At 43.9% G+C, this 144,179-nt stretch overlaps 2 protein-coding genes across 5 annotated transcripts in view; both read right to left on the reverse strand.

The window, feature by feature from the left end:
* Nucleotides 1-8,843: 8,843 nt before the first annotated feature.
* TMOD1 (tropomodulin 1) lies at nucleotides 8,844-84,132 on the reverse strand. 3 transcript variants are annotated; one of them, XM_083183667.1, is made up of 11 exons: nucleotides 83,949-84,132; nucleotides 68,865-69,023; nucleotides 66,060-66,216; nucleotides 56,344-56,463; nucleotides 47,669-47,758; nucleotides 47,323-47,453; nucleotides 38,787-38,894; nucleotides 35,982-36,125; nucleotides 20,977-21,121; nucleotides 15,255-15,319; nucleotides 8,844-12,130 (listed from the first exon to the last, which is right to left on the reverse strand). In XM_083183667.1, the coding sequence occupies exons 2-10, from the start codon at nucleotides 68,982-68,984 to the stop codon at nucleotides 15,255-15,257; spliced, it is 1,080 nt and encodes a 359-aa protein (XP_083039793.1). In that variant the 5' UTR covers nucleotides 68,985-69,023; nucleotides 83,949-84,132; the 3' UTR covers nucleotides 8,844-12,130. The 3 variants fall into 3 exon arrangements, with proteins under 3 accessions (XP_083039793.1, XP_083039786.1, XP_083039802.1); XM_083183660.1 differs by lacking the exon at nucleotides 15,255-15,319 and having other exon boundaries at nucleotides 83,949-84,131; XM_083183676.1 differs by lacking the exons at nucleotides 15,255-15,319; nucleotides 83,949-84,132 and adding an exon at nucleotides 83,562-83,939.
* Nucleotides 84,133-139,613: 55,481 nt separating this feature from the next.
* Nucleotides 139,614-144,179, reverse strand: part of TDRD7 (tudor domain containing 7) — a 74,542-nt gene continuing 69,976 nt past the window's right edge. For both annotated transcript variants that reach the window (XM_083183689.1, XM_083183698.1), the window contains exon 17: nucleotides 139,614-140,212. In XM_083183689.1, coding sequence (XP_083039815.1) covers nucleotides 139,992-140,212 — 221 coding nt within the window. In that variant the 3' untranslated portion in view covers nucleotides 139,614-139,991. The remainder of the gene's footprint in view (nucleotides 140,213-144,179) is intronic.

A 144,179-nucleotide genomic window follows, 5' to 3' on the forward strand; every position in this document is an offset into this window, starting at 1 on the left:
CCATACTGTAAGCAACCAACCAGCGTGCGCTCCGGTTGCCAGGTGACAGCTGGAGGCTCTGCCCCGGATGTCTGAGGGGCTGCTCTGTCGCGGCTCTGCCTAAGAAGCGCCCCGGACAAGTGGGGTCACGGGGTGAGCGGAGTGTGATAGTTGTCGGGGCTGGAGGAGCTGCTGCTGTGACCTGTGACTGCCTCCCTAAGGAAGGCCTCTGCAGCAACCCTTCTTACCTGGGAACTGGAAGCAGGGCTCAAACAGCCGGTACTAGCCGGAGCACAAGAGCAGGCAGTGGGAGAAGGTGTTCTGCTTGCACCGAACCACAAAGTACACACAGGAGCTCCGGCTCCCTTCACCCGGGCAGCATGGGGCTGCCTGCAAATGGGGAACATGTATTTGCTGTAGAGAGCATCGAGAAAAAGTGTATCCAAGGTAAGGGAGCGGACCGCCGGCGTGCTGCCCCCTCTGCTGAATAAAAATATTCAGACTCCATTTAAAATTACTTGCCTACCCCTGTTCTAGACATTTATGCCCCACTAGAAGGGGGAAGGGCATACTTACTCTCCAGGAACCTATGGGAGACTCAGTTTTTTAAGTACCCCAAGTTAAGAGTAAGTAGTTCTACCATTTCAACCAATTCCTTGTGAAGCATGCAAGATGGGCAGAATAATTCCAGGAATTAAGGCCCATGAGGACAAGGCCAATATGGGGTGATTCTATGCTAATCCCCTCCTTTCGTTATCAACCCTGTGCTATTTTTGCTGTTTTGACATGAGGGGGTGGAGCCTAATGAATCAACTTGTCCAGTCCTGACCTGCCTCACTGCACTTTTCTCAGAGAGATTAGCAAAGCAGGTAAGTATAGGGAGGGGGTAAGTGGGTAGGTAATTCTTTAAATAATTGTTATTGGTCGAGTGAAGATCCTGATGAAACTGTTTAAATAACATATGTATTAGCAGGGATGGGAACTTATGGACACTGGTGGGTAATGGGCCACAGTGGATATATTACCACTACAGGTGTGTGCGCGGTGGGGGGACTTGTTAAAGCTATTGGGGATCTTTTGCCACTGTGGGGTGGGAGGAACTATTATACTGGAGGCTTGCTAAGCGAAGGTGCGAAACACTTACTAGGAATATTTTTCTTATAGGATTTTTAAATACATAAAGGCCAAAAGTTGGATTCTGCTTTAATGTCTGTAAAATAGAATGCTTATTACTTTTATAGCAATAGGATTATGCTGAGACTGTTCCCAACACAGCATTTAGGAAATGTGCATCTGCAGTCAAACGCATTGCCTTATATGTTAATAGATACTACAAAATGATTTGGCATTTATGGAATGGGAACCAGTACATAGGCTGCTAAAAACAAAATATTTAAAGTTTCTGCCAACACAAATATGACACAACTATTGGGTGCATAAAGAATCATAGTTGTTTGTAGTTCTCAAACTTGGCTTCCAGTAAACATAATGTTACATAACACTGCCATATAGTAGAGACAGTATAGTTATGGGAACCATTCTACAGGATGTAAATGCACAATTAGCACCCTCCTCCTCCCCATCAGTGGCATAAAAACCTGGCTAGGTCTGCGGTGGCAGGGGCAGCCAGGCGCAGGGTCTTCATCGGCAGATACCATGCAGTCTACATAAAAACAGCCTACCATAAATGGCCGTTGCCTTAGATGAGACAGATGCTAGAGGTCATATTGGACCTCTAGCGTCTGTCAGAGGAGCGTAGCATGTTCAGCGCTAAATGGAAGTGTTTTTTCAAAAGGCCTTTTCACACCGCAGTGACCCGGAGTGACCTATCAACAACCCAAGGTCGGACCCGACGGCCACCGGCTATTCTCCCTCATGGGGGTCCACGACCCCCATAGAGGGAGAATAGAATAGGTGGCGAGCGTAGCGAGCCCGCAAGGGGCTTTATTGCGCTCGCCATGCTGTCTGACTCCGGCCAGTCGGGATCCTAACTATCGGAACCCTATACCACAGCCCGTGTGATATAGGATGATGGACCAAACACAGTGATACAATGTCTAATTTACAAAGTATAGCGTAGTTTTAAAATTCTATATACATTAAATTATGAGAATTATTTAAATTTGCCAATTTTTACTTAACATGTACATTGTAAAGACCTGTTTAAAGGTAATTTTCTGCTAATTTTTTATCACTTCTTTATAGAATACCACAAGGGGTCAACATCACCCTATATAATACATAAACAATGCAAACAAAAAGAGAAGGAAAAAAAATGTAAAAGACTAAGAAACATTGCTGCACATTATAGTTACCTACAATACTGCCCCCTAGCCTGCAGTAGGTGGATAGCAGGCATGGCTGGGCAGGAAGGTGGATCGGCTGGGGTTGTGGCTCCACAAAGACATCATCATGGCTCTACCCTTGCTATACAGTGCTGAAAACCATGCACAGTATTATTATTATAGTTTTACTTATAAAGCGCCATAAGTGGTACGCAGCGCCGTACATATAGAAAAGTACAGGGTACACATAACACAATTAAAGCACAATTCTTAGTACACAATACAGCTGAGATATAGGGAAGTGAATGAGAATAGATGAAGGTATAGATTGTAGGTGAGTAAGAGAGCTGTAATTGCAAAAGGAGTCCTGTGAGAACAGGAGGGAGGAGGGCCCTGCTCTAAGGAGCTTACAATCTAGAAGGAGGGGGAGACAGACAGGTGACATGAGGTGCAGGTAAGGAGACCTGAGGCAAGAAGTGAGCATGGCAGGGATGGTCAGGACATGAGGCAGCAGGGAGAGAGAATGGGCAAATACTGTATAGTAGAGGTATAACATACAGTGGGGAAACCGGAAGAAAATATAAAAGAGTAAAATACAGAGGCATAAATATAGTATAGCGGGTGGAAGTGACGCAATTCAGTGCGAATTGCCCCTTCAACTCTTTTGTGGGCAGCCGAGGGAGTATGCAGGAAGCCTCCTTGTCCACCTTACCAGGGGCCTGGCAGATCCACCTGATTTTCAGGAACCTCTCGGCCTTTCCGAGAGGATCTGCAAGTATGCTGCACATGCACTCATAGGGGTAAATTTACGAAGATGGATGTTCTATTGATGATGCCCTTAGCAACCAATCAGATTCTACTTATCTATTTAGCACCTGCTAGAAGATCATAGATAGAATCTGATTGGTTCCTATGCGCAACATCCCACCTTCAATAGGACTCCCACCTTACTAAATTTACCCTATAATACCCAGTTAGAGCAAAAATGTTTAAAAGGGTACTAAATCACTATTAATTACTGATAGTCAGATGTGCGGGCCTAAGGTCTGCTGCACTGTGGCAAAGAACCACCAGTAAGGAAATGTAAGGACTGCATGCTGTGGCTATAGAAGCGATGAGCCATTGTATGGTCCAGTCAGCATATAGATCTCCAGCCCTCATCTCTACTGCCAACTACACATACTGCCGTACAAGCACAGCTCACAGAGCCGTGCGCTAAGTGTGTGACAGCAGCTGCTAATGAAAAGGGGGGTCCAGACCAACAGGAGTGCCTTGTACTCCTGGTCTCTAGAAGTATGATGTTACCCCATCCCAACCCAGTAAACCCAACAGGCAATGTCACCATATTATATTAGCCCCTGGTATAGAGTGATCTAATAGGGCTAATATAGGGCTTCGTTGAGGAATTAGTGGACTTCAGTATTGCAAGTAAGGGGGTACGGGGTGGTACGGAGTACCTGTAAGAAATATGTTGCAGGTACGCAGTACCACTTACCCCCTGAGCCACTGTCAATTCTATTTTTATTTTAAGTCTAAATATAATGTATCCGCAGCCCACCCACCCAGCATTATGATTGGTGCTGTATGCAGTACCTGCTACTGCTGATTTAGCCTGTCACACTGACAGGCAGCAGCGGTGCTGACAGCATGAAGAGCAGGCTCCACAATTGTAAGCACAAGCTGTCCTGCTCTCCCCCAAGCAAGAGCCAACCCACCCCCAGTCATTCCCTGTTTTTCATTCCCTGTCTTCTGATTTCATGCTACTATTGTCATTTAGTCACTCCTCTAGCTTTGTGTGACCACGCCCCCTCATGACACATAACCACGCCCATTTTTGGTGGAGGCTGTCAGTACCACCAAGAAAAAAATTCTACTTGCACCACTGGTGGACTTTATAAGCCACCACTTCCTAGCAGGTTGGAGGTAAACTTTAAAACAACACTCTCAGTCAATGTAAAGCACCATGGGATATAGACTGACTGAGACTTAGTTCCTGAAGGCCTTAACGACACAATAGAACTTAACAATATCTGATATAGTTTGAGAGGTTATGTGAATTCAAGGTACACCTAGAGTGCAAGTGGTGGTTCACCAGAGGTCCATCTGGGTCCCACAGTACACAGACTCCTTCTGTGCCTAGGACTCCACGGCCTAATAAACAGCTATAGATGTTATGATTTAAACATGGCATAATGAGAGTGTGTGTATGTATCCATCTATACATATATACTTCCACTGCAGCCATGAACCTGATCAGAATGCCAACTCTTTAGGCCATCTAACCAAGAACTATACCAATAATATATTGGTTACCCTCTCGAGTTGTTCTCTCTCTCTCTCTTTCTTTTTCCCCCCATCTCCCCTTTCTTCTGCTGCCAAGGCCCTTCGCAACCCTACAGCAGTTGAACCTGAGAAAAATAGTTTATAACTCACATTCATTGTATAGGTTGTAAAATATATTTTTCCGTTTAAATTCTATACGGAATATATTTTGCTTATTTCATGTAAATCATATAATGCAGATATATAATGTGATACTTGCATTACATTTAAAGGACATTTTATTTAGACTAAGTCTCTCTTTTTTCTGCCTATCTTTTACTTTTCCTTCTTAATATATATGTATTTAGTAAGAATCCATAAGAATCAAGTAAAATCCCCCCCCCTTCCCCCTTTTTTATAGGAACTGACAAGTGAGCAGCTATATCTGGGCTGGGCAACACCGGCCCTCCAGACGTTAGTGAACTACACATCCCAGGATGCTTTGCATTAGTTTTGCTATGTGGCCATGCGGAAACTGATGCAAGGCATGCTGGGATGTGTAGTTCATCAACATCTGGAGGGCCAGTGTTGCCCAGCCCTGAGCTATATGGTACTTGTACTACTAACTAGTTTTTGTTGTATAAATAATTTAAACCCATGTCTTTACATGGCTTTAATTTAAACCCATGTCCCTACATGACTTTACAAAGGTCCCTCAATATCACACCAGTATGTGAATTAGAATATCATTTGACTTTGACCATCAAAGTGAATAAGGGAACATTTTTGCCCTCAAGTAAAATGGCATCCAAAGCCTCATTAAATCCAGTGTCAGTGATCAAATACATACCCACCTGCAAACCTCTATATATCTAACCCCTTTTAAGCAGGTTATAAATTCCAATATGCTATTGAAATGGATTAACACACATAAAACAAGGTGGCGGTAAAAGACTGCACAGATTTGTTAATGAGGTCTGATATGGGAAATGTCAATATGTGCCACAGACATTGCTATGGATAAAGTTAAGAAAATGAAGCAAGAAACGCTCTGTCATATAAACCATAACGAGGCTTGGAACGCAAGTGGGGTACTAAATATATATTTTTCTATTTTTTCTTTACATTTTTATTGTGTTTGGCCAGGCAAAATCCAAAATATGAGGGAACCACTAACCCTCCCAAGCTATATATGGAATAAACAGAACAGCTATACCCAACCTGTGTTGAATCCATCACACTGGAATTTGTCTGCAACTAATTGTGTTTTTATGGAATTGTGTTTTTTATCACTGGCCGGTGTTATATACTATATGTGTATTTAATTTTTAGTTTAATAAATATTTGTATTAATTCAGATATATATTGTTTCCAGCGCATTATATGTTTTTTCTTTGACATTTTACCTGCAACTTGCCGAGAAGTGGAGGCTTCCGCAATTAATCCCTTAGTCTTCTTAGTCTTGACACGCCCCTGCAATCACATATTGTGGGTGCTAATCACCTGCAATGGGTGGCACTGTGAAACTGTGAGAAAAGTTCTGGTGCTTTGTGCACAATCATATTCTTATTTTATGCTGTAAAGTGTATTTTGTGAGCTCAAAACATCAGGAAGACAACAAAGTGCTTGAATCAGATGTTGTTGTATTGTGCATCTAAGGTACTGGGGGATATTGTAGGTCGCACAAGACAGAGGTATGTTGGGTGGACCCCCTGAATTTGAATAACATTTGATTAATAGTGATGATGGTGGGGGTGTGCTACCTCGGACATGAAAAATTGACAGGAACAAGAAAAAGGAGGGAGAGATGTCCTATGTCGGTGCACCAATGCAGAGTAAAACGTAACTTTTATTAGTTTATTTTAAGAACTGCGAGATAAAAATCAATACATAAATTAGACAAGGGGGGGGGGTGTAACACTTTATTAAAAAAACTAAGGTGGCGGGCAGATGCTTGTTATATACTGTGATGTATGTACTGATTTCGTTGACAGTGTGCTCCTGATCTATTATCACTGTCCAGACCAGGTATAGGTAGTATATGTAGGCAATAAGCCCTAGTGGATAGGTGTTCTAAATGCCGCACAATACACTCATGTCAGTGAAAAATTGACACGTTTATCCTGAATACTTAAATGCTCAGATGTCGATTAACATGCAACTAACCATATCATAGTGCATGGGGTGAAATTCACTCCGCCTCCCTAGGGAGAATCACTATCTGAGTCATTAAATCAAAATATGATACAGGTCCAGTATTAGGGCACTGACCCAGATAAATACTAAACTCCTAACGGCTACAGTTTGCCTGGTATAGGAGTCAGTACGGTGGGATATAGTGCTTGCTGAATGCTGGAAAATTCACTGAGCCAGTCCAATGGAGTCGCCTCCAAGTGGACCGTAGTTGACTACAGTGAACGCCCTAAAAAGGGCTATTGCGGCATAGCACAGGTCAACAGATCAAAATGCATTAGTAAGAAAAATAATAAACAGTTACAAACATCTGCCCGCGCACCGCTAGCCGGCACGCGCTTCGCAGATTTTAGCTTCCTCAGGGCCAACCAGACTGAATGGGCTCAGGGTTTTTATACCTGTAGTAATGTATAATGCCTTGTAGGACGCGCCCCCGGAAGTCGGTCGAAAGTCAGGTATCCAATCGGGGAGCTCCCTGTCTAGCGAGCCCCCGGATGGTGTCCTCTAAGTTCAGGTATCGTGTACTGTTGTCATGGTTACCACTAGTGCGTACGTCTGGACGTAGGCGCGTTGATGACGCGCGCCTTGTCCCGTCCAATCATGTGTGGTCTATCAGTCATGACGCGTAGTTGCGTCCGGGGTTGGTATGGTTACCAAGCCATGGTGAGTAGCGCCTATCCAAATACCGGCGCGTTGATGACGTGTGCTCATTCGGATCCTATTGTTTACACTTAACTGGCGTCACGTTGCCATAGTAATCGTGGACAGTTTGTATGTCTAGTTCCCTGTTGCAGTGATCCCGCTATGAATTTCTCTAAGGGGTATCGTCCAGGGTCACTGAAGATTTACATATTCACTGGAAATATCGAGAGTATACTGGTGATATGATTTAACAGACGTGGGATGGACAGGTTGGGACAAATCTCACAAAAATGATAGTGAATAAATACCGTGATGATTGGTGGAAAGTAGGGAATGAGGTGAAGAATGAGTAACAAGGACATGTAGGTCGTGTATCGTGATTATAGATACATATAGAGCCCAACATGGGGCGCTCTTAATTAAAAGTGAAGAACCCTAATTACTAGTGCCGGTAGATAGTAAATTGATAGTGCAATGTAATGTACAAGAAGATGAGTTGTATCTTAGTAGTGTGTACACACAGAAATAACATAAAATAGGTGTCACAGCAAAAGGAAAAAAGAAAAGGTAAAACTCTGATGCAACTAGTGTAGTATATAGCCACAATGAGAATAATATAGTGGTGAAGGTTTCATATTGAAATTTAATTCACCCAGATTTAGAAGAAAAAATACCAGTGCAATGACTGTTAAGCCAGAAGAATTAATAACTGTGAAAAAGTGATGAGATGTATGTCACTCTTATATAGGGAGGTATTAGTGAGTGTCCTATGATTATTGGTGCACATGGAGATTAGTCTGTATCCCAAAATAGCAAATGTATCTTCATATATTATTGTATTTTGGCTGTTTAGTAGTTATTGGAATAGAAGTTTTAGTGACATATATAGCAGAGACAGAAATCATGATGGAGAAGTTACAGGAATGCAGAGTAACTGTTTTCCTCATTGAGGCCCTTCGGTGACATGGTATCCATCATAAATATGAGTCTGCACAGAAATGGTAATGTAGCAGTATGTGTCTAGTAGAGGAATGTGTTTGATTCGGTGCTGCACTCAAGGACACCGCATCTGATCCTCTACGATACCATTGACTACAATTGGTAGGAGCCACCACAAGGCATGAAAATCTCCATCGGAAAAGAGATCCTAGCCTTGGCACTCCACCCAATGAAGGCCATTGCTGACCTCTTCTGCCCACAAACAGCTATAGGCTTTTAAATCACATGACATTTGCAGTTGTAGTGCATCCGTACTTACTACAGATGTAGTAAATTGCTGGACACTCATAATAAACATTTTCAGAATGGTGTTTTTTTGGGAACTAAGCAAATAGCTTAGTGGGCGCCCAACTAACATAAGTATCTTTTTTTGTAATTCCTAAATTAGTAACCAAACTTTGTCTTGAGTTCTTGCAAATACCAGCCTTGTCCACAGATCACTTTATACAGAGTACTGCACAAACACACACACTTTTTTTCAGTAGTCTTTTATTTCCTTGTAAAAGGGTGACCCATTCATACATAGTTATGTACAGTACATTAAACACTGCAATTCAGCTTGCTGTATGCGAGGAGAAACAGCAGTAGTGTTAGAACACTTTCTATGCAAGTATAAAAGATCAGTAAATGAAAATCTGCACACTTGTATTAGGAATTGCTCAGTAAGAGAAGCAATTGCAGTGGATGAAATGTTACATAAAGGCCACAATGGGCGGTGTACAATCTGTGCCTATACTTCCCGACAGGTGGTAATACTGGCTTCAGCCTATTCAATGTTGCCATTTCGACTTTCTTTAAAAGTCTAATCTGTTTTATTGGAAACGTCTGTGGAATGTTAAACCCGCAGCCGTTTTCTGACAATTCACGTCTGTCTTCACCGTCCACAAAACATTCAAATTCCGACTGTCTGTATCGGAAGCCATTGAAAAGGGACGGGATTCTGACTGTTGCGACGTTATGACAGTTGGAATCCCAGGATTGAATATCCCCAAATGTGTCCGTACAAGATATATCATTAGCTTATGTTATGAACTTCCGTAACTGTTAAAGGCACGTTGTGTGAAACATATTATGCTTCACTGCAAGAGGGCAATTCACCATTCTTTTACATCATTGAAAAAGGTCAGCTATCTAAATGTAAATATAATATATTATATTGGACATACCTCACAGCTGTGATATTACCAACAGAGGTGTTTTTTGGAACCTCCACATAAGAGAAACAATGAGCAATATCAATGGGTATATGTATGAGCATGGCAGCAGGAAAGGAATCATGCATTATATAGTCTATCAGATGGCTGCTTATATTTTCAGCATGGCCCTTCTTAGAACCAATTACATTGCATCGTGTGGTAAGAGGAAACGTGTTTTCATAATGTTAGATATTCCGTCTGTATTTCCACACATGTAATCATTTGGGCCTAGTCCCTCTGGACCAATGTAGTTTGTACGCTTTCAATATATATATAGGCATCTTTAGTTCTGCAGGGGAAGTTCATGCTGCACATGTTAAAATGCACATTTTCATTAATCATAAATAATATAGATATTACTTTACAGTGAAAGGATATGTGGAGGTTGGTACAAAGCACCTATGTAGTTAAGGAGAGGAGAAAAAGTTTTGGGAGGGGGTCATTGAGCCTAATTCAGAGGTGAACGCTAATGCAGCTGTAAGTGTGATTTTCGATGTAATGCAGCTGCTATCAGCAAGTAAAACTGCTGGCCAAAAATGAAAAGAGACGTCCATCAGACTGACCACATATATGCATACGCAGGAAAGGGAAACATCGACTGCTTGAGTAGGTCTATGGCTGCACAGAATTCAACAGTAGCAACGCAGGCGCCATGTTTTTAGAAGCTAGGATTAATGTCAGATACTGTGCATGTCCGGAAAATTCAATGACACACCTGCGTTTTTACAGCCATGTTGCGGAGGCATCCTTATTGTGTTCGGGTACGCCGCAGCATTGGGACTCACACGCAGCCTGCTGATAATCGCTCAGTTCCGTGAAACTTTGCGCCCATCTCTGAATCAGGCCCAAAGCTGCCACAATAGGCACAATTTAATCATTTTTAAGAACTTATTACATTCTATCTTGGGCACATGACCAAGCTGTCAATTTTATTGAGAAAGTTCTCCAGTCAAATGTTCTCGGACATTGATTGGGTCTTAAAATTGCCACTGTGAAACAAACTACATGTAAGTAAATCTAACTTTAACATAGTTATATATGTTTTATAATATCATTTCAACATTAATATTATGGTCATTAAGTTGTCAGGCATCACAGTGCACTAAGGGGTGGATATAAAAAGGGCATACACAAACCTGGGATGTGTAAGATCTAGAAATTACCGTAAGTGCATTTGTAAAAAACAGATACATAGGGACCTGATTGTCAGCCAGGGAATTGCAGAGACAAGAGGAAAAAGTGTGACTGTCCTTTGTAAATATTACTTACTGATTGTAGGCTCTAGCAAACAGGGAGTGCATTCCAGTCTGATAATGAAGTATAACACTGCAACATGTTCTAAAAACTGCTTTAACATTTCATGTGATGTAGATGGATGCTAAATATATTTCAGGACTAGGATTAAATAAAATGATGTCATGCTATTAAATATGGTAAACTCTGAAGCTATTACAGGTTATTTATGGTTTTGCTGTGTTTTAGTGCTGAAATAACCTGTAACGTCATAAACAGATTGGAAACTATACTAAAGTTCACCATCTGCAACTCTCGATGACAGATGTACTATAGATTACACTTGAAGGAATAAATATAAGAAAATAGATTTAATTTGAAGCACAGTGAAATGATTTCTAAAAATAGGAAAGGAAAGAGGTAGAATGTGGGAGATGGAGTAGTATTGGGTGATATCACTGGCATATCCATAATGGATTTAGTGTGTGCACACCCTCCACTCTACATGTGCTCTACTAGTACTAGGTCATCTGGTGCAGCAGACAGAAATCATCTGGAAAATGGTACAGTGGCCATTTTTCTGGAGTACTGTCCAGGTACACAGTGTGGGAACCATGTTGCTGGAGACCTGGGCATGCACAGTAGACTCTGCCACAAAGCCAGTCTATTACAGCAGCTGTGCTGTCAGAGAGGAGGGGGCCTGCATGGCCCTCTCCTAGACCTACCCTGTGTGATATGCTGAATGTTTCAAAGGCACCTTGGTTGCAACGTAAGGGCAATATGGTCTATGTACTGGGAGATTGGGGACTTAGAGTTGGTAGTAAGCCTAAAATGCGTTCAATAAACTTTATATTCAATCATCAATGGGGCAATATGTGAAATGGCATATGAAAGTTATTTTTTCATACTATATAATTATGTAACTGCATTACCGTCTGTAATGCCTTACTAGTGTCCTTCTCTTGGACCTACGTATGATGCATTATATATAGTTATGGAACTAGTGTATTGATCCCAGTTACACAAGAAACTCCAAGAGCAAAATAATTGTCCCAATATCTGACAGGTTCATCTGGAAACAGAATTTGCCAAGCTTGATGTAAATTTCTGCTCACAAATGATAATATTGATACATTTGGATGCATAACGTCTGGCACAATAGAGAACGGAGGTATGTATCACAGTTGCAGGGCTCTCACTCTGGTTTAAGGATTCCACACTCTGGCACAAACTCTCATTTGAAAGGATCCTGCTGGGTGGTGCTCTCATCGCGGCTCTAAATCGTACTGCGACATCTCGGAAAAATTGGGCCATCCAAGTCGGCCAGTCTTCTCTTCCTCACTGGTAGAACAAACATATATGATTTCAATAAGCTGGTAACATATAATACATATCCTACATACAAACTAGAAATTGGAAAGTCTAGATTTCTGCACCTCCTTGGAAAGATTGAACTGTTGAAGTATCTACATCAGGCATGTCCAAACTATGACCCTCCAGCTGTTGAGAAAATACAAGTCCCATCATGCCTTGCCACAGTTTTGCTATTTGTGGATACTAAAAACTATGACAAGGCATGCTGGGATGTGTAGTTTCGGTACTTGTTTCCTATCTGGGCGCCCACGATTTTAATCGCGGGCATCGGGGGTAAAATCGGGGCCATCGCGGGCGATAAAAAATCGGGTGCGATGGGCCAGACGCGATGCCCGCGATTTTCCCATAGAGAACAATGTTAAATGCCTCAATTTACCCGCGATGACCACGATTTACCATAGGAAACAATGTTAAATGGATCAATTTACCCAAATCAGCATAGGAACAATAGTAAATGGGTCAAAAACACCCCTGAACATTGAAATGTCCCCCCAAAAGTAGTTGACGCCACCCCGCCATCAACGTGAACCTGAAGCGTGGCGAGCGCAGCGAGGCCGCGAGGGGCGGCGGTACGCGTCCTCCGACCTTTTCATGCCCTACTATCCACTAGGGCGTGGAGTGAGAATCGAATAGTGTGGCGAGCGTAGCGAGCCACCGAGCCCGAAGCGTGGCGAGCGCAGCAGATACCTTCACAGGTAAACGCGTCCCTTCGCGGGCTTCCCAGGTGTCCGCGTCGCCATGGACACCTGGGAAGCCCGCGAGGGGACGCGTATAACTGTGAAGGTATCCGCGTCCCCTCGCGGGGCTCGCCACGCTTCGGGCTCGGTGGCTCGCTGCGCTCGCCACACTATTCTATTCTCGCTCCACGCCCTAGTGGATAGTAGGGCATGAAAAGGTCGGAGGACGCGTACCGCCGCCCCTCGCGGGCTCGCTGCGCTCGCCACGCTTCGGGTTCACGTTGATGGCGGGGTGGCGTCAACTACTTTTGGGGGGACATTTTTATGTTCAGGGGTGTTTTTGCCCCATTTCCCATTGTTCCCTATGATAATTTGGGAAAATTGATCCATTTAACATTGTTACCTAAGGTAAATCGTGGTCATCGCGGGTCAATTGGGACATTTAACATTGGTCCCTATGTAAAATCGCGGTAATCGCGTCGGTCGCATCGCATGTCATTATAATGGCATGCGATGTACCCGCGATGGGCGCCCAGATAGGAAACAAGTACCGTAGTTTCACAACAGCTGGAGGGCCACAGTTTGGACATGCCTGATCTACATGATTCTAGGTGTCCATTAGCCTTTAGCCACTCCCTGGGAACACCTATACTATGCATGGGGTGTTCTCATCCCCTAGTTTTTGTCTGAAAGCTACTAATTCTTTCTACAGCTTCAAGAGGAAAAATGATCATCATCATTTATATTACTAATGTGAACCTATAAACACCCTTTATTGTAAATTAAATCTAGACTACCCAGTCTAAAGGTGGCCATACACTACTGCAATGTATCACAGCAGTGTATGGCCATCCAAAACCCCCTGAGCTGCCCGGGATCTTCCCGGGTGGCAGGATCGCATGCAATACACTGCATGTAGTCCTTTCACTTGCGATGTATTGCATGCAACCCCATTCCCTGCCACCGGGAGGGGGGCCGAGATGGCGGTCGGACGGGGGGATGTCAAACAGATCTGATTTGGAACAATTTCTCGGCCCAAATCGGACTAGTATATGGGCACCTTTAGCTTTTTTTGTTGCTTTCAAGGTTGTTTAATGTGTAAATTGCAGTACTATTTCTCCTATCACTCCTAGAAGAACCATCATGGTTAACCTAGATTGAATGTATGTTATCTATTATATGCCTGATTCAGCTATTGCAGCTGTTACATGGAAACAGTAGCGATAGCGCTTATACATTTATGCAGCAGGAGGCAGTTTATAGGTTACAGCAGCCTTCTGCTGCATTAGAGATCTAAGGTGCTTCCTAGGACAAATCATCAGATGCTCTGCAACATGCTGTAGCCGGCTGTGTGACCCACGGGGTTGCACAAGCCAGCCCATGCAGTTACAACAAAGAGGCCACAACATCTCAATCCTCTGATAGAGATCATGGGGGCAGATGTATTATCCGTTGTTGTGGGGGAGAAGGGTATCAGCGCACGTTATGTGCACTGATACCGCTTCTCCCCCATGTATGATAGAGCCGGGATGCGGTAAAGGACAGGGGCGCTATGCGCCCCTGTCCATATCGGCGCTGCTATCAAAATGTTAGCAGGCCGAATGTATGAATGGTCGGCATCGCTGACCGTTCCGCACGAAGCCTGCTTTGGCTTCGCCAGCATCAGGCTGGCGAAGCCCTATCTAAACAGCAGGGACAGCGCTGTCCCTGCTGTTAGGTCTGGGCTGCGCTGGGGATCTCACGTGAACAGCGAGATCCCGCGCATGCCCAGTGCGGCCGGCCGGGTGACAGGAGATAGCGCATCAGTATTAACTGATGCGCTATCTCCAGAAAGGGACATCGCCGGAGGGGGGAGTTAACGCTCCCCCGCTTCGGCAGACAAGATGTTAATACATCTTGTCGATGTCCCTTCCTGCTTCGCCTCGCTATTAAGGCGAAGCAGGAAGTATCATAGCGGCGCTTATCGCGACGCTATGATACATCTGCCCCACGGCCTCATCCATCTCCCCCAATGGTGGCATAAGGCCTCCATATGGCAAAATTGAGACAGTTGCTGGCCTTCAAGTAGTATCAGACTGTTAATCACTAACAGTCTGATGCCGATCTGCGTGCTATGTCGCAAACTTTCCGGCGCATGTGAAAAGTACCGAACATTGGTTCTTTGTGACATGCGCCATACTAATGTCAGGACCCGATTAGACACAATATATATGTGTATATATATATATAGACCAAAAAAATTCAAACAACTGGAAACAATAAGCAGCATCAATAGAAAGTAGGAATAAGAAAAAGAAGTGTGATGAGAGCAAGATTATAATAATTGCTGTGAAAAGCCAGAAGGTGGCAGCCTAGAGCACTGCCTGTGGCACAGAAGTGTTGCCAGGAGAAATGTATCGAGATTGTATCTATACTTATGCATCCTCCAGGTCCAGAGCTGATAGATTTGATGTCCCATGGCATAATTTATGTATACGAGCTGCAAACAAGAATCATATCAAATGGGTCTATGCTATGATCAAAAACAGCCACAGAAAGACAACAATATGATCAATCATATTTTTAACGGTACTTGTTTCCTAGCACAGCGCCCATCGCATGCCATCGTGTGCCTTATTTAGTGGTGTGCGATGCAATGCTTGTACAATATCGAATAGCATTGCATGCAAGCAAATGGGATGCAATGCGATTTTTAATTGTACAAGCACCCATGCCATAAGATGTGATGGGTGCTTACAATGAGATGTAACCCCCAGTATCCACGGCATCCTGAAGCGTGGCGGTACGCGTCCTCCGTCCTTTTCATACCCCCACTATCCACGTCGGCATGGAGGGGACGTGGAATACATGTAAAGTAATCCGTGTCCACTCGTGGGGCTCGCCGCGCTTGCCACGCTTCGGGCTCGTATTCCGCATCCGCTCGCTACACTATCTAAAATCAACTCCACGCTGACGTGGATAGTAAGGGTATGAAATGGTCGGAGGGCGCGTACCGCTGCGCTCGCCACGCTTCGGGATGGCGTGGATACTGGGGGTTACATCTCATTGTAAGCACCCATCACATCTCATGGCATGGGTGCTTGTACAATTAAAAATTGAATTGCATTGCATCGCATGCCGCAATATTCCAGGGGGATGCAATGCGATTTTTAGGAGCCCATATGATGGAAATGGTGGGTGCCGTTCTAGGAAACAAGTACCTTTTTAACTATTATATATGTGAGCAACAAATATTGGAACATTTTGTATTAACATTTTTTAAAGGTTTACTTTAGCAGCACAATTTCTCAATATTTGTACCAGGTTCTGGGCATACATTATACAGGTTGAGTCTCCCTTAAAAAATGATATACAGTATCCCCCCACCCAGAGGCAGAACTCTGGGAGGCAATGGAGTCATCTGCCGACGGGCTCCTGCTCCCAAGGGGGCACCTCTCCTCCCCCTGGAAGTTTAAATCAGTTATTTAAAAGCCAACGTTATTGCTTCTGTGGCTGAGTTCTGAAATATATATGTGTTCTCCATCTATCTGAACAGAAATATATATTATAATAAGGTTATATAGGGTTGTATGGGTGTGTGGGGGGGGGCACCTATATATATATATATATATATCTTGCCTCCGGGCAACTGGAACGAACTTACGCCACTGCCCCCACCCACCCCTCCCCCGCCTCTTGCTTACTTACCTCGTCCCCCGGTGTCCATGGCGGCCATTGGAATCCTCTTCAGCGCCATCCCCGGTCCCAAGGATGCACCCGCGCAATGCACCCGTGCAATGCACCCTTGAGACCGGAGATGACGCAATGATGCTGAAGAGGATTCTGAAGGCCGCCATGGATGCCAGGGGACCAGGTAATTATGAAAAAAATATGGTCATTGTCAACCTATCATCCAGATAGCAGTGAAACAATAGGCAAGTAGGTGTTATGACAATGTGTATTCATGTATATTTGCCTACACTCAAACTGTCCAAAATTACAGAGTAGGCTGGGAGTGGGACTGGGGTGATGTTATTTGCAATACCAAGCCCCTGCAACTCTCAACTTGATGTCACCTACATGGATATCTCAGAGGCAACATTGAAAATGTTGGTGAGACTGTATTCCTATAATGGAATTTGGCACAATTGCTTGTGGTAACCTTCAAAAGTTTCTGGACATTATCACATTTTTTTTGAGGCAAAGGGGGAAATTTACTAAAGGAAATTTGTAAAAAATAGGTGTATTTGTATCCAGAAATACACTTATTTTTGACAATTACTATCCCGAAAATACGGCAATTCGTAGTCGTATTGATGTGCTATCAATACGACTACGAATTGCCGTATTTTCTAGATAGTTGATGTAAAAAATAAGTGTATTTCTGGATACAAATACACCTATTTTCTACAAATTTCCTTTAGTAAATTTCCCCCTTACTATCCCGAAAATACGGCAATTCGTATTCTTATTGATAGCACATCAATACGAATTGCCGTATTTTCGGGAAAGTAAATGTCAAAAATAAGTGTATTTCTGGATACAAATACACCTATTTTTTTTTACAAATTTCCTTTAGTAAATTTCCACCAAAGTGTATTTGATCGTTATTATTGCACCTCAATAAGGGCCATTTCTAGGGCCAGATGAGCCCTGCGAATGTTTCTCGATATGCTATATTTTTTTAAATATCTCGTGGTAGGGCTGCATATTTTTACTGTTCATACTGGGAACCATAGAAACAGCTCTGACCTCAAAAAACGTTAACAAAATATATTTCTGTATGCTTATTACTAGGGAACTTGTTAGAGGTATTTTACAAATGCATTAAAGGTTTATAGAACATTACTATATTTGTAAGGTTTCCAGCAATAGCAGGTTCTTAAATCTAATTCTCTCTGCACAAGTAACATCTGCCCCACCTGCAGTGCACATGGTTTTATCCATCAAAGAAGGATTTTGTCAGAAAGAGTGAACTAGAATAACCCCCATTATGCCACATGGAATGAGTAAAAATTCACTTTTTGTCACATGGATTAACCCAAAATACACACTATACCAAACAGATTGAGCAATAATGCACAATATGCTTCATAAACACGGGCATTGCGCACCGGAGGCGCACATTAAAACATTTACACTATAATGCCCATTACATGTTAAGCCACACACCATAATGTCCATTACGTATTATGCCAAACACCGTAATGCCTATTAAAAATTATGCTACATAAGTGCTGCTTACCTACATGCTCATTGTCAGGGGTTCCATGCTCATTGCCAGGGGTTCTATGCTCATTGCCATGTGGGATTACATGCTCATTGCCAAAGGGGAATACATGCTCGCAGTAACTGGGGGACAGCCGCCGCCGGGCAGAAATGACAGCCATTGACAGCTATATCTTCAGAATCAACTGACCCATTTAAGTGTGGGCTTCGAATGATTTTGGTCCCATGAAACTGGGCCATTTGGTTCCAGAGAAATCTGTCCTCAAATAACATGAACAGCCATGAAATTACATTTCGGAAATGAAAAAAATTGGTTTACCTGCAATATCTCTAGAACCAATGAACCTATATGGACCAGGTATCAGATTGAAGGCCCAGCAATTAGGGTTTGACTGAGATCAACCTCGAGCTTCTGTGATGCCGGAGGGGAAACTGGCAGCTGATGGAACCGGGTGGGGGTTGGAATTAGCGACAGCAGTGTGGGCCCCTGCGCAAAGCAATGCACTGGGGCCCTTACCCATTCTCCCCTCCTAGGGGTGGGGGGTGCTATCAGCAGCAGCTTTAATGTCCCACGGGTGGCAAGGGTTGCTCTATCTTCCACTCAACATGTAGGAACACCTGGAGCAGTAACTTCTGCTAATTACTCCTTTACTGCACAGCATACTTGCCTACTTTCAAATTCACCTCTCCGGGAGAAGCACGGAGAGGCAAAACGTCAGGGGGGCGGGAGGAAGGCTGACATCACTTGACCCCGCCCCATGCCGGAAAACTCAGTGATTTGCGGGCCGTGGAGAGGGGGCGGGCTTAAATGACGCAATCTCGTCATTTTTGCCCCGCCCCCTCTCCACGGACCCTCTAATTCCGGTAATTAAACCAGCGGGCATGGGGGGGGACGGAGGCTATTATCACAATTCGGGACACTTGCCTATCTTCTCGGAGGGGGGGGGGGGGCGGGAGGTGGACCGGATTTCTGGGAGGCTCCCGGCCATTCCAGGAGGGTAGGCAAGACTGCTGCACAGGTGGTGGGAGGGAGAACACTTACGTGTGAAAGGGGGCACTGAGCTGAATGAAGGGTCCCTTGTAAATGACTTCCAGGGAGGTAGGGGGTGTTTTATACATAGGGGAGGGTTGCATAATGGAGTGGGCTTAATATTCATCATTTTCCGGTAGAAGGGTAGCTTGTTTGAATGCAGATATCGCCATTATCTGGAAATAGATTTCTTAGCCTTTAATAGTACAAAAACCTAGAGTCCCAACTTTCAGGAGGTGCTGGGAACTTGGGGATCAGAGATCAGGGGCCAAATGTAATAGGGTGAGAGTTTCAGAAAGTTTTGGGAGAGTTTTCCCATGTTTTTTAAAGCAGCAATCAATTACACTGCAAAACCAGGTTGATTTTGCCATGTAATTGATTGCTGCTTTAAAAAACATGGGAAAACTCTCCCAAAATCTCTCACTTTCGGAAACTCTCACCCTATTACATTTGGCCCCAGGAGCCAGAGCAATCCATTGACAAAAATATAAAACTGTACACCAGATGTTTGGAGCTGGAGCAGGGACCGGCTGATGGAAGGCTTCTGGGCATGATAGAGACAAGCCGCTAGAGTCGGCAGAAAGGGGAGAGTCCCAATTTTTGGAATATACTCTCAGAAAACGCTGTCAGAGAGAATCTGAGAAATATGCTGGGAAGTGCAATTAACAGGTCGGATGTGGACTGCTGCTTTGAAGTTGGATATCTCCAGTTCCCCAGGGCCGATTTTCAAAATTCTGGTATCCCTGGAAAAAGGGGATCATCAGCTATCAAAATAGGACCCTTATACACTTGGGGCCCCTGGGCAAGTGCCCATTCAGCCCATATGAAAAGACGGCCCTGGGACCCATGTTATCCTATGGAGAAAACGTTCCAACTTTGCCTGGCAGTATCTCTGGTTCCCGGGTGGCTAGAGACGCGGGGTTGGGCTCATTGGAAAGCCCTGGCCCTCAGCTACAAAATGGGCCTATTTGGAGAGTGGGCCTGGAGCTGTAGCTCCTTCAGGCCCATTGTTAATCCGGCCCTGAATCCATGGGACAGTTGGGCTGCTGAGTGCTCCATTAGAGAAGTACGCGTTAGGCGTACACAACCTACTGGACCCCTGTGGAATACAAACTTTTATCTTTACCTATATCCTCACTTGGACCAGCTCTCCAATCTGGACAAATAACTGGACTTACAACCAAGGGACACCACCACCTGCTATCTCTTGAAGCCCTCCATTCCGTGAGACGTGTACCATCTTTCCTCACGACGGGAGCACTTACCAACAGGCTACAAGTCAGGTTTATGGACACCCGCCAATCCAGCAATACCATCCATAAATAAGAGAATGATATCAGGAACAAGTGAGACTTTCAAATTCATTTATATCCACAGCCAGGTCCATCCATGTAGGGGTGAATATTGTCTTTTTATTGTTTTTTTATCTTATATATTGTGTTTTTATCTGTTTTCATATGATATGGTATATTAAAAGAATAATGTAATACCCAATTGGTCACTTTATATATTTTTCAAATTAGTTAGCGCTCCACCACCCACCTTTTTCTTTGTTCAGCTCTAGCTATATAGGGGCCTTACCACCCCCAGGTGTGAGCAGCTCTGCACTACATACTCATCTCTCTAAGCGCCCCACATATCCTCTGTCACCTAGGTGGTAGAGTATATATTCTTTCTTTTTCATTTAGGCAATATTGTCTGAGACCTAAATGGGAAATTCTACCTAAGAGTGTATCTATCAACTATAACATAAAACAGTATTCTCCTTATTTCTTAGAGTCTTAAAATGAAAAAACTAAATTACATAAGAATGATGTAAATATTATACCCCACGTCTAATTAGATCTACTGTTACACGATATACTGTAATGTGCTTTTACATATGACAATATACTCACCAAGATCATTATTGTTCATCATGGCGTTAGATGCGCGCAGTCTGGGTCCTTGCTGCGTGAAGTGATAGCCAAACTTCAATAGTGATGAATTTTTTTCTAACATATTTGCAATTTCCATTTCCACTTTATTGCCAAGAGGTTGACTCTGAAGGAAAGTAAAAAGAAAGGCTTAAAAATACACATGGGACTGATTTATATCATGTAAAATAAAACCAAGCATCAGAGCATTCACAACACCACATGGTAAATTATGTGGGTGGTGATGGGGATCCTCTCATAACAATTTAATTTCTAGTTCTGTCTTGGAGGGAGGAGTGCGGGAGACATTATATATACTAATGAAGTTACATTTTTAAAATCTGTGGTCTTTTTTAACCCCTTCCCGACATTTGACGTACATTTACGTCATGGCCGGGATGTACTTCCCGACACATGGCATAAATGTACGTCATGACTTTAAACTGTCACTGCGTCTCGAGACGCAGTGACAGAGGGACGATGTCTGCTGTCCCTGACAGCAGACATGTCCCTGCATGCCCAGGGGGGGCTGCGATGCCGCCCCCCTGTCGGCGATCGCTGTGATTGGCTGTTCAGTGTGAACAGCCATTTACAGCTTTCTCCTGTGTTACCAGCGAATCAGACGCTCGGTAACACAGGTGTCAATCACCGCCGGGCGTCAGGGGGCATGAGGGGGTCATCGGTGACGATGACACCTCACCCCACCCTCACCCCACCTGCCCCCAAGGCTGTGATTGGTCCGTGGGACCCACGGACCAATCACAGCCAAGGCGCGACATTTAAACTAACGGTGACTGCGCTGCAGACGCCATTCCGGTCTGGAATAGCGTGCAGAACGGTCACCGTGCCTGTCTGCCGTGATACCGACCTGATCCTTGCCTAATACTTACCTGATCCTTGCAAATACCTTACCTGATCACCTGATCACTGCTTGTAGCGTGCTGGACGCTTCCTGGATCTGACTTCTTGGGACTTCCTGCTGCTGCTGCAGTGTGATAGAGAGATAGAGAGATAGAGAGAGAGATAGAGAGAGATAGAGAGAGATAGAGAGATAGTGACAGAGAGAGCTATATTTTGTGTCTGCTACCCCCCCTTTTTGGGGGTGCAGGGGTTTAAATAACTGTCAGTGCTGCTGCTGCAGTGTCATACAGTGATAGATAGTGATAGATAGTGATAGATAGTGAGAGGTAGAGAGATAGAGAGATTTGTGTCTGCTACCCCCCCTTTTTGGGGGTGCAGGGGTTTAATTTTATATATATAACTGTCAGTGCTGCTGCTGCAGTGTCATAGAGTGATAGATAGTGATAGATAGTGAGAGATAGAGAGAGATAGTGACAGAGAGTGATAGAGAGTGTATATTTTGTGTCTGCTACCCCCCCTTTTTGGGGGTGCAGGTTTTTTTTTTATACATATAACTGTCAACTGTCAATAACTGCTGCTGCTGCAGTGTCCTAGAGTGATAGTGAGAGATAGTGAGAGATAGAGAGATAGAGAGAGATAGTGACAGAGAGTGATAGAGAGTGTATATTTTGTGTCTGCTACCCCCCCTTTTGTGCTGATCAGTATAACTGTGCTGATCAGCAACTTTTTGGGGGCGCAGGGTTTTTTTTTTTTATATATATACCTGTCAGTTGCTGCCAGTTGCACCAAAGGTTGTGCACCTGCTGCCCCTCACTGGTAATCAGTGTCGCATCACTGATCACCTTTTTTGTTTTTGTGTGGTCTTTTTTTAATTTTTTTTTTACACACACTGTGATTTTGTGGGTGTCCTGTGGCCACTGTGCGCTGATCAGTGACGTACATCACTGATCAGCTTTTTCGGCACAGGGTTGATCTATTTTTTTTTTTTGATCAAATTCCTGTTGCCTTTGAGCGCTGTTCAGTTTATTGACCAACATCTGTGCTCAATTTTTGGCGCAGGACCTTTTTTTTTTTTTTTTTTAACCCCTTCAATTTTTTTTTTTAACCCCTTCAATTTTTTTTTTTTAACCCCTTCAATTTTTTTATATTGGGATCAAATTCCTGTATAAAGTATTTTTTTTTTCTGCACTACATACACACTACACACTACATACCCCCCGGGTTGAAATAAAGTTTGTACCCCCCCCCTACACTATACACGTGTTGAAACATTTCACTACCAGTAACACAAAAATAAAAATGGCATCCCAAATGTCATCCCAAATGTCATCCCAAATGTCATCCCAGTCATCCAGAAGAATGTATTCAGCGGAGGAGGCATATGCCATGCTTGCCTCTGACTCTGACACAGCCAGTGAGGGAAGCGGGGAATTTGAAGGATTCGTCTTAAGCTCCTCTTCCTCCTCTGGTGATGAGGGACCCCCTCAAAGACGCCCCCGTAGAGCAGCTGAGACCCCCCCCCCCAATAATTGATCTCGTATGGACCCCACCACCAGACAATTTTGAGCCCCAGGTTCCTGAGTTTTTGGCCATGCCAGGAATCCAATTTGATTCCACAGGTCTCAGAGAAATTGACTTTTTCAAATTATTTTTCTCTGATGATTTTATAAATTTAATGGTGGACCAAACTAATTTATATGCCCAGCAGTTTATTGCTCAAAACCCCACGTCATCATTTGCTAGGTGGACCCCTGTAGATGCAGTAGAGATGATGACGTTTTGGGGTCTGGTGTTTCATATGGGCATAGTAAAAAAGCCAGAAATTAGGCAATATTGGAGTACAGATGTTCTGTACAGCACCCCATTTTACCGTATGGCCATGACCCGGACTCGTTTTGAGACAATTCTTAAATTTATACATTACACCGATAATGCACAGTGCCCACCCAGAGATGATCCCACCTTTGACCGGCTATTCAAAGTCAGGCCGGTCATTGATCATTTCAGTGCCAAATTTGCAGAGATGTACATCCCTGAAAAATTTATTTGCATTGACGAGTCCCTTATACATTTTAAAGGAAGGGTTAAATTCCGCCAGTACCTTCCCAGTAAGAGGGCAAGGTATGGCATAAAAATGTATAAGCTGTGTGAAAGCACCTCAGGGTACACTCACAGGTTTAGGGTATATGAAGGGAAGGATTCAAGAATTGAACCGCCAGAATGCCCCCCCTCCCTCGTAGGTGTTAGTGGAAAAATTGTCTGGGATTTAGTGCACCCCTTCCTGGATAAAGGTTATCACCTCTATGTGGATAACTTTTACACTAGCATCCCCCTGTTTAAGGCCCTTGGTTCAAGAGGTACAGCAGCTTGCGGTACTGTGCGCAAGAACCAAAGAGGCCTCCCAAAAACGCACATTGCCCAAGTAATGAGAAGGGGTGAAAGCAGGGGAATATGCACCGAAAATATGTTGTTGGTCAAATATAAGGACAAGAGGGATGTCCTTATACTGACAACAATTCATGGAGACAGTACCACCTCCATCCCTGTACGAGGTACCAGTACCCACATCTCAAAACCTAATTGTATCCTGGATTACAATAGGTACATGGGCGGAGTGGATCTTTCAGATCAGGTACTGAAGCCGTACAGTGCCCTGCGGAAAACAAAAATCTGGTACAAGAAGGTGGCCGTGTATATCATCCAGATGGCACTGTATAACTCTTACGTGCTATTCCGTTCTACCGGCCAGAGGGGGACATTTATGCACTTTCAAGAGGAAGTCATAAAGGGCCTAATATTTGGGAACCAGCAGGCAGAGGGCCCCAGTACTTCTAGTACTGGCCCCCGTATTGTACCAGGGCAGCATTTTCCTGATGAAATCCCCTCCACTGGAAAAAAGGGCAGGACACAAAAAAGGTGCAAAGTTTGCTATAAAAAGGGAATAAGAAAGCAAACTATTTTCCAGTGTGACACTTGCCCCGACAAACCCGGCCTATGTATAAAGGAGTGTTTTAAAATATACCACACATCTATGGATTATTAGGTTCATAATTTCACCGTGCTTCGGGGGTCTTGCTAATGCCACATAGCACCCACCATTCATTCCACCAGAATCTGAGCCGCAAAATCCAAAAATCACTCCTTCCCTTCTGAGTCCTGCCATGCACCCAACTGATATTTTTTGGTCACATGTGAGGCATTGCCGTACTCGGGAGAAATTGGGGCACAGATTTTGGGGTGCTTTGTCTCCTTCATTCCTTCTGAAAATGAAAAATTTTGAGCCAGAACTGCATTTTTGTGTAAAAAAATGTAATTTTTCATTTTCACTGCCCACTTGTATCAAAATTGGTGAAACCCCTGGGGGTTTGAAATGTACACTATACCCCTAGATGAATTCCCTGAGGGGTGTAGTTTGCAAAATGGGGTCACTTGTGGGGGGGTTCCACTGTATTGGTGCTTTGGGGGTCTTGCTAATGCGACATAGCACCCACCATCATTCCACCAGAATTTGTGCTGCAAAATCCAAATATCACTCCTTCCCTTCTGAGTCCTGCCACTTTTTGGTCACACATGAGGCATTGCCGTACTCGGGAGAAATTGGGGCACAGATTTTGGGGTGCTTTGTCTCCTTCATTCCTTCTGAAAATGAAAAATTTTGAGCCAGAACTGCATTTTTGTGTAAAAAAATTTAATTTTTCATTTTCACTGCCCACTTGTATCAAAATTGGTGAAACCCCTGGGGGTTTGAAATGTACACTATACCCCTAGATGAATTCCCTGAGGGGTGTACTTTGCAAAATGGGGTGACTTGTGGGGGGGTTCCACTGTATTGGTGCAACATAGCACCCACCATTCATTCCACCAAAATCTGAGCTGCAAAATCCAAAAATCACTCCTTCCCTTCTGAGTCCTGCCATGCACCCAACTGGTATTTTTTGGTCACATGTGAGGCATTGCCGTACTCGGGAGAAATTGGGGCACAGATTTTGGGGTGCTTTTTCTCCTTCATACCTTCTGAAAATGAAAAATTTTGAGCCAGAACTGCATTTTTGTGTAAAAAAATGTAATTTTTCATTTTCACTGCCCACTTGTATCAAAATTGGTGAAACCCCTGGGGGTTTGAAATGTACACTATACCCCTAGATGAATTCCCTGAGGGGTGTACTTTGCAAAATGGGGTGACTTGTGGGGGGGTTCCACTGTATTGGTGCTTGGGGGGTCTTGCTAATGCGACATAGCACCCACCAAAATTCCACCAGAATCTGAGCTGCAAAATCCAAAAATCACTCCTTCCCTTCTGAGTCCTGCCATGCACCCAAATGGTATTTTTTGGTCACATGTGAGGCATTGCCGTACTCGGGAGAAATTGGGGCACAGATTTTGGGGTGCTTTGTCTCCTTCATACCTTCTTAAAATGAAAAATTTTGAGCCAGAACTGCATTTTTGTGTAAAAAAATGTATTTTTTCATTTGCACAGCCCAGTTGTATCAAAATTGGTGAAACCCCTGGGGGTTTGAAATGTACACTATACCCCTAGATGAATTCCCTAAGGGGTGTAGTTTGCAAAATGGGGTCACTTGTGGGGGTTCCACTGTATTGGTGCTTGGGGGGTCTTGCTAATGCGACATAGCACCACCCAAAATTCCACCAGAATCTGAGCTGCAAAATCCAAAAATCACTCCTTCCCTTCTGAGTCCTGCCATGCACCCAACTGGTATTTTTTGGTCACATGTGAGGCATTGCCGTACTCGGGAGAAATTGGGGCACAGATTTTGGGGTGCTTTTTCTCCTTCATACCTTCTGAAAATGAAAAATTTTGAGCCAGAACTGCATTTTTGTGTAAAAAAATGTAATTTTTCATTTGCACAGCCCAGTTGTATCAAAATTGGTGAAACCCCTGGGGGTTTGAAATGTACACTATACCCCTAGATGAATTCCCTAAGGGGTGTAGTTTGCAAAATGGGGTGACTTGTGGGGGGGTTCCACTGTATTGGTGCTTGGGGGGTCTTGCTAATGCGACATAGCACCCACCAAAATTCCACCAGAATCTGAGCTGCAAAATCCAAAAATCACTCCTTCCCTTCTGAGTCCTGCCATGCACCCAAATGGTATTTTTTGGTCACATGTGAGGCATTGCCGTACTCGGGAGAAATTGGGGCACAGATTTTGGGGTGCTTTGTCTCCTTCATACCTTCTGAAAATGAAAAATTTTGAGCCAGAACTGCATTTTTGTGTAAAAAAATGTATTTTTTCATTTTCACTGCCCACTTGTATCAAAATTGGTGAAACCCCTGGGGGTTTGAAATGTACACTATACCCCTAGATGAATTCCCTGAGGGGTGTACTTTGCAAAATGGGGTGACTTGTGGGGGGGTTCCACTGTATTGGTGCTTGGGGGGTCTTGCTAATGCAACATAGCACCCACCAAAATTCCACCAGAATCTGAGCTGCAAAATCCAAAAATCACTCCTTCCCTTCTGAGTCCTGCCATGCACCCAAATGGTATTTTTTGGTCACATGTGAGGCATTGCCGTACTCGGGAGAAATTGGGGCACAGATTTTGGGGTGCTTTGTCTCCTTCATACCTTCTGAAAATGAAAAATTTTGAGCCAGAACTGCATTTTTGTGTAAAAAAATGTAATTTTTCATTTTCACTGCCCACTTGTATCAAAATTGGTGAAACCCCTGGGGGTTTGAAATGTACACTATACCCCTAGATGAATTCCCTGAGGGGTGTACTTTGCAAAATGGGGTGACTTGTGGGGGGGTTCCACTGTATTGGTGCAACATAGCACCCACCATTCATTCCACCAAAATCTGTGCTGCAAAATCCAAAAATCACTCCTTCCCTTCTGAGTCCTGCCATGCACCCAACTGGTATTTTTTGGTCACATGTGAGGCATTGCCGTACTCGGGAGAAATTGGGGCACAGATTTTGGGGTGCTTTTTCTCCTATACCCCTAGATGAATTCCCTGAGGGGTGTACTTTGCAAAATGGGGTGACTTGTGGGGGGGTTCCACTGTATTGGTGCTTGGGGGGTCTTGCTAATGCGACATAGCACCCACCAAAATTCCACCAGAATCTGAGCTGCAAAATCCAAAAATCACTCCTTCCCTTCTGAGTCCTGCCATGCACCCAACTGGTATTTTTTGGTCACATGTGAGGCATTGCCGTACTCGGGAGAAATTGGGGCACAGATTTTGTGGTGCTTTTTCTCCTTCATACCTTCTGAAAATGAAAAATTTTGAGCCAGAACTGCATTTTTGTGTAAAAAAATGTAATTTTTCATTTTCACTGCCCACTTGTATCAAAATTGGTGAAACCCCTGGGGGTTTGAAATGTACACTATACCCCTAGATGAATTCCCTGAGGGGTGTACTTTGCAAAATGGGGTGACTTGTGGGGGGGTTCCACTGTATTGGTGCTTGGGGGGTCTTGCTAATGCGACATAGCACCCACCAAAATTCCACCAGAATCTGAGCTGCAAAATCCAAAAATCACTCCTTCCCTTCTGAGTCCTGCCATGCACCCAAATGGTATTTTTTGGTCACATGTGAGGCATTGCCGTACTCGGGAGAAATTGGGGCACAGATTTTGGGGTGCTTTGTCTCCTTCATACCTTCTGAAAATGAAAAATTTTGAGCCAGAACTGCATTTTTGTGTAAAAAAATGTAATTTTTCATTTTCACTGCCCACTTGTATCAAAATTGGTGAAACCCCTGGGGGTTTGAAATGTACACTATACCCCTAGATGAATTCCCTGAGGGGTGTACTTTGCAAAATGGGGTGACTTGTGGGGGGGTTCCACTGTATTGGTGCAACATAGCACCCACCATTCATTCCACCAAAATCTGTGCTGCAAAATCCAAAAATCACTCCTTCCCTTCTGAGTCCTGCCATGCACCCAACTGGTATTTTTTGGTCACATGTGAGGCATTGCCGTACTCGGGAGAAATTGGGACACAGATTATGGGGTGCTTTTTCTCCTTCATACCTTCTGAAAATGAAAAATTTTGAGCCAGAACTGCATTTTTGTGTAAAAAAATGTATTTTTTCATTTTCACTGCCCACTTGTATCAAAATTGGTGAAACCCCTGGGGGTTTGAAATGTACACTATACCCCTAGATGAATTCCCTGAGGGGTGTACTTTGCAAAATGGGGTGACTTGTGGGGGGGTTCCACTGTATTGGTGCTTGGGGGGTCTTGCTAATGCGACATAGCACCCACCAAAATTCCACCAGAATCTGAGCTGCAAAATCCAAAAATCACTCCTTCCCTTCTGAGTCCTGCCATGCACCCAACTGGTATTTTTTGGTCACATGTGAGGCATTGACGTACTCGGGAGAAATTGGGGCACAGATTTTGGGGTGCTTTTTCTCCTTCATTCCTTGTGAAAATGAAAAATTTTGAGCCAGAACTGCATTTTTGTGTAAAAAATTTAATTTTTCATTTTCACTGCCCAGTTGTATCAAAATTGGTGAAACCCCTGGGGGTTTGAAATGTACACTATACCCCTAGATGAATTCCCTGAGGGGTGTAGTTTGCAAAATGGGGTCACTTGTGGGGGGGTTCCTAACTTTTAGCATCTTATGGTGCCTAGAAACCTACATGGTGCCTAAAAAATAATCTCATAAAAAGGAGGCTCCAAAATCAAGTAGGTGCTCCTTCTATTATGAAGCCTGTGGTTTGGTCAACGTGCACACTAGGGCCACATATAGGATATTTATGAAAACAAAAGAATTGGGGGAATCAATTTTTAGTCACATTTCTCTAGTAAAATGTACTGTGTTCCTTAGAAAAATGTATTAAAATTGCAAATCTGCAAAAAAAATGAAATTTTGAAATTTCACCTACACTTTGTTTTAATTCCTGTGAAACACCTAAAGGGTTAACAAACTTCCAAAATGCTGTTTTGAATACTGTGAGGGGTGCAGTTTTTGAAATGGTATCATTTATGGGGGTGTCTCACATACAAGTCCCTCAAAGTCACATCAGAACTGAACTGGTCCCTAAAAAAATCAGTGTTTGAAATTTTCTTGAAAATTTGAGAATTTGCTATTCATATTGTAAGCCTCCTAGTGTCCAAAAAAATGAAAAGGAAGTTGAAATAATGATGGAAACATAAAGTAGACATATGGTCTATGTTAGTTATTAACTATTTTGAGTGGTATGATTATTTGTCTCACAAGCAGAAAATTTAACATTTTGCAAATTGCTAAATTTTCAATTTTTTCACGATATTTTGGTATTTTTCACAAAAAAACACAGACTGTATCGACCCAAATTTACCACTAATTTGAAGTACAATGTGTCACGAAAAAACAATCTCAAAATCACTGGGATAAGTAAAAGCAAAAAAAAGTTATCCCCACTTAAGTGAGACATGTCAGATTTGAAAAAAAGGGCTCTGTCAGGAACGCAAAAACTGGCTCTGTCAGGAAGGGGTTAATATTGGACTGATGTTAAATGTCTCCTTCCAAACTTTTTACCATTGATTCTATTTAAAACTTGGCTATTAATTGTTGCAATAAAGATCCGCTATCTCACAGTTTTCATTTAAATCAGTGGTTCCCAACTTGGGGTACTCTGAAGACCAGTTGGGGGTACTTGAAAATAATATTGGATAATGGCGGAAGAAAACGTCTCCCGTTGCCATGGAGACAAACCAAGTTACGTCACTTCCTGTTCTGTCTGCAGCATCATCAGTGTCTCCTCGTGCTTTTGCCCAACCAGCAATCCACTGGGTGCTGCCCACGCTGCCCTCAGACTTCGCCAGGGCGAAGAATGATCGGCTGTCCCTCTCGCATTTGAAGCTCTGCTACTTTTGCCTCCCTGCTTGTTTATATACACCACCACCATGGCGTTGTCCGACTGGACCTGCGCGGCTTGTCTCCTGAGAAGAGGAGCAGCCTGACACAATGCTCTGTAAATCACTATCAATTCCCGAAGATTGATGGAAAGTAAAGACTCCAGACAAGATCAACAACAATCTGACTACCTGTTAGAGATGAAGGTGGGATCCCAACCATTGAGAAAGGAGATCCAATTGAAAGGTCAGAGAATGGAACCTGCCATACTGCATTGCCTCGAAGGCTGCAACCATCTTTCCCAGCAGGTGGATGGACAGATGAACCGAAACCCACCTCTGATGAAGACTAAGACCTGGATTGCCTTAGCCGTGTCTGCAGAGAGATATACTCGCTGACGGACTGTGTGCAAAATCATACCCAAAAACAGAATTGGAGCCAGTTGAGACTTGTTGATCCAACCCTGCTAAACTAGCACTTGGTGGGTCAATAGAAAATTGCAATGTAAGCCCTCCAAGGTAGGAGCCTTGATGAGAAGGTCATCGAGATAGGGTTTTATATTCACCCCTCGCATCCACAGATGAGCCATCATCCCCGCCATTACCTTGGTGAATACCCAAGGAGCTGTGGAGAGTCCGAAGGGTAACGCCTGGAACTGGTAATGCGATGACAGTACCGCAAACTGCAGATACTTCCGATGGGGCTGCCAGATTGGAATGTGAAGATAAGCATCCTTGATATCTAACAACATCAGGAACAGTCCTTTGCCCAGGCCTGTGATGACTGAATGCAAAGATTCCATCTTGAACTTGAAGATTCTCAGAAACTGATTCAGAGACTTTGGGTGAGATTTAATAGGATGAGAGATTCAGAAAGTGAGAGATTTGGGAAGAAATGTCCAGTTTTTTTAAAGCGGCAATCCTTTACACTGCAATACCAGTTTGATTTTGCAGTGTAAATGATTGCTGCTTTAAAAAATCTGGAGATTTCTTCCCAAATCTCTCACTTTCTGAATCTCTCATCCTATTTAAGGCCCATACACACGTGGCTACGGAGCTTTCTCCGCCGCCTCCCCCGATGCCCCTCGCCGCCCGACCCGCATCGCCGCTGTCAAGGGACTGCCACCAATGTATATCTATTTAAATGCAAACTGCCCACCGATGTATTTATTTAAATGGCATGCGAGGACTAGATGGGGGGCGCAACTCCTCCCCCCCCCCGCTCCCCCGGAGCGACTCGGTGGCCGATGCCACATCACCCGCCACCCCCGTGGAGTGACGCGGCAGTCCTCACCACATCACCCGCAGGCCTCTCCACCCCCCCAGTGGAGCCATGCAGCGACGACCCCATCACCTGCCAGCCCCTTCCCTCCCTTGGAGCGATGCCGCGGCTGCATAATTCCCCCATGGAGCAATGCGGCAGCCACATGACACCCCCCCCCCCCCAGTATTTTATATATATATATATATTTTTTTATATATACATATATATATATATGCCTACCCAAGAGGGCACCCGGGGCTGTTTATCAAGCTTACTGCGGGGAGAGTGCCGATACATCGGACTATATATATATATATATAATATATATATTTTATTTATATATATATTTTATATACATATATATAATATATATATATATATATATATATATAGCTGATGCATTTAAATTAATATATTGGTGGCAGTGGGCAGAAAATGTATACACATTGGTGGCCAGGGGGGCGGGGCCATCAGGGTGCACTATGTTGCCGGGGAGCAGTGCTGTCTGCTCCTGTGTTGGGCGGGGGGCGGGGCGAGTGGCCGGGGAGCAGGGACAGCAGCAGCAGCAGCCGGACGGATAGAAGATGACATTAGCGGCGCACTGCGGACCAGCTTGGTGAGTATGACAGGCGAGGGGGCGGGGGGAGGCACCGGGGCGGTCCGCCGGGCTGAAAGTGGTTAATCTTTCAGCCCGGCAGGCGTACACACATGGCGATGATGGATGAATAACCATCCATCATCGCCACATCTGCTGGTAAAACCAGCAGATGAACCACTTTACTAGCGATGATGCGGGAGCGCGCATCATCGCTAGTCGGCAATCTCTGGGGCATACACACTGGCCAATTTTCAGCCGAAAATCGCTCAAAATGGCTGTTATGACCGATTTTCAGCTGAAAATCGTCAAGTGTGTATGGCCCTTAAATCTCACCCATCAAGTTCAGAATGGGTCTGACCAAGCCGTCCAGCTTTGAAACCACAAAGAGGCTGTAGTAGAACCCCTGGTTCCATTTATGTAAAGGAACTGGAACCAGAACCTAATTCTTCATAGAACACTAGTCCCTATAGACTGGTAACTCTTAAGAACAGTACCCTGTTTGTACCTAGGCAGTCTACCTCAAATCTGTCTGTTGTGTTTTTATGTTGAACTTTTTTGTTAGTGTTATGTTTTTACATATATTTCATGGTTACTGTATTCGTACTTATAGTTTGCTACCTGTAATTTGTACTTGCATGATTTGTTATAATATTTAATTTATTTTTATGTAACTTGCTTTCCAGTTGTCTGGTGCTGTGGATTTTGTGGCACCTTGCAAATAAACTATAATCATAATGATGTTTAGACTCATTTAGTACTAGGCATCATTGAATGGAAATCTCCAACCTTTTCTCATTCTAACTGTGAGTTAAGCGGGTGTGGTATAACACCCCGACAGTCGGGATTCCGACAGTCATTAGCCCAATGTCGGAATCCCGACTGCGGGGACTCAGACAGCGAGGAGAGAGCAACAGAGCCCCTTGCTACGCTCGTCACCTAGTTTATTCTCCCTCTATGAGGGTCATGGACCCCCATGAGGGAGAATAGCCGCTGCCCGTGTGTCAGGCTTTTAGCAGTCAGGATTCCGCCGTCAGGGTAATGACTGTCGAAATCCCGACTGCCGGTGAGTCCTCCGGCACCCGTGTTAAGCTTAGTACACAGAGATATATAGCCCATCCCATTGACCAGATGATATATCTGTATTTCATCAGTGGGTGTTTACGCTCAATAGCAAGAGAAGCACAGCGCTGTTTGAGGAGGAATGATCACCATGGGATGTAGAATCCACCCATTGCATTGTTTAGGCTCAATATGTCTGTAAACTAAATTTTTCATAGATCTGTCATGTACAGACTTATGCAGATATATGGTTAATCTTTCAGCCCGGCAGGCGTACACACATGGCGATGATGGATGAATAACCATCCATCATCGCCACATCTGCTGGTAAAACCAGCAGATGAACCACTTTACTAGCGATGATGCGGGAGCGCGCATCATCGCTAGTCGGCAATCTCTGGGGCATACACACTGGCCAATTTTCAGCCGAAAATCGCTCAAAATGGCTGTTATGACCGATTTTCAGCTGAAAATCGTCAAGTGTGTATGGCCCTTAAATCTCACCCATCAAGTTCAGAATGGGTCTGACCAAGCCGTCCAGCTTTGAAACCACAAAGAGGCTGTAGTAGAACCCCTGGTTCCATTTATGTAAAGGAACTGGAACCAGAACCTAATTCTTCATAGAACACTAGTCCCTATAGACTGGTAACTCTTAAGAACAGTACCCTGTTTGTACCTAGGCAGTCTACCTCAAATCTGTCTGTTGTGTTTTTATGTTGAACTTTTTTGTTAGTGTTATGTTTTTACATATATTTCATGGTTACTGTATTCGTACTTATAGTTTGCTACCTGTAATTTGTACTTGCATGATTTGTTATAATATTTAATTTATTTTTATGTAACTTGCTTTCCAGTTGTCTGGTGCTGTGGATTTTGTGGCACCTTGCAAATAAACTATAATCATAATGATGTTTAGACTCATTTAGTACTAGGCATCATTGAATGGAAATCTCCAACCTTTTCTCATTCTAACTGTGAGTTAAGCGGGTGTGGTATAACACCCCGACAGTTGGGATTCCGACAGTCATTAGCCCAATGTCGGAATCCCGACTGCGGGGACTCAGACAGCGAGGAGAGAGCAACAGAGCCCCTTGCTACGCTCGTCACCTAGTTTATTCTCCCTCTATGAGGGTCATGGACCCCCATGAGGGAGAATAGCCGCTGCCCGTGTGTCAGGCTTTTAGCAGTCAGGATTCCGCCGTCAGGGTAATGACTGTCGAAATCCCGACTGCCGGTGAGTCCTCCGGCACCCGTGTTAAGCTTAGTACACAGAGATATATAGCCCATCCCATTGACCAGATGATATATCTGTATTTCATCAGTGGGTGTTTACGCTCAATAGCAAGAGAAGCACAGCGCTGTTTGAGGAGGAATGATCACCATGGGATGTAGAATCCACCCATTGCATTGTTTAGGCTCAATATGTCTGTAAACTAAATTTTTCATAGATCTGTCATGTACAGACTTATGCAGATATATCATAACTAGCTAAGCCTGCTCGAAGCAAAAGCTTCGAAAGCTAGTCTGCTACCTTGTGATTGCCTCTCTGTTTCTGTACAGATGTAGCAGCTCTCATTTGAGCTGTTCCTGGCAATAGAATCGCCATCCTCCGCCATTTATCAGTCGCGCTCATGAGACAGAGCCCGCTGCTGGCCTCTTTCGGCACCCTGCTGCTCCCCCCATCATCCCCTGTAGCTGCCCACTCCCGCCCACTAACCCTGCCTGTCTCCCTGAAGCGTAGAAGGGCAGGGAATCCACTCCCCAATGCCGTGTGACTGAGACACAATGGATCGCCTCTTTGCCAGCCTGCGCCAGCTCAGGGAATCTAGCGATTCCCTGAGCTGACTGGGAGGTGCTCCATCTGTATGTGTGATTACCTCTGTGTTTGTAGTTTCACTTGCTGCCAGCAGATGGCAGTGTTTCGGTTACATACGGATACTAATATATATCCCTTATGATGGAGTTACGCCGTAGGACCTAATAAAGGACTTTCTTTACTACTGAAGTCTGAAGGATTGCCGCCTTTCGCTCTATATCATTCAGGACCCATGTTGGCCTTGGCAAGGCACCCCAGCAAGTACGAGCTTTGAGTGCCGGACTCCTCCACCATTGTGTGTGTGTGTGTGTGTGTGTGTATGTGTATGTGTATATATATATATATATATATATATATATATATATATATATACACACACATATATATATATATATATATATATATACACATATACATACATTGAGCAGACAAAAGTAAGTATGTTCACTTAACCATTCTAAATTGGTAAGTGTGTATGCTTACCCAATTGGGTGGTCGGCAGACAAAATCGGCTTGGTGTGTACTCTGCCTAAATTATATAAATGGTGTCAGTACTGAAATGGGGAATGTCGTTATTATACCTGATTGTCTATCTTCATTTCAACCAGAGATGTATTTTTCTGGAGGGATTCAACAAGTGCCAAGATTCCAGCTCCACTGATGAAATTAGATTCCACATTTAAGCTCTTCAGTGTACCATTGACCTTCAGCATGTCTGCCAAAGCCTTAAACAGAAAGAAAGTCCTAGATACAGTAATCACAGTGGACTGCAGTTGTACAAAACTATCACAGTACTTCCATCTCATTCTTCATAATGAAAAGGCCATGGTAACCAAGTAATGCTATTCCCTATACTACCTTTTTAGTAGTTCACAATGGTTAAGCTTGTTTTATTTATATTAGCTTAAAAACAATTCATAAAGCCTTGTACACAGGTGGCTGGAGAACCTACATATCCTACACAGCTTTTAATGGATACACAATTCTACTGAAATATGAATTAGAATTTTCTGGCCAAAATGTAGAAACATGGTACAGAAATGTCCTAAACCATTCATCCAAGGTAAAGTATATTAAACTGTGGCTGCAAAGGTGGGACTTCAAATGTGTTTATGAATGACATTAGTATTGTACATTTTCCAGAGCAATACCAAATGATATTATAGCAAGGGGCAGGGGTTATATTATATTATATTATTTTATGAAGTAACCCCAAACTGGTTGTTATAGCATCTTTTATAGCAAAGATCCTGAGCCTGAGGGCCTAATTCAGACCTGATCGTAGGACAAATTTGTTCTCAAGATGGACAAAACCATGTGCACTGCAGGTGGGGCTGATGTAACAAGTGCAAAGAGAGTTAGATTTGGGTGTGTTTTTTTGCTTCTGTGCAGGGTAAATACTGGCTGCTTTATTTTTACACTGCAATTTAGATTTAAGTTCTAACACATCCCACCCAAATCTAACTCTCAGCACTTTACATTTGCCCCACTTGCAGTCCCCACGGTTTTGGCCATTATAAGAACAAATCTGACCTGCAATAAAGTCTGAATTAGGCTCTGTATTAAAAAATACCCCCTATTTGTTTCAAACAACATATGTCTTGGCTAAGCAATATCATGCACTTCTACGCAGCAGTGTATTAGCTGCAAAGTACCTAGAAAATACAACATTATAACATAACAATATTACATTAACAAACATCCCTTGTTTAACAGGATATGTGCCCATTTTGTGGGATTTATCCTAGGATACACTTCATCGGTGAAGTTCCTGAGGCTCTAACAAGACCACCAAGTCTTAAATGTGACAGTTATCTATTAAATTCTGTTCTTATCGTATCATATCCAGCAGCAACTCCTACCTTTTTGGAGGAGGGGAGCTGGTGCTGGCCATGCTGCCTGGTCCGGAGGAAGAGAGCCCCTGGCACATGCACAATGGAGCCAACCGACTCTTGCACACAAGTAGTGGCTTGACTAAGAGTGTGCAAACCCCTGGCTACAGCCCAATCAAGCCAACTATAGCTAACGATAAGACAGGCAGTGGCTTCCTGTAACGTACACAATATAGCCCCTTTCTCTCAGAACTTTACTTCCTGCTGAGCATAACATATAAGTCAAAGTGGGCATAAATGGGTCATGCCAAATGGCAGGTACAAAGGTCTTTAATGGGAGTGATCTAACAAGACCAAGGTGTAAAATACCGTATTTTTTGGACCATAAGACGCACCTAGTTTTTAGAGGAGGAAAACAGTAAAAAAAATTATTCTGAACCAAATAGTGCAGGGAATTGATCTGGGCAGCAGGGTCAGCCAGCACAGGGAAGGGATTCGGGCAGCAGGGTCAGCGCTGGCAGGCAGCCTCTCTTCCCCCCAGGGTGGGCTGGGCTGCACCCTCTCTCCTCCCCCCCCCCCCCCCCCTCTGCAGCCCAGCCCACCCTGGGGGGAAGAGAGGCTGCCTGCCAGCGCTGACCCTGCTGCCCGGATCCCTTCCCTGTGCTGGCTGACCCTGCTGCCCACTCTGCCATCTAGTATACAGGGCCAGTAGTTTTTGCACCTGCGGCTGCTAACAGACGGACAATGTCGGCAGCCTCATGAAAATGGTCCACCATACAGGTCAGGGAGGGCTACTTATTTCTACTCTCCCCCATCCACCACAGATCGATCTCTCTTATAGATCCGATCTGCAGCGGTGCGCTCTGGCTGAGTGACAGCTGAGCCGGCGCCTAGTATCAGTGCAGGGCAGCCTAGCCTGGCCCTGCTCCCCCCCAGGCATCCTCTCCCCTCCCAATGAGGCATCATATATCGTAATTTCCCCCCTCCTACCTGGGCAAGGCAAGAAGCGATCTGGCTGGGCAGCAGGATCAGGTCGGCAGCGGGTCCCTGCAGTGTATGCTATACTAGTTCCCCTTCGCTGCAGGGACCCCCGCCGCTGATATCACATACACTGCAGGGACCCGCTGTTGTCCTGACCCTGCTGCCCAGCCAGATCACTTCCTGCCTTGCCCAGTGCGTACCCCGGTCTTTCACTCTGTCCCCGGCTGCTGCAGTGCTTGATCCGGAACATATTGGATCTTCTGTGCCTGTTAAGTAAGGAGGAGGTGGGGGAGCGGGGGAGTCTGCTGCCGGCGCTCTGAAATGCTGGGATCTGCTGCCGGGCAGCAGAGAGCAGACCCGGCGTGCTCCATCTGCGTTAGGTTAACCAGCATATTTGCTCCATAAGACGCACACAGTTTTCTCCCCACTTATTTGGGGAGAAAAAGTGCGTCTTATGGTCCGAAAAATACGGTAAGTGTTGAAATATTAGCAAAATACAATACAACGTTTCTGTGTCCTTGTTTTTGCCACTGAGCACTTATTTAGCAATATCAACTTAATTTCATAACTTACAAATGCAACAGGGTCATTGCTTCTTGTTCCCACAATGCTGAACTTCTTCACGTGGGTATTCGTTTTCATTGCTTCAGCATAAGCTTTTAAAGTTATAATAGGAATGTTCTAGAAATGGAATTCAGAAGGAAACATAACATCATACATAAAATAAAAATATGTATAATTTATATTCTTTTCTGGGTATAAAGATGAAACCATTGAAAAGGAAAAATATACATTTTTGCACTTTAAAATTATATTGATATATATACACACACACATATATGTTTATATCTATATGCTTCTCCGGACCCACTACATCAGAGATGGGGAACCTTTGGCCCTCCAGCTGTTTTTGAACTACACATCCCAGCATGCCCTGCAACAGTTTTAGCATGGCCTAATATCAAACCTGTAGCAGGGCATGCTGGGATGTGTAGTTGGAGGGCCAAAGATTCCCCATGCCTGCACTACATGGTTAGCTGTGCCACCAGGATGGACGAAAGAGAACGAATCTGCCTTAACCCCTTGAGTGGTGGGTTTTGCTGGGGCAGGACAAACCTACCTGCCCCAGCAAAACCCACCACAGAAAGTAGGGCACCCTCACCTCTGCTCCGGGGATGTTCGCGGTGACTCGGGAGGACCCCGGCTCCTGAGCGCTCCCGAGTCCCCCAAGCCACCCCGAACATCACTGATCCTGCCGCCTGCTCCCTGCAACTAATGGCGGCAGGGGCAGCAGCAGGGAAGCGTACGATCGCCAGAGAGGTGAGCGACAGGAGGGGAGAGGAGGTGGGGGTGCCCGAACAGGTGATGCACCAGTGGTGCACAGCTGCAGGCACCACTGGCGCACACCTAGATTTTAGTGGTAATTTTCCGGGACAGCCCACTGCGGCAGCGCAGCCGAGCCCAGAAAATTTGCAGGCATACCTCTCAAGTGGTTAATTTTACCCCAATTAAAAAGCACATAGATCATATATTGGAAAAGCCGTGCCCTGAGTTTTAATTATATGAACGTTAGAAACTGTATAAAATCTTATAAGCTGCAAAAATGAACCTTTATACAGTATGTAAAATAAAGGTTGAAATTGTCCAAAATCATGTATACTTGCATTTAATACTTGCCACGGGTGCCTGAGGATTCACCGGCACTCGGGATTCCGACATGCATTACCCTGACGTCGGAATCCCGACTGATAAAAGCCTGACACACGGGCAGTGGCTATTCTCCCTCGTGGGGGTCCATGGCCCCCCACGAGGGAGAATAAAATAAGTGGCGAGCGTAGCAAGCCACTGTGCCCGCAGCATGGCAAGCCCACAAGGGGCTTCGTTGCGCTCCCCCCCGCTGTCTGAGTCCCCGCAGTCGGGATTCCGACGTCGGGCTAATGACTGTCGGAATCCCGACTATTGGGGTTGTTATACCACACCCCTTGCCACAGGATCCAACATATTACCTACAGAGCAAAGCCAAGTTTAAGCCCTGACAGATATCAGAATATGGAGATATCAGAATATAGTATCACATGTTGTATATTTGCTGCTCCCATTTATGATTTTAGATTTTTTTTAATAGGGTTTTTCAGTATTTTTTCAATAAAGAAAAATGGGTACTTAAATAATATCTGGGCTCCCGTTTTTCTTATGAGACAGCGTCCGCTCGCCACGCTTCGGGCACGGTGGCTCGCTGCGCTCACCACACTATATAAAATCAACTCCATGCGTAGTTGGATAGTAGGGGTATGAAAAAATGGGGTGCATTTAACATGGGAGCCCAAATAATACATAAGTACCGAAAAATGTGTTAATCATGTAGTGAAATACTCTGCTGTTTATTCAAATATTTATTTTGGGATATGTTATAGCCATCCATTAGCACTTTCTCTGTAAAAATGCATATACAAGTAAAGCCTCGATGAAAGGACACATTTGTTATATACTGCAATTTTGCCCAATTAAATTGAAACTCTTATTGATGGTATTGAAATCGATAAATACCATGGAAGCTCAGGGGCAATTTGCCAGTGTACCCCAGAAGCAACACCACATCTGATAAGATACAGACAATTTGGAGCGCTGTCTAGACTAAATAATTGGTTTTATTACACATTATTCTTATATACACAAAATTAATATTCCTTAAAAAAAAGGTAGCTTTATATTCAACATAACATTACAATAATAAAAAAAACACAGAACACTTAACACCTAAGCACCTACTATATGTATCACAAAAAGGTTTTAGCGCCCTCTTAATTGTGTTGCATCTAAGATCCTGTCCCAGTAAAGAAATAACGGTACTTGTTTCCTAGCACGGCGCCCACGATATTCAGTCGTATAGCATCTTATGCATTGTATAGCATCGCATACCATATGCGATGCGATTTTAAATTGTATAAGCACCCTAATGGGTTTTTTCAATGTTAAATGGCCCCCCCTATACGATTTTTTATTGTATAAGCACCCTAATGGGTGCTTACAATGTTAAATGCACCCCCACTATCAATGCCAACCCGAAGCGTAGCGAGCACAGCGAGCCCGCGAGGGGCGGCGGTACGCGTCCTCCGACCTTTTCATACCCCCACTATCCACTTTGGCATGGAGATGATTTTATATAGTGTGGCGAGCGCAGCGAGCCCGAAGCGTGGCGAGCGTAGCGAGGGGACGCGTATTACTTTACATGTATTCCGCGTGTGCTCGCCACACTATCTAAAATCAACTCCACGCCGACTTGGATGGTGGGGGTATGAAAAGGTTGGAGGACGCATACCGCCGCCCCTCGCGGGCTCGCTGCGCTCGCCACATTTCAGGTTGGCGTTTATGTTGGGGGTGGCGTGGGGGTGCTTTTAACATTGTAAGCGCCCATTACGGTGCTTATACAATTAATATTCTTATAGGGGGCCCATTTAACATTGAAAACACCCATTAGGGTGCTTATACAATTTTAAATCGTTTACAATGCGATTGTATACAATTTAAAATTGTATAACATCGGCTGCCATCGCGTAACATTGCATCGCATACCATTGTATGGCTTATGGTATTTGATGTGATGGGCACCGTGCTAGGAAACAAGTACCGAAATAACAGTACTGTATATTGCTAGCTTTTGTTATCATTATATTGGGCAGTGCTGCAAAATGGTCAATTAGCCACAAAGAACAAGTTCTAAGAGGGAGGGGGAAGAGCTTCATCCTACTGAGTTCACTTCAGTCCAGCTTTTAGAATAAGGAAAGCCAGCTAATGCCATCTGAAGATAATGTGAGCTTAACTTGTCATAGCTTGTTCCATAGTAACATACTGTCCTGCCATCCCCATAGACGGCAATAATAGAATTACAAGTTTTCTGTACATTTCAAAGCATACATTTTAAATGAGTATGGGTCATTGGACCATCCAAATTAAGGTCAACATACATTGGGTCAGCCACTGAAGGTCGACACATGAAAAGTGTCAACATGCCTACAGTCGACAGGGTCAGAAGGTCAACACAAGCATAGGTAGACATTGGGAAGGTCGATAGTCAAAAGGTAGGTTTTTCACAGTCGACATGGACACGTCTATTCTCCCTCCACACCCTAGTGGATGGTAGGGCATGAAATACCGCCTGTCGGCACATTTTTTTAAAACCCATGTCGACCTTTTGACTGTCGACCTTCTCAATATTGACCTAATGCTTTTGTCAACCTTTGACCCTGTCGACCCTTTTCATGTGTCAACCTAAGCCCTGTCGACCTTCAATGATTTACCCAATGTATGTCAACCTCACTAGTGTCGACCTAACGACGTATATCCTTTAAATACACAATTAATGTACAATGATTCATCAGCAGTTTCTATATTGTAGTTGTGATGTTTCAGACACACAAATACACACATTTTTGATGCTGTGTAAAACAAAGTCATTAATTTAATTATTGCTATTATTACTAGACCTTATTTGTCAAAGTGGCACTTTATTTTGTAGTACTGTATTATGCAGTAATGTAATTAATGGGGTACACAATCAATTGTTTTGCTGGGGGAAGCTATTCAATTATCTCCGGTAAGCTGGGACTCTTTCTTCGGTACTTATGTATTATCTGGGCTCCCATGTTAAATGCACCCCATTTTTTCATACCCCTACTATCCAAGTACGCATGGAGTTGATTTTATATAGTGTGGCGAGCGCAGCGAGCCACCGTGCCCGAAGCGTGGTGAGCACAGCGAGCCCCACGAGGGGACGCGGTCTCATAAGAAAAACGGGAGTCCAGATATTACATAAGTACCCTTTCTTCATTATAACAGTGCTCAGTGGCGTAAGTTCATCCCAGTTGCACAGAGGCAGGATAAATATTGGTAAAGTGTTAGGCAGGGTGCATGCTAAATACTTTCTGGCAAGTGTCACAGCAAATTCATTTAGCCCTTACTGGTGGCAGTGACATTGTTTGAGGTATGATTCCATTTATTTTTGTACAATGGGAAAGAAAGATACATTTCAGGCCGGATGGTGACAGTGATTAATACCTTGTGGTAACACAATAGCCATAAGTGCTTTGAGTATATTTTTGACATGTCGCATGGTATTTTCTTTTATTTATTTATTTATTTATAAAGCATCAGCATATTCAACTTGCAATCTATAAAGAAATAGGCATTGATACACAAGGATAGACACTACATATTGATCCAGTGAAGGGGCATACACACATTGATATATTTGCTAAACTTTTGTGCTGAGCATTTTAGAGTAGGCGATTTCCTGGTCTCTAGATCGCCCATACACATGCAGCAATCTGCGCTAAGAGACTTTGCTGAGCAATTTAGCTAAGCAAGTTTAAATAGTGGGTTGATATTACAGGTGGCTCCCAGGGAGAGGCGGGGGATTGGCTTACATGGAGAGGCAGGGGAGTGGTTATAAAGCTCTAGATCGCTCATTCTGTACACAAGCATCAATGTGAATTTACTTGCTAAGCAATCTGACTTGGTTTTGACTACATGTAGTCAAGATCAAGTCAGGCAATGGCGATGCGTGGGACCGAAATTAAGTACATTCAGTACTTAATTGATTGCTTAGAAAACAGCTTAAAATCGCCCTTACGGTTGCAGAGATTCTTGGTGGGCTGTATGATCCAGACACACAGGAATGTTGGCAAATAGTCAAGAGAATATGAAATTGAAGAAAAAGAAAATATGTGGTGATGTGACTCTCAGCATGGGGTCGTGACTTCATGTTGCTGACAGTTAAGGTGCCCATACACTGCTGCGACGTCTCAGGGCCTTCCCGGCCGCAAGGACGCATGCGATCCGTTGTGATGTACCACATGCATCCCTGCTTCCCGCCCGCCTCGCCACCTGGAGGGAGGTCCCATGTCAGGGAGAGGCAATTTGGTCCGATTTAACGGACGATTGGTTGCAATCGGACGAAATCGGAACAAATCGCCTCAGTGTATGGGCACCTTAAGGCTGATGATGTCTCTAATCTTTTAGTCAGTGACAAAAGGAGTCCGATAAATCCGTTGAAATGGCTGTTACTTCAGACTCCTGGCATCACTGGGTTAGAGATCTGAGGAGTCATCAGGAAGCTTCCACTCCAGTGCTCTGCCTCCCCTGTCCTGCCCAGCAGCAGCAGCAGCTAGTGTCACCATTGCCACCAGAAGGCTATACTCCTTGCTCCCTCATATACATATGCAGATATCCATAGGGGGCATCTGGGTTCTGTGACTTCTGAGTTGTAGGTGAAACTGAGACAGTGAAGAACCTCTTGTATGTAAGTGCAGCATATGGAGGATTCTGGAAAGCAGCAGCAGGGAACCATGAAGGGGAAGGAGGGTTGCACTGAGCACAGACTTTATGGGATGTATCTATTAATTAGGGAGTGGGGGATAGGGGAGCACACAGTTTAGGATGTGGAGAGGGACCGGAGAAAGCTCATTAATTAAACTCTGCCGCAACCACTCACTGCCTCCCTCTTACATCCTTGTCCTCCTCTGCTGTCTCCCTTACACTTTTCCCATCCTCCATTACCCACTGCCACCCTGTCTCTCTCTGCCATCTCCTGTTATCCACAGTCATCCCATCACTATCCCACTGCCAACCTATGCCTCCCCCTTTCACCCTTTGCCTCCCCATAGTTATTCTATGTCTCTCACTGCCATCCTAGTCACCCTCTGTCTATCCCCTGCATCTCCCTGTAACCACTACCTCAACCTCTTTCCAACTGTGACCCTCTGTAAACCTTATCATCCACTGCTTACTGCTTCTCCATGCCAATCTATGCCTCCCCAGTCACCCTCTGCCTCTCCTAAGTCACACTTTGCCTCCCTCTGCACCCCCTGCCTCCCCGTCTCCCTCGGCATAACCCTGCTAGCCACTCCATCAACCCCTCTTTCACTCACTGCCTCCTCCTCGTTACTCACTGCTATACCCAAAGCCTTCACTGCCAGTATAAACGTTAACATTCCATGAATATATTAATAGACACATGAAGGCAAGACTCCAATAGGAACTTGTCGCTGCTATTGTGTAAGTAATGAAGCGATTGTATTAGCGGTCACTTCACTTTTGTTATGTCCCTTTACAATTCTGCCGTGTGCAGTATGTGCGGTCTGCTGACTACACATGTCTGGTGACCATTCTGGTGTAACTTGCTGGGGTCCTGTAATATTTTATTGTCTGACGGGTCCCAGAGCAAAATTCACTTAATTCATATTCATGTTAACACTGTCAAGGGAATAACTGAGCACCACCTACTATGCCACAGTTTCCAACAGTGGTCATTAACTTTTATTCCTTTTAAAACATTTTTAACCACTTGCCTGGAGTGCTGGCATCAGATGCAACCATGCCAGGCTGACATGGCCAAATCTAATGTGACTAGTCAAAAATCCCACTAGATAATCTTCCAGCAACTGTCCAGGGACCTCCTGGCATCTCTTCTTCTTGGTTCTCTCCACCACTGCCTGCCGTGTAGCCAATCATTGCTCATTAGGCAGCCCAGTGGCACCCCACACCTATACTCCTTTCACACCAGAAGCAAATTACCAAGTGAAAGCTTTTCAACCAGGGAGTTTGCAATCTGACCCTGCTCTTGACCAGAGTCAGAGTGTTGGGATTTAAGACCCGCGTTGACCCTTTCACACCACAGAAAAACTCGGGGTTTTTCAGCAAATTCCCAGGTTGAAAAGCTTTAACCCGGTAATTTGTGTGTAATGTAAATTGGGGCCAGGCTGCACCCTGCAAAATGACTGGGCACTCAAAATGCCGGGTAATTACCTGGTGGCCGATGTCAAAGGGGTACTAGTGGCTGAGATTAGGAGCAGAGTGAAAGTTAGAACCCCTGCAATGTCATGATCATCAGCAGACCGATATATCAGTTAACAATGCTCTATATTTTCAAAGTGTAAAAATATATCTATATATAAGTTTTAAATATATGTTCTTCACCTAAGATTTCTAAGCATTTTTTGGTACTCTTTACCTAGAAGGGCGCCAGCGATTGAAATCGCGGTCGTCGGGGGTAAAAATCGCGGTCATCGCGGGTAAATCGGGATGGGCGCGATGCCCGCGATGACCGCGATTTTCCCATAGGGAACAATGTTAAAAAGGCTGATTGACCGCGATTTGACTGTTAAATGCCTCAATGGACCCGATTTGGCCCTAGGAATCAATGTTAAATGGGCCACAGAGCCCAAATAAGCACAATTAACCCTTAAATGTCCCCCCCCAATTTTTAACGCCACCCCACGATCCACGCAAACCCCAAGCGTGGCGAGCGCAGCGAGCCCGCGAGGGGCGGCGGTACGCGTCCTCCGACCTTTTCATGCCCTACTATCCACTAGGGCGTGGAGTGAGAATATAATAGTGTGGCGAGCGCAGCGAGCCACCGAGCCCGAAGCGTGGCGTGCGCAGCGCGCCCCGCGAGGGGACGCGGATACCTTCACAGGTAGACGCGTCCCCTCGCGGGCTTCACAGGTGTCGGCGTCGCCACGGACACCTGTGAAGCCCGCGAGGGGACGCGTATAACTGTGAAGGTATCCGCGTCCCCTCGCGGGGCTCGCTGCGCTCGCCACGCTTCGGGCTCGGTGGCTCGCTGCGCTCGCCACACTATTATATTCTCACTCCACGCCCTAGTGGATAGTAGGGCATGAAAAGGTCGGAGGACGCGTACCGCCGCCCCTCGCGAGCTCGCTGCGCTCGCCACGCTTCGGGTTCGCGTGGATCGTGGGGTGGCGTTAAAAATTGGGGGGGACATTTAAGGGTTAATGGGCTCTGTGGCCCATTTAACATTGATTTCTATGGCCAAATCGGGTCCATTGAGCCATTTAACAGTAAAATCGGGTCCATCGCGCCTTTTAACATTGATTCCTATGGGAAATCGGGAGCATCGCGTCGCGGGCATCGCGGGTACATTTATGGCCGGCCGCGACGCGACCGACACGATTTCCATGTTTAACATGGGTTTCAATGGGACGCCCTTCTAGGTAAAGAGTACCCATTTTTTTTGGGGGGGGGGGGAAAGAATATAATCCAGTTAAGAAAGTCCCCAATATTTAGTTGTCAGGAATACAAGAATACCTACCCTTATATTGTTGAGATTAACTTCTTCAAGGTCAGGGTCATTGCTTTTAACTCGTTCCAAAGTTTCATCCACATCTGTCGAATTAGGTTCTTCATCAGGAACTGGTTTATATTGTGTTGTTTTTATAACACCTATATAAAATATGTACACAATTTTGAGTATTTACAGCACAGGTATGTGATAAAAAAAAAAAAAAAAAACAACACAGAAAGGATACAGAAAGCTACAGCACTTTCACTACAAATTACAGAACAGCCAATATCTATCTATCTATCTATCTAATTAAATACATTTTGTGAGCATATTTGTTGTATATACTTGGTAATTAAAAGTGAGGCAAACTTACTGTGTAATCCTTCTTTGTTGACAATATTGCTGCTTGCAAGAGCTTCATAATACTGCTGATTACTCATCAGAGTATGCATGCCCAGGATAGCTATGATAAAGAGAGAATAATCCTTAAACAATAGGCATTATAGTTTTATGTGAGCTTGTGTTTGTTTGTACATGCATAAAAATGCAGACGTACATTTACATTTCTGCAGCAGCATTTTCAGATGCATGTATATCAACTTAACTGTAGCAAAACTTCTATCCTGGCCTATAGATACAGTGCCTTGCAAAAGTATTCACCCCCCCCCCCCCCCTTGGCTTTTTACCTATTTTGTTACATTGCAACCTGAAATTGAAATTTTTTGTTTTTTTATATATATTAATTTTTTGTGCTGGATCTGTACAAAATAGTCTAAGTTGGTGAAGTGAAATGAGAAAAAAAAAAAATATATATATATATATATAAAAATAATAATAAAAACAAAAATATGAAACTTTGTATGTGCGTATGTACAGTATTTAACCTTTTGCTATGAAGCCCCTAAAAAGTTCTGGCACAACCAATTACCTTCAGTAGTCACATAGTTAGTGAAATGAATTCCAGCGCTGTTCAATGTAAGTGTCACATGATCTGTCAGTATATAAACATGACTTTTCTGAAAGGCCCCAGAGGCTGAAACACCACAGGCATCACACCATGAAGACCAAGGAGCTCTCCAAACAAGTCAGGGACAAAGTTGTTGAGAAAACAAAATATACTGGTAGGCTAATTGGCTCCAAACAAAATGAACTCTAGAATGTCTGTATATGTGGTAGGGAATATAGATTGTAAGCTCCACTGGGGCAGGGACTGATGTGAATGTTCAAATATTCACTGTAAAGCGCTGCGTAATATGTATGCGCTATATAAGAAACTGTTAATAAATAAGTACGAAACAGGGTTGGGTTATAAAAAAAAATCCAAATCTTTGATGATTCCCCGGAGCACCATCAAATCCATAATCTTCAAATGGAAAAAATATGGTATCACAACAACCCTGCCAAGACAGGGCCACCCACCAAAACTCAGACCGGGCAAGAGGGCGTTGAATAAGAGAGGCAGACCAAAGGTAACCCTGAAGGAGCTGCAGAGTTCCACAGCAGAGACTGGTGTATCTACGCATGGGACCACAATAAGCCGTACACTCCATAGAACTCGGCTTTATCAAAGTGTGGCCAGAAAAAGCCATTACTAAGTGTTAAAAATAAGAAGACAATTTTTGAGTTTGACAAAAGGCACGTGGCCAACTTTATTTTGGAAGGTGCTCTGGTCAGATGAGACTAAAATGTAACTTTTCGGCCACCAAGGGAAACGTTATGTCTGCCACAAACCCAACACATCCTATCACCCCAAGAACACCATCCCCACAGTGAAACATGGTGGTGGCAGCATCATGCTGCGGGATGTTTTTCAGCAGCAGGTACTGGGAAACTGATTTGAGTTGAGGGTAAGATGGATGGTACAGGGATATTTTTGAGCAAAACCTGTTTCAGTTTTCCTGTGATTTGAGACTGGGAAGGAGGTTCACCTTCCAGCAGGACAATGACATAAAGCATACTGCTAAAGCAACACTCGAGTGGTTTAAAGGTAAACTTTTAAACGTATTGGAATGGCCTAGTCAAAGCTCAAATCTCAATCCAATTGACAATCTGTGGTTAGACTTGAAGATTGCTGTTCACAAGCCGAAACCATCCAACACGAAGGAGCTGGAGCAGTTTTGCATTAAGGAATGGGCAAAAATCCCAGTGGCAAGACGTGGCAAACTCATAGAGACTTATCCAAAGCGACTTGCAGCTGTAATTGCCGCAAAAGGTGGCTCTACAAAGTACTAACTTTAGGGGGTGAATAGTTATGCATGTTGACGGTTTCTTTTATTTTGTTCTATTTGTTGTTTGCTTCACAATAAAAGAAAACAACATCTTCAGAGTTGTAGGCGTGTTCTGTGAATGAAATGATGCAAACCTTCAAACAATCCATTTTAAATTACAAGTTAGGCAACAAAACATGAAAAATGCCAAGGGGGGTGAATTGTTTTGCAAGGCACTGTATATCTGGTGCAAAAATAATACACAACCATAATCATGAATCTGCACCAGGTCTATGGGGACTCCTATATGTGTATCTTAGAAATACTTCTTAGAAACCAATCATATATATTTCTAGGGCATGCATGGTTGAGTACCTTCATATTCCAGTTGTACTAAGCTTGCACATGAATGCTCCAGCCACACTTCTTTAGGTGCAAGTGCTATATACATGCAACTCAAAATACGACACTAGCCGTACACATGCAAATTGCAACAAGTTTAATGCAAGACATTTCTTTTATGGGAGTGTGGTATGACTCGCCAACGGTCAGGATCCCAACTGCCAGTATTCCGACAGGTGGGGAGCACACAAAAGCCCCTTGCGGGCTCGCTGCACTCGCCACATTGCGGGCTCGGTGGTTCACTTCACTTGCCACAGGTTTTATTCCCCCTCTATGGGGTTCGTGGACTCCCACAAGGGAAATTGGCCTCTGCTGGTCAGAATAGAGACTGTGGGTATACTAACCGTTGAGATCCAGACTGTCGGAACCCCTTTTGTGGCACATGTCTAAATCCATACTCTTTTTTCCATGTTCAATGTCATAAATACCCATAATAATAAATAAGGCACTGAATCTCGAATGGTGGTATTCTCAGCAATGTATTGACAATTAAGAGATACCAGTACTAAGATGGGATGTTGCGCATAGCTACCAGTCAGATTCTACTTCTTATTTAGCATCGTCTTACACTCCTCCCCCCCCCCCCCCCCCCCCAGAGTCCTCAAAAGAGAAAGTCCTACAGGTTATTTCAGTTACTTCAAACATGATAAAATCCAATGCCTTAAATTAAAAAAAACAAATTCATCCTTGCAGTTCAGTCACTGCAGGTAAAATGGGAACTCCATTGTGCATTATGCAAGATGAAAATTAGATAATTAATCTGATTGTGAAATGTATGATGGTTATTTTCTTTAAAAAAAAAAGTATAATTTTAAAGATAATGGGCCTGATTCAGACCTGATCACTGGGCAGCAATTCTTCAAGAATTAGGTAAACGCCGCCCTGCCTGAGTGTCTCTCTGCCTCTGTAGATGGGGAAAGCCATTTGCAATCACTCACCATCAAATGGTTTTCCCCCTGCTCGCAGAACCAAGTCTAGACTTACTCAGCGCTGTGCTGGCTATGGGGAGGTGAACCCTCCCTTCCCACATCCAGGCCCATCTGCTTTTTGAGGTGGCACACCAAGAAAACGCCAGGGTGCTGTCTATAGACACTCCCCCGGCTGTCAACTTGCAAACAGCCAGCAATGGCTGCAATAAATTATCCACTCTTAGAGATAACATGATTTAAAGCTGTAGCTGTAGCAACACACATTTTATAGTTGTTCCCAACAGAGGCTTCTAATACTTCTCTAAAGTATCTAGAATGCAAAAGTTTTATTTCTGGGGTATTTTGTGCATTTTCAAAGGAAAACATACTGCACATGCAGTACTGCTTCTAAAATAGAACACGCAAAACATAACACAACATGAGCACTGCTATGTGTACTGCTCCATGGAAAACAATGGCTTCTAATTTTGAAGTGTTTTTCGGTGAAACTGTTGAAAAAAAGTAGCTATGCCTAGCAGGCATTACACCCTACTGTGACTAACTGCTCAGTTTATGGAGAAATTATTTGGTAGATTTTTTTTGTTCACAGATACATTGTACATCTAAGGCATAATACAAAAAGGAATTTACCCAGTAAAAAAAATACATAGGGTGAGATGGGATTCAGTATTGAATCCCGGCGGTCGGGATCCCGGCATTCAGAATCCCGACGCCGGAATCCCGACAGCCGAAATGCCGACAAGGGGGGGGACGTGGATCGCCCCCCCTTGCGGGCTCGCTGCGCTCGCCACGCAGCGGGCCCGGTGCCTCGCTACGCTCGGCACACTAATTTTTTCTCCCTCCAGGGGTGTCGTGGACACCCCAGTAGGTAGAAAGTGTCTGCATTTCGGCGGTCGGGATTCCGGCGTCGGGATTCTGAACGCCGGGATCCCGACCGCCGGGATCGTAACTGCATCCCGGTGAGATGTGCAAGGTGCAGAAATGCAGGCCAAAACTCCAAAAGTGCTGCTTTCAGAGTTTTGGCTGCATTTCCATACGTACCAAGCTTAAGAACATGATACTTTCCAGAGTTTGAAAGCCTATTTGCATACCCTCCAACATCTATGGGGCAGAAATCGGTACAAAAAACCGTAAAGGGGGCGTGGTCACTGTGAAAGGGGCGTGGCCAAGCCCCCTTTCCTATACTTTCAATGGTACAGTCAGTTGGAGGATATGTAATGGTCAATTCTGCACATCCTGGGGGCACAGCATTGGTCGTGTTAACAAGAGCCCAGCGTGCCCCCCTCCTCCTGGGCAGCAGCACATGTCACACAGCTCCCACAGCTTGCCGCTTGCTGATCTCTGTCACCGAATATGCCTAAAATCACCTTACCTGCCTTGCCCTGCCCCACGTCCCCCTACCGGAGCCGTTCCCCTTCTGCTGCGCGCCGCATGGTGATTTGTGCACTCCCCACATTCATCTCACCGCAGCCTATGCCTGAGCAGGGGGAGGTGGGCCGGCTGCGTTCCCCCGTGGGGCACCTTGGGATTTGTAGTACTGTAGGTGGATCCCCCTCAAGCTTCCGGGGGAACATATGGAGGTGTCGGATACTACACCTCCCAGAGTCCCCGCAACCTCCTCGGCTGAGAGAGAGGTGCCTGACAACAAGTGCTGCAGCTAGAAAAAATGGTACAATGGGTACAGGGGGTTTTAGCCGTTACAGACCATTAAAAAACGGTACTGTACCGGCTAAATCAGTACCGTTGGAGGGTATGTATTTGCATCTAGGAGGGATCCAATCTGATCCCTCCTAGTGTTCCCTGAGGCACATGCAGCACTCTAGACATGCACAGGACTCACTGATCATAAACTTGGAAACCCTGTGATCACACTGTCCTTTTAATTTTTTATCACATCTTTAGGTACATACTGGTGTTATTAACACTGTGCCAGATAAGTTGTGGGATGTAATACATCGCTGATGATGTGATGTATGTATATTGCCCATATTGTTTCAAAAGTTAAGGTGCCCATACACGGTGTGATCATTGTATGCATTTTTGGTCTAGATCGCATTGCAAACAAATTTCATGCGATTTGCGTGTTCTACGAGTGGGATCTAGTTCAAAAAGTATGTGCAGCACATACTTTTTGAACTGTACAATGGGATGTGCGCAGGAGCACGCATCGCATTGCACCCGCAAAACACACAGTGTATGGGCACCTTTAGACTAGTACACATTGGAGGTTTGCGGTGGTATGTTGTCTTGTTCTGTTTTCTTGTTAAAATAAACAAAAATAACACTAAATCTCCTTCAGTCGGTAAGATGCAGCATTGTGGGTTAGGCAACCTGTGGCACTCCTGTGGCTGTGGAGCTACACATCCCAACATGCCCTACCACAGTTTTTACATGCATCAGCAGCGCATGCCGGAAGCTGTAGTTCTACAGCAGCTGGAGGGTTCACGTTACCCATCCATTTTCTGAACTGCTCAAAACTATAAAGCAGTGCACAGCATTCTAGGGTGAGATAAAGGAATAGGATCGTTTGGTCGACCAAAAGTTGACAACATTAGGTCGACATACAGGAATGTCGACATAGGTCTAGGTCGACATGGGTCATGGTTGACAGGGATCTAGGTCTACAAGGGACTAGGTTGACATGGGTCTAGGTCGACACAAGCATTAGGTCAACATGGGTTAGATAGACAGTCAAATGGTCGATATGGGTTTTACTGTTTTTTTACCCTAATGTCTACACAGTTGACATGGACACAATTTTAAGTGTACCACATCCACTAGCAATGCTCCGAGCACACTATTTTATTCTCCCTCCACGCCCTAGTGGATGGTAGGGCATGAAATACCACCTGTCAGCACATGTCGGGTCAAAAAAAGTGTCGAAAAACCCATGTCTACCTTTTGACTTCGGTCTAACCCATGTCGACCTAAGGCATGTGTTGACCTAGACCCATGTCGACCTAGTCCCTTGTCGACCTAGAGCCATGTCGACCTAGACCCCTGTCATGCTTCCGGTGTCGACCTAATGACTGTCGACCAATTTATGGTCGACCATTCGACCTTATCCCGATATAAATAGGTTATTAATAATATTTATAATAACCATTTTTATTATAAGTATTATTACTCAACGAAAATGATTACAATATATGGCATGTTGAAGAGGGTAGCTATTTAAAATGAATATAACAACATCAATTGAGAACAAGGTTTAAGGGTGCTCTAAAGTGTTACATTTTGCCCTTGTCATTCCTAACAGCTTAGGAGAGCCTGTAAAGTGTTTCTCTATTATCTCTTCTAAGAAGACTGGAATTTTCATGTACAGAGACAGTGTGACAATTGCAATATAGCTATATACAGGATATATATAGAGCACAGCAATGCAATAAGAGAAATCAGCAAGGCCAATATTATTCTAACTTAGCAACAAAAACCAGAGACAGCGCTGTGATCTTATTTTTGGAAAAGTACATAACACAGAACATAAACATGGTGCACTGGAAGCATTGTCTTACACTCCCTTTCAGGCTTCTAAGAAATAGATGATGCCAAGATGTAGACTGAAAAAATAGATACAATGAAAATATGAAGATAAATTAATTTGCACGATTAGTCTAAAACTGGTTACATAAAAACACACACACTATTAATACTGTGCGACGTGAAAAGCTCATGTCGGCCTTTTGACCTTGCCATTGTTGACCTAATAGAAAAAAGTTTGAGTCACACTGAGCGATGCCACACAATAAATCGGGTTTTCCTTACATCCCCTGTTTATATAGAAGATTCCAAACTTCACATAGTTAATCTGAAAATTAAAAAATGAGAGCCATAGTGCAGATGGTAAAGACACCTTAAATGTTTAAAGCAAAGTGATCCACTCACATATTTTGTGGTATATTTGATAGCATGAAATGGACACTGAGGTCCTGCAAGGATCACTCTCGTTACACAGATGATTTTCCTTCAGTTCTCCTATAACTCAAAAGACATGCAATAGTGCAACACTGTATACTTAGAAGACAACATTTTATTACAGGTGTACACTCACATAAAAACGGTAAAAAACAGCATATGAGAATGCTTCTTAGAATACCACCTCACAGGATTCCCTGGAGAACCTGGAATAATTCTTGCTGTTTTACCATCTATCAGCCTTTTGGAGGAGCCGGCACCCCATACCAAGCTGTCAGCAAGTATTACCCTGGGCTATCACCTATCTCCAGTTTCGTGTCTCCACACCCACTGTGTGGTGTCATATGCTGTTTTTTACCGTTTTTATGTGAGTGTACACCTGTAATAAAATGTTGTCTTCTAAGTATACAGTGTTGCACTATTGCATGTCTTTTGAGTTATAGGAGAACGGAAGCAAAATCATCTGTGTAACGAGAGTGATCCTTGCAGGACCTCAGTGTCCATTTCATGCTATCAAATATACCACAAAATATGTGAGTGGATCACTTTGCTTTAAACATTTAAGGCGGCTTTACCATCTGCACTATGGCTCTCATTTTTTAATTTTCAGATTAACTATGTGAAGTTTGGAATCTTCTATATAAAACAGAGGATACTTCATGTAAGGAAACCCCAATCTGTTGTGTGGCATCGCTCAGTGTGACTTTTTTCTATTTGCATTCTCAAGCTTTGGTGAAAGGTTTATTTTGTGTCATTGTAGCTGAATACCACAGGTGGCGCTACAGGAGAGTTTTTAAAAAAATCTTTACTAATGCTTGTGTAGACCTTCCAACCCAGTCAACCTATTTCAGGTGTCGACTTAAGGCCTGCCGACCTTCAATGGTGGACCCAATGCATGTCAACCTTAATAGGGTCTGCCTAATGATCGTATACCTTTGCCTCAGCTACCTGGATGCCAGCTTGACGTCCTGGTAAATGTTAACCATTACCCACTGACAGATTGATATGGGGAGCACATTTACATGGAGTGCTGGCTTTGCTATTAATGATAATGGTGGGTATTGCTTTGTTGCAAATAGATTACAATTGGTTTTATATCCTGCTTTAAAAGTATATGCTGATAGAAAGGGACAGAGCAGTTTTGGTCTTTTAAATTGTAATTTTTTTAACATATTAAATTGGTGGGTTTTTTTTTTTATATATTATCCGCAATTGGTATATGGCCAATATAAAATGTATATATAATTCCCAGCGCTGTGCTACTTAACTGCTAACTTGTTCAGAGTTCTTTCTGAGGTCTTGAATAGGATGACCTTAACATAACCACATTGAACTAATATATATATATATATATATATATATATATATACACATACATACATATATATATACATATATATATACACACACACATTGGTTTGGTTGGTTTGTTTTATTTTTAGGGATCAGAACCAAAACTTATAATGCAATCAATATAAAACAATAAACATAATAGATATACACAGTAGATGAAATAACTATTATTAGATATATGAATGTTCCTTTCTTCTATAGTATCTGTTCATCAGGCACTACACTGATAAAGTCCCACTCACCTGCAATATCACATAACTCAGCGTCAGAGGCGTTGGCCAAAGCTTCCTCCAGTTCTGGTTCCAAAGTGACATTTTCTAAAACAGGATCCACTGGCTTCAGTTTGGGAATCCATGGCTTTCCTTACAATAACATCATAAACATCAAAAGTCATTTTAAAATTACAGTTTGGTAAAAAAAACTTTTTTCATATATTTTATTTTATTTTTAGAGTGCAATTCCAGACGGAATCTGTACATCTGTCAGAATGAACTTAGGTCTACAGTCATTAGGTCGACCCCATTAGGTCGACTGGCTGGAAGGTCGACCTGATTTAAGGTCGACATGGGCCAAGGTCGACATGACTTAAGGTCGAATTTGCATAAAGGTCGACATGAGGAAGGTCGACTGGTCATAAGGTCGACATGGGTTTTTCACGTTTTTTTTATCCGAATGTCGACACAGTCGACATGGACACAGTTGGCAATGAGAATCGGACCCTCGCATCGCTCACGATGCATCGGGCACGGTGGCTCGCTTCGCTCGCCACAGCTTTAATAACCTCCTCCACGCCCTAGTGGATGGTAGGGCATGAAATACCGCCTGTCGGCACGTCGGCTCAAAAAACAGTGAAAAACCCCATGTCGACCTTATGACCAGTCGACCTTCCTCATGTCGACCTTTATGCAAATTCGACCTTAAGTCATGTCGACCTTGGCCCATGTCGACCTTAAGTCAGGTAGACCTTCCTGCCAGTCGACCTAGTGGGGTCGACCTAATGACTGTAGACCTAAGTTCATTCTAATAGATGACCGCTTCCCTTCCAGACAAAGTATGTTTATTAATAACTAACATCCAACAAATAGTACAACTGAGCAGAAAGGTGATGACTGGCACCTCTACAGTTCAGAGGGTTACATATCCCCATCAGCTCTAGGGACCAGGGGCGGATTGGCCGACCAGGAAACCGGGACATTTCCCGGTGGGCCGGACCATAAAACATTAGAATTGGGCTGGCTAAGCCACTCTCCCTCCCTGGCTGGGCCACGGACAGCATGACCGCAGTCTTAGCGGTTAGCGGCCGCGGCTCCAGCATTTTGCCCTAGTCCAAAATGGCGGCGGTCGGGCTGCTGCAGAAGGCCAGCCGCGCAAAGCTCCTCCCATGGTGCTTTGTGGAGCTCCTGAGTGTCGGCTCACGGCTCTGCCCGGTCTGCAGTGTTACTGCCCGCAGCGTCTGTCACACATTACATCCACGGCCGCCACCCCCCCTGCATTACATACAACGCCGCCCCCCCCCCCCCTTACATTACATACACCACAAACCCCCGCATTACATCCGCGGTCTGCACCCTTATTGCTGAAATTGCATGTCAATTGCCCAAATTGCATGTAAATCACCCTAGTGTAAGGGTGTCTTAAAGGCCCCCATACACTAGGACGATTTACATGCAATTTGGCCAATTTACATGTGATTTCAGTGATAAATTGCATGTACAGTGCCTAGATTGCATGTACAGTACATGACAAGAGGTGCAATGTACTGTGCGTCCCCTTGCGCATTGCATAACAGCTCCTAGGTCACACCTGCCACCAGAGAAATCGGTCGCCGGTCATCAGATGCCTCGCAGCTGGTCATGTAAGATGCCGGTGCTGCAAATTCTCCAGCCATCGCTGCCTCCTCTCCTTCATACCTGCTCAGTGGCCCCACCTCCCACCCAAGGGTGTGGTACAGGGGTCCGACAGTTGAGATCCCGACAGTCATTAGCCTAACAATCCAGACTCAGACAGCATGGTGAGCACAACTAAGCCCCTTGCGGGCATGGTGGCTGGCTACGCTCGCCACCTATTCTCTTCTCCCTCTATGGGGGTCGTGGACCCCCACGAGGGAAAATAGCAGGTGGCTGACGGAAACCCGGCTGTCGGTGTTTTGAAAGTCGGGATCCCGACATCGGGTAAATGCCTGTCGGGATCCCGACCAGGGCCGGCCTTAGGCATAGGCAAACTAGGCAATTACCTAGGGCATCAGCAACTTATGCTGATTAAAATGATATGCAGCATGCCTATATTCTGTGTGTGAGTGAGGCTGTATCTGCATATGTATCTGCATATGAAATAGTATATTCATGGAAATCACTGTAACATAGCATTCTGTATGCAGGTACAGCCACAGTCACACACAAAAATAAGCATGCCACATATCATTTTAATCATCTGAAGCTCCTTGTGTGTGCTGGTCATAACAATGCAAATAAGACGAATTTTCAGCAAAAAAGGCACCCAACTTTAGCAGAACTGGCCAGGAGCTGCATGGCCTATTGAGACAAGATGTATGAGGAAACATCTGTATCCAAGCAAAGGCAGAGGGGCATTACTGTGTGGTATTATCAGGGGTGCCGAGAGAAAGGGGTAGGGGGTACAAATTACCCAGGCCAAAGTCTGATGGGAGGGCCCAGTGGGGGCCCCGGGCCCTCTCCCCTTAAGTGACAGCAGCAGCTGCAGCTCTTTTCCTCTGCCCAGCACACACTGCTTTGTGCTGGGTTGCAGTGTGGCCATGGAGGTGGTTAAAATGATGACTGCTATGATAAGGGTTGATGGTGCTGGGAAAGGGGAGCAGGGTCAGAGGCGGAACTAGTGGCGGTGCTAGGGGGCACCAGCCAAAATCTTGCCTAGGGCGTCATTTAGGCTAGGGCCAGCTCTGATCCCGACTGTCGGTGGCAGCAGCCTCGGACATGAGAAAATCCTCACAAGGCTGCTGCTTCCACTGTCCACCAATGCTTTATTATTTTTATTACAATTACAACAGCCTACCACCCACAGCCCATGGGTGGCGGGGACAGCATTTTGCCCTAGTCCAAAATGGCGGCGGTCGAGCTGCTGCAGAAGGCCAGCCGCGCAAAGCTCCTCCCATGGTGCTTTGTGGAGCTCCTGAGTGTCGGCTCACGGCTCCGCCCGGTCTGCAGTGTTACTGCCCGCAGCGTCTGTCACACATTACATCCACGGCCGCCACCCCCCCTGCATTACATACAACGCCGCCCCCCCCCCTTACATTACATACACCACAAACCCCCGCATTACATCCGCGGTCTGCACCCTTATTGCTGAAATTGAATGTCAATTGCCCAAATTGCATGTAAATCACCCTAGTGTAAGGGTGTCTTAAAGGCCCCCATACACTAGGACGATTTACATGCAATTTGGCCAATTTACATGTGATTTCAGTGATAAATTGCATGTACAGTGCCTAGATTGCATGTACAGTACATGACAAGAGGTGCAATGTACTGTGCGTCCCCTTGCGCATTGCATAACAGCTTCTAGGTCACACCTGCCACCAGAGAAATCGGTCGCTGGTCATCAGATGCCTCGCAGCTGGTCGTGTAAGATGCCGGTGCTGCAAATTCTCCTGCCATCGCTGCCTCCTCTCCTTCATACCTGCTCAGTGGCCCCACCTCCCACCCAAGGGTGTGGTACAGGGGTCCGACAGTTGAGATCCCGACAGTCATTAGCCTGACAATCCAGACTCAGACAGCATGGTGAGCACAACTAAGCCCCTTGCGGGCATGGTGGCTGGCTACGCTCGCCACCTATTCTCTTCTCCCTCTATGGGGGTCGTGGACCCCCACGAGGGAAAATAGCAGGTGGCTGACGGAAACCCGGCTGTCGGTGTTTTGAAAGTCGGGATCCCGACATCGGGTAAATGCCTGTCGGGATCCCGACCAGGGCCGGCCTTAGGCATAGGCAAACTAGGCAATTACCTAGGGCATCAGCAACTTATGCTGATTAAAATGATATGCAGCATGCCTATATTCTGTGTATGAGTGAGGCTGTATCTGCATATGTATCTGCATATGAAATAGTATATTCATGGAAATCACTGTAACATAGCATTCTGTATGCAGGTACAGCCACAGTCGCACACAAAAATAAGCATGCCACATATCATTTTAATCATCTGAAGCTCCTTGTGTGTGCTGGTCATAACAATGCAAATAAGACGAATTTTCAGCAAAAAAGGCACCCAACTTTAGCAGAACTGGCCAGGAGCTGCATGGCCTATTGAGACAAGATGTATGAGGAAACATCTGTATCCAAGCAAAGGCAGAGGGGCATTACTGTGTGGTATTATCAGGGGTGCCGAGAGAAAGGGGTAGGGGGTACAAATTACCCAGGCCAAAGTCTGATGGGAGGGCCCAGTGGGGGCCCCGGGCCCTCTCCCCTTAAGTGACAGCAGCAGCTGCAGCTCTTTTCCTCTGCCCAGCACACACTGCTTTGTGCTGGGTTGCAGTGTGGCCATGGAGGTGGTTAAAATGATGACTGCTATGATAAGGGTTGATGGTGCTGGGAAAGGGGAGCAGGGTCAGAGGCGGAACTAGTGGCGGTGCTAGGGGGCACCAGCCAAAATCTTGCCTAGGGCGTCATTTAGGCTAGGGCCAGCTCTGATCCCGACTGTCGGTGGCAGCAGCCTCGGACATGAGAAAATCCTCACAAGGCTGCTGCTTCCACTGTCCACCAATGCTTTATTATTTTTATTACAATTACAACAGCCTACCACCCACAGCCCATGGGTGGCGGGGACAGCATTTTGCCCTAGTCCAAAATGGCGGCGGTCGAGCTGCTGCAGAAGGCCAGCCGCGCAAAGCTCCTCCCATGGTGCTTTGTGGAGCTCCTGAGTGTCGGCTCACGGCTCCGCCCGGTCTGCAGTGTTACTGCCCGCAGCGTCTGTCACACATTACATCCACGGCCGCCACCCCCCCTGCATTACATACAACGCCGCCCCCCCCCCTTACATTACATACACCACAAACCCCCGCATTACATCCGCGGTCTGCACCCTTATTGCTGAAATTGAATGTCAATTGCCCAAATTGCATGTAAATCACCCTAGTGTAAGGGTGTCTTAAAGGCCCCCATACACTAGGACGATTTACATGCAATTTGGCCAATTTACATGTGATTTCAGTGATAAATTGCATGTACAGTGCCTAGATTGCATGTACAGTACATGACAAGAGGTGCAATGTACTGTGCGTCCCCTTGCGCATTGCATAACAGCTTCTAGGTCACACCTGCCACCAGAGAAATCGGTCGCTGGTCATCAGATGCCTCGCAGCTGGTCGTGTAAGATGCCGGTGCTGCAAATTCTCCTGCCATCGCTGCCTCCTCTCCTTCATACCTGCTCAGTGGCCCCACCTCCCACCCAAGGGTGTGGTACAGGGGTCCGACAGTTGAGATCCCGACAGTCATTAGCCTGACAATCCAGACTCAGACAGCATGGTGAGCACAACTAAGCCCCTTGCGGGCATGGTGGCTGGCTACGCTCGCCACCTATTCTCTTCTCCCTCTATGGGGGTCGTGGACCCCCACGAGGGAAAATAGCAGGTGGCTGACGGAAACCCGGCTGTCGGTGTTTTGAAAGTCGGGATCCCGACATCGGGTAAATGCCTGTCGGGATCCCGACCAGGGCCGGCCTTAGGCATAGGCAAACTAGGCAATTACCTAGGGCATCAGCAACTTATGCTGATTAAAATGATATGCAGCATGCCTATATTCTGTGTATGAGTGAGGCTGTATCTGCATATGTATCTGCATATGAAATAGTATATTCATGGAAATCACTGTAACATAGCATTCTGTATGCAGGTACAGCCACAGTCGCACACAAAAATAAGCATGCCACATATCATTTTAATCATCTGAAGCTCCTTGTGTGTGCTGGTCATAACAATGCAAATAAGACGAATTTTCAGCAAAAAAGGCACCCAACTTTAGCAGAACTGGCCAGGAGCTGCATGGCCTATTGAGACAAGATGTATGAGGAAACATCTGTATCCAAGCAGAGGCAGAGGGGCATTACTGTGTGGTATTATCAGGGGTGCCGAGAGAAAGGGGTAGGGGGTACAAATTACCCAGGCCAAAGTCTGATGGGAGGGCCCAGTGGGGGCCCCGGGCCCTCTCCCCTTAAGTGACAGCAGCAGCTGCAGCTCTTTTCCTCTGCCCAGCACACACTGCTTTGTGCTGGGTTGCAGTGTGGCCATGGAGGTGGTTAAAATGATGACTGCTATGATGAGGGTTGATGGTGCTGGGAAAGGGGAGCAGGGTCAGAGGCGGAACTAGTGGCGGTGCTAGGGGGCACCAGCCAAAATCTTGCCTAGGGCGTCATTTAGGCTAGGGCCAGCTCTGATCCCGACTGTCGGTGGCAGCAGCCTCGGACATGAGAAAATCCTCACAAGGCTGCTGCTTCCACTGTCCACCAATGCTTTATTATTTTTATTACAATTACAACAGCCTACCACCCACAGCCCATGGGTGGCGGGGACAGCCACAGGCTTCACCTGGAGGGGGGGACCCCTTTATTGGGGGGACACACACACACACTCATCTTCACCTAGGGACCTGGCCCAGGCTGACCAGACAGGGTGCTCATATTTTGGATGGGGGACCTTATGTAAAAAGTGTCCCCCCAGCTGTGGCATGACACCGCTGGCTGTTAGAGCACGGCGCTGGTTTCTGAAATACAGGGGAACCCTTCTCCTTTTGTCCCATATTTGGGGAACCAAGAGCAGGCCAAGAGCCTGGTGCTGGTTATAGAAATACAGGGAGACCCCAGCCCCCCTGTAGGTCTGTAACCAGGACCAGCTCAATAAGTCCCGGGATGGTTGTACTTAGGAGTGGGGACCCACACAATGTTTTTTTTTTTAATGAATTATTAATTTTTCTATTTTATTACACAGAGAAGCCTGCATGAATCTGACTGATCCATGCAGGCTTCAGCCAAATACTCTTGGAAAATGAGGAGTATTTTAAGTCATATTTTTTGCTGAATTACCAGCCGAATTCAGCATTTTGGCAGAGATTTATTAAAAAGGACGATTACAGCTGATCCTGTGTGCGAATGGATACAACCGGGATCGGACAAAAATACAAATAGAGAATACAGCACATTTACTAAGCTGCTGTATTCTCCAGGTTACTAGAGGGTTATTTTGGTTCTCTCTTTCTGACAAATTCCTTCTTAGATGGACAAAACCATGTGCACTGCAGGGGGGGCAGATGTAACATGTGCAGAGAGAATTAGATTTGGGTGAGTTATTTTGTTTCTGTGCAGGGAAAATACTGACTGCTTTATTTTTACACTGCAATATAGATCTCACTTTGAAGTAAAACCCCACCCAAATCTAATTCTCTCTGCACATGTTACATCTGCCCCACCCGCAGTGCACATGGTTTTGCCCATCTAAGAAGGATTTTGTCAGAAAGAATGAACCAAAATAAGGCCCTATGTGCACTGCAGGTGGGGAAGATGTTACTTGTGCAGAGAGAATTAGATTTGGGTGGGGGTTTTACTTCAAAGTGAGATCTATATTGCAGTGTAAAAATTAAGCAGCCATTTTTTTTACCCTGCACAGAAACAAAATAACTCACCCAAATCTAATTCTCTCTGCACATGTTACATCTGCCCCCCTGCAGTGCACATGGTTTTGTCCATCTAAGAAGGAATTTGTCAGAAAGAGTAAACCAAAATAACCCCCATATTTACAGAGCTGTGATGGCCCTGACATCAATGGCCCTCCCTCCCAACGCCCGGGCAATGCTTGTGTTTTGCTGGCTGTGTTCTCACGGACAGCTGACCGATAATCGGTTGGACTGTGACTTTTTCTAAGGACTGAATTGGCCCTATAGGTAGAGTAGCTACTAGCCTCTCTTTAAATAGCCCTATTTAGGCCATCCCCATAACACCCATCAGATAAATTGTACAGTACAAGTCTATGCAGATAAATTGCATACGATTTGTCACAGGTAGATAAAATCTTATGTGAAATAAGCCCATAAATTCAAAATCTGAAACGCAGGTATCCCGGGAAGCTACCGGGGAGTTCTAGGGAAATCTCATACAATTTTCAAGCATCAGATAAATTGCCATCTTTAAAAGGCAACACCCTCTCTGTTATCAGTTGTATAACAACAAGAAAACTAAATTCGCAAAGAATTTTAAAATGTCATCAGACATACAGTAGAAGTAGCAGGCAAAAAGATAAAGTCTTTGAAATGCGAATAATCCTTTGAAGTGCATTTGCATGCAAGATAAAGGTGGTATATCATATGAGAATTGTGTGATCCTCCTGGATGTGAGATAGCAAGCAGGACTAACATAGTATGAAGAAAAGAATGTTACACTGTGTCTATTTATGTCCTGTCCCTAAGGAAGAATGATAGCCAGACAAGGGAACAAAAGGACAACCCATTTTGATTTAAATAAAAAGCACTCACCAGGGCCAAAAATAACCTCCATTCACCAGGGATGAATATAGCATCCACTCATTGGACTAATCTATCCTCCTACATTTCATTCATTTGTTACTCCTGAAAAGATTAAACAGGTGCAGGAGAGACTTGCCCCGTTTAACAACAGATAAATAAATCTTGTACATAGAATGACCTTGCTTGACCATTAACTGTTTAAAATACACTAATGCCCCTTTCAGACCGCACTTTTAAAACGGTAAATTGCCGTTTTTTTACCGTTTTAAAACGGTAATGTGTGCGGTCTGAAAGGTCCAATCCCACTTAACCGGTTAGAAAATGCCGTTTTTTCTAACCGGTTAAAATGCAGGGTCCTACCCGTTTCTGAACCGGTATTTTAGCGCAAAAATCGGCTCAGAAACGGTATTTAGGACCCAGCCAATGAGCTGGGTCCTAAATTCAGCACAGTGAATACTTAATGAGCGCTCATTAAGTATTCACAGCACTGGAGCCCCCCCCGCGCGTGTCGACACCCCCCACGCGCGTGTCGACGCCCCCGCGCGTGTCGACGGCCCCCCCGCGTGTCGAACCCCCCCCCCCCCCGCGCGCGTGTCGGCGCCCCCCCCGTGTCGACTTACCCCGTGCCGGTATCTCCGTTGTGGTTCCCGGCACTGCAGCTCAGTATGCTCGGAAAGCACTTATGAAAAAAGTGTCTTTCAGAAAATGGCTGCCCCCCATACGGAAGACAGTTTTTTTAAACAGGGTTTCCTATGGGGCAGCCATTTTCTGGAAGACACTTTTTTCATAAGTGCTTTCCGAGCATACTGAGCTGCAGTCCACAACGGAGGTACCGGCACAGGGTAAGTCGACACGGGGGGGGGCGCCGACACGCGGGGTGGGGTGGGGGGGGCGCCGACACGCGCGGGGGTCGTCGACATGCGCGGGGGGCGTCGACATGCGCGGGGGGGCGTCGACATGCTCTCGGTCGACACGCGAGGGGGGGGGGGGAGCTGCACGGAGGGGAGGGCTGAAGGCTGCACTGGCTTTGACCCTGTATTTGGAAAGTTTCCAAAAACGGGTCTGCCAGTGTCAAAAAATCGGCACTTAAACGGTAATATACCGTTTAAGTGCTGCGGTGTGAAAGGGGTTTTATCTGGCAGACCCGTTTTTGGAAACGTTTCCAAATACAGGGTCAAAGCCAGTTATGCGGTCTGAAAGCAGCATTACAGTACCTGCTCTCCAAGAATGTCCATAACCCTAATGAAGCTGGGGCAGGGTGATGTGATTCATGGTTAACCACTTCATCATTGTTCCTTCCCCACTGAATAGTGACACATTTTGCACTTAGGATGGGGCTGTAATATGCAAATGATATCACTATGCAGCACTTGCCCCCTGTACCTCCTCCCCGTGATTTCCCAGAAGGGAATGATCAGAAAAGAAACAATGATTTTATCTTGATCAAAATGCCACCATTGCTCCTGATAGAGACACATACCTCTTTTTTCTCCAGTAAAAGGCACAAGATCGTCCAGGTCTTTCATTTCCTTAGCTTGCTTTTCTAAATGGCCAAGGAGGGATTCTCGCTGGAAAGGCCCTGTGGGCGTTTTATTTGTTTGATTCCTTTGTCTTAAACCAGCAGGTAATAACTGATTCTACAATGAAAGAATAGATTATATTATTTTTTTGTCAGATTTGTAATAATCATAAACAAGCATGCTATGTGGTAGGCAGCAGTAAAATAAGCTTGCCCTAAATGAAAATAATTTTATAAGAAATATACTGTGACTAGATATAAGTGGGTATTCAATCCCTGCCGCTATTTCCAACAGGGGAAATAGCGGAGGGCGTCTATTCATTGGTGTCTTGACCGACAGCATTGAAGAGGCAGCTCAACAGAACGGGCCTGACTTTACAAGCTGTCAGGCCCGTTTTGCCGGGATCAGCCGCGAATTGTCGCGATCACGGCAACATCTCAACAATCCACGGCTGTTTATGCGGACACACCCCCTTTTCACCGACCGGCAGACAGGACATTGAATCCCACCTGGCGATTCGCGGTCGAGCAAAACAAAAACGGCCCAGGGTCACAGCTTTAGGATTGAATACCCCCCTAAGCAGTGTCGGGCTGGGCCGGGGGGCAGGGTGCCATGTGCCCCCCAGGCCACTCGGTTACCTAGACTTTTGGACCACTTTATAAGTCTAGAAGGGCCCTGGTGGTCCAGTGTGTCCTACCACTGTACAGAAGCTGTCAGGCAGCCGGGAGCAAATTGCTGACAAGCGGCAGTGAGAGAGTGATAAGAAGCGGCCGGGAGCGTTGGGATTCTGCTGAGGGGTGAAGCGGGTCGGGTGCAGCCTGGCTGCTTAAGCAGCACAGTCGTTCATCAATTCCCAGGCTCTGTCTGCGGCGGTTCCTGAGCCCTCCTCCTTCCCCAGAAGCTACACCCGCAGCCTGCCCCTGTCACTCTCCTGATGACCCAGCGTAGTAAGCGCCGGAGCTGAAGTGACATCCTTCTCTGCCTCCTCGCCACTGCCTGCTGCAGCAGAGACGCGGAGTCCTTCTGTGAAGAGCCGCACTGGGAGCAGGGGCCAAGCCACACGTAGGTACCCACAGAACCAGATTAAGGGAAGAGGGTTTGTTACTTAAGTGCTCCGCCCCCCCCCCCTCCCCCCACCTAGAAACCGCCTAGAAAAACCCTGTTTATTTCACCAAATCCCATGGGTGGAGGGGTCACGCAGAATATTTTTTTTGCAGGGGGGGTGGAAAATTCATAGTTATGCCACTGGGCCAGGAAGCAGCTGCCTAACAGCAGCCGGGTAGCAGGAGCCGAGCAGCAGTTGGCACTGGGGCTAATGCTGGTGAGATTTGTCTCACCTCTCTACCGACTTCTCTTTCCTCTTGCCCCCTATCAACCCCCCTTCTCCTCCACAGCACCTCTCCTGTCACCTCACCTTCTCTGTTGTCGCCTTCTGTCACCTCACCCACATCAACTCACCCCTTCGCCCCCCCAGCAATTCACCCTCTAACCCAGTGTTTCCCAACCTTGGTCCTCAGGACCCCCCAACAGTTCACGTTTTCCAGGTCACACTGCAGGTGCACAGGTGCACTCATTATTCACTGACACATTTTAAAAGATCCACAGGTGGAGATAATTACTTCACTTGTGATTCTGTGTGGGGACCTGGAAAACGTGAAATGTTGGGGGGTCCTGAGGACCGAGGTTAAGAACCACTGCTCTAACCCTTGGGAACCTCACCCCTGGTCACCTAACCTCCTCTCACCCCTCTGTCACCTCACCACCCAGTCAGCTTAATTGCATGCCCCCTTTTGAGTGACCACACCCCTTTTTTCGGGCCGGTGCTCTGTACTTGCCCCCTAGGATAAAAGTTGCCAGCCAGCTCCTGCCCCTAAGGGTCTGATTCGGAATCAGATACAGTCTCTTTATTTTTCCACTTGCACATTTGAGACTTTGGGGCCGATTCAGGATTGCTGGTAGCGATCCAAATTCGGCCCCAGCACCGATTGTCGCACGTGAAATCCCCGATACTGAACGGCTTCGACGAGTTACACACTCATGGGCCATCATTGCAGGGAGGGAGGGCCAGGGGAAGATGGGGCAGAGGAATGTCCAGCGTTTTATGGGTGTGGGGATTCCTCCAAAAAAAGGATCTCCCTCTCCAGGGCACCATAGGGCCACGGCTGAAGCAATATAAACGTGCCTCATGGCTGTGGCACTACTTTACTGACTAGTGAGGCCCGGTGCCGGTTTTAAAAATACGGGGGACACTACGTCCTTTTTCCATGTATTTTCAGAAACCAGGAATGACTCAAGACCGTGATACTGGTTCTTTGAATATGGGGAACCCTACATCAATTTTTCCCTGTATTTTTTAAACCAGTGCCGGCTCGAAGAGCCTGGGGCTGGTTATGCTTAGAATGGGGGCCGTCACTCAATTTAAAAATGTAACTTTATTGTATCTCACTAATCCGTGCATGCTTCATGTTCGGCGGTGTTTGGCTGCAGGCAAACTTAGCAGCCAAAGAAAAGTCACTACACTATCTAACATGAATCCTGAGAACACGGCAGCTTAGTAAATAAACACGGCAGCTTAGAACACGGCAGCTTAGCTCCCTCCCAAAACAGACCCGATCACGTTCATAATCAGTCAAGTTGCAAACACAGCAGTTTAGTAAATTTACCCCTAAATGTATTCATTAAAAATAGAAATTGGTGTGTAATTATACTGTTATTTTAACACAATACATAATATAGTGTAAACATCCAACATAATTAATACATACATCTGGGTCTAATTCTTCCAGTTCTCCTTCCAGATCCCTTATTTCCTCATCAGTAAGCTTGTTTAGGATCGCATCCTCATCAACATCCCGGTACTTTTCTAAGCCTTTTCTGCTGATCATTTTCAAAATGTTTTTTTTTTCACTTTCCTGTATATGAATCTGTGACAAGAAAGTGTGTTAAGTCTGAAGTTTATAATTAAGGTATAAAATACAATGATAGCTCACTCAAACAAGATAAAACCCTTAGGAGAATCCTGTTACCCGCAGTTTGCCATACAGGGAATAGATCTGGGTTTTACACCTAGTGCTATTAAAAAAAAAAAGCCTTTTCATTGCATAGCAAACAGAGTTAACTGGTGCTAACCATACATTCCACAAAAATGTGTTTCCTTGCACGATCATTCCCAGAAAATGACATTTCTTGCTGACTTTCACTTGCACCTCCTGAGGCTGCAAGGAAAAGGTTCTCCCTCGGGGCTTAACGCAAAGGGTAATTCTCACTAATACCCCTTTTACACCAAGGAATAACCCAGGTACTAGTCACAGTGGAGCCATGTATCTACTTGGATTCCCCTCTTAAATAGAAACGGGATGCAGTTTAAATCCCGGCGGTCGGGATCCCGGCGTTCAGAATCCCGACGCTGGAATCCCGACCGCCGAAATCCCGACACTTTCTCCCTCCGTGGGTGTACACGACACCCCTGGAGGGAGAATAAATTAGCATGCCGAGCGTACGAGGCACCGGGCCCGCTGCGTGGCGAGCGCAGCGAGCCCGCAAGGGGGGGGGGGGGGCGATCTACGTCCCCCCCTTGTCGGGATTTCGGCGGTCGGGATACCAGCGTCGGGATTTTGAACGCTGGGATCCCGACCGCCGGGATTTCATACTGAATCCATAGAAACATAGAATTTGACGGCAGATAAGAACCATTTGGCCCATCTAGTCTGCCCCTTTCACTAGCTTTAAACATTTTGATGATACTTGATAAAAGAAGGTCATCAACAATCCATTGACATCAGAGTATATTTATTATTTTGCCTCAATTTCTCAGTGATACAGTAATATACCAATATTGCCCCAGTCAAACACAAAGAGCAAAACATTTTTTTTAAATAAAAAAAAAAACCTCCCCTGCAGTATAATATTACGCATAGCAGTCAGTAACAATGACTGAAGTCCAATGACCATTTTTTAATTCCTGCGAGACGTCCTGTGCATAAGGCTAAAATGTCATGGATTTCAAGGCAAACGTAGAAGGTATTTTGGTACTTGTTTCCTAGCACGGCGCCCATCACATACCGTATTTAGTGGTATGCGATGCGATATTCACGTTAAATGAACAGGAGTGCTTGTACAATGAAATATCGAATAGCATCGCATCCCAGCAAATGGCATGCGATGCGATTTTTACGCGTCCTCCGACCTTTTCATAACCCCACTATCCACGTTGTCGTAGAGTCGATTTCAGATAGTGTGGCGAGCGCAGCGAGCCACCGAGCCCGAAACGTGGCGAGCACAGCGAGCGCCGCGAGGAGACGCAGAATACGAGCACGAAGCATGGCGAGCGGACGCGGAATACATGTAAAGTAATATGTGTCCGCTCGCCACGCTTCGGGCTCGCTGCACTCGCCACACTATCTAAAGTCAACTCCACAACGACGTGGATGGTGGGGGTATGAAAAGGTCGGAAGGGCGCGTACCGCCGCCCCACGCGGGCTCGCTGCGCTCGCCACGCTTCGGGTTGGCGTTAATAGTGGGGGTGGCGTTGACAATGGGGGTGCATTTAACATTGTAAGCACCCATTAGGGTGCTTGTACAATTAAAAATCGTATCGCATCGCATGCCGCTATATTGCATTCGATGCGATTGCATAAGATGTACATCGGGGGTGCCGTGCTAGGAAACAAGTACCGGTATATTTCCTCTAGTGCTTACCACTGATTCCATTTAAAGTGCAGTACAATAGATCCAATGGTTTTTACCAGACAGTGATCTCAACAAGGAGGCATAAATTGTGCTGTTGAAAGCCAACAAGTCACTTCACACTTGAGACAGCTGCCAAAGCAAAACACTGTATAAATACTAATGAAAACCAAAGGGAAAAGGTTGATGGTCAAAAGTTAACTAAATTCAAGACTTGCAGTACAGCTGCCTAGGCAGATCACTAGGCAGTCTCAGGGATACTAGAGAGCAGGATGTCAGGTAATGTGGCAGGTCATCAGCAAAAGTTGTACAATAATTAGCAGAAACAGTCTGCAAGTACAAATTAAAGCATGTATAAAAACTGCCATACCCATTAGACCCCTTCCTTACTGACAAATATGCACGGGTTGTTGCACATGAACAACCTGGGAAATTGGTCATTGTGAAAGGGTACTGAGAGATTGTCCTGGGTCCAGTGTTCCAGTACCAGGGTTGAACCCGGAACGCTCGTGGGTCCAGGGGCAGTGTGAACGGGAAACCTGGGTCGACGTGACCCGGGTCCCGTTCACTGCATTCTAAATGTGCCACTGGGAGATGCTGACATCTCCAGCGCTGCCCCGGCCCCACCTCTTGATTACGTCACCAGCCCGAGAATTTTGTAGCAGGCTTGCAAGCACTTGCTAGTGTGAAAGGGGTATAACTTAAGCCTTCAATTCAGCACTAGTTTAGAATGGGTGTACATTAGATGTCTTAAATATTTAATGATATCAAATGGTCCCTGTACACCATTTAAAAGTAAAATAAGACTAAATAAATAAATAAATAAAAAAAACACTCAGAATGCCTCGCCCTCCAAATTTCCATCCAGACTCAGTTAGATAGCGAGGTTGGTCCCAGTGTAAAATCTTTTCAACTTATGAAAGTAGAATACAAGGATTAAGAATTCAAGTACTATGGTTCTAATGCCCGGCAACAATTTTAGATTGGTGGAGAGTTATCTTCATGCTAGAACATGTAGTACAACAGCTGGAAGGGCCGCTTATTGCCCTGGCCTCTTTCATTGTGGGTCAAGTAGCCTTTGGAAGAGGCTAGTGGGAAGGTTTTGTAGCATGCAGCTAGTTCACCCCAATAGGAACACCAGCACTGTGCTGAGTTTCACTATGGCAGAGGAACTCCAAAGTCATGTTACAGTAGAAGACAGACCAAGTTGTCTAACAATGGAGTTTTATGCTACTGAAAGTGGGCATAAAAATACTCTTTTCCACCAGTCTCAGACAGCCTTCAGTGGAGAAGCAGATAGGGTGCAATAGCAATTAAATAAAATGTTTCCAACATCAGCTCACTCATTACTTATTTTAGTCATAGAGAGAGCTAAAGCTAGTACAGGTTGAGTATCCCGTATCCAAAATGCTCGGGACCAGGAGAATTTTGGATAACGGATTATTCCGTATTTCGGAATATTTTTATATTTCAATGATGTATTTTGAAGTATCTTGCATTTATGCTGTATAAACACATAATATACACACAAATATATTTTATTACCACATAAAATACACACAAATATATTTTATTTGTTCAAAAAACAAGGTTTCAAAACGTGAAACAAAATTTGTGTACTATCTCAGATATTGAATTTGAATGCCAAGCAATTATTTTCTTGTACATATATAGTGCCAGTTACATATCATGTCCTCAGTAGTGCTGTTACAAATGTCCCCAGTGAGTTTTTAGCAAAAAAAAAATTTTTTTCCACTTTCTGGAATGTCCGTATTTCGGAATAATTCGGATACGGGATACTCGACCTGTAGTATTTTAGGATAAATACTAACAAGACTATTTAACGATTGAGGTAGTACTGTAGTTATCGGGAATGTTATAGACCAAACTCACCAGCACATCATATATCTGACTTTAATACTAGCCAATGCCTCCCGTGCAAAACCCATGCAGTTCCGCTTTGCTACTTGGGGTGTCGCTCTCTGTTGTGGTGCTGCTATCATAGTCTGTTCTATATCTCAGTGCTGTGATACAGCACTGAGATATAGCTAAGCAAAGAGCAACACCCCTGGTGGGAAAGAGGAACTGCATGGGTTTTGAAAGGTGCATGGTGTTAGAATGAACACAGTATCAATGTTGATGATTGGAGGTTGGACTATGTTGTAACATTTAAGCTGGGTACACACTGGACGATATATCGTCAACAATATGGACAATATCAATATCATTGACATACTGTATAGCATATATATTGTTCAGTGTTTACAGTCAATGTCATTGTATGTACATGTCGTTAACGACCCCCCCCCCCCATCATCTGTGCATGCAGCTCAATCTGACATTATCATCAGCAACTTCATGTACAGAGCGAGGGTGGCCAGTGTGCGTGGTCAATATCATTCTCCCGTGCCACCGCCGCTATAGATAACTGGCCGTGGGAATCATCTAGTGTGTACCCAGCATTGCACTTTGCACAGTGCAGCTCATGAATCTGAGTGCATAATGATGTAGGCAGACAATAGAGGTGCACTGGAGCAAAGTTCAAGTAGTGCACTTTCTAAATGAACTCCAATATGTCCAAGGCAAAAAAAAACAACACGTTTTTCATGGCACCTCTGAGACATTTTAAGAATATATTGGAAAATGAATGCAAAGCAAGTATGGTGATGCAAGTCATTGGCATTGTGGCAAAAGAATATAGGTGGTTATATCTGATTAGAACGATCCCCCCATGCGTTTGCACACTTCTCAACCATTTACTGGGAAGAGCAGTCTTGGATAGTTGTGCATTTTCTACTGCACATGGTGACTCATTTACTATGTTGTTATTTCTTCTCTTACCTGGAAAAAGTAACATGATTTGGAAAGGCACACACACCTGTCTATATGAAGGTCCCACAATTGACAGTGCATGAGCACAGTGGCCTCCATCCTTTAATAGAGGAAGTTCAGAACCACGAGGACACTTCCTAGAGCTGGCCGGCCATCTAAGCTGAGTGATCGGGGAAGAAGGGTCCTAGTCAGGGAGGTGACCAAGAACCCAATGGTCATTCTGTCAGAGCTACAGGATTCTTCTGTGGAGAGAGGAGAAACTTCCAGAAGGACAACCATCTCTGCAATCCACCAATCAGGCCTGTATGGTAGAGTGGCCAGATGGAAACCACTCCTTAGTAAAAAGCATATGGCAGCCCGCCTGGAGTTTGCCAAAAAGCACCTAAAGGACTCTCAAACCATGAGAAATCTGGTCTGATGAGACAAAGATTGAACTCTTTGGCATGAATGCTAGGCATCAGGTTTGGTGGAAGCCAGGCACTGTTTATCACCAGTCCAATACCATCCCTACAGCGAAGCATAGTGGTGACCGCATCATACTATGGGGCTGTTTTTCAGCAGCAGGAACTGGGAGACTAGTCAGGATAGAGGGAAAGATGAATGCAGCAATGTACAGAGACATCGTGGATGAAAACCTGCTCCAGAGCACTCTTGACCTCAGACCGGGGTGACTGTTCATCATTCAGCAGGACAACGACCCTAAGCACACAGCCGAGACATCAAAGGAGTGGCTTCATGACAACTATGTGAATGTCCTTGAGTGGCCCAGTCAGAACCCAGACTTGAATCCAATTGAGCATCTCTGGAGAGATCTGAAAATGGCTGTGCACCAACCCATCCATCTATGTCTACAGTCTCTAGGTCGAACACTAGTGGTCGACACCTAAGTATGGTTAACATACAGGTCGACATTGACAGGTTGACACAAAAAAAAGGTAATGAACATGACCGACACACATGAAAGGTCGACATTGACAGAAGGTCAACATGAATGTTGTCAACACAGGAAAACTCAATACTCATTTTCCTACTTCTTTGTTGTCTATGTCAACATAGGTCAACATGGACACCATATAAGTTTACCGCATCCCCTTGCATCACGGGTGCTGCGCTCGGTATCTCCTATATATTTAGCCAGATCTGTCAATCACCTGTGTGTATAACGCTGGGCGGAGTTACACCCAGCGTTATACACACAGGGTGATTGACAGATTCTGCCTTATGATACCAGCCCCCCACCGCCCAGCGTTATACACACACCACCCCCGGCCAAGTCCGAAGTCCAGGGGTAGCCGGGACTACAAGCCCCATCATGCACCGCCACCTGAGAAATGTAGTGTCCCAGCTGGAGAGCCAGAGGCTGCCCTGGGCTATAACCGAATTAGATTATAGTAAATGAAATGAGCACAAGAGCTAACAGTCTACAGACGCCGCCTGCCCTGTCCAGGGCAAGGCACATCATACACCGCATCCATGTGTCCCATACATCCGTACATGTGACGCTGGCGCACACACATGTGTCATGTCTGAGCCGTACCTTCCTGCTGAGGAACTCCCGCACCACGGAGGAGTCCGTGGCATCTATGAAGCTGTCGTCCATGATGAGAGCAAACTGTGAGGCCACTCACTGTGTGCTGCCACCGGCCTGGGTTTCCATCCTGCGAGGCCCTAGGCCTGGGACCTGTTTAGGCCCGGTTGCCATGGGAGGGTGGTCACTATGGTAACTGTGGCTGGGAGTGTTCGCTGCTGTTCTCACTCAGAAATATCGCTCACACACTCATCCCTGCTGTGTACTGTGCGTGACATTATTGAACCGCAGCATGTCATCATACTCGGCAGTGACAGATAGATGTGTGTAATGTCTATCTAATATCTATGTCATCTCTATCTATCTTATCTCCTATATATTTATCCAGATCTGTCAATCACCTGTGTGTATAACACTGGGTGGAGATACATGGGTTATTGACAGGCCCCCTGGTCAGCGTTATACACACAGGGTGATTGACAGATTCTGCCTTAGGAGACCGCCCCCCCGCCCAGCGTTATAAACACACACACCCCCCCCCCCCCCCCAAGTCAGAAGTCCAGGGGTAGGGAACACATTTCCAATACCCTGACACACAAAATCACAACCCCACTACACCAGCCACCTGTACCACCAATGGAGACAAAGTAAATCATCCGCCTAATCACTCACACCTCACCATACCCTACCCACGCCACTACAGACTATTACCCATATACACAACCCACAGAATCCCTTCCTAAATCACCATACTCCATCCATTCCTACAACTCCACACCACCCAGACTCCCTTTATAAACCACCGTACCCCTTCATCGCCTCCTCCAACATCGGCAACACACCAACAACCATCATCTTCACATCACCACATACCTTACTACCACATCCCACACACTACTACTTACCCTCAACCACCCTGTCCAAACCTCTACCAAACAATTCCAAAACCAACCCCACTAAACCAGCCACAAGAACTACATCACTCACAGTACACCAACAAATTAACCATAACCACACATCACACAACCACCTCACACACAACCACTCATGACTTCTCTCACATATGGAAAACACAACCCACACCTTACAATAACGCTGCCACGTCTGCACACAAAACCCACACCAGTCACTAACACACCCACAACTCTTCCGCTTTATCACCCACACTATCCTTACACCCAATCTTCACCCCCACATATACCACATCCTTCACCAAATAACAAACATACATCACACTCAAATAAATTTCTACCTTTAATGGGACGTAGCCCCTTACGACGGTGTGAAGAGCGCCCGGAGGGTGCGATGAATCACCTGGTACTATTATATTCTCCCTCTATGTCCACTGGGATGGTATGAACAAGTCGGTTTAAAAAAAAAAGAAAAATCATGAAAACTAGCGTCAACCTTTACCTTTGTCAACTATGTTCATGTCGATATTTTGCTTCTGTCGACAGACCTATGGCCTTTCGACCAATAGTAGTTGACCTATTGACTGTTGACCTATGTATTGACGATCTGCCTACTGCATTCCGTTTTTGGTTCTACTTTATCTCTCTCCATTTTATATCACTTAGTAAATAGAGCCAATAATCATCATTGGTCTCATAGCTAATTCGCAATTAAAATATAACCATGAAAGCCATTCAGATGTAGCAAACTCTAAACTGACATTGATCACTTCATTCATTTTAATGTTATGTGATGCATTAAATGTCTATTTAAAGTTCACTACATCTGTAGCTGGCATATCTTGTGATATTCCTTCCAAGAACACATACCGATAGTACTTCATGGCGATCTCAAAAGTTCTGAGGATCTTAAATAGATTACATCAACACGTCATGTCTAAATTTGGTAGTTTAGTCTGTTTTAAAATACAGCTACAAATCATCACCACCTACCCCAGCAAACCCAAGCACCGGGTCATGAATTGTGTGCTACATCGAAGGCATTTACTATAACTGCCATCATGACTAAGTATAAAACACATTAGCCTGAATGTGCAAATGACTATTAAGGCTTTAGTAGATATACTATATAAACAATCTCTCTCCATTTAAAGTGCTACAAAAACCTGGAATGATTTGTGAGGTGAAGTATGTCCACTTTATACTTGGCGCAACCTTGCTTCAATGACATACTGTAAGCGAGATATTGAAAGAATTCCCCTAAGATACTGTATGAATATATTATGGCTATTCTTTGTTCTATCATGACGTCACCTTAGTATTTTAAGTATGTCCTGCAAATATTATGCAGTGTTGAGACCTAATATAGGTAAGTCATTAAACTCTACAATTGCAAACATTTTTATAGAGGCACAAGATAGAAGGCTGTTAATTATAGTAAGATAAGCACGCTAAAATAAGAAATGTGTTATAAGTGATATAATATTGCCATCATGTATTAATCTTCACCTGCAGGCACAGGAGCTCCAAAAGAAGCCCGTCCCTGTTATGTATTCAGGCCATTAGCGGAGCTGATGCACATGTGCCGTCTAATGACCACTGCAAGGGTTATACAAAATAAATGTATTGATAATTGGTCCCCATAGTACATTTGCACTTGCCATTGCTACAAACATTCATAATGAAGTACTTTGAGCCTAATTGTAAAAGGTAAGCATGTTTCTACATGATTAAATATTTCTTTGTAAGCAATACTGCATATATGAGGTATGGCTATAAAATAATGAGACTGCACATATAAAAAAAAATAAACCATACTGCAAAAGTTAAAAGGGAAGGGGTAACATTTACCTTGCACTCTTGAAAGTTTCATCCCTCTCGCACAGATATTTTGAGGCAGCTTTACCTGTCTCATAAAGATATTCTTAGTTCAAAAGTAGAACAAACGTGTCTTGTTATTTAAATAAGTGTTGTTATTTAATAGCCACACCTCCTAGTTTACACCTCCAATGAATGGGGGTGTTGCAGTTGAAGAGCTTATTAGCAGTAGCAAGTCATATGTCCATATGGTGTCAGTGTGCTACTACCTGAATGGCCCACCTTACGATTGAAGCAGAAATAGACTTACCTGCACAGAATATTTCGGCTTCGATCCCGAAGCCACGGGGCCGCGCATCAAGATCAAATCTGGATCAAAATGTGGCTTTACATGTTTGATTCAGGGTCACTTTCTGTTCAATTTGGACTATAGTCCGAATCGAATAGAAAGTGACCCTGAATCGCACCATGGGATCAAATGTAATAGGGTGAGAGTTTCAGAAAGTGGGAGATTTTGGGAGAGTTTTCCCCTTTTTTTTAAAGAAGCAATCAATTACACTGCAAAACCAGGTTGATTTTGCCATGTAATTGATTGCTGCTTTAAAAAACATAGGAAAACTCTCCCAAAATCTCTCACTTTCTGAAACTCTCACCCTATTACATTTGGCCCCATGTGTACAGTACATAGCATAAGCATTGCACCGAGCATGCCTGCAAGGGTACACATTTCCACTAATTTGGCTCAGATATGGTGAAACATAAAAAATGACCGAAAAATAACTTTCAACCATTTTCATGTTGACCTCTTTGTTCCTTATTACCCTGTTGGCTTTTTGACCTTGTTGACCATTTTGGGTTGGCCTATTGATGCTCTTTTTCACCGTCTTCTTCTGTAAATCAATTGAAGCACAATTGGTCAGTGCTTTATATCTCTCTGTAAGGCTTTAATGGATACCCCCTTGAATGTTTATGTTGCTTAGTATTAAATGAAGTGTAGCCTAAACAAAATTCCATCTTCTGTTTATATTCTGATATGATGAAAAGCCTATTCTGTGTACTAGGATTTATCTATACTCCTCATATGCAGACATAATTGCTCTTCATAATATGTAGTGGATGTTGGGTTACTAGATGTCCAGCAAGAAATAAAAACGTATTTTCTAATGTCGACAGTCAAAAGGTGAACATGAGTTTTTCATGGTTTTTGTTCCGGATTTTGACGTAAGTTGACACGGACACCGTACCAGTGTACCGCTGCATTTGCCATGCTTCAGGCACTGTCCCTCGCTGAGCTCGGGACACTATTATATTCTCACTCCAATCGAACTTCCCATTGTTGACTTGATGCTTGTGTCACCATTCCAACCCTGTCATGTTGACCTATTTCAGGTGTGAACCAGCAACTGTAGCCCATTCAGCTACCCTTGAGAAGGTTAACGATACCAAACATGTCACACTGCTACACTCCAATGTGTATATGAAATACTGAAATGAAACTCCTGTGCAATCTCCTTCCCAGCTATGCAAGTGTGTTATTGTCTAGTAATCGTATGTCTAGGTTTGCACCACAAACCAGAAAAACTCTTTGTAGGCTGTCCCAAGGCAGGTGATACAGGGGCCCATTTATCATTCAATATTTCTGGCTAATTCCCTGTAAACACAAGTTTTGGAGGGTTAGCTGATATTATTAAGTACCTCACAAATGTATGTAGAAGAGACCACAGCATGTCTTAGATACCTGCTGCAATCCCTCCATTGCTGCCAGCAGCTGCACCCCCCTTAGGTTTCTATGGGGATGTGATGATGTCAGATGTATCAATATCCAGATTGTTTTACAGCTACTGCCATCTCAGTATGGCGATAGCCCATTGTAGCACCTTTGAAAAGTTTGTCAGGAGACAACGAAACGCGTCAGTGGCACTCTTGTTGTTAGAGATTTGGGAACACATGCACCTTAAACCATCTTGAACCAGCTTCCATTTGAACTCTTTACCCCCAGTCCATTTGGTTTATCTGGATACAACACCTGGGAAACCACCACCTGCTAATTTCTGGGACTTCAGCTAAGAGGAAGATTTCTCTCCAAATGTGGATGTTATAAATACAAACCACTTCACCCAGTCAGGTTTATGGATACCCATTACATCCAGTAGTGTTCATTATGGGGGACCCTGCTCTGCACCGAGTGTCCCTCGGATCACTTTCATTATCTCCAGGGCTAGGAGGGGAGAAGAAGCCTGGGTGGAACATATTAGTGTCACAGAAAATGAGAAACGTGTTACATGCCGGGCAGATCCAGCCTGGTGTGGGTGAGTATCAAGTAGCTTTTCCTGCCTTGGTATGCAGGTACTAGGCTAGCAGTGGCCATACAAGGATAGGGGAGACCTTGGAGCATGGGTGTGGTGCAGAGGCACCCTACCACTTACCCTACCTACCTGCACCAGTTCCAGTCAGGGTGGCGTGTTGGTGAGGATGACCTCACTTCATGCCGCCCTCTAGTGGCCAGCGCCCTAGGCAATTGCCTAATGCTGCCTAGTGGTGGCGCCGGCCCTGGATGTTGCTGATATCAACCAATCATTGAATTTCTCTATTACATTCTAGACAATTATAGACATAATCTGATAGCAACCAATCTAGGATGCAATAGAGAAATAAAAGAATCTGATTGGTTGCTATGGGCAACATTACCTATTTTCATTTTTAGAAGCTTTAGGAAATTTACCCATTTAGACTCCATGCATCGACCATATATGTGGTTCATATATGTGGTAACCTTTTGAACTCATCTACCTTTTACCTGATGACCTATTGTATGTTGATTTATCGACTATATCTTTTTACTGTAGATATATCAACTGGATAGACTTTATTTCTCTCTACATTATTTACATTACATAATGATGATGAAGACTACTTGCAGGGGTGGCCAAACCTGTCCTCAAGATCTACCAACAGTTCATGTTTTTCAGGCAACCTGTGGATCTATAGTTGGAATTACTGCAGCATGTTTGAAAATGCCTACAGCTGTGTGTGCACCAGCTAGGTGATTTGGAAAATGCGGACCGTTGGTAGATCTCGAGGACTGGTTTGGCCAGCCATGACTTATTGGGCGGTATTCAATGAGCCTGATTCGCCATGTTTTTATGGCGAATTTGTGCTGTTTGGCGAATTTTTGACTAAAACAGTGAATCACCCTATTCAATGACCAGATGGCGAATACATTTGAAGGTTTTTTTTCGCCATGATACACCGAGTAGCAATCGCTATCTTTTTATGGAGAAGTGGAATGTGAACTTTTAAAATAAAGTGTTTTGTTTTTTACATTTGGTGTCAAAAAATCAGGAATTTTATTCTGAGGAGGGGCATGCTATTTTTATTCATGTGCTGTAAGCACATGAATATATATTTAATTGAAAAAAAAAAATATTGAATATTCGGGGCTGGCGGCGAATTGCAGGGGAGCGAAAAATCATGGCATTGCATTGAATACTCCCCATTGAATACCGCCCATTGACTTGTGGGCTTCATTTAAACCACATGCATTCTTAACTAGCGTTTGCCAGTTTGGATGTCTGTTATTGTTCAGCAGAACAAGCTCCACGTGTCAAGCATCTGGTTTTTACTTTATTGCGCCTCTCCGTGATGTCACATAGGGCCTTATTCTATTCACTCTTTCTGACAAAATCCTTCTTAGATGGACAAAACCATGTGCACTGCAGGGGGGCAGATGTAACAGGTGCAGATAGAATTAGATTTGGTGAGATATTTTGTTTCTGTGCAGGGTAAATACTGACTGTTTTATTTTTACACTGCAATATAGATCTCACTTTGAAGTAAAACCCCACCCAAATCTAATTCTCTCTGCACATGTTACATCTGCCCCACCTGCAGTGCACATGGTTTTGTCCATCTAAGAAGGATTTTGTCAGAAAGAGTGAACTAGAATAAACCCCATAGAGAGAATGCGTACAGCTATAGTGAAAAGGCAATCCAAATTCATCCAGTAGTTTTTGTGTTATGCCGGATCGAGCAGATACAAAAAGAGAGACAAGAATTCAGGAAAAAAATATTTTTCTATCCATACAGTAATTCATAACTATTCCCCCAAAGTACTAGGTACAGACAACCCTTACATTTTAATTATATGTATAAATAATTACTAAGGCCTTACATCAATGAAAACTACATTTATTTGTATATAAAGGTTGCTATAGAATGACTAATATTGGGGAAACCATTGTATCAAGATTTGTTTCAGAAACTATGCATAAGTAATACTGCTTATGTCCTGGTCATTTTGTATGGGTTATATTTCACTATAAAAGGAATCAGAGAGGCGCAATTAATGGGACATCTCACATAGGGGCAGATGTATTAAGCCTGGTGAAGTGATAAAGCGTAAGGTGATAACGCACCAGCCAATCAACTTCTGACTGTTATTTTTAGGACTCAGCTGATTGGCTGGTGCGTTATCACCTACCACTTTATCAGGCTTAATACATCTGCCCCATTATGTCACACTGCATTGTAAAAACATACTTTGCACACAGCAGTGGCAGACTAAATTCAGAAGATATCAATAGATTGCGCATTGGCATTTAAAACATTGGTGTTATAAAGAAATGAAATTCATTTGAACCATTTGTCCATTTAAATAGACATTATTAAAACATTTTTGCAGACTTCTGATGACAGTTGCCATTCAAATCCCAGTGTTCATTTACGTGTATAAAAATATTGTGAACATTTCGCAAAAGATCCTAGAGAAGCAAAATATTGAATTAGAACAAATGCCAAAGTGTTGGTGTACAAGCTACAATGCTTTATGTACTAAAAAAACAAAACAAAAAAAGACAGGCACATTTTTTTGTGTCAGTAGTACCCCTTTCACACCACATCTTCTACTAAGGTTATTGCCGGGCTGATGACGTATCACCCCAGGTCAAGGTACAGTGTGAAAACATCATTTTAAATTTCCTGGGTCCAGCAAACCGGAATTCCGATCCAGGTAAAAACAAAAGTTCATCCCGGGTCAGAAATGGGCTGCTATGCAGTGTGAACAGGTACCTTAGATCGTTCGACTAGGGTCCCGTTCCCACTATGGAGGAGGCAGCACTTGGAGACAGCGTCTCTCCCCCACCTGACGCCAGGGACCCAACTTATTGCTGCGTGTCGCTATTGGGGACTAAACATTGCAAATGCTGTGTTGCTCCTGGGACAGACCTGTGTCCACATGCCAGGTACAATTCGGCATTTGCAATGTAAAAGGGGTTTTAGGGACTCTACTTTGTCTACTTTACTAGTGTCATCACTGGGATACAGTGGAAACATGCAATGGGTGAACAGTGAATTACTCCACAGCTAGCTTTCTCCTAATTCCCAAAACTGCCTTAGGCATTATTTTCATGATTAAGCAGGTGTAAGTGTATACCTTTGCAAGATTCTACTACGCTATAAAAACAACAAAATATAAATATATCAGTTATTACTGACACATGATGTAATTTTATTAATTGGGAGACTTTTTTCCATTTGTGGCAGTATCCAGTGTATATGAGGGGTTCTGCTTTGTAAAGCAGTGTTTTTAAAGTCATTGCAAATAGGATTGGCCCCTAAACGTACAAAACAAGTAACAACGCATGATAAAGCCTGTGCAGTCCTACAGTAGGGAAGAAAGTGGACAGTACCGAGTGTGGCTAGGCAGCGATATCCAGGTGGGAGTCAGGCTGGGGACAGCAGGTACTCCCACACACAGGCGTCATCCCTCCCAGGCTGTGCCCCGGCAGGGCAGGCAGGCACTCCGCTCCGCTGTAGCAGTGGCGGCACAGGCTTCTCCTGGCTCGGGCTGCAGCGCTGGGACAATGTGTGAGCGTAGACAATGAGGGGAGTATGCAGCTGCAGCAGCCCCCGGTCTCTGTGGATCACTGTCCCGGGCTATTTATAGCGGGAGCCGCGCAGTCCCCCTTTGGTGACAAACGAATATTTTGACCAGATATGGTCCTGGCTCAGGATGAAGCCGGGGACGCAGTCCCAGCATAATGGTGTCTATGAGGGGACACATAGCGTTTCCTTACCCAGTTCCAGTGCTGGCGCTGCAGGTGCTGTCCTGGTAGAGGTGGCTCTGGGTCTGTGAGCGGCAGCGGCTGCAGTCTCCGGGCCGATGCGGAGAGAGAACAACTCGGCAACTACACTGACTGAGCTCGCCGCCCGGCTTCTGCTGCTGCTGCCACTCACACACAGGAGGACGTCACCCGTTGCTGCCGCCGCTCCGGGCTGCTCCTGTGCATGCACTCTCCCGCCGCTAGGGGCGCTCTCCCAGGTGATACTGCCAGGCGTCTTACGTCGCTTAAGCCATTAAAATACTGTCATGAAATTTCTTATGCGGAAAACTACAGCAGCTTATATAGACTGTCCTAGATGGAAAGCTGTAGCATGCATAAATCTAAACCTCATAATGGGGCAGATGTATTAAGCCTATGGGGCGCATTTATCAATATGGTGCGATGCCGGCGCAGTGGCATCGCCGGACATCGCATTGCGGTGTTGAAGTACACCGCCGGGATGTATCATTAGAAGGGCGCAGGGACAGGGCTCCGATAGGAGACTGTCCCTGCGAAGCCCTAACCCGGAAGCCGCATGCGCGGTTATGCGCTGACCCCCTGCCGTCCCCTGTGACCGCACTGCCCCGCTCGGCAGTGTGATCACGTAGCCATAAGCTACAATGGGCTATCGCGATCCCTGCTGCGGTCCCCCTTTGATACATTTAGGAGATACTTAATATTTGCGGCTAAACCCCAAAAACGGGTGTTTTCGGGGATTTAGCCGCAAATATGGTTTGACAAATGGGCCCCTTAACAAGAGACAAATGCAAGTGTGATCAGGAGATAAATGTCCAGCCAATCAGCTCCTTACTGACTTTTTTTCAAACACAGGCTGTAACATGGCAGTTAGCAGGTGATTGACATTTATCTCTCCTTATCACCCTTGCATTTAACTCTTGTTAAGGCTTAATACATCTGCCCCCATGTTATTTGTTCTAGGGCAGTGGATCCAGTAGTGTCTGTTATTCACATTACAATGCACAGTAGTGCCAGTTACACCATTTGCACCAACTACAGCACCTTAGGCACACTGCCCCAGCTAGAGCCCCTTAGGCACACTGTGCTAGGTAGAGCCCATTGGACACACTGCACCAGGATTATGCACACTGTAATGCCGCGTACACATTGTCACACACTGTAATGCCCATTACACATTATGCCGCACACTGTGATGCCACTTACACATTATGCCACACAAAAAAATGTCCTTTACACATTATGCCACACGCCTTAATGCCCATTATACATTATACCACACATCGTAATGCCTATTACACATTATGCCACACAAAGTAAAGCACCTTAAACATTATGCCACACACAATAATGCCCATTACACACTATGCCACACACCATAATGAGCCTTACACACTATGCTGCACATCGTAATGCCCCTTCCACTATATGCCGTACACCGTAGTGCCCATTACAACGCACACCATAATGCCAATTACACATTATGCTGCACACTGTAATGTCCATTACACATTAATTCTGCACACCATTATGCCCCCAATGCTCCTGCTTATACACAAAATGCCCTCAGTAATACCTGACACATAATGCCTCCAAAAGTGCCACTTACTGATGCCGCTACCATGGAAAAGGAGGAGAGAAGAGCACAGAGCATGCTTCTGCACAGTCTCGATGAGTCCGGCGAACATTTCAAATATGGTGCCAGCTCGTGAGCCAATCAGAGCTCATGGTTTGGCAGCCATTCGCTAACTGCAGCTGCCGGTCCATGAGCTCTGATTGGCTAACGGCTGGAACCACTTTTCAAATGTCCATCAGCCTTGCTACACCAGTGGCCCCTGTTATGTATCTGCTGCTTAAGCAGGCAGGCAGCACCTGCCTGTCTGTCAATGCAGCAGCATCCTGTTGCTCCCCAGACTCCGCTGGAGCTGGCTCCCCCAATCCGCTGCTTGGTCTGCAGCACAACCATATATAACTTGCAACCACTGGCTTCACTAGGGGGTGCATACTGTACCTGGGTGACATCCCTTCAGGAAATAACATCAAAACACCAGCTCCTCAGTGTTAGGTTCTGCAGTGTGACATTATTGCACAGAGTCTAACTCCAGGCCCTAGGGTTCCATGCCACAAGGCCATGCCTCTTCCATGGGTGTAACGCTTAGACAATAGGGTACTTGTGAGTTATCCGGGCGTCCGATTTTTTGATTGTATGCCTTAAGTTAAGGCATACAATCAGATGCGATGCGATACGATATCGCATCGCATCGCATGCGACCATCGGATGCGATGACCCGATTTTTCCATAGGAATCAATGTTAAAATGGACTGAGTCCATTTTAACATGGAATTCAATGGGAAAAAGGGGTCCTTTTCATACCCCTACTATCCAAGTGGGCATGGAGTTGGATATAAACCTGTGGCGAGCGTAGCGAGCCACCGAGCCCGAAGCGTGGCGAGCGAAGCGAGCCCCGCGAGGGGACGGTATTCCGTGTCCCCTCGCGGGGCTCGCTACGCTCGCCACGCTTCGGGCTCGGTGGCTCGCTACGCTCGCCACAGGTTTATATCCAACTCCATGCCCACTTGGATAGTAGGGGTATGAAAAGGACCCCTTTTTCCCATTGAATTCAATGTTAAAATGGACTCAGTCCATTTTAACATTGATTCCTATGGAAAAATCGGGTCATCGCATCGCATCGCATCGCATCGCATCCGATGGTCGCATGCGATGCGATGCGATGTCCCGATCCGACCCGATTTTAAAATCGGGCGCCCGGATAACTCACAAGTACCGACAATAGAGTCACCTTTCTCCAGGCTCCAAGTCCTGAAAGTGCACTTGCAAGTACAGCAGCACCTGCAGGGTTCACATTGCTGCTGTACTTGCAGGGTTCACAGTTTTGAATAGCCCTGTAAAATTCTGTAAACTTATTTTTGTGTTTCCTTTATTTTAGAGGGCACCAAACTCCACCCTGCCTCCGTGCAACTGGGATGAACTTACACCTCTGCCTATCTCCCTGTCAATGCTGAGGCGTCAGCAATTTTGGTGTAACCCCCTGGAAAGGTTATACACTGGTGCAATATGCACCCCAATGCACATTGGGGGTTATTCTGGTTCAATCGCAAAGGCAAATTCACTCTAATGGACAAAACCATGTGCACTGCAGGTGGGGCAGGTGTAACATGTGCAGAGAGAGTTAGATTTGGGTTGGGTTTGTACTTCAAACTGATATCTATATTGCAGTGTAAAAATAAAACAGCCAGTATTTACCCAGCACAGAAACAATATAACACCCAAATCTAACTCTATCTGCACATGTTATATCATCAGCCCCACTTACAGTGCATATGGTTTTGTCCACTGGAGAGTTAATTTGCCTTTGCGAGTGAGCCAGAGAACCCCCATAGATTTAATATGACAATTTCATCATAATAAAACAAACACACACATATGACATACTGAACATGTATACATAAAAAATATATATATATATAATCCTTTATGTGAGATATATAGGATTGGTTAATAAAAGGCAATATCCTTTACCAATGAACAATATACTTGGTAACCAATCAAATTTCACTCATAAGTAAAGCACAATAAGTATGGAAGACCGCGAATATATATTTTTATTTTATGGTAGTGTGAAATCAATGTTTAATATCACTGTTATTATTCTGATAATCAGTGGCCCCCAAAATTATGTCTGAGAGGGTCTCTGGGGATTGGATAGAGACATACACTTATCTTTTTGTCTTTTGTAGCTGCAGTTTTTTTTCTGTCACTCTGGTGCCATCTAGTGGACTTTATTATAGAAAATCTATACAGACAGAGTTAAAGAAGCACAGAAAAAGCAGGTTTGGTTTTAGTATATCCCTGCAGTTTTCTTGTTCCACGGTAACTGCTACTGATTGTTGTAGCTTGATTTGGTGATACCAATCCTCACAATTGAGCAGGTTAGTCCGTTAGACCGCGTAAACATGGACTATGATAAACATCAAGTGTACCCCTGGTTAACAGGGGGGGAACTGTCTACACGTCCATTCAGAAAAAGACAATTCAACCGGTTTCAACGTAATATCCGGGAAACTGAATCGTCCAACGAAGGGTCTTCTGCCAGTGAATTCGAGGGGGCAAAAAACTCCCAAGGCCACACCCCAACGGGGGTGCGCACCCGCAAGCAATTGGCACAAGGAAGCGACGCTATACCAGACGCGGTGGCCAAAATAAAAGGTCGCGGAAAATCACACAAGCCACCAGTGAACAAGAAATAACTAATCCTATTTTCAACCTCTCTTCACGTTCCTTATCAGTGCCAGAAACGCAGGTATTACTCAAAGGGCTCAATTTCATCCCCACTAATAGGGTGGACCCCTTCAAGATTAAAGTGGAACAATACAAGCTCAATCGCCAACTCAAACTGAAGGAATTTTTTCAGGACAAGGAAGTAACAGGTGTTACACAAAGTTCATTACCACCTGTACTCCGTCCAAAGTCCAAATTTGATCCACTTTCATCAAACGCGTCAATAAAAACATTCAACCGTTTGATTGAGCATGACACCAGTACCATCTTAGCGGCAAGAGATTCCAGCAGATCGAATTTCTCGGCAGCTGAGTGGAGAGCCCTAAAATCATTAAGCACAGATCCCTCAATAACTATCCGGACGGCCGACAAAGGGGGCGGCATCGTCATTCAGAATTCTACAGATTATTTGAAAGAAATCCACAGACAACTGGCAGACACAAACGTGTACTTACCACTCACTAAGGATCCATCCATGGAATTCAAACAAGAATTGGACAATCTGCTGGACCTGGCACTGAAGGAAGCCCTTATCGACACCACCACACGGCAAGCGTTGGGAACGGCATATCCAATAGTGCCTTTGTTATATACAATTCCCAAGGTACACAAGAGTGTGGTAGACCCTCCGGGCAGACCCATCATCTCGGCCCGGGGGTCTCTTTACCAACCTATCTCTATCTATTTGGACAGCTTCCTTCAACCCTGTGTACAAGGCCAGCCCACGTATTTGAAGGACACTACCTCTTTATTGTTGAAACTACAGGGGTTGGGACAGTTACCAGAGGATTGTCTGTTGTGCACCGTGGACGTCGCGAGCCTCTACACATGCATACCGCATGAGGGGGGGCTCGCGGCGGTCAGGTCGCTCATCACAGAGAATCCTTTATACAAGGGTCCCGACATTGACCTGTTTATCAAACTATTGAAGCTTACATTGACTAGAAACTTTTTCATGTCTAACAACCAATTTTTTCTCCAGCAGTGTGGGTGTGCGATGGGGTCCTCTGTGGCCCCATCGCTCGCCAATAGTTATATGTTCACTGTGGAGCATAAGTTATTTTATCAAGACCCCAGGATCAGCAGGCGTCTGGTACTTTACACCAGGTACATAGATGACCTGTTGATCCTGTGGGCTGGTCCCAGAGAGGAGTTGGAGGAATTATTGGAGAGCCATAACGCTTCTTCTTCCCCGGTAAAATTGACATATACCATCAGTAAAGAGAGTATTCACTTTTTAGTTGTCAATATCAAGAACCAGGGTGGCATGATTGCCACTTCATTATTCTGCAAATTAACTGACCGCAATAATCTGTTACTGGCCTCCAGCCACCACCCTCCCCCGCTAAAGGCAGGATTGCCATTCTCCCAAATGCTTCGGGTTCGCAGAATTGTCAGCGACCCAGAAGAAGTGGAAGGGGCTCTGTCCAACATGGTTGAGAAATTTAGTGAACGGGGGTATCCGGTAGAGGACCTTGTAAAATCTAAAAACAAAGCCCTAGCTCTGACTAGGGAACAAGCCATGAGGCCCACTAACCGCGACAAGAAAGCGGATAGGTTCATTTGGGTGAATGCGTATCACTCACAGAGCAGGCCGATCAGTAGGATGGCCAAATCCCACTGGCCGATTATCCGGACCGATCCGGCCCTGCGGTCTTTGCATAATTCCCAACTAATGTGTGCGTACACCAGAGGGAATAATTTGAAGGATTACCTCATTAAAAATGATGTGATCGAAGCCAAACCCCAGATTCCCTCCAGCTTCCTCGGGACTCCCAAACCTGGTTGTTACAAGTGTTGCGGGTGTACCACTTGTAGCTTCATGATTGCAGGAGACACATTCTGCCACCCGTACTCCGGCAAACCTTATAAAATTAAACAGAGGGTATCGTGTTCCTCCAATTATGTGGTATATCTTGTGAGCTGCCCGTGTGGCCGACACTATGTCGGAAAAACAATCCGCACGTTTAAAGAGAGGGCTGCAGCCCACAGGTCTGCCATTAAACAAGCCCTACTAGTGGGGAGCAGCGAGCAGCCCGTGGCCAGGCATTTTGCCATGGCTCGCCACACAGTAGCCTCCCTGAGATACAGGATAATTGAACAGATCCCACCCTTAAAGAGAGGGGGAGACAGAGGGTTAATGTTGTGTAGAGCAGAGAGCAGATGGATACATCGGCTCGACACACTGTCCCCCAGGGGCTTAAATGAGCACGCCGGACTCTCCTGCTTTTTGTAAAGAGATATGGCCAATACTCTTTTATGCCAATAAAATCCTTATTGTGGGTACCAATCATCAACCAGCCCCTAAGTGAGCTCCTAGACAGTTGGAGCATATATTTGAACACCCCCCCCCCCACAAACTGTGGGGGGTGTACAGTTGCTTAGAGACCAACCATGTATTTTAACACATGTTGCAGGGACATGTATTTTTCACATAATTTCTTCACCATAAGCACTTTATTTCACTATTTTTAAAGATCGTTTTATACAGACATTAAGAGTCGCGCATTTGTATGTATTGCAGTGTTGTTTCACCCAGCTGATCGGGGTCATAGGACGCCCGTCTGATTGTTTGCACTTTATATATGTTTTTCAAAGTATGTTTTGCACACGCGACCCATATGTATTTTATTGCATTTTAAGGCATTTTTAAGTCATATTTACAATGTTGTATCACATTTCTGTAGGTATGGACAGATCGTGGATGCCCTTTGCAGCCGCGCCGGACGTCTCCCCTGGATGACGTCAGCAGATGGAGCCGGGCGGGACGGCTGGTGGGCGTGAGGGGATCCGGATCAGCTTAAAGGTACGTTGTTGTCCACATTATTTCGTTGTTTTGCACCTTGATAAAGAGATCACCAGATCTCGAAACGTTGGAAGTCATCAGGTCTCCTGTCTCTTCTTTTTGACTGAGTGCCGCCGTCACCACGCGTATATATATATATATATATATATATTTTTTTTTTTTATGTATACATGTTCTGTATGACATATGTGTGTGTTTGTTTTATTATGATGAAATTGTCATATTAAATCTTTTTTAAAGATACAAATAAACGTTAAGTTTTAAATAAGCGTTCCCCCAAACAAAGAGAGTGCTTTCTTCTTTACCTTTTCATACTCCATATTACTCTCAGGGGAGCATCTCCACACAATTTACCAGTGCCAAGGCACCTGAATGTTAAAATCGTGGATTCATCAAAATTTCTTTTGAAAATTAAGAACATAGAATTTAGTGGTACTAGTGCACAGGTATTCTTCCCCACTACCCTTTCCCCATGTTAAAAATACCCCCCATAGATGTCTGCAGGGCATTTGATGTTGGCAATTCATTTAAGAAAATCTAAAAAGATTGTTTAATATTTTTACAATTTTAACTTTTGTGGCGAGAATTGCAGAGCTTACCACTAATAAATCTAGCCAAATCGTTATTTATATTTTATTTACTGACAAAAATGCAGGATAAATATATAGAATTATGGTGTGTACACATGGCAGATACTGCCGTGAGATGCGAGTCCCGACGCGATCAGATCGCATCGGGACTCGCATTTCACGGCGTTTCCAGAGGGGCACAATTTACACTATATAGTGCAGATCTGCACTATATAGTGTTGCCTGCCCTCTCTATCTGGCTGCCGATATGCGCTCACACGGGAGTGCACATCGGCAGCGCATCGGGCTCGGAAGCCCTAAAAAGCATGCGATTTGGAACCCAAATCTAACCGTGTGTACACACTATAACACCGCATTTGCACTTGCAGAACTGTAAATCATCTCTGTTTGTTGTGATTCTCCCTATAAAGTTGTGTATGATTTTTTATACATTATACATTTCCTTCAAATCATAAATGTGTGTGCAGCCAAATATTTACATGAGATTCAACTAAATCAATTCTTATTTTAGTGGACAATTAACAGATTCCACTTTAATGCTGAAAAATAAAAGGTACCCATACATTAGGGCGATTGACATGCAATTTGGTCACTTTTCATACATTTTAATAAATTGCATGAAAAGCATCCAAATTGCATGTGATTGACTTCAGGTCTGATCCAATGCATGTTCCCGTGTGCATTGCATTGGGGCGTGTGAGTCGTCACACCGGCTGCTGGAGAGATCTGTTAGACTGCAGCCAAGCCAGGCACTGGGATCGCATGTGATATATCATATGTAAAAGGACCTCATTCAATATATCGCATGTGATCCTGCCGACCGGGAAGGTTACAGGCAGCTTAAGTTGGGATCACGTGCAACTTATCCAAGGGGATGCCCCATAGCAGCTGTACCCCTGTACCCACAGTAGTTACGTCACTGTTTTTTCTTGTCCCTCCGATAAAGTCTGGATTGTGAATGTGTGCGTACGGATATGGCGAGTGGATCTTGCATGGGAGAAATCACAGCCTGCCACCACAGGGTTGTGGATAGCGGTGGCCATTCTGCCATGCACACTGAGAGTGTGTATCAGGAGGAGCAAGTGAACCGGCAGCCAGGGCTTTGCTTCCCTGAGGCACAATCAGAGTGGGCAGCATGTATCATCTAGGGATGGCCATCGGTAGGATATCCATCTATGGTTACCATGGATGGCTAATCTCTATGTGTAAAACCATTCATAAGGGAACCATCAATGGTTTCACCCACCGATGGTCTCCCCTAATTTAATGTTCATTTAATTGTAGGCCAATCAGGGTCAGGGGAGTGGCTTTGTGGTGTCAGGGTGTGCCAACACCCTAGTGAAAATTATTCTATTTTTAAATATTCAATAACTTTGTGTCATCGATGGTGGGAAACCATCTTGTTCCCCCCATCGAAAAAAAGAATCCCCTTTAGTCATAAATTAGAACAACAATGATTTTAAATCATCAATGGTACATGGCAATCCCTAGTATAATCCCTGCTCTTCCTGCTTGTGCTACCGGCTGTACCTTCCCTGTGCTTCCTTCACCTACCACACCATTGCAGGGCCTGCTCTCTGCACTTCCAGGAAGGAGCAAAACAAAGTGCTGTGTGTACTGGGTGAGTGGGGACTGTGTGTAATGTAACAAGCAAAAATATGTGACATACTGTACTTCAATAATGTGCTCCTCCCTGCAGCCAAAAAACACCCTAAAATGACTGAATCAACCAACAGTCCATAGTATTTAATGACCGAAAGAATAACGTGTAAGATCGACGCTGGGTCAGATGTACGAAGTTGGATTGAAAAGTAATGCCTCCGTGGCATTTTAACACTATTCACTTTTCAATGTAGTCACCAGCCCTTTCCACGCATGTGCGCCAACGCTTTGCGAGTTAACCAGAATGACCCCCTAACTCTTTTGCTGGCTTTTTGGACTCTGCATGTCTGATTGGATTAAATAAAAACTTTATTTTTGGATAATTCTATGACTGCTATATGAGAGACATACTGTAATCACACATCTGACCCAGTGCTCTGCGGCAAAGAGAAGAGGGGGCCCGAATGGAGGAGGCTGCACATGGACCGCCTCCTCCTCTCTCAAAGTGCTCCTGAGGGAACGACTGTGTGAACTGGGTGTAATATGAGGGGGAGTGAAGGTGTGTATAATGTATTGTGCGGCTGTTACCATGTATAAACAGGTGGGCATTTTACCTTAAAAGATGGCTTGGATGACACAGCACGACCTGGCCATTTTGAAAAAGGAAAAATGCAGCTGCTGCAAGGGCAACCTGGCCCACCGAAGCAGATGGAGGACCCTGGCCTGGAAAAACCATAACCACCACTGCACACGAAGATGGGGCCTCACACCCAAGGGACTCTAGACCACCACCACAGTCGCAGATGGAGGACCTGGCCCGGAACACTGCTGCCGATAAGGAAAAGCAGACCACCCGCACCCAGAGGACCTCAGACTACCGCCGCTGCTCCTCTCTGCCCTGGCCAGTGTATAGGATGATCATTATCTTACACCAAACACACAAATCAGATTCTGAACATGTTGAAAAATCTGATTTAGTGATTTTTGATTGGGATCGCCCATAGGGGCAGCCCAGTCATTAACAAATGGCTGTATATACTGTACATATACTGTATATTATATACAGTATTTTATTCCATACTTCATTCAATGGCACCTAACCCTAGGTTTCTGCGACTATTTTTATTGACCATGCACTTGTCCTAAAATGCCTTATATTTTTAGTCGTTATCTTGTTTTTGCTCAATTATATATTCTGTTCTGAACCTTTGTGGCACCATATAATAACAATATTAATATCACCTAAGACAGTGGTTCTCAACCTCAGTCCTCAAGGACCCCCAACAGTGCACGTTTTTGTAGAGTTTTATTTTAGGGATCATATATCTCTCTTATCCCAATAATAGTTATTGAGATTGAGATATTATTATATAAAATATATTTATTATATCTTGTATTGATATAACACATATATTTAACATCTGCAATTATATTCTAGTAGACTTTACAATACAATATGCAGAGTACTTGTCATAATTTGATTCCCCAAATATGAGAGTTCAAGACTTGTAATTTTAGCTCCAATTGGAGGATTTTATTTATAGGCAAAACAAACCATACAGAATAATTTTAACACAGTAATTGATGTATATGCTATTATATATATATTTATATACGCCTCCTTGCTTATATTACATAAAACGACATTAAACAATTGACAGACAGACTGCTACAATACTGACATAACTTATACCTATACCCATAAACGAACATTCATAACTACCATATTTACTGTCAGTCTCTCACTCCAGCCCATTGCTTCGGTTCCGTTCTCTCTCCTGCTCGTGTCTCACATCTCTCCTCCTGACTCACTGAATGGGTTTCTTGCTGACTGTCCGTGTGTGTCTGTGAGTGTGAGAGTGAATGTCTACTCTATCTCTCTCCTTATATCACAAATACATGGATTGAAGTTCCCTGTTCTCATGACGTTATTGAATTTATGGATGCTAATGGTGACAGGGTCTCCTGCTTGTCTGGACGCTAGTGGTAATCTCCATTGCGAGATCTCCTGTTTCTGGTCTCTCCTTGTGCATCAATCTATTTTACACTCCTGTTGTCAAAATACAATAGTGTCCTTTCTGTCCTGCAATGTAACTTGGATGATGTACTAGCAGTCTACATTCTCCAGAAAGGAAACCAGATGGCTGGAGTCTGGCCCATAGTGTCTATATAATATTGCTTAATTAATAAATATAGATATATCTGGGGGAGGGTAACAACACTCTATCTGCTTAATAGTATGCCTTAGACATTTTGTCTCCTAAATGAATTCAGTTGCATTTGATATGTTACAAAGTGGTCATTCATATTATTTAGTAAACCCAAAAGCTATACTACGATGTCTAAACATTAAACTCTGATGTCCTAATTATTAAGCTATTCCTATTTTTATATACACATACATAATATATACTATGGTTAAAATTACATTACATTAATGATGGTATAAAACAATATCTATATGCCTATATGGTAACAGTCCCCCGCTTGTGACCATGAGAAATTATTTTGATTGGTCACACAGTAAAATACCATACTTGCTTCATATATATTTCCAAACTTTCTTTTTCAAACTATCCTAAACATAAATTAACCATTGGTATGAAATATCCTTCATTTAATTAACCTATTTTACCCTATAATAACTAAATTTGACCAGGGACAGAGGTTATTTATATTCAGTATTCATGAGGAAAATATTTTCATTTCTACAGACAGTTATATGCCACGCCACAGCTTGCCTTGTAGATCTTGTTTGGTCGATGTGTGAGGACACTTTCCTTGTACTGTTGCTCACAGTGATTTCCTGGCTGAGGGCTGTCACCTGTGTGGGTTGCAGCTCTTGGAGACACTTTACATTTGCAGTATGGTGGACGTAGAAGTAGAATTCTTCATAGAGGCTGTTGACTTGCTTGAAATGTTGCTTTACATGTATAGAGGGAATGTGTGGCCCTTGGAGTGCTGTGGTCTTGATAAATTTCTTCACCACAGTTTTGCAAAAACACAGGGCCTTTGATAACCCTCATTGATGCAGTCCTTAGCGAGTTTGCTTTGTGCGTCCTTTACGATTATCGCTGTGATCGTGACAAGTGTCCTTGTGCGTCCTTTAAGATTATCGCGCTGCAATCATGATAAGTGTCCATGTCTCTCTTTAACCCCAACCTCGTTGTGTTGAACAAAACAGTTTGTGACGTTGAATACAGCAGTTGAAACTTTAACCAAGTATTTTTCCTTTAGTTGTTGATAAGAACATTTATCTTCAGGCATTGGCAGGTAAATGTCTGGGGTAGATTCTAAAGGATCCACTCCATTTATACTAAATTTCCTCACTTAATAATAATTTACCATTCAGTCTCTGATCTCTTACCTACCTTCCTATATACTATCTTATCTTAAACTAAAATAACCATACACCAGCTAAATCCAATAACTAACAATAATATTTTGATTTGACGTATCTATGAAAACATCCTATCAATACAACAAATGACTATGATTTTGCTTCAAACAAATATTAGATATCTGTTAAGAATGGGTTTGACTATATGGCATTCCATCCAGTGTTGTGTGATATGCAGCCATGTGCATATACAATAACTACAATATTCTATCTATGCTATTATTCATTCTCTTAGACTTGGTTAAGTCTGTATTAAGAGATTGGCCCATCTCAACAACTAACAAAACATTTTTTTTTTTTCAATTTTATGTAAGGCATACCATTCTTTGTCTGATATTTTAATTAGTTTGAAGCTTTTTAAGAAGGAAGCGTATATATAATCAGCATATACTCATATGAAGAAAAAATAAAATATTTACAAGGTATATACAATGACATAAGAATGAAGATCATATGTGTGAATTGATCGGCAATTAAAAAAATGTATGTACAAAATGATTCGGCATACTTGGTGGTTAGAATGATGCACACTGTAAATGGAATGTGCATGTGTCACAGTGTCCTGACAAACAAACAAACAATGATTGCTGTAGTGAGGGGGTTAATGAACTTCTCCTGAAGAAGAGAAAAGGGGATTTTGTCCATGTGTCCAGAAAACAAATAATAGTTGCTGTAGTTAAACCTTTTCCTTCTCTGAAGGACTGAAGAAAGAAAAAGAAACTAATAAAAAAAAGTCCTTTGATTTTTGTCCATGTGACAGGTTTTGGATTCTCCTTAGGCCACAGATACTGGCTGTGCAGGAGACTGGCTGTTTGCATAATTGCAGCAATAAAAGGGTTAGTAGAACTTGTTTTTTGGTGTGAATTGGAGCTTTGTTTGGGGTTTTGTATCCATTAGTATTGAAGCTGCTGTGTAGAACTTGTAACCTAAAATTGAAACAAAAAGAAATACAATTACTATTATTGCTATTTACAAACTGGTGTGACAATGCTGCTATATCTTTTGTGCTATCTACTGGTCCAACATTGCTGGCCATGTTTTCTGGTTTGTACCATTTCCCTCCTCTATGTAATAGTATATGTCACTGACAACATAAACTTTGCTGCAGGTATGATGCAGGTTACATTTAATCTGGATCTGGTATCCATTTAAACATGTGGCAGTTCCTTACACCACCCAATAACTAGATTTAATCTATAAAGTAAATGAACAATACTACCTGTTGTCATTGCCAGGATGCATCTTTTCTCGATTTGCTTTTGGTGGTCCTGCGAGTTTCTTCAGTCTGGAAACTTGGAGCTTCTGAAAAATATACTTGTGGGGCGAAAAACTGTTTAGGCTGTGCCAAATATGCTTGGTATGACTCGGGACTTCATGTTTGACCAAACCTAAAATAAAATGGTTAGGACTCCAGGACATATAAACATTCTCATCCTGGTGATGCTTTTTAGCATTCCTGTACTTCTGTGTGGTGTTCACAGATTGACACTCTGCATGTGGTCTCTCTAAGGGCCTTATTTTGGTTCATTCTTTCTGACAAAATCCTTCTTAGATGGACAAAACCATGTGCACTGCAGGGGGGCAGATGTAACATGTGCAGAGAGAATTAGATTTGGGTGAGTAATTTTGTTTCTGTGCAGGGAAAATACTGACTGCTTTATTTTTACACTGCAATATAGATCTCACTTTGAAGTAAAACCCAACCCAAATCTAATTCTCTCTGCACAAGTAACACCTGCCCCACCTGCAGTGCACATGGTTTTGCCCATCTAAGAAGGATTTTGTCAGAAAGAATGAACCAAAATAAGGCCCTAAGAGACTGTGGACATTTGCTCTACCACTAGATGTCTCTAACTACTGTGTGGGGGTTACGGAGATGGTGGAACCTTTTGTGTGATCATGCATGCTCAAATTCATGCCATTGCTCAGCTCAGACATATTTGTGGCTGAATACATTTGCTCATTTAATTCTGTGACAACTTTACCTACAATTGGAGTGTGTGTATACAAGGTTATTGCCAGTTCCCCTTTCCCTAAGGGCAACACAATTTCTTTTGTCACAATAGGGACTATGAAAGTGGATTCTGCAGAATCACTCTCCTTCTCATTGTACTGATCTCCCCCCTTAATCAAAACAGTGCAGGGGATATCTCGCATTGCTCCTGCTTTATTTGCAGTAATGTGTGCTTTGAGGATAGGTACATCGTGCACAGTATTACGTTCTCTCTCTATTACAGAGCCCTGATTAGCATCTGTGACCATTTCAGACTTTGTAGTCTGTTTGTGAATGAGCCCCTCTGTGGTCTCATCCCTGCTCCTAACACCTTTGCTGGGTGCTTCTGTGATCCCTTCATGAGAGATCTGGGCAGTTTGTTCACAATCTGCCAGAAAATTTACTTTTGTCTCAGAATTCTTCTGAGTACACTTCTTAACCTTTAGGGATTTTAAGAAGCAATGCACCTTTGCATTCATTTTCAGGCATGCCCTCTTGAGGCGTGAACCTGATTTCTCTTTACATTCCTGCTTAACTTCTAAAGTCGCTGCTCTGTGCAGTTTCCTAAATGCTACAGCAACTCTTTTCATTTTCAACATTGCACTTATTTTACAATGCTGTATTTATACTTTTGTACACAAGATATCCTCCCAATGAGAGTGTCCGGATTCTCAAAGTTAACTCTAATATCTGGTACTAATTATCATTTATTTGGAAATGCTCATTTCCATTCTATTTTATTCTAGGCCTTACAATTATCATGTGCCTATTTAGTAACATACCCCACTGTGATCTTGCAATGTGTCAGCAGGCTAACCAGCCCTTGTGCTGAGCCTAGTAAATGTAGTATTAGTTAAAAATGTTTCTGAATAATGCCATATTATCAATATCTAAGCGTGCACTCCCAGATAATGGTAACAATGGAATATCAGTTCTGTTCTACCAATACGTTATTCTAGGTCTACAAACAATGCAAGATAAAAATACACAATAGTATTACGTTTTCCTAGATACATCCTCACTGTGATTCTGTAGGTTAGGTAGCCAGCTTCACGCATCTGCTACTCCTTATAAATATTATAATCATACAATCAGATACCGAAATTCACAAATCCTGCTGCGGTCGCCATTGTAGAGTTTTATTTTAGGGATCATATATCTCTCTTATCCCAATAATAGTTATTGAGATTGAGATATTATTATATAAAATATATTTATTATATCTTGTATTGATATAACACATATATTTAACATCTGCAATTATATTCTAGTAGACTTTACAATACAATATGCAGAGTACAAGAGAAAGGGGATGGTAGGATGCGCTAAATAGATGATATAACTATAATTATGTATAAAAAGAATTCTGGTCAGGTGTGAGAAAAGGGGATACACAATTTATTAAGCGACACAATAAAAGAAACACAATAAAAAAACCACAGTGTGGCACATAATATTAAAAATGGTTTAGGACAGAGGTTAATAGTCACCCATTCGGATATCCTTGTGCCAGTCCTTGCGAGGAAAAACCCCAGAGGGTATCACTTGTGTATTTATCTTCGGAGACAAAATTTGTAATCCAATTGATAGATACTCCTGGGAGTAAAGAGGGATATTTGGGAGATTCCACACCAGGATGCCGGGCCTTTTAGGAGGTGGAGTGCCTCCAGAAGATTTTCGTATGCCTCGGATGGTGATGGTATGACAAGTGGGAATATTCTGGTGTCTTCCACAGCAAAGTTCCGGGTCTTAAGGAGGTGGCGTGCCTCCAGGAGATTTTATGTGCCACGGATAGAGGTGGTGTGACCAGTCCACTTTGTTATCCAAATAATTTAGTGATGAGCCACTTACAAGTGGGGTTCTATGGATTTTTGTAGATATCAACGCTGGCAAGGGTAGTAGCTGGCAAGGGTGAAGATAGCCAAGGGTCCTATTTAGGGTAATCACCAACGCGTTTCGCTGGCTACAGCAGCTTTTTCAAGGTGGTTTTACTCTGATGGATGATGGGGTTTAAATACCCTTCCCAATTAATCATGTTACACACCTGACCAGGGTAATTAACATGTAATAAATTAAAATATAATATAAAATACATATCAGATTGAATAGGGGAAATTATTGGAGACAGACCTATTTTTTTACATTGCTAGTAATTGAAAATTATAAACACAAACACCCGTTTTGGAGAAAATAAGTTGCCGGGTATACAGGAATATGTCGGAAGTGTACGAATTACCTCACTTCCGTGCGGTGGAACGCACGCTGAATAGCTTGGGTTTCCCGCTGTTTAGATAAAAGTGCGACGTGGGATACGATCTAAGGCGCTAGTGTGTGACGTCTGTCAGCGTATTCTGTCCGGCAGACTGTCACAGAGAGACACAGGCTCTCATATGGGTATCGCGAGGCTCAGGTTAGATTCAGCCGCCGGATATCCTGTTATATGGAACGCTTGTGAATGGAACGCAAGCGGAAGTGCAGCGCTATCGGAAGCGCATATCTGTAGCATTTGAGAAACAGTATATATCCGGCATCTTATTGGACAAAGATAAATTGCTCGTCATTTATAATATTTTGTTCTAAATAAACAGAGATAGCCTTTGTATTCCATTTACTGTACATGTATATATATGGAGAAGTATTTTTCGTTCTTATTCTCTGAATGTATTTTATTAACAGTGTTCACGTGGAGCCAGTGACTTAAATGGTATAGAATATAGGACAATAAAGAGATAATTGAAAATTGCAAAGAATATAATCAATAATCATAAGACTGGGTAGTGATACATAATAAATAGAGAATTAATATAAAATAAATGAATAAATAAAAATTAGCAATAATGAAAATATTGATAACAATGATAAGAAAAATAAGAAAAAAGAATTTACATGGAAAGTTAAGAATCTGAAGGGATTCTTTTGTTCTTTATTTATGAAAAAAATAGTAGTGGTACCGATGTATATATAACGTCAGATATTTTCTAGTTTCTCAATCAATTTTGACCCTTGTCATATTGTGACACTCATATAGATCAGAAAGGGTATATAGACAGAGATAACTATAGGTTTATAACTATAGGTTCATGTATCGGAGGTGACTCCTCCTTTTTCCTGGATTGCTGCTTCTGGCTAAGCACACCCATATCAAGCGCCTTTTTTAATATAGTCTATCTATATTTACTTTTTTTGGTCTACAATATGCAGAGTACTTGTCATAATTTGATTCCCCAAATATGAGAGTTCAAGACTTGTAATTTTAGCTCCAATTGGAGGATTTTATTTATAGGCAAAACAAACCATACAGAATAATTTTAACACAGTAATTGATGTATATGCTATTATATATATATTTATATACGCCTCCTTGCTTATATTACATAAAACGACATTAAACAATTGACAGACAGACTGCTACAATACTGACATAACTTATACCTATACCCATAAACGAACATTCATAACTACCATATTTACTGTCAGTCTCTCACTCCAGCCCATTGCTTCGGTTCCGTTCTCTCTCCTGCTCGTGTCTCACATCTCTCCTCCTGACTCACTGAATGGGTTTCTTGCTGACTGTCCGTGTGTGTCTGTGAGTGTGAGAGTGAATGTCTACTCTATCTCTCTCCTTATATCACAAATACATGGATTGAAGTTCCCTGTTCTCATGACGTTATTGAATTTATGGATGCTAATGGTGACAGGGTCTCCTGCTTGTCTGGACGCTAGTGGTAATCTCCATTGCGAGATCTCCTGTTTCTGGTCTCTCCTTGTGCATCAATCTATTTTACACTCCTGTTGTCAAAATACAATAGTGTCCTTTCTGTCCTGCAATGTAACTTGGATGATGTACTAGCAGTCTACATTCTCCAGAAAGGAAACCAGATGGCTGGAGTCTGGCCCATAGTGTCTATATAATATTGCTTAATTAATAAATATAGATATATCTGGGGGAGGGTAACAACACTCTATCTGCTTAATAGTATGCCTTAGACATTTTGTCTCCTAAATGAATTCAGTTGCATTTGATATGTTACAAAGTGGTCATTCATATTATTTAGTAAACCCAAAAGCTATACTACGATGTCTAAACATTAAACTCTGATGTCCTAATTATTAAGCTATTCCTATTTTTATATACACATACATAATATATACTATGGTTAAAATTACATTACATTAATGATGGTATAAAACAATATCTATATGCCTATATGGTAACAGTCCCCCGCTTGTGACCATGAGAAATTATTTTGATTGGTCACACAGTAAAATACCATACTTGCTTCATATATATTTCCAAACTTTCTTTTTCAAACTATCCTAAACATAAATTAACCATTGGTATGAAATATCCTTCATTTAATTAACCTATTTTACCCTATAATAACTAAATTTGACCAGGGACAGAGGTTATTTATATTCAGTATTCATGAGGAAAATATTTTCATTTCTACAGACAGTTATATGCCACGCCACAGCTTGCCTTGTAGATCTTGTTTGGTCGATGTGTGAGGACACTTTCCTTGTACTGTTGCTCACAGTGATTTCCTGGCTGAGGGCTGTCACCTGTGTGGGTTGCAGCTCTTGGAGACACTTTACATTTGCAGTATGGTGGACGTAGAAGTAGAATTCTTCATAGAGGCTGTTGACTTGCTTGAAATGTTGCTTTACATGTATAGAGGGAATGTGTGGCCCTTGGAGTGCTGTGGTCTTGATAAATTTCTTCACCACAGTTTTGCAAAAACACAGGGCCTTTGATAACCCTCATTGATGCAGTCCTTAGCGAGTTTGCTTTGTGCGTCCTTTACGATTATCGCTGTGATCGTGACAAGTGTCCTTGTGCGTCCTTTAAGATTATCGCACTGCAATCATGATAAGTGTCCATGTCTCTCTTTAACCCCAACCTCGTTGTGTTGAACAAAACAGTTTGTGACGTTGAATACAGCAGTTGAAACTTTAACCAAGTATTTTTCCTTTAGTTGTTGATAAGAACATTTATCTTCAGGCATTGGCAGGTAAATGTCTGGGGTAGATTCTAAAGGATCCACTCCATTTATACTAAATTTCCTCACTGAATAATAATTTACCATTCAGTCTTTGATCTCTTACCTACCTTCCTATATACTATCTTATCTTAAACTAAAATAACCATACACCAGCTAAATCCAATAACTAACAATAATATTTTGATTTGACGTATCTATGAAAACATCCTATCAATACAACAAATGACTATGATTTTGCTTCAAACAAATATTAGATATCTGTTAAGAATGGGTTTGACTATATGGCATTCCATCCAGTGTTGTGTGATATGCAGCCATGTGCATATACAATAACTACAATATTCTATCTATGCTATTATTCATTCTCTTAGACTTGGTTAAGTCTGTATTAAGAGATTGGCCCATCTCAACAACTAACAAAACATTTTTTTTTTTTCAATTTTATGTAAGGCATACCATTCTTTGTCTGATATTTTAATTAGTTTGAAGCTTTTTAAGAAGGAAGCGTATATATAATCAGCATATACTCATATGAAGAAAAAATAAAATATTTACAAGGTATATACAATGACATAAGAATGAAGATCATATGTGTGAATTGATCGGCAATTAAAAAAATGTATGTACAAAATGATTCTGCATACTTGGTGGTTAGAATGATGCACACTGTAAATGGAATGTGCATGTGTCACAGTGTCCTGACAAACAAACAAACAATGATTGCTGTAGTGAGGGGGTTAATGAACTTCTCCTGAAGAAGAGAAAAGGGGATTTTGTCCATGTGTCCAGAAAACAAATAATAGTTGCTGTAGTTAAACCTTTTCCTTCTCTGAAGGACTGAAGAAAGAAAAAGAAACTAATAAAAAAAAGTCCTTTGATTTTTGTCCATGTGACAGGTTTTGGATTCTCCTTAGGCCACAGATACTGGCTGTGCAGGAGACTGGCTGTTTGCATAATTGCAGCAATAAAAGGGTTAGTAGAACTTGTTTTTTGGTGTGAATTGGAGCTTTGTTTGGGGTTTTGTATCCATTAGTATTGAAGCTGCTGCGTAGAACTTGTAACCTAAAATTGAAACAAAAAGAAATACAATTACTATTATTGCTATTTACAAACTGGTGTGACAATGCTGCTATATCTTTTGTGCTATCTACTGGTCCAACATTGCTGGCCATGTTTTCTGGTTTGTACCATTTCCCTCCTCTATGTAATAGTATATGTCACTGACAACATAAACTTTGCTGCAGGTATGATGCAGGTTACATTTAATCTGGATCTGGTATCCATTTAAACATGTGGCAGTTCCTTACACCACCCAATAACTAGATTTAATCTATAAAGTAAATGAACAATACTCCCTGTTGTCATTGCCAGGATGCATCTTTTCTCGATTTGCTTTTGGTGGTCCTGCGAGTTTCTTCAGTCTGGAAACTTGGAGCTTCTGAAAAATATACTTGTGGGGCGAAAAACTGTTTAGGCTGTGCCAAATATGCTTGGTATGACTCGGGACTTCATGTTTGACCAAACCTAAAATAAAATGGTTAGGACTCCAGGACATATAAACATTCTCATCCTGGTGATGCTTTTTAGCATTCCTGTACTTCTGTGTGGTGTTCACAGATTGACACTCTGCATGTGGTCTCTCTAAGGGCCTTATTTTGGTTCATTCTTTCTGACAAAATCCTTCTTAGATGGACAAAACCATGTGCACTGCAGGGGGGCAGATGTAACATGTGCAGAGAGAATTAGATTTGGGTGAGTAATTTTGTTTCTGTGCAGGGAAAATACTGACTGCTTTATTTTTACACTGCAATATAGATCTCACTTTGAAGTAAAACCCAACCCAAATCTAATTCTCTCTGCACAAGTAACACCTGCCCCACCTGCAGTGCACATGGTTTTGCCCATCTAAGAAGGATTTTGTCAGAAAGAATGAACCAAAATAAGGCCCTAAGAGACTGTGGACATTTGCTCTACCACTAGATGTCTCTAACTACTGTGTGGGGGTTACGGAGATGGTGGAACCTTTTGTGTGATCATGCATGCTCAAATTCATGCCATTGCTCAGCTCAGACATATTTGTGGCTGAATACATTTGCTCATTTAATTCTGTGACAACTTTACCTACAATTGGAGTGTGTGTATACAAGGTTATTGCCAGTTCCCCTTTCCCTAAGGGCAACACAATTTCTTTTGTCACAATAGGGACTATGAAAGTGGATTCTGCAGAATCACTCTCCTTCTCATTGTACTGATCTCCCCCCTTAATCAAAACAGTGCAGGGGATATCTCGCATTGCTCCTGCTTTATTTGCAGTAATGTGTGCTTTGAGGATAGGTACATCGTGCACAGTATTACGTTCTCTCTCTATTACAGAGCCCTGATTAGCATCTGTGACCATTTCAGACTTTGTAGTCTGTTTGTGAATGAGCCCCTCTGTGGTCTCATCCTTGCTCCTAACACCTTTGCTGGGTGCTTCTGTGATCCCTTCATGAGAGATCTGGGCAGTTTGTTCACAATCTGCCAGAAAATTTACTTTTGTCTCAGAATTCTTCTGAGTACACTTCTTAACCTTTAGGGATTTTAAGAAGCAATGCACCTTTGCATTCATTTTCAGGCATGCCCTCTTGAGGCGTGAACCTGATTTCTCTTTACATTCCTGCTTAACTTCTAAAGTCGCTGCTCTGTGCAGTTTCCTAAATTCTACAGCAACTCTTTTCATTTTCAACATTGCACTTATTTTACAATGCTGTATTTATACTTTTGTACACAAGATATCCTCCCAATGAGAGTGTCCGGATTCTCAAAGTTAACTCTAATATCTGGTACTAATTATCATTTATTTGGAAATGCTCATTTCCATTCTATTTTATTCTAGGCCTTACAATTATCATGTGCCTATTTAGTAACATACCCCACTGTGATCTTGCAATGTGTCAGCAGGCTAACCAGCCCTTGTGCTGAGCCTAGTAAATGTAGTATTAGTTAAAAATGTTTCTGAATAATGCCATATTATCAATATCTAAGCGTGCACTCCCAGATAATGGTAACAATGGAATATCAGTTCTGTTCTACCAATACGTTATTCTAGGTCTACAAACAATGCAAGATAAAAATACACAATAGTATTACGTTTTCCTAGATACATCCTCACTGTGATTCTGTAGGTTAGGTAGCCAGCTTCACGCATCTGCTACTCCTTATAAATATTATAATCATACAATCAGATACCGAAATTCACAAATCCTGCTGCGGTCGCCATTGTAGAGTTTTATTTTAGGGATCATATATCTCTCTTATCCCAATAATAGTTATTGAGATTGAGATATTATTATATAAAATATATTTATTATATCTTGTATTGATATAACACATATATTTAACATCTGCAATTATATTCTAGTAGACTTTACAATACAATATGCAGAACCGAAATCAATTTTCTATCCTGCCCACATAAAAGGTAATTTCATAGAGACCTTCAGTGCTCTTGTACAGGAAGATGTTAAAAATATTTGTCAACAAAATGTAAAACATAATCTAACACTAAAGGAAAGAATGGCCTTAAAAGATCTAAAAACAAATAATAACATCACGGTTAAACCTGCCGATAAGGGAGGAGGAATAGTTTTGATGGATAGAGAATGGTATGTAAATGAGGTATTGAAGCAATTAAATGACACTACCACATACCAGAAACTTAGAATGGACCCCACCTCTAATACCCTAGAGAAATATAAGAACTTCCTTAATAAATACAAAATGAATAATACAATAGAGGAAAGGGAATATAAATTCCTTCTAATCACCGAACCAACCACTCCGGTAATTTACCTTTTACCAAAGGTCCATAAAAACCCTACCCACCCCCCCGGCAGACCAATCGTGTCTGGTTTGAACTCCATCACATCAAACTTATCAGAATATATTGATCACCACCTTCAACCTTTGGTACTCACCAATAAGTCCCATATAAGAGACACAAAAGAACTACTCAATTCTTTACTCACGGTCCCGTGGGAGAATGGGTATCTTATGGTGTCAGCAGATGTAAGGGCACTGTATACCATAATTAACCATACAGACGGAATAAGGGCATGTGAACATTTCCTAAGGGAGAGCCAGATGGAGAAAGATACACAAGATCTACTCCTGGAAGGAATAGAATTCATTCTATCCAATAATTTTTTTACGTTTGAAGGAGGTCATTATATACAGAAGGTCGGCACAGCCATGGGCACCAGATTCGCTCCTAGTTATGCCAACATATTTATGGGGTATTGGGAATCCAACTATGTGTGGCAGAACAATCCCTTTGGAGCGAATCTGGTGTCCTGGTTTAGATACATAGATGATATCCTTTTCTTTTGGAAGGGAGACAAGGACACATTAAAAACATTCTGTGAATACCTTAACAACAACCCCTATAATATTGAATTAACCTTTAATATAAGTGAAGAAAGGATAGATTTTTTAGACATCAGCATCTACATCGAAGACGATAAATTAAAAACTATGACATTTACAAAACCTACAGACTCACAAAGTTATATCGGCAGAGACAGTTGCCATCATAATACATGGCTCAAATCCATTCCGGGCGGGCAACTGAAACGTATAAGACGAAATTGTAGTGAGGACCATGTATACAAAGAACAAGCTTTGAAGATGATATCTAAGTTTAAAAGCAGTGGGTATGACCCGCAGTCTTTGGAACAAGCAGCAGAAGAAGTGGAAAATATAGTAAGAGGTGATTTATTACAAGACAAACCAAAGCCAAATCCCAATAATATAAATAAGAAAAAAACAGATTGGGCCTTTATTACGGGTTTTAACTCACAACACAAACTAGTTGAACGATCTTTTAAAAAACATTGGGACCTCCTAAAGAAAGATACCATCATAGGGAATCTTATCCCCAACAAACCCACGTTTATATATAGACGTGCTCCCAACCTCAGCAATAATGTAGTACGGAGCGCCCTCCCATCAACTAGGAAAGGCACCATTACCACTAAAGGTTTCCACAGATGTGGGGACTGTAAGGGATGCAGAGAGATTAAAAGCGGTGGGATAAGGAAAATTGAAGAGGTCACCATTGGAGGAAAAACCTGTAAAATCAGGAACTTTATAACTTGTAATACCAAGAACATTGTGTATGCTATAGAATGCTCATGCAATCTATTCTATATAGGCCGGACCACTAGACCGTTCAAAATCAGAATGGGCGAACATATGAACAACATCCGCAAAGGTCTAGAAACACACTCTCTGTCCCACCATTACAAGACTGTACATAATAGCTCCACTGCTCATATTAAAAGATTTATGGGTATCAAAGCAGTAATCTTGGACCCAAGAAAAAGAAATCTAATGAGTACCCTGGCAAAAGAAGAGATGCGTTACATTTATGAACATAACACCCTTAAGCCAGGGGGGCTAAATTCTGATTTCGAGCTTAAATGGTTCTTATAATCATCCTTTAAAACCATCTTTTAAGCCCTGTTTTCTCCTTACCATCTACCTCTGCCTATAGTACTTTTTTTTTAGGGCTCATATGTTCCGTTTCCTTCCTTTTACTTGAATGGGGAAAGTGCAATACTTAGGGGAAAATTAGTCATACTCTATACATATGGCATATTTTATAAGCAGTTTTACCACATTTTTATGATACATTTTAACCATAAATCCAGTGAATTACCTTTTTTACATATATTTATATTCATCCCTAGATCACTGTATACAGAATCATATTTTCTATTTTTTATATAAACAAGATTTTAAGGATGATTTTTAACATTTATTATATGCTTTTATTTCTATTTCCGGGGCACAAATGATATTATCCTAAAGAACTCAGTCCCAGTTACAAACAGAATAAAAGTACTCGGGACCATTACGAATTGCTCCTATGGAATAAAGAATTATGTGGATCGTGTACCCCTTTATATCATACTGGAGGACAGACACGGGAAATGTACACCGCAAATGAGATGCCGGCTTTGCGGTCTCTTAGCAACCAGAGACTCTTGATTCCTATCCGGCACATTACGTGGCCACGTAAGGAGAAGCACGTGACCACCTCCTCAGAAGCCGGAGAGCCGTATCTTAACAACTGAGGACGCCCAGAGGACGCGATGCCGCATCCTAACAACTAAACACGCCCAGAAGACGTCACGTCGAGTCCTAGCAACGGAGGACGCGCAGAGAACGTCGACGTAACACGTCAGACAGCGGAGACGCCAGGGGGCTGGCGTGGGGGCGGGATATGTAATTGAGAGGGGGATTTAAACCCGCACAGGATCAGAGACTTGTTAACCTTGAAAAAGATCGCAGTCAGCGATCGAAACGCGTTGGTACACGGGACTGTGGAGGTATTGAGAAGAACGGAGGCCACGATTACCAGCAGGAGGGTGATTGCACTGGACTGAATCCGGACAGAACAGGACGCTATTTCCTCCAATCCATGCTTCATTTGAGAATCTCCCCAAAAGGAATTCTCAGCTTGATCTGGTAATTACAGACCACCTTTCTTTCTCACAGCTCTACCTCCATTACCCATTTTTTACTATATATGTATATGTCAGTTTGTGTTATATTTAAATAAAAAAGGGTCATTGCACTATATGCATTTCCTTTGCACATTCTTTTGCATATATATCGGACGAAATACCCTGGAGACAGGAAAATAATCTAGAGGACATCTGAAAAATCGCCTGTCATTTCGATTGAATCCTCGAGTAACACATACGGAGAAGAGGAACGGTATTTAATTATAAGGAACGTACATCTCCTTTCATAATACCCTTCCTCAAATAGTGGCGCTGAAAGCAGCTTTATCCCAAAATTTTTGTCTCTTGTATTCTGTACAGGTGGGAGGGCACCTGAAGGGATAGACCGCATTTGGCAGCCTAGTGCGCACCAGTAGAGTCACATACACCAGTCTTTTTTCACTTTTGTATCTTTCCACCTCACCGTATTTGACTCATCCAGTGTAGCAATATGTTTAATCATAGAGAACACAGGAAATCTATCTTGGAGAAAATTTTCAAAGATGATGGAGAACACATTGATCTCTTAGACGAAAGTCTAGAGAACATTATGAAGAAAATAGAAAATCTACTCATCAAAGAAAATAAAATATGGTGGGAATCCGTCACTTTAGAAAAATATGTCACACATAAAATCATCCCCAAGGGTCTCAGAATTCAAAAAAGAGCTTCCTTTGAATCTGCTTCTGACCAATTTAGGGAAGATTGGGATAAAATAATAGATCAATGTTCATTCCATTTAATGGATTTAATTATAGAGGAGCGACAAAGGGAATTAATTAGATTGGATAAAGAAATCACCAAATTTAAGGAATTAGTCGCCCCACTATCCAATCAACCTGAATATAAGGAATACGAAGAAAGAATCAATATCAACATGAAAAAATCAGAGAAAATATTGATAGACAGGAAAATAAGAAAGTTCATGAGGGATAAACGGGAAGTAGAGGAATTAGGGGAGGAAGAGAATGAAGACCCCCTAAATTACCATATACCAACCCCAGTCCCCATATTCAAAAAGAAACATTTCAATAGAAGACTAAGATTCACATCAGAGAATGAAGGCAGACATACCCCAAGACCCACTCCAAGATGGAGACGGGAAACTCAGAACAAAGAGGAAAGGTATAGACACTCCCCCAGAAGAGAAGAGGGAGATAGACATAGAGAGAGACAACGTGATAACAGGTTGCCAACTCACCCAGAAAAATATCCAGAACATAACCGAAGAAGCAGACCAGGAAATAGGATGGAATTTAATGACTATAGAAATGACTATAGAAATAATTATAATAGAGATCGAGAGAGAGATTTCCCGTATAGACACAAGGGATGGGAAGAGAATGTTCATAATGAGGAACACTCACCCATTATGACTCAAAATAGGTACATACCACTTCAAAATAGACCAAATAGAATTCCTTTTTTAGAAAGGGGAAACAGATTCAACCACAGAAAATGACAAAAATCACACGTAGAGGAAAAAGAGGATTTCTTTCTAAAAAAAGATCTACCATAAACAATCAGAAAAGGAAATCCAAAAAAAGGAAAAAGAGAAAAAGAAACACAATTGAAAAAAATACAAACCCCGTACAAATTCAAGAAAAAGTCAAGATATTTAACATAAGTTCACATATCTTAACACCCCATGAAGAATCAGTCTTGGGCAAGGGCTTAAAGTATGCACCAACTGCATACATTAATAAATTCGATACATTCATCGATATTCATAAATTCACCAGAAAGCTTTGCTTAAAGAAATTCTTCCTACAAAATCAAAATGATCAGGTAGACATAGAGGAAGAGGTTCAACAATCAAGATTCAAACCGAAATCAATTTTCTATCCTGCCCACATAAAAGGTAATTTCATAGAGACCTTCAGTGCTCTTGTACAGGAAGATGTTAAAAATATTTCTCAACAAAATGTAAAACATAATCTAACACTAAAGGAAAGAATGGCCTTAAAAGATCTAAAAACAAATAATAACATCACGGTTAAACCTGCCGATAAGGGAGGAGGAATAGTTTTGATGGATAGAGAATGGTATGTAAATGAGGTATTGAAGCAATTAAATGACACTACCACATACCAGAAACTTAGAATGGACCCCACCTCTAATACCCTAGAGAAATATAAGAACTTCCTTAATAAATACAAAATGAATAATACAATAGAGGAAAGGGAATATAAATTCCTTCTAATCACCGAACCAACCACTCCGGTAATTTACCTTTTACCAAAGGTCCATAAAAACCCTACCCACCCCCCCGGCAGACCAATCGTGTCTGGTTTGAACTCCATCACATCAAACTTATCAGAATATATTGATCACCACCTTCAACCTTTGGTACTCACCAATAAGTCCCATATAAGAGACACAAAAGAACTACTCAATTCTTTACTCACGGTCCCGTGGGAGAATGGGTATCTTATGGTGTCAGCAGATGTAAGGGCACTGTATACCATAATTAACCATACAGACGGAATAAGGGCATGTGAACATTTCCTAAGGGAGAGCCAGATGGAGAAAGATACACAAGATCTACTCCTGGAAGGAATAGAATTCATTCTATCCAATAATTTTTTTACGTTTGAAGGAGGTCATTATATACAGAAGGTCGGCACAGCCATGGGCACCAGATTCGCTCCTAGTTATGCCAACATATTTATGGGGTATTGGGAATCCAACTATGTGTGGCAGAACAATCCCTTTAAAGCGAATCTGGTGTCCTGGTTTAGATACATAGATGATATCCTTTTCTTTTGGAAGGGAGACAAGGACACATTAAAAACATTCTGTGAATACCTTAACAACAACCCCTATAATATTGAATTAACCTTTAATATAAGTGAAGAAAGGATAGATTTTTTAGACATCAGCATCTACATCGAAGACGATAAATTAAAAACTATGACATTTACAAAACCTACAGACTCACAAAGTTATATCGGCAGAGACAGTTGCCATCATAATACATGGCTCAAATCCATTCCGGGCGGGCAACTGAAACGTATAAGACGAAATTGTAGTGAGGACCATGTATACAAAGAACAAGCTTTGAAGATGATATCTAAGTTTAAAAGCAGTGGGTATGACCCGCAGTCTTTGGAACAAGCAGCAGAAGAAGTGGAAAATATAGTAAGAGGTGATTTATTACAAGACAAACCAAAGCCAAATCCCAATAATATAAATAAGAAAAAAACAGATTGGGCCTTTATTACGGGTTTTAACTCACAACACAAACTAGTTGAACGATCTTTTAAAAAACATTGGGACCTCCTAAAGAAAGATACCATCATAGGGAATCTTATCCCCAACAAACCCACGTTTATATATAGACGTGCTCCCAACCTCAGCAATAATGTAGTACGGAGCGCCCTCCCATCAACTAGGAAAGGCACCATTACCACTAAAGGTTTCCACAGATGTGGGGACTGTAAGGGATGCAGAGAGATTAAAAGCGGTGGGATAAGGAAAATTGAAGAGGTCACCATTGGAGGAAAAACCTGTAAAATCAGGAACTTTATAACTTGTAATACCAAGAACATTGTGTATGCTATAGAATGCTCATGCAATCTATTCTATATAGGCCGGACCACTAGACCGTTCAAAATCAGAATGGGCGAACATATGAACAACATCCGCAAAGGTCTAGAAACACACTCTCTGTCCCACCATTTCAAGACTGTACATAATAGCTCCACTGCTCATATTAAAAGATTTATGGGTATCAAAGCAGTAATCTTGGACCCAAGAAAAAGAAATCTAATGAGTACCCTGGCAAAAGAAGAGATGCGTTACATTTATGAACATAACACCCTTAAGCCAGGGGGGCTAAATTCTGATTTCGAGCTTAAATGGTTCTTATAATCATCCTTTAAAACCATCTTTTAAGCCCTGTTTTCTCCTTACCATCTACCTCTGCCTATAGTACTTTTTTTTTAGGGCTCATATGTTCCGTTTCCTTCCTTTTACTTGAATGGGGAAAGTGCAATACTTAGGGGAAAATTAGTCATACTCTATACATATGGCATATTTTATAAGCAGTTTTACCACATTTTTATGATACATTTTAACCATAAATCCAGTGAATTACCTTTTTTACATATATTTATATTCATCCCTAGATCACTGTATACAGAATCATATTTTCTATTTTTTATATAAACAAGATTTTAAGGATGATTTTTAACATTTATTATATGCTTTTATTTCTATTTCCGGGGCACAAATGATATTATCCTAAAGAACTCAGTCCCAGTTACAAACAGAATAAAAGTACTCGGGACCATTACGAATTGCTCCTATGGAATAAAGAATTATGTGGATCGTGTACCCCTTTATATCATACTGGAGGACAGACACGGGAAATGTACACCGCAAATGAGATGCCGGCTTTGCGGTCTCTTAGCAACCAGAGACTCTTGATTCCTATCCGGCACATTACGTGGCCACGTAAGGAGAAGCACGTGACCACCTCCTCAGAAGCCGGAGAGCCGTATCTTAACAACTGAGGACGCCCAGAGGACGCGATGCCGCATCCTAACAACTAAACACGCCCAGAAGACGTCACGTCGGGTCCTAGCAACGGAGGACGCGCAGAGAACGTCGACGTAACACGTCAGACAGCGGAGACGCCAGGGGGCTGGCGTGGGGGCGGGATATGTAATTGAGAGGGGGATTTAAACCCGCACAGGATCAGAGACTTGTTAACCTTGAAAAAGATCGCAGTCAGCGATCGAAACGCGTTGGTACACAGGACTGTGGAGGTATTGAGGAGAACGGAGGCCACGATTACCAGCAGGAGGGTGATTGCACTGGACTGAATCCGGACAGAACAGGACGCTATTTCCTCCAATCCATGCTTCATTTGAGAATCTCCCCAAAAGGAATTCTCAGCTTGATCTGGTAATTACAGACCACCTTTCTTTCTCACAGCTCTACCTCCATTACCCATTTTTTACTATATATGTATATGTCAGTTTGTGTTATATTTAAATAAAAAAGGGTCATTGCACTATATGCATTTCCTTTGCACATTCTTTTGCATATATATCGGACGAAATACCCTGGAGACAGGAAAATAATCTAGAGGACATCTGAAAAATCGCCTGTCATTTCGATTGAATCCTCGAGTAACACATACGGAGAAGAGGAACGGTATTTAATTATAAGGAACGTACATCTCCTTTCATAATACCCTTCCTCAAATAGTGGCGCTGAAAGCAGCTTTATCCCAAAATTTTTGTCTCTACAATATGCAGAGTACTTGTCATAATTTGATTCCCCAAATATGAGAGTTCAAGACTTGTAATTTTAGCTCCAATTGGAGGATTTTATTTATAGGCAAAACAAACCATACAGAATAATTTTAACACAGTAATTGATGTATATGCTATTATATATATATTTATATACGCCTCCTTGCTTATATTACATAAAACGACATTAAACAATTGACAGACAGACTGCTACAATACTGACATAACTTATACCTATACCCATAAACGAACATTCATAACTACCATATTTACTGTCAGTCTCTCACTCCAGCCCATTGCTTCGGTTCCGTTCTCTCTCCTGCTCGTGTCTCACATCTCTCCTCCTGACTCACTGAATGGGTTTCTTGCTGACTGTCCGTGTGTGTCTGTGAGTGTGAGAGTGAATGTCTACTCTATCTCTCTCCTTATATCACAAATACATGGATTGAAGTTCCCTGTTCTCATGACGTTATTGAATTTATGGATGCTAATGGTGACAGGGTCTCCTGCTTGTCTGGACGCTAGTGGTAATCTCCATTGCGAGATCTCCTGTTTCTGGTCTCTCCTTGTGCATCAATCTATTTTACACTCCTGTTGTCAAAATACAATAGTGTCCTTTCTGTCCTGCAATGTAACTTGGATGATGTACTAGCAGTCTACATTCTCCAGAAAGGAAACCAGATGGCTGGAGTCTGGCCCATAGTGTCTATATAATATTGCTTAATTAATAAATATAGATATATCTGGGGAGGGTAACAACACTCTATCTGCTTAATAGTATGCCTTAGACATTTTGTCTCCTAAATGAATTCAGTTGCATTTGATATGTTACAAAGTGGTCATTCATATTATTTAGTAAACCCAAAAGCTATACTACGATGTCTAAACATTAAACTCTGATGTCCTAATTATTAAGCTATTCCTATTTTTATATACACATACATAATATATACTATGGTTAAAATTACATTACATTAATGATGGTATAAAACAATATCTATATGCCTATATGGTAACAGTTTTCCAGGTCACCCGGCAGGTGCACAGCTGCACTCATTATTCACTGGCACATTTGAAAAGATCCACAGATGGGGCTAATTATTTCCCCTGTGATTCTGTGTGGAGACCTGGAAAATGTGCACTGTTGGAGGTCCTTGAGGACCGAGGTTGAGAACCACTGACCTAAGACATCTGATGCAGTCTTGTTCTGATGTAAACGTTAAGGACGAGGAAGATCAAACATCTGTAATAAATAAATGATGGAGCGAACTGGGCTTTGGGAGCAGCTATACTTCTGCTGCAGTATGGAGCCCAGTTAAGGTTGTGTGTCAAGAAGGAAAATCCTACAGTAGTACTGATTGTAGACAAAATTCTACCAATATGGACACAATAAGGACACAATATGATGCACCTTATAAAACTTTATGGGAACAGGGAGCAAAACTCTACAATGGTACTGGAGGTGTTTTTACACACTTATCCAGCAGCAAAGAAACCTACATCATGCTGCAAGGAAAATGGGACAGCACCATAGAAAGCAACCAAGGCAAGATCTCCACTACTCATGGCAGGAAGATTTAAGAAGTCTGCAGAAAATCCATACAATACATCCTATTGAACAGCAGCCAAACATTTGCCTCCAGGCATATGTAGATATGCAGCAGCAAAATACTGGCCACAAGGCTGTATACGGTCAATGCCCACCTGGCAGCAACTAGGCTCTCTGTATATGAGAGCTGTGGACAGTAGATAGAGAGGGGAGGCAGAGCTGCCACTGCCAGGTTCTGGCACAGTCAGAAAAAGGAGCAGGCCTTGGGCAGAGCTAGGTCTGCCACAGGGAAACCGATTCCTGCACAATGCTGGCTGTGTAGAGGTGAAGAAGCAGAGGATCAAGGAAGGCAGATGTGGGAAAGTGTTGTTCTGAGGGTCAGGCAGAAAACAGCAGGTCAGTGCTCTCATCCCAGTGTCTAAACCTTCTCCAGCCCAGTGCTGATCACTGAGGTAAGGGATTATCGTCATCCCCTTTGTCCTTAGCACCTCCATCATGACTGCCATGACCTTGGTGAAGATCCTGGGGACAGAGGAGAGGCCAAATGGCAAGGCTTTAAACTGTCAATGAAGGTGCTGAACCGCAAAGTGAAGGTATGCTTGATGCGGAGGCCAAATGGGAATGTGCAGGTAGACATCTCTGATATCAAGGGACATCAGGAACTCCTCCCACTCCAGACTGGCTATCACTGACTGCAGGAATTCCATCTCGAACTTAATTCAAGTAAGGATTCAGTTCCTTCAAGTTGAGTATGGGAAGTGCCGAGCCATCCGGCTTTGATGCTAAAAAAAGACTTGAATAGAACCCCTGGGACCGGTGATCAACTGGAACCAGCATCACTGCTCCGGCAGTCAGGAGAATTTCTATGGCAGCCTGCAAGAGATGACCTTTTTCCAGACAAGCTGGCAAACCTGTTGTGAAGCACTGTCGAGGCGGAGGCAGTCGAAAAAGTTTTGTAGCCGAAGGCTATGAAATCCCTGACCGAGCATTGTGGCAAGACCGGTGCCACGTCTTTGAAGTCCCGCAGATGTGCACCCATCCTGATATCCTTCAGATGGGATAGAAGTCTGTCATGCAGTGGGCTTGATGGAGGTTTTGGCCTCATGGTGGGCAGAGGAAGCACCTCTCCCACGTCCTCTGGAACTCCTATGTGAGACAGGACCATTTTTATTGTGACCACAGAACCTACTGGTCAGGCAAAAGTACCGAAAGGAGGGTCCTTGAAAGGTCCAACAAGGGGGAGGAGGAAGAGCTGCAGTGAGTAGAAAATGTGATTTTCCTCCCGTAGCTTGTGATATCCATTGGTCAAGTTCGGGTTCGAACAAGAAATCTCCATGTAAAGGGAAGTGCTTCCAAAGCCCATTTCGATTCAGTGTCCACCTGCCATTGATGGAGCCATAAGGCCCTTCAGGCTGACACAGATAGAGCTGAAATTCAGGCTGCAATGATGCAGATTTCAGAGGAAGCCTCAACCAAGTAAGCCATGGCTTCACAGATATGTTCTGCCAACCTTGCTAGGTTGTCTGCATCAGGGTTTGTGTACAAATCCTTAGTGATTTGTGCAGATCAGACCCCCATGGCTTTGTTTACCCAGTATACCACTTGAGCAGGATGTTGCAAAGACACTGCAGCCATATAAATGGACTTAAGGGTATTTTCAAGTTTTCTGTCAGAGAAGTCTCTCAGAAGAGGACCCAGGGACAGGAAGCACCATCTTTTTGGAAAGACGCAGAGGTGGAGTCTAACATTTCTTATTATCAGCAGGAAGAGTGTTTCTGGATGGGGTCAAGCCTTTTGTAAATGATAGTCTAATTCCTCAGACAGAGAAAAAGAGGAAGTCTGCTTATGGCATAAATAAAGGATGAGGAGGAAATTGATCTCCCTCATCCACGTTCAAGGCAAGCTTGACCATCTCAATTAATTCCACCAAACCTTGAGATACCTGTTCTTGTTCAGTCTCTATGGCCCTTATTCTGATCGGTGCGGCCCGATCAGAAATATGCGGTGATGTCCGTCTTGGCGAATCCCCGCCTTCCATACGGATCGCCACCTCCGTCCGTATGCGGATATGTGGCGGTCCGCATGAATGTGGACGGGGATACGCCTCCTCCATGGTGGGAGCAGCCCCTGCATTCGATGGTCGCCGAACATCGAATGCAGGGCCGCACGCTCCACCAGGTCCCGCAACACAAGACCACACGGACACTTGTCCGTGTGAAATCTTGTATGGGGGCGGGCAGCTGACATCCGGCGATGTCAGATGCCCGCCCCGTACCCACGCGTCACGGCCTCATTACCATGCATACGCCCCGCGTTTGCATGGGAACGCCCATGAAACGCGGGGCGTATGCATAGGGTAATGAGGATAAGTAGCCCCTCACGCCCCTCTACGCCCCCTCTGCGGCGTATAAAGAATCCATGCGGCGAAATCGCCTGCACATGCGCAGAGTGACCTCTGCACATGCGCAGACGATAAACATCGGCGGGCCGTACGCAAGCGGGAATATCCGCACCGATCAGTATAAGGGCCTATGTCAGGTTTATCAAACTCTCCTTTCTTTAAGGCAGGCATATCCCCATCGGAGTCATCCAACTGTATAATCTGGGGAAAGAACCTCTTTTGTAAAAGAGGAGGGGGTGCCTGAATAGCAGGCGCAGGTGCCAGAGCTCTGGTAAGGCCTTCCACAGCCAAAGCTAAACTAGCTTGCTGTGATCTAGAGCAACGGTTCCCAACCGGTGGTATGCGTACCCCTGGGGGTACATGTCCACCCGCTCGGGGGTACGCGGTGGCCCGGACTGTAATGGCGGCGGTCAGAGAGATGGGTTACCGGACACAGGTTGCCGGGGGTATGTGGCATAGTGTCATGGTGGCAGGGTCGCAGAGTCGCCTGAGGCAAGAATCAGGGTGGCTCCTAGGAGGTTCCTCGGCGGAACGGATGGTGGCGTGGGGCAGCGCGAATGAAGGGGACATTTTTCTACAAGCGTAGGTACATATATTCAAAACATATTAATTTAGTTTTACTTCACCCACCTGACAGAACACATGGCTGGGACACTTGGGAATTAACCCCTCTGCACCAGCCCTCCTGCACTAGCTATCTTTGAGCTGCTGCCATCCAGCTCCTGCCTGCAGCTCTCATGATTCTCTCCTGCCCATGATCTCCCCATGCTTACACTCTATATTCCCTGGGCCTACCAGATACACACACACATTCTAGGGTTAATTTTGTTGGGATACATTTTTTTTTTAATTCAATAATTTTTTATTGATTTTTGTAAGAAAAAAAACCCCACAACCAGGAGGACAGACACTACAATGTACATATGACATACAACAATTAAGCGACGAGTTATATTATAAAACAAAAGGATGAAAAGTCAGTATACAGTACATTTGTTACAGGATATATATAGCACTGGCTACGTATGATAAATCAGGAATACCCGAAGGCTCCATTCGGGCAAATAACTAGTGTAGTATAGCCGGAGTGCATACGGTACGAACATGTCATAATATACTGTACGTAGTCACATATGTTGTATAGAGAAAATAAATCTTTACATACCGAAACAGAAGATGTCAGAAATATCATTAGCACTATAGTGTCAGCAACCCACAGCAAAAACTAAAGATAAACCCGAGTAAAGCAAACAATCCCTTAACCCCCAACCCAAAACAAACCACCCCCCCCAAACGACCAAAACAAACACCCCCTATAACCCCCCACCCTGTACTACCCGCCCCAACTGAGGTGTACCTGGATCCCTTTACTGTACCCCACCCACCCAACTAAATCTAATGATATAGGGACCATAGGAGCAAGTAAGTTAGTGGCCTCTAGCTTCTATGGTAGCTAGCTGTGCCAAAAAAAAAGCTAACCTTCCTCTCCCATAATACCGATCTAACGCTAATCTAACCTACCCCACCCCACCCAAGTAAGGAAGGATATGTATACGGATAACTGACAGGGGCTAAAATAAGAATGATTAAAGGCCCCCAACACGGCTCGGAGCCGCGCACCCACATTAGCAAAATTATCCATGTCAAAGTGTATGAAAGTTATCCTAAATATATCTCATACCAAAAATAAAATAGGAATAGTAAGCATAGGAGTAAGACATATTAATTAGTCCGGCCAGGCCCTCTGGAGCACCAGAGCCAAATGGACAGTAGCATAAGAGTATGAAAAATATTAGTCAGGCCAAGCCCTCCTCCCCCGCAGAGTCTTAAAGACAACAGTCCCTCCATCGTGCACCGAAGGACATGCACATAGGAGCCGAGAGCACAGGGACAAGAGTTCCAGGAGTGTCCCATCAATCCAGAAATATGGAAATAGATGTAAGGAGTAGGTGTAGAGGGATTTTCGTAGCTGTAGTGCCACCGCAAGAGTCGTACAACGGAGCCACGAAGAGGTCGCAATAGCTGGTACCGTAACAGAGGCAGTGTTAGAAGCATCTATTTGGCAGGATGAATCCATTGTTGCAGCTGCAGAACGGATTTGTATAGAGTCCTCAGCTGCAGGAGTTGAAATGAGAGTAGTGGATGAAGAAGACACTACCTCCCTAACAGGAGGGTCTTGGTGCCAATCTAGCTCAGATGACACGGAGGTCATATTTTCAGGAGTTATAGGCGCACCCGCCATAGTATCAAGTTTGGCAAGTAGCCTCTGAGTGGAGGTATTGATGGCCTGAAGGAGTTGTTGCACAAAGCCTGACATCATAAGAAGTTAGGTGATACTCAATATGGAAAGTAATGGCAAAATGGTGGTGGCTAGCACACCACCAGTGTGTACCATAGGCAGGGCAGCCGAGAGGATTGCCGGGCCCTGGTAAAATTCTGGGGGTGTGGCCTAAGTGTGGGGGTGTGGGCACCTCCCACAATTAGGCCACGCCCCCAAAATGTTTAGAGGAGGGTGAAAGAAAACTGTAAAAACTGTAATCTCAGCAGCAGCACACACCTACAGCAGGAGCAGCATGACCTCTCACGCTGTCAGTGAGACACTCATGCTGAGCCTGCTGTCAGCACAGCACATGCTGTAGAAGTGTGTGCTGCTGTTGCTACCCGGGAGGGACGGAGGGGAAAGGGAGTAGTCAGACCAGGGCCCCTGCAGGGCCCCTCCAGCAAGCCTGGGCCCGGGTAATTAGTACCTGCTCCCCCCCCCTCTCGGCTGCCCTGACCATAGGTGTCAGCAGGATAGCGTCCAAATTACCTTGTGTCACTAAAGGATCTGGCTAGTGCAGAGATGTTATATCACTCTCAAAACAGTGGCAGCTATAACAGCAAGACTTGCCAGAGTCAGGGGGTTCTCAAATGGCCGCAAATAGAAGGCAAATAAGTGAGGGTCAGCTTGTGCTACACACAGATCCACTTTAAAAGACACAGAGGCACCCGATAACAGAGCTATGGCTTTGGCACGTAGGCAGCTCTGAGCACACCGCTGGATTATAGAATGACAGCCGAAGTTAACCCTGTGTCTCTCACCAACAGCAGAGCCGGAGGCAGGTGTCGCTCCCCTCCAAGAGGTTCCTCAACCACCCCGCCAGGTGCAGCAGGAGAAGTACAGCAGCGACAGTGGCGCACCTAATGATGAATGCCGCCGTCCCCTCTATCAGGCAGGACCGGCCACCAGAGTCGGAGCCGCCGGAGGAAAGATGGATCCAAGATGGAGTCCGGAGGAGAGGGAGCACAGCAGGCCCAGCCAGCCGCCGGTACCTCCACGGCCGTCCAGGAGAGCCACGAGCAGCACAGGGAGCGCAGGACAGGTTCCAAGGGACAAGGGAGCAAGGGTAAGGAGTCCACTGTCACCGGGGCAGGATATGACAGGACGATTATTGCAGAGCTCCCACTACCCACGTCTGCTCTGTTGGGAGCCATTTAACTTAACAGTATACAGTATATTTGGAATGTGGGAGGAAACCGTAGTACTCGGAGGAAACCCACACAAGCACTGGGAGAATATACTATTTATTAAGCTAACCTAAGAACATTACTAACAAACAAAAACTAATTTTATTTTGTGTGGAGAGATGGGTGGGGGTACTCATAAATGAAAAGCCTAATCAAGGGGTATGGGAGACAAAAAAGGTTGGCAACCCCTGATTTAGAGGTTCTGCCCCTCTGAGATGTAGATAACTGGGAGCAAACCCCGCGGTAATCTCCACCCCTCCGGCCAGCTCCTTTCAATGGCACCTTTTTTCAAAAGTGTGCCAAGGACCGCTGTTTTTAAAATGACCTGACCTCCTCTGCTAGGGGGAGGGTCAGGCTATACTCACAAATGCCCAGGGGGAGGAACCACTGCATGTGGCATCTGTTATAGATCCAGTGACGGCCTTGGTAGCCTTGGACTGGTGCACGAGCCACACGCAGCTGCGTCCAAGTCTCCTCGGCAGCTCCAATGATGGAGACAGGAAGTGGCGGACGCTATCTGCACAATCCTCTTGCTGATGGAAGGTATTTTGCTCAGCTTGTCTCTACTAATTACAGAGCCCAGTGAGAGAGGCCAGAAGTGCGACCAGCTCCAGCAGGGCACAATCTAAGACTGGTTGGGAGGGGAAGCAGGTGAGTTCGCCACACTAATTTTAATTTAAAGTGCCCATGCTCCCTGCGGTCACCCTAAAGTGCCCATGCTTCCCCACTGTAACTCCAGTGACACCTAGTGGATGAAAGAGAAATACAGTGGCTATCAGAAATTGCTGTATCTACTACCAGAAATAAATCTCCCTGCACACAAAATTAATTTTCACATATAAGAGGATAAAATTATTTTATTTCTAGCGATTATGAGACTACTTATGCTAGATCAGGTGACACTAAAATGTTTGCATATTTCGGTACTTGTTTCCTAGCACGGCGCCCAATTTCAGTACGTACGGAACCGTACTGAAACTGTATCGCATGTTAAGTTAAAGTGGCATGCGATGCAATTTCAGTACCGCCCCCTGCCAGATCCTCTCAGAATCATTCTGAGGTGATTTTCTGACAGGACTGGAAGCATCCCTCAGAGCTGCTGGTGAAGTACCGCAGAACTATAGCAAGTTTCGCAAATAGCTGCATCAATTAACATGTTCAGCTTGCCTCAGACGGAGGAGGCTATACACTTCTTCCAACAGCATGAACTCTTTCTGCTGACGCAAAATTTGTGTGAATGGGCATGCAATGCGCCTCTCAGTGAAGGAGTGTAAGTGACGGTGCCATGTGAAAGCGTGCCGGCTGAAGGTGAGCCTCAGTGCGGCCCACTGGTTTCCAGGGTGCCGCTTATCCTTTGTCACCTTGGTGTGCTTCATCTACACCTGGGCCCAGGAGCTCACCTCCCTTGAATATTGTGGGCAGCAGCTGGACATATCGAAGAAAACTGCGGTCCTGTATAACCGCTGAATGTGGGAGGCTTGCGCCATAGACATTATGGCGCAGCCACAGCGGCAGATCGGTGGACCTGGCCACATTGTGGAGGTGGATGAAACCTTGCTCGTGAAGCGCAAAAGTAACATTGGGCGGACTGTACCACAGCCGTGGATTTTTGGTGGAATATGTCGGGAAACCGGACATTGTTTCCTTAAAATGGTGGCCAGACGTGATGCCACCACTTTGATGGATCGTATAATTGACAATATTGAGCCAGGCACCACTATTTATACGAAGAAAAAAAGGGGTGGGGCACAAAGTGTCCCGTGAGGGCGCCTATAAATGGGTGACTTTGCTAGAGCAGCGGTTTCGTAAGTAAGGGTGTCAAGCCCAAACACAATATATGGAAAGAAAAGGAGGTGTGAAACCGCGCTTTTACCTAATAGTAAGCAACAGCTAAAGGTAAAAATAAATTTATTAAAAATACACTTATTAAAATATACCACATGTATGAATAAATGAAAAAACTGGTTACTGATTGCTGATAAATAGAATGTGGAGCCGTGATAGTCACCCAATTTTCTCAAAGGTAGGAGTCTCAGTGTCCGTTCCTATGAATGCTTCCTGATGTATCCCAATGAAGTAGGCCGATGATGGACTTTAGGAGTGTTGTAATTCTCCAGCCTAGGGAGCCCCTGTTGGTAACGGGCTCAACCTGGTTTGTATTTCTCCAGCCAAGGGAGCCCCTGTTGTTATAGGGCTCAACCTGGTTTGTAGGTATAGTGTCCTGGTAAATTGCGGCTGCTGGGATGTTTGTTTAGGAAAGCTGGTCCGGTCACAAGGAGATAGCTGAATCTGGGTGACAATAGTGGGTGTCAGGGCTCCAACACACCGACGTGTTTCGCTCTTAGGGCTTTTTCAAGGAGATGTCAAGTGTACCTTGTACCAGCATTTATATACCCCAAGTATTAGGGGGAATAATTTGCACCTGTTGCATACTGTATAGGTTTCAATTAATAAGGGAAATCTAAAAAATAAGTATCGGCTTATATATTCTAAAATAGGAGACAGAGCAGTACATTGTACTTATATTTTGATCCAAAATCGAGCGGTATAAACCATTAAAAAACATAATTTATTATTTGGGATATTGATAGTCCGTTTCCGGACTTCCGGTTTCATCATATCCGGTAACTGAGCCGCATGTGCGTTCCACTCGGGCCGGGAATAAGGTAGTGCACACCAGCTCTGTGTGCCCTTAGTTAAAATGGCGATATCAGTACTTCCGTTTTCCGGGAGACGGCGTTTTCATACATCTCTATTGCACTGTGTCTTCAGAGCGGGTGTAGCGCTCTAAGGCGTCCCTATGGCAGAACCTTTCTATGGGTTCCTTAGCTTTGTATACTCCATATATAAGAATTATTTTGTTATATTTAATTCTGAGTGGTGCGCATGTGCGGCTCAGTTCATGGCTGGGGCACATATTCATGGCATTTATATAACTACACAATATTGGTAATATTCAAGCATTTTATACATGAAGAACGTACATAAAATAAAAATTGAAAATAAATTTAAAATGTGTATAAAAAATAAAAATAAAAAAATAAAAAAAAAGTACAGAGAAACATTGTTATATAAGTTCATATAAGCAAAAATAGCAAGTATAACAAACACATATAGTATATGTCGGCAGATAATTAATCATAAGCAAATATTGCTCATAATGACTGACTCAGTCGACTGTGGGCTATGGTAAATATAGCTATTTCTTTCATATAGACTCAGAGGAAATGCATGATACCATGCTAACAGTGAAAAAAGGAATTCCTGCTTCTTTTTTAGGAATAGTAGAAATGTGGAGAGTATGACTCCAATTTACTTATTACTACACATATAGATTTGGATTTAGACATATCAGCAGGGGGCTACAATAAATATGACTAGTTCATTCAGTCAGTTCAGGAGAGTGTGATTTATCAGGACAGTAAATACAGTAAATTAAGCTAGAGGGATGGGTAGGGGGGAGGGGAAGGGATGGGGGGGGGGGGAAGGGGGGGAAATTGGGTTGGTGAATTGTTTGGAAAGGGGGTAGAAGTGGGTGATGGTCCATCAGATATGGGATTTTAGGGGTGATTTGGAAAGATATAGTTTCAGTATTATTTCTGTCTATATAACCGTATTTAACTCAACGGCTTCGTTTAGCCCCCCTGGATGTATAGAGTCCATCTTGTACATCCAGTACACCTCCTGTCTGCATAAGGTTTTGTAACGGTCCCCGCCACGTGGGGTTCTCTTAATGTGTTCTAGCCCTATCAATTTTAGGCTTCTCGGATCTCCTGCATGATACTCGTGGAAATGTCTAGAGACACTGGCCCTTATTCTGATCGGTGCGGATATTTCCGCTTGCGTACGGCCCGCCGATGTTTATCGTCTGCGCATGTGCAGAGGTCACTCTGCGCATGTGCAGGCGATTTCGCCGCATGGATTCTTTATACGCCGCACAGGGGGCGTAGAGGGGCGTGAGGGGCTACTTAGCCTCATTACCCTATGCATACGCCCCCCGTTTCATGGGCGTTCCCATGCAAACGCGGGGCGTATGCATGGTAATGAGGCCGTGACGCGTGGGTACGGGGCGGGCATCTGACATCGCCGGATGTCAGCTGCCCGCCCCCATACATGATTTCACACGGACAAGTGTCCGTGTGGTCTTGTGTTGCGGGACCTGGTGGAGCGTGCCTGCATTCGATGTTCGGCGACCATCGAATGCAGGGGCAGCTCCCAAGACGGAGGAGGCGTATCCCCGTCCAATTTCATGCGGATCGCCACATATCCGCGTACGGACGGCAGGTGGCGATCCGTATGGAAGGCGGGGATTCGCCTGCACGGTTGCGGCCGCATATTCTGATCGGGCCGCACCGATCAGAATAAGGCCCACTGTGTGTCTGTATGTGTTTCAGTATGTTCCGTCTATGTTCAAGAAAGCGAACCTTAATCTTTCTAGTTGTGCGTCCTATGTAGTGGAGTTTACATTCGCAACTCAGCATATATATAGTATAGCTGGTATTACAGTTTATGAAGCTGTTGATCTTGATACTGTTTCCCTCTTTGTCTTCTATGGAATGACACCCCCTTGTTTGGATATGTTCGCATGTGATGCATCTACTGGCACCACACCTAAAGAAGCCTTTAGGTTGTCCCCCCAGCCACATATTAGTATCTTCGCCTCCTAGTGAGGGGGTGACGGTTTTAAGGAAGCTGGGGGCCAGGGAATTTTTGATGGTTCTATTCTTTTTGAACACGAACAGTGGTTTTGCTGGGATCACATCCACCAATAGGTGGTCCTGTTTTAATATCTTGTAATTTCTCCCTATTATCTTCCTGATTTCATCCGAATGGCTATTGTATGTAGATATGTAGGTAATCTGTTGGTTTTTGTTGTTAAATTGTTTCTGTTTATTTTGTAACAGTGTATCTCTATCAAGGGATATTACTTCTTTATAGGCTTTAGCCGTGATCTTTTCAGGGTATCCTCTCTGTGTAAAAGATGCCACCATATCCTCTGCTTGTTTCTCAAAGGTGTCTCTATTTGAGCAATTACGGTATAGCCTTAATAGTTGTCCTTTGGGAATACCTTTTTTCCAAGGAGGATAGTGAGCGCTGTCATAATGCAGGTAGGCATTCGTGCCAACCTCTTTTATGAAATTAGATGTGATTATGGTAGACCCCTGTGTCTCTAGAGTCAGGTCCAGGAAGGTAGTCCGTTCCCTATCCAAGTGATGTGTGAACTGTAAATTAAGAGTGTTAGAGTTAAGATGATCAATAAATGAGAGTGCCGAAGAGTGATCCCCATCCCAAATTATAAATAAATCATCGATATAACGGCCATAGAGGACCAGATTCGCCTCGAACTCGCCGCCCCAGATGTATTTATTTTCAAGCTACCGCATATAAAGGTTTGTGTAGCTCGGTGCAAATATGGTCCCCATGGCCATCCCCATCACCTGTAAATAAAAAGTGTCCTGGAAAAGAAAATAATTGTGATGTAGTATGTATGAGATCGAATCAGTGATGAAGCGTTGGGTGTCTCTCCCCCAGGTCTCCGTCTTCCAATAGCCTCTGTTTGATCACTTGTATCCCCATGTCATGGGGGATATTTGAATAGAGGCTTGAGACATCCAGGGTTAGGAAGGAGTACGTATCTTTCCACTGGATATTCTTTATTAACTCCAGGAAGTGTATCGTATCCTTAACGTGGGACCTAAGGGTAGAGACACGTGGCTGGAGGTGTGAGTCAACATAAAAGGATAGGTTGGTTGGATGAAAGTGAGTGAATGCCAGAAATAATAGGTCGCCCGGGAGGTGAGGTGAGGGTTTTTTGTATTTTAGGTAAGTGATAGTAGATGGGGGTGGTGGGGTGTTCATTGTATAGGAAACGGAGTTCCTCCCTGGAAATGACTCCATCTAATTCTGCTTCTCTCAGAAGTTTTAGCAATGTGAGGCCATATTTTTGGGTTGGGTTGCCGTCCAGGACAGAGTAGAACCGTGGATATTTTAGTTGGCGATGTGCCTCCTTCACGTATTCTAGTCTGTCCTGGACGACAATCCCCCCCCTTGTCTGCCTCCTTTATAACCAAGGAAGTATCCTTGGTAAGTCTCCTGAGGGCTTGGATTTCTTTTTTGTTTAAATTTGGCCTCTTTTTTTGTTGTGGGTTCTGTTCTATTTTTTTGCAGAGATCTTTAAAATCATCAAGGGTTGTTTTATAGAATGTTTCTACACAGGAGCCCTTTGATTTGATAGGGAAGAATTCTGATCTGGCTTTAAATTTGTCTCTTGAGATGTCAAAGACTTTCTTGAATTCTGGATTTTCAGTTTCAAATTCTTCCAGAAGTTCGGTTAGGGCATTAAGGGCTGGCAGATCAACCTGATCAAGGATGATAGCTGAGTTAAATACGGTTATATAGACAGAAATAATACTGAAACTATATCTTTCCAAATCACCCCTAAAATCCCATATCTGATGGACCATCACCCACTTCTATCCCCTTTCCAAACAATTCACCAACCCAATTTCCCCCTCCCCCCCCATCCCCTCCCCTCCCCCCCCCCCATCCCCTCCCCCCTACCCATCCCTCTGGCTTAATTTACTGTATTTACTGTCCTGATAACTCACACTCTCCTGAACTGACTGAATGAACTAGTCATATTTATTGTAGCCCTCTGCTGATATGTCTAAATCCAAATCTATATGTGTAGTAATAAGTAAATTGGAGTCATACTCTCCACATTTCTACTATTCCTAAAAAAGAAGCAGGAATTCCTTTTTTTCACTGTTAGCATGGTATCATGCATTTCCTCTGAGTCTATATGAAAGAAATAGCTATATTTACCATAGCCCACAGTCGACTGAGTCAGTCATTATTAACAATATTTGCTTATGATTAATTCTCTGCCGACACATACTATATGTGTTTGTTATACTTGCTATTTTTGCTTATATGAACTTATATAACAACGTTTCTCTGTACTTATTTTTTAAATTTTAAATTTATTTTCAATTTTTATTTTATGTACATTCTTCATGTATAAAATGCTTGAATATTACCAATATTGTGTAGTTATATAAATGCCATGAATATGTGCCCCAGCCATGAACTGAGCCACTCATGCGCACCACTCAGAATTAAATATAACAAAAGAATTCTTATATATGGAGTATACAAAGCTAAGGAACCCATAGAAAGGTTCTGCCATAGGGACGCCTTAGAGCGCTACACCCGCTCTGAAGACACAGTGCAATAGAGATGTATGAAAACGCCGTCTCCCAGAAACCGGAAGTACGGATATCGCCATTTTAACTAAGGGCACACAGAGCTGGTGTGCACTACCTTATTCCCGGCCCGAGTGGAACGCACATGCGGCTCAGTTACCAGATATGATGAAACTGGAAGTCCGGAAACAGACTATCAATATCCCAAATAATAAATTATGTTTTTTTAATGGTTTATACCGCTCGTTTTTGGATCAAAATATAAGTACAATGTACTGCTCTGTCTCCTATTTTAGAATATATAAGCCGATACTTATTTTTTAGATTTCCCTGATTAATTGAAACCTATATGCAACAGGTGCAATTTATTCCCCCTAATACTTGGGGTATATAAATGCTGGTACAAGGTACACTTGACATCACCTTGAAAAAGCCCTAAGAGCGAAACGCGTCGGTGTGTTGGAGCCCTGACACCCACTATTGTCACCCAGATTCAGCTATCTCCTTGTGACCGGACAAGCTTTCCTAAACAAACATCCCAGAAGCCGCAATTTACCAGGACACTATACCTACAAACCAGGTTGAGCCCTATAACAACAGGGGCTCCCTTGGCTGGAGAAATACAAACCAGGTTGAGCCCGTTACCAACAGGGGCTCCCTAGGCTGGAGAAATACAACACTCCTAAAGTCCATCATCGGCCTACTTCATTGGGATACATCAGGAAGCATTCATAGGAACGGACACTGAGACTCCTACCTTTGAGAAAATTGGGTGATTATCACGGCTCCACATTCTATTTATCAGCAATCAGTACCAGTTTTTTCATTTATTCATACATGTGGTATATTTTAATAAGTGTATTTTTAATAAATGTATTTTTACCTTTAGCTGTTGCTTACTATTAGGAAAAAGCGTGGTTTCACACCTCCTTTTCTTACCACTATTTATACGGACTGCTGGAGGGCGTACAGCACTCAACAGCTGGAACTGGCTGGTTATCAGCATTTTCAAGTCAATCATCGCTATAATTTCATTGACCCGGCCACAGGGGTTCATACCCAGAATGTGGAGAGACTGTGGGGCGCATGCAAATGGCGCAATAAGCGCCAAAGAGGCACAGCACGACACAAGCTGCAATCCTATTTACAGGAATTTATGTGGAGAAAGACATTGGGACTGATTACCCATTCCAACGCATACTCCAAGCACTTAAGCTCCTCCCTAAAGATGATTTGCTTTAATGATTTTTACTCTTTAATGTTGTAATGTTTAAAGTTCATATATTGTTATTATTACCATTAATTAATTATGCTTCTAATTATTTAACTAAATACAGTTATTCGTTAACAAATGTCGTCATTACGGTGTCAGCTGTATGATATTGCAGGTGTGAATGTGTTCCTAAAACACCACCACTATCCACGCCACCCCGAAGCGTGGCGAGTGGCGGCAGAACGCGTCTTCCGACCTTTTCATACCCCCACTATCCACGTCGGCGTGGAGTTGATTTTATAAAGTGTGGCGAGTGCAGGGAGCCATTGAGCCCGAAGCTTGATGAGCGCAGCGAGCCATGCGAGGGGATGCGTAATACATGTAAAGTAATCCGCGTCCGCTCGCCACACTTTATAAAATCAACTCCATGCCGACGTGGATAGTGGGGGTACGAAAAGGCTGGGGGACGTGTTCCACTGCATTCACCACGCTTCGGGGTGGCGTCGATAGTGGAGGTGACCAAAAAACAATGGCATAGGTGCTTTCAATAGTAAGCACCTATCACATCCCATAGTAAGCACCCATCACATCTCATAGTAAGCACACAATATCATCGCATGGGTGCTTGTACAATGAAATATCGCATTGGATTGCACCCTGTCTTTGCTGCTCTCCGATCCCATGCAATATTTCATTGTATAAGCACTCCTGTGCACTTAATATGGACATCGCACGGCACTATACACGCTGTGCGATCCAATGCGATTTCACTACAGAGAATTGCCCAGTACTGGGCGCCATGCTAGGAAACAAGTACCCATTTATCTATCCTGTTTGTAACAAAACAGAGGTTGGGCATCTATGGCAGCACAGTACATCAGTGTACTGTGCTGGGCAATGCCAGGACCTTTATCCATACATACAGTATCTCTGCCAAATGAACATCAAACTATTAAGTGACATCAACTTAATAGTTGGATAAGGATCGCTAAAGCACAGTAAATCGGATTAGTGTACTTAACCAGGATAAACATAAGAAAGCACTCTAGCTGCCTACATAAAATTTTATGGTTTTACCTTTGTGTTCTATTTTTAACAGGATATTTTCATCCACTATCAGCCAAGTAATTCTTTCAACAAGTAGTGTTCACTCTAGGAACAGGGTGTTAATTAGTAAGGAGGGCATATTTAGGTTTTGGAGGACAACATTTTATATGCAATGTAAAATATTGTCCACAATTTTTTTTATATATGCCCTTCACACAGAATAGCACCCTGCACCTACAAAGAATACTTAACAATTACATTGTTGTCCTCATTTGGGACATAGTCTAAGCCTTTTAAAAAAAATCTAAACATTTTCATTTATGATCAAAAACAACACCTGCCTAAAGTAAATAACTACAAATAGGGCAGTATGTTCGTTTAAGGCACTAAAGGTGCTCAAACACTTATCTGATTTCTCGGCCCGATACGTTGCATGAGTTTGGCATCCCATCCGACCTGATGCGTGGTCCCGTGCGCATCAGGTCGGCTCCTCTAGACTGAACCTGATGCAGGTTTCATCTGTCGGATCGGCCCCATCAGTGGCACATCGCAGATGATTTTTAGCACCCTCGATGTGTTGGATCCAATCTGTAGGTGTACCAGTGGTGAAAAAATTATTTTGAAAAAGATTGGATGGACGCTGTTAGGCTGAAATAATTCTCTCAGCCAAAAACTGGCCACCCAGTCTTTTCACATTCCGTACCCGCTTCCTCTCCGCTGCCTTGCAAAGGCCGCTACCATCTCCACGCCACCTCTCCCCACTGCCGACCCCGACTCCCCCCTCCCCAGGCGTTCTTTACATGCAATAAATCGCATGCAATTTATTGCATGTAAAATTGGCACATCAAGTGACAAATCGTAAGCGAGCCTCCCATGGAGCTTAAGGGGCAAAATGGTACGATTTGTCCTTACAACAAGTGTATGGGGGCCTTTGGAGGTATATTTAGTTATTTAATTAGTGACTATCATGTAGTAACAACTTCTGGTTTTGTATGTAATATTATTGCCCTTTCATAAACTGCAGCCCAAACATCCATAAAGCTGCAGCTTAATAAATATAACCTTTAACCCCTATGTTTTCAAGTAAGGAAGCACTTTTAAATATGAATATGGTACTCATCTTATGCTTGACAATATTTTTATATTGCGCCCACTGAACAGACCATATAAACGTCCACAATAGAAGAAGCCCAGTGGGCCAATTATACGTTCATATATACGTTCAAATGTATTGTTTAACAGCTTAAAGCAGGCCATTACTGCAACCTTGATTTACCAGTTAAGACACAAAAAGAGGGATTTTGTACTTACCGTAAATCCTTTTCTCAGAGTCCACAGGTGTCACTGGAGTTACACTGGGGAATAGAAGGCGATCACAGGGAGCATGGGAACTTTAAATATAAAATTAGTGTGGCCAACTCCTCCCCTTCTACTTCCCCCCTCAGGCAGTCTCAAAGATTGTGCCCGAAAGGGAACAGGAAGATAATAACACACTTCCGAAGAGGAGGTTAACACCACATACATCATTCAATACATGAAGTAAAGAAGAAGACAGTGAGAAAAAACACTGAAAACCAAAACATACAGAGTCAACAGACAACATAGTATTAAAATATAGTAGTTTTAACCCTAACAGGGAACTCCAAGGTAATGATCCTTGTAGGTAACATACCCGAAGGCAACAGAGAGAACAGCGCTGAGGCGGGCGTCCAGTAACACCTGTGGACTCGGAGAAAAGGATTTACGGTAAGTACAAAATCCCTCTTTCTCCTTCATCCACTAGGTGTCACTGGAGTTACAATGGGGACATCCCAGAGCTTGCAACCCGGGTGGGTGAGCGATGAGAACCCCTGCATACCATGCGGCCAAACCTGAAGCAGGAGCCACAAAGGTATCAAACCTGTAGAACCTAACAAGGTTCTACTGCCCGACCAGGTAGCAGCTCGGCAGAGTTACTGGAGGGAGACTCCTCAGGCAGACGCCCAAGAGGGACCCACCGATCTGGTTGAATGCGCTGTGATACAAGCAGGAGTAGGCCTAGAAGAGGCGATATAGGCCTGACGAATGGTCAGCGAATCCACCAAGAAAGTGTTTGCTTAGAAGCTGGCCACCCATGACGTAATGGGTCGTAGGTGACAAACAGAGTGCCAGACTTTCTAATGTGGGCTGTGGGAGATACATAGATGCGCAGAGCCCTGACCACATCCAATGATCTAGCCTCTGGAGAGTCATCCATGAAAGCTGGAACAAAGTTGGGTTGGTTCAGGTGGAAAGCCGATACTACCTTTGGTAGAAAGGACAGACTAGTACAGAGCTCCGCTCAGTCAGAATGGAACTGAAGGAAGAGGGCACGACAAGAGAGCCCCCAGTTCAGATACCTGCCTGGCGGATGCCAGAGCCAGTAACAGGACCACCTTCCACGTGAGATAACGGAGGTCCACCTCCTCAAAAGGCTCAAACACTGAACTCTGTAAATACTGGAGGACCAAGTCAAGGTCCCAGGGAGCTGTTGGAGGACGAATGGGTGGTTGTAAACGTACCACCCCCTGGAAAAAGGTCTACACCTCAGGAAGGAAGGAAGGCCAATTTCCTCTTGAAAAAGATGGAGAGAGCGGAGTACCTACAGGGTATTCAGCCTCAGCCCCAAATTCATTCCTGTAGAAAAAGGAGGAGTCTTGCTTTTTTCGAACAAGGATGTGGAAACTCCACGCCTCTCACTACAAACCACATAAGAACGCCATATGCGGTGATAGTGTGCCGAGGTGACCTCCTTTCTAGCACGTAGCATGTTGGGTATCACCGCTCTGGGGATACCAGCATGCCTCAGGATGGACCTTTCAGCAGCCACTCAGTCAAATGAAGATGACCTAAATCTGGGAAGATGAAGTGTCCCTGACTGAGGTGGTCATCCTGAAGAGGCAGGGGCCACGGATCATCTATCAGCAGTGCTGTAAGGTTGGTGCACCAAGACCGACGAGGCCAGTCTGGTGCTATCAACAGAGCCGTGAATCCATCTCTCCGGATGCGTTGAAGAACACAAGGTATCAATGGAAACAGTGGAAAGAGGTATACATACTGGAAGGGCCACGGAGCGACCAGCACGTCCACCCCTTCTGCTTGTGGGTCTCGCGTTTGAGCGAAGAACCTGGGGAGTTGAAAGTTGCGTCGGGACGCCATCAGGTCCACCTGAGGATGGCCCTATCGATGGATCAGTCTCTGAAAAATCTAAGGGTGTAAGCACCACTCTCCTGGATGTACGTCCTGCCGACTGAGAAAGTCGGCCTCCCAGTTTTCTACGCCGGGTATGAAAATGGCCGACCGAGCTAGAGCCCTCGCCCAGAGCAGGATCCTGCTGAACTCCTTCATGGCTGCACAACTGCGGGTGCCTCCCTGCTTGTTGATATATGCCACGGCCGTGGCGTTGTCGGACTGGACACGGATGGCTTTGCCCTGAAGGAGATGTTTTGCCTGGAGAAGAGCGTAATAGAGGGCTCTTCGCTCCAGAACATTGATCGAGAGGAGACTTTCCTGTCGTGTCCACAACCCCTGGAACTGGTGTTCCAAGGTGACCGCTCCCCAACACCGGAGACTGGCGTCCCTGGTGAGGAGGGTCCAATCCCAGATCGCAAACCTCTTTCGTTGCTGGAGGTTGGAGCCATACGAGATTGAAATGCCTCAGTCGAGCTCCCACCCTGGGGTCCCCCAGCTGGGACCGAAGACCGTCCTGATGTAGACTTGGTGGTTTTGGGGTACAGTGTGGTTGTAGAGGCACCTCTGCCGCAGCCTCTGGAACCTTGGTGTGAAGGAGCACCCCCCCTGGATCGACCTCGAAATCTGTTTGAGGGCCGAAAGGACCGAAAAGATGGCACCTGGGTGGTCCTGCGAGGAGGCGGTGCTGCAGAGGGGAGGAGTGAGACTTACCTACTGTCACCTGATAAATCCAGTTATCCAACTCTGGGCCGAACAGGAGCTCCCCATTGAAAACCAAGGACTCCACTGCACGCTTTGATTCCGCCTGCCACTGGTGTAGCCAGAGGGCTCTTCGAGCCGCGATAGTGCAGAACTCTAGCTGCAACAATTCCAAAATCAGAGGAGGCCTCCATCAGAAAAGTGGAAGCCTCTTGAATCTGTTCCGACAGCTGCACGATAATAGCAGGGTCTGAGCCCTCACATATCTCAGATGAGATTTGTGAGGCCCATATCCCTATGGCCTTATTAACACAGCACCCGACTTGCGCCGGACGCTGCAATACCTCAGCAGCTGAATAAATATTTTTCAAGGTGAACTCCAACTTGCGGTCAGAGACGTCCTTGAGGGTGGTGGCCCCAGGAACTGGAAGGACTGTCGTTTTTTGACAGTCGCGACACGGATGAGTCCACCGCTGGGGGTATTTCTACCTTCTTTCTGCCTTCAGGCAGTAAGGAATAATTTGGAAAAACCTGTGAGGGGTTTGAAAACATTTGTCTGGATGTTTCCAGGTGTCGTTTACATGGTCATCCAATTCCTCCGCAGTGGGGAAGTTAGATAACTGCTTTTGTTTTTTGCCAAAAAGGGATGGTCGGCTAGGAGTATCTACTCCCTCCGTAGCATTACAGGCGACTTTGGGGTTGGGCAGGGTCTTGTGTTGTCAAAAGTAAGCACATCCTGCACATCCTCTGGGGGTGCAAATTCACCCTCCTCTAATTCTGGCTTTGTCGTCAGAATCAGGGGAGTTTTTATTGCAACAGCTGCATCCACCCAAGATGCTACCCCGCTGGGGTGCAAGGCTACTAGCAGCCAGGAGAATTGCTATATTAAGGTATTCTCCAACTTCCATTGAACAGGAACCTTGAAAGTTATTCCTGGTGAAATTACAACTTCAGAGTCCACTGTTGGTGGAGTCTGCCATAGTGCCCTGTCCCATGTAGGAAAGGGGTTTGACCAATGGTAGTATGGGTGGCTTAAACAGACTAGGACTATGGCCAGGCAGTGTTATAAAGTTTTGCAGAGGTCTTTAACACATTACAAGTGTCTGGGCCAGAACTGTAACTAGCTCTGTGTGTGTACACTGTAGTGTTACAAGCCATGTACCTCTGCATCAGAGTAAGGCAGTGACCCCTGTGTCACCCTGAGGGTAACATCAGCGTACATTTGATCTGATGAAACAAACAGCAGCACAGCAAGCCTGAAGCTTCCTGCTGTCCTCTGTATGACCCTGCAAACAGTCCCCCCTCAAACTGCATGTCCACACTGTCTGTAATAATCTGAGGACACTGTATATTTCTGTAAGAAAAAAGGGATGCAGGAGGGGCAGTAACCAGGCTCTGCCAGCAGAGGCTGTCTCTCATTGTCCCTTTGGGAAGCAGTATCACATAACATCAGTGAGCTGAGTTAATGTTTTACAAGTGGATGGCTGAAAGCATTCGGCCGTTCCTGGAGCCAAAGCTCTAGTTAGACCTTCCACAGCAGAGGCTTTTCTTGAAGTCTCTCTGTCCTTCTGAGAAGTGTCAACTCAGAGGATAAGCTGCCCAAGCAGGGGTACACAGGGGATTGTACCAAAAAGGGGGGTTACTGTGCACATAATCACAAAGTAACATGCCGTCAAAAGCCTGTATAAATTTAGCATTGCATCTATACAATCCTAGGGTATTGCAGGCTCTTTGTCAAAAGCAAGCACTTGTCCCACTTCCTCCACAGGGGGCGCAATTGCACCCTCTTCTAATTCTGGCATATCATCAGAATAAGGCAGTGGTTCCCAAACTTTTTGAATCACGGCACCCTAAAGCATCAGAATATTTTTCACGGCACCCCTAGGCCAAAAGTTGGTTCCTAATTTCAGGACAAATATTAAAATTGTGATTTAAAGGTTTTCCTTAGGTCCACTTATGTGGTGAGAAACATGATTCACTTCTGTTTACCCACATATTCTTAATTGGAAGCCACAAGCACTAATTTTGCCTACTTCATTGGCCATAAAAACTTGAATTGATTCTGGACCACCAACCTGGAGGCACCCCTGCAAGTGCTCCAAGGCACCCCGGGGAGCCTAGGCGCACAGTTTGGGAACCACTGGAATAAGGGGTGTCCACGAGAGGCTCCCTTCCTTTGCAAAAAAAGGGGGGTTGAGGAAGAAGGGGCAAGAGTCAGCCTGTTTTGGAGCCAAGGCTCTAGTGAGGCTTTTTACCCAATCGTTCTGATACTCAGAGTTCAAAAGATAAGTCTGACCTGACATCTGTAAGCTGTGTAGCCCAGTGTAAATTTTGAATTACACCCTTTAACAAGCAATTCTCTTGGACAATTATAGGGCAAACAGACAAGTCTACACACTACCACACACCCAAGGGAGAGTAGGTATAGAAGATACAGAAAGAACACTGGATGGAGAGACAGTGAAAGGGAGAGAGCTGCCAAAGGGTCTAAACATCGCTATGGTATATATATCCAGGGAGCGCTATAGCCCTACTTTAAACACAGCCCAACTGTCTTCACCTAGTTCTAAACCCTTGCTGTACTCAGACCGGGTAGAGCTGTAGCAGGACGGTCGCCAGGAGAATGGAGTGTTCTTTGCAGCCTTTGGTGGGGCGTGCAGTGGAACAGGAGCCTCCAGCAGCGTGACTAGCGGCGCCAAGTGTAAAGAAAATGTCCGCCGCCTGCACTCTGTAACGCTGAGGATGCCGGGGCTGTTGTGAGTACCACACGGTAGCTCAGCCCCCCGCCCCGCAGCTTGCTTTCTCTATGGCGCCAGATTTAAACAATCCTCTGCTTTAGCTGCCTTGTAAAGCCCTGACCTCAACTGCTAAAAGCGAGGCAGGGTATACTCACAGTCTGCAGCCTGCCGTCGGCAGTCTGGCTGGGGGAGGATTGCGGCACGCGCTTTGGTGAGCGGCCCCCGTTTCATCTCCAGAAACGGTGGTCTCTGCAGCCAGGGAGCCGGGCACAAACCATAGCAGCAGCCGGCTCCCTCCAGCAGGCTTCCCTCGTAGCAGGCAGATAGTAGCAGCAACTATCTAACTATCTGCCTGTCCTCAATGTGAAAAAAACTTGCTGCTTTTGCTATCTTATGCCCAGGAGTGAGCACAAGTGTGACCTGCTCCCTTGAGGGCACGATCTAAGACTGCCTGAGGGGGGGGGAGGAGTAGAATGGGAGCAGTTGGCCACACTAATTTTCTATTTAAAGTGCCCATGCTCCCTGTGGTCGCCTTCTATTCCCCAGTGTAACTCCAGTGACACCTAGTGGATGAAGGAGAAAAGGTGTACATTTGCCCCTTAATAAAATAACCACTTCCTGTTGCAAATATTAAACAATGTGACAAACAGAATTCGAAAGTCAATTTGAGCATGTAGCACAGCTAAAGCCCTTTTATGCAAGTTTTATTGTTAAATAAATTTTACTCTGCATTATATTCCAACTTTATACAGCTATATTAAACAAAGTGCAAATCTTCAGAAAATCAACTTAAACAATGTAAACAAAGGAATCTTAAATTCTCATTCACAGAAAACAAGTGTCAATTTTTTCAAACCTCAACATTCATCAAAATCAGAACAATGTAGAACAAGTAAACTTCTTAAAAGATGTAAATATGTTATTGCTTCTACTGTAAGTCTCAGATCTACAGTATGCAGAACATGCTACTCAGGCTTTGAAAGCTCAACAAGGTATTCCGACATGAGGTCATGTATCCATATATCAGTGTCTGGTAAGGAGGTATCCACATAGTATGCCACAACCTTCCGATCCCATGGATTAGTGCTTTCATGAACAGTTTGTATTAGTGCCACAAGAGGCTTCCTTTCCACGTGGTTTCTGAAAACAATCGATGCTTCCTCAGACCACTGCTCACACTTGACGCCTGATTGGAGAGAGAAAAATCATTAAAGCACAAATATTTATAGTACAACATTTATTCTTACTGACTGAACTGTGGGAAATAGAAAAAAAGGAAATCTAACAATTACAATAAAATGAGACAGTATATTACTTAGAAGTTTTCTTATCCGGCAAGGCAAGACTTGAATGAAAGTCTTCCAGTTACAGTTACACTAAGACACATAGAACCGGAGATTTCATGGTGCAAAGTAGACACATTTTTCCCCATTGACTAGAATGGTCCCATTAATTCAGACCCACCATGGGTTCTGACGCTTGTCGTTACCCTTTTTGGGGTTACAGAAACTTGGGGTTCATATCCTCTAGTAGATAACATCTCCTCTTCCATACGAACCCAGTTCTGAGCTGATTGGACCACCGAAACCAGAAAAATTATGCTTTAAGCTCATTTTAATTTATCCATAGTGTTAAGCTATAGCAATGCTAGCGTGCTTTTACACCAACGCTACTGACTCTGTAACAAATGCTGTGGTTCTTGTTGCATGTAGTCACACAAAAAAGCTTTTTATGGAAAAAAGAAAAACATTTGTGTGTGCCTACTTTTATTCAATAAAACTTTCATAAATGTTTCAATAAAAAAAATAAAAATAAATGACAGTAATCAAACACTGGTTTCAAGTGTGTAGAGTGGTGCAGTTGTCCACAGACTACACCACTTGGTGATGTGTATGTAGAGAGTGGTCCCATTCAGAGGCAGCCGTAGTGCCGTTCCAGAAACATGATTCAGTATAGCATCTCAGACACTCCCATTGCGGACTAGTGTTGACAGTACTATATTCCGCCCACACCAACACCTGCCTCCCTTCCCCGGGAGACTTTTCATGGAGAATGCAATGGAAGAGGCCGATTTAGTCAGTCAATCTGGCTGAGGAAAGGTGCTATACAGACACTGTGTACGTAATACATAGTACTAAACATTACACGGCATGCTCTATGGTACTTGAGCATGGAGTTGCACTAAAAGGCTTTTATGAAAAGTTTTTTGTGTACGAGTGCCTAGTTTTATTTATTAATTAATATAACTTTCATAAATATTTCAATAAAAAAATAAATACATTTTTTTACACTGTAATCAAACACAGTTTTTCAGCGTGTAGAGCGGTACAGTTATCCACTATCCTATGCCAACTGGTGATAGCATGAGTCATGAGTCTATGTAAAGACAGAGCCGTAATGCCATTCCCCAAAAATGAGTTTTGTGTTCACAATATTCAGCATCGGCTACGTGAACTGCAGGTGGCAGTTAGTATTTGCCTAGGGGACTGGGACACTACACGGCCCATTTGCTTGTATTGTACAGTACTGTTGGAGCCACTGCGATGCTCACGGGAATGAGGTGCACGGGTCATGCATGTATCACGAGTCATGCACTCCTACATGCTGTATAGTAAGCGCGCCCCACTCTTGGCGAATGGCAATGTTCCATCGGTATATCAATCCACTGCTAGAAATGTGGAGCTTAAGCCACCCAGCAGCAGCAATATGTATTGCATGGATGGCGTGCATCCACGCACCTTGGCGCATGGGAGGGCAAGAAGAAAAGTGGATCGCCAAAACCTTCACCATGGCAAGCTGGCATGAGAGGCGCTCAATCTGTAGGTTCACTTTATTCTTTAGTCATCAAGATAAGTATGAATTGAAGGTACCCAATTGGATAGTAGCCACAGCTATCAACCTACCTTACAATAACCCCACCGATCCACTGTGAAGTGGAAAATAAAGCTGACCATGCACTACTGCAACCTATCGCAGCAGTGTATGGGCCAGCCAATGCCTCGCGAACCCAGGGTCGCATGTGAAACATCACATGTGGTCCTTTACATGTGATGGATCACATGCGACCCCGGGGGGTCTGACACAGGACAGCGCATCGGACCTGAGGGGACATCACACTCACCCGATTTGGACTGATTTCTCAGCCCGTTTCGTCGAACGTGTGAAATCGGACCAAAACGCGGTAGTGTGTGGGGGGCCTTAAGTTTAACATTCCGAAAAATGGAAAGATCTGATAACAGTGAAAACAGTTTAGAAGAATTTTCCAGATTCCCAGCACCCTAGTCATTGAGAGGGCACGAATTTAGGTAGAAGAGAAAGGCAGGTTACGAATTGCCTCGATTATGTGTATAAATAAAAAATAGGTCGTCAATATAAACTATGTGCATTAAGGCTGGATGCAGGGGAAATCATCATTGCAACTTACTCACACATGCCAAACATGGGAAAGTTAGGCGATTAGTACATTTTAAATTTGGACATATTTCATACTTATCAAAAGTGTCCGCATCCCATGGGTCTTAAGACATTATCTGCACTTACTATGCATCTTAATTGAGCTTTTAATTAACAGTTGAAAGTCTGTAATAGTCTACCCAATAAAATGTTATTCTGTTCATGTTCTGTTCCCCCCAAAAAAGATAAGTTATTTTGCCAGCAAACTGGAACATACATACATTTAGGCCCTTATTCAGATCTGATCACAGTACAAATTTGTTATCAAAGTGGGCAAAACCATGTGCACTGTAAGTGGTGCAGATCTAACATATATAGAGAGTTAGATTTGGGTAAGTTATTTTGTTTCTGTGCAGGGTAAATACTGGCTGTTTTACTGAACATGTGTATTTTCACAGCAAAATGGCTCTTTTACCAGACAATCCAGATAGCCCAATTAAAAAAAAATCACGGCGCCCATCGCATCGCATACTGCTAATTAAGGTATGCGATGGGACCCGATTTGAGCATTTCCCCGGGCTGAGTGTACAATTTTAATATCGCGTTGCATGCGATTTGGGATAATTCCCATGTTAAATGCCCACCCAGACCCGATTTTTAATTGTATCCCCACCCTGATGGGTAATGACTATGTTAAATGCCAATTGAGATGACACATTCTGCAGCATAGCTTTAATACCCGACACCCACGCAGGCTCCTGGGAGTCTGACTGTGGGGTCCCACTGAGCTGGGGTGATGCACCCAGTTGCGGAGACATACATTGTTCACATGTAATCTGTGAAGTGGACCCAGGTACAAACTTTGCACTGCAAATCACAGGTTATTATTTTCACCATGCTGGAGAAATGATAACCTTCCCACAACATACAGTAACACACACACACACAAATATACAATAAATCAGTATGAAGTGTACAGAAACTATGTGTGAGCTTCCAACACAGATAGTGTGTATAGCTGAAAAACACTTGCTTATCTGCGGCAGATGTCCCTCTAGGAAACCTCACCACTGAGGAGTGTCTGGAGACAGTAATGGCGTCGCAGGGAGAAGCAGAAATCAGTGTTGGTGCCCACAGAGCTCTCTGGTCCCTCTCTGAGCAAGCCCCATCCTCTGTAATGGCGCTGGGCTTGTACTAATATTTATACTGCCGCTGGCTGTCAGTCGCCCACCTGAACAGTGCTTTTTATGGGAACTGCCTGGGTGGCCCAGGGACTGTCCGTAGCATCCAGTCTGTGACAGGGGGTCTGCGCAGCCCGTGCAAGGATGCCACCGCCATCTTGCCGCACAAATGAACCGGGGTACCCCCTGTGGGTTCCCCGGTTTTTACTCACCACTGACTTCTTCTGACATCAGGAGTGTGCGGCATGCTGGGGGTGTGTAACGCTGCAGCGCAATGCCCGCGATGACAACAATCTACTCAGGACAGTGGTCCTGCAGCAGGGACAGCTCGGTACCTGAAGAGGCCTGCAACTTAACCCTTCTCCTGACTTCCCACGAAGCTGGAATGCTGTGAAGTCCAACACAGCAAACCCAAAATAATAAAAGAAATAAAACTGAAGACAAACTCTCTAAACTGGTTCGTGGGTGGGGATTCAAAGGGGAGAAGCCAGTACACCCAGTTCAAAGTTTTATATGTGCCTGTCTCCTGCAGATACCCTCTAATACCCAAGGTCTTAAGACGTTTCCCAGTATCCCATA

The sequence above is a fragment of the Crinia signifera genome, chromosome 1, assembly GCF_055691185.1.
Source record: "Crinia signifera chromosome 1, ASM5569118v1, whole genome shotgun sequence".
Lineage (NCBI taxonomy): Eukaryota > Metazoa > Chordata > Amphibia > Anura > Myobatrachidae > Crinia > Crinia signifera.

Coding starts and splice junctions, on each gene's coding strand:
- TMOD1 (XM_083183667.1), bottom strand. CDS start 68,984: ATGATCAGCAGAAAAGGCTTAGAAAAGTACCGGGATGTTGATGAGGAT. Junction 47,454..47,668: donor CAACAAAGAAGGATTACACA/GTAAGTTTGCCT, acceptor TATTTTATATAG/GTGTTATAAAAACAACACAA. Junction 38,895..47,322: donor TTAATCTCAACAATATAAGG/GTAGGTATTCTT, acceptor TTCCATTTCTAG/AACATTCCTATTATAACTTT.